The sequence below is a fragment of the Nelusetta ayraudi genome, unplaced genomic scaffold, assembly GCF_046127955.1.
Source record: "Nelusetta ayraudi isolate G7.1 ecotype Tasmania unplaced genomic scaffold, CSIRO-AGI_Nayr_v1 ptg000031l, whole genome shotgun sequence".
In the NCBI taxonomy this organism is placed as follows: Eukaryota; Metazoa; Chordata; class Actinopteri; order Tetraodontiformes; family Monacanthidae; genus Nelusetta; species Nelusetta ayraudi.
Genome location: NW_027466081.1, coordinates 3,039,640 through 3,161,535, shown reverse-complemented (window position 1 = coordinate 3,161,535; position 121,896 = coordinate 3,039,640). Strand labels below are relative to the sequence as shown.

Below are 121,896 nucleotides of genomic sequence, written 5' to 3'. Positions count from 1 at the left end.
ATTAACCATCTGAAAACATGGCAACAAAGGACTTGATTTGCTGTCTTCAGTAACAAAGCTGTTCTTCCTGTTATCAGCACATAATTTGAAATTCACCACAGATTTGGTTGTTTTCAAAAACACACCAAATACAAGGTGTGAGTTGTATTTGTGACTATATATCTATATATTTATATAGATATATATATATCTCAAAATAGAATAAGCACATTTCAATCACAAACAAAAACAGAATTTTAGTAGAAAGAGTTTGGCTTTTTTCATTTCCTGTTAATTAGTTTGAAGCTCAGTGAAAATGCCACTTTTTTCAGTTGGCTTCTGTTCAACTGGACCCAACCTATTTGTCGCCTTTGTAACTTTAACATGACAAATCCATTTTTTTCCCCTCCAGATCTCATTCTATTATTCTTATGCTGCCCACTTTGACTGCAGCCATGCTTTACCGGTTTAAAGGTCCCGAAAAAAAAAAAAAAAAAAAAAAAGTACAACAAAGCAGCAAATTCTGCAGGAAGTTAATATGCGCCTTTAGCTGCAGGACGTTAACAGAGGGCTAAATATGCAGTTTTCTGCAGATCTAATTGTTCAAAGATGCTCCACTGGAGTCTTAAATTACCAATGAGGATCTAAAAATAGAAAGTATAGTAAAATGTGCGACCTTTAAAGGAAGCACCTGCCTTTCCATCACACAGTGGAGTACATATATTTATGACAACCTGACCCTCAACTATCTTAAAACTATCAAATCCTAGAGTTTTCTTTCCCATTAACACAAATCAACAGCGACAGTTTTGAAAAGCAGTTGCAAGAAATACACATACATATAAAAAAAAAACATGAGGTTTTGATAAAGAGACGACTGATGCCGAAAAAGCAGCTTTGAAGTCGTGTGTTTCCTACGTCTTTTCGAAGTCTTTCGAACAAACGAAGCAACAACATCATTTCAGTGTTTCGGGTTCTGTCGGTCGCCTCAGAGCTCCACGGTTCTCAGGTGCCCGCGGGGCGACACCGCAGCCAACACGCTCTGCGGCAGACACTCGGACTTCTCCGCCGTGTTGCCGCAACACGACCAGTGAGGCCTCCCCGGGTGGCCTTTGTGACCGTGACCGCAACCTTTGAAGCCTCCTGCGGACACGATCGGGAGAGACGGAGGTTGGTGAGATGAGATGATTTTTAAACTGGAAGCCAACAAGTGTTTTGGCACATCCTCTAATAAGCCCTAAAACAAAGCAAAAAGACCAGCATGTGCGCAGTAATTTTTTTTTAACTTTACACTCTGATGCTCTCACTCACACAGCAAACACAAAGTCTGACACAGGGTGCCTGGCCAAAGTATGCTATAACCATTTCCCCAGCCACATCACTGCCTCATGTTTGGAGATTTGGAAGAAGAAACAGCGACATCAAGTGGTTACATTTCAGATGGCAGCGCTCACACTCCCTCTCCCGAGTTTGCCAGCGAACTACAATGGCCTGCACGCACCAACCTGTGTGTACCTCGTTTACCTTCTCCTTTGTTGGTTTATTTGAGGATGCGAGCGTTCACCCTAAATACGAGACGCGCTGTCAGGCAGCCGGATTGTCCACACCAGGCTTCCTTAGAAATATGGCGCCGCAGGATGGCAGCTAACTGGGCGCAAGACCCTTGATCTATTTATATTCTTATATTTAAATAAGAACTGTTCTAAGGTTACGAAAACCAATTGTTTTGTACTGCCAGTGTACACTTTTATCGAATTTTGAATGGGCAGCATATTTAGCTTTTACGAATATAAAAAAATAAATCAGGCCAAATTTTACACACTGGACCCTTCAGCAAATGGCACATTTGGAAGATGATCCACCATCTGGTCTCCCTACATGTCCACCTGGACTTGTACACGATTTTTTTTTTTTTTTTTTTTTTCATTTCCAGTTCTGTGTTCTGTGCAACCTGAATGAGAACTCTCCCACTGATTGGCTGTTCCAATCCGAGTCCGAGTACCTGGCATGGTTCCTGGGCAGCCGCAGCGAGCCTCTTTGGCTCCGCCGCTGGAGCAGAAGGAGCAGCAGTGGAACGTCCCGCTGTGAAGCCGCAGCTTCCTCTTCACGTCCAGGGTGAAGGGAGAACCCTGCGGGGCGACAGACAGGATTTAAAGGTCCCGTAACAAATCCACGCTCAGACATTTATACGCCATCCAAGACCCCAGAGCAGCAGCCTTTCATATGAGTAATTTTTTGAAAAAAAAAAAAAAAAAGAAATTGTAAAAATATCTAGAATCTCCAGAATAGCATATTTAGCCCTATGTTTACACCCTCCCGCTAAAAGTCTGGTTTTTAGCTTCCTGCAAAAACTGATGCTTAATTAGACTGACCAAAAAAAAATTAATTAGACAACCATATCACGGTGATTATGGGTGTAATGCTGGACTTTTAAGGGCACAAAAACAGGGCTGTCCCAGAGGGCGGAGCCAAAACCCGACTGGGGGCGTGGCCACCAGCCTGTGAGAGGACGACTTTAATGAGCACAGACTTAGTTCTGTTGCAGACATCGAACCTCTCATAACAACAACAATAACAATCATAATGATTACTGTTGTTCATGGTCATTATTATTATTAAAATGATATATTTTATACATCCAACTTGTGACCTCAGTTTTAAAATGACAAAACTAATATACTCATAGTCCCAACAACATAGCCTTGACGTGCAGCCGTGACGGTGGTTCTGCGTACCTTCACGTGTCGCGCTTTGACGCAAACCCACACCGAGTAGAGCCCCGGCTCGACTGGCGTGTAGGAGACCCGGTAGGAGCCGTCGCTGCTGTCCACCACCGTCGTCTTCACCGTGCTGAGGGGGAAACAGTCAAAAGATCGCACATCACCGATGCGGCTGCTCTATCGCTGTCATCTCTTATCGACATTCACACGTCTGCGTGTGAACAGGAATCAAAATGTGAAAGTGCAAACGCGCACCAAAAAAAGGAGTATTGGTGTGAAAGTTTGGGTGTAACTCTCAGCTCAAGGCAAAAATGTCAAAGAGTTTGCATTTGACTGTGACTTCCTACATGCAAAAAAGGAGAGGGAATAAATGAATGAGTAAATAAATGAAGGAATGAATAAAGGAATAAAAAAGGTTAGTGTTTCTCTTTATTGTCTAAAACCACTTTAGTCTGCTCAGACAATATTCCACGCAGATCAGCAGCGCCTCCCCTTCTGTGCAGCAGGTGACCTCTGGTGAACCCTGTGGCGACCTGCTACCAGCCGCTGGCCGGGAGGGAAGTGAAAGACCTCCTCAGTTCCTCCTTTTTTTTTTTTGGGGCCTTTTTTCACGAGCCAGACTCACCAGTCCTTCTTCTCCCTGTGAGCGACGCTGACCACGACGTGCTCCCCGCCTCTGGTCAGCTGGTCGCCCGCGGAGTCTCGGCACACCACGGTGAAGTGAGCCGGCTGCCCCTCGCTGCTCCTCTGCAGGCCTGCCGGCGCATAAAAGCTGCAGGTCAGATTTACAAAGGGGGACTCAGATGTTAAGCGAGGATTCGGGAACTGGACGAGAAGCAGCTGTGATTCTCAGCCACGGGATCACTTGTTTTGACTCGTGCAATTTCAGGATTGTCTGGAGTAGACCTTTTTCTTGACAGACACAAGCAAAAGAAAAAAAATTCTTGTTTATTTCTTAAAAAACCCCCCAAAAAAACAACAAATTTTCTGTTGTCCTGGATGTGTGACGAGGGTCATTATCTTGCTGAAACGCCCAGTTTTGACCGGGATGGTGACTTAAGGGTGATGTTTAATTTAATATATCACAAATGCATTAGGTATTTTTTCCAAATAAATATTTATATACATGATAGTTTTCAGAACTGTCAGATATTGTACACATATATGCAGCCAGTGAAGCAAAAATGACTTCTGCCACTTTTTACCCATTTAGCACCTTCTGCTCCATTCCTTTATTCATTTTGATATAGTAAATGATCTTATTTGATTATTAACACAAAAGCTCTGAAGTGTATATTATGAATGACAATACAGTTTTTTGCCTTGAATCTTGAATTATAATTTTTTTTTAACTAAAATCTTTACAATTTGCTACGACAGGTGTATAAGCTCTGTAGTTTGTTAACCTCAGCAGGAGCAACCAGAAAGAACGTGAAAGGCGTTACAATTGATATATATATATATATATATATATATATATATATATATATATATATATATATATATATATATATATATATATATACATATATATATGTATAGTGTATCAGATTTTTTTTTTTTCCAGAACAAAAAGTTAATCTGGGGGCAAAAATTGATAAAAACTGAGCCAAATGAGCTCATTTAATTCCTCCAACCGTCAGATTCTGTCAACATCCCTGAGACTTGTTCAGAGTCATAGCTAACAGGAGGGGGAATTAGGCCATCAGAGAAGCAGCAGCAGCTTGGGCACCACGGAACCAAATCCACTGCTCCAGACTTTGCCCTCACTCAGACACCATCAGTCTGTGAGCTGCGCTTTAACTGCGTTCGGGGGAGCTCTGGGATGCTCAAAGGTGACTGAAAGCCTGAGAATTCCTGCATTAACGAGCCGAATGTCACACGTTGAAGGAGCCGGTGCACTGCGTCTGTTTAATTACGTCTGTTTTTTTATCAGTTTTCACCTTCATTTTATGAGGAGAACCGAACAGAATTTCGTCGTGCAATGTAACAGTGTATTTGTAAGCCTGGTGTGTTTTTACGTCTTAAACTCAAAGTTAGCATTTGTTTAAACAAGGACTTTGACCACCACCATGGATTTTATTCTATTCCTTTCTCTTCCAACATGATGTGTGTGTGTGTGTGTGTGTGTGTGTGTAAATAAGCTATGTCCTTGCTTAACCGCCCTCTCTGCAGCCCTGCATGCTGACGTGAACATTCCTTCACTCCCTCAGGAATTCCTGCCTCTGGGCCAAAGCTCCCGGGAAGCTGGTCTTTAACTGCTGCAGGTGAACTGAGAGCAAAGCGACGGCCTGACCCCCCCCCCCCCCCGCCAACACACAGTCTCACCAGCTGGCCTGCAATCACCCCCTCCTCGCCCCAATCCTGGCTGACTGCAGTCAACAGCTGTTAAAAGTGTTTTTAGCGTCTTGTGGTTTCTTAAATATGGAGCGCGGGAAGTGAAATCAGTACATTTGTAAAAAAGGGAGAAAACATCTCTGACTGATGCAACAGTGTCATTTTTTTCATGGAGCTGGGTTGAATCACAGCAGTTAGCATTACGAGTGGGTTACCTTCCCCTTCGATGGTGCACTTGCTGAGGTCGACAGTCCTGGAGTTGATGACGCCGACCAGCGGGAATCCTTCCACCTCACCCGCCGACTCCCTGGGCAGGAAGCTGATGCCGCTGCCGTCGTCGGGAGTGACGGCTGCCGGGTCGGCGCCGCCGCTGCCCTCCGCCAGGCTGGTCAGCCTCCTCAGCGTCACGCCTTTGGCGCTGAGGATCTCCACGTCCGAGCCGCAGGTGAGCAGCCGCTCGGCGAAGCCGACGCTGCCTTGGATGTCCGACAGGGCCTGCTGCAGCTGCGCCCTCTGCAGGTGGAGCTGGTTCCTGTTCGACGTGGCGCTCGGTTAGTGTTAAAGTTCCTTTGAAATTGGACCCAGACGTGCTTGCCCGTCGCCGCACCTGCTCTGCACGTGGAGCTCCTCCAGGCGATGCAGCAGGGACAGGCAGTGGGCCTCCACCGCGTTGGCGTAGCCTCGCGCAAACGCCCGCACCTCAATGGCCGTGGCGTTAACGCGCGCCTGCAAAGCCTCCTGGGATTCTTCCACCTGTAAGGCAAAAAAAAGACCCAAACAGGCATAAACAACTCGACTGCCTGCAATAGATTTAGAACGATGAGAAGCCTTTCAAGCTTTGCACCTTCTCCAACGAGTCAGTCAGCTGCTCCAGACGAGGCCCCAGGTGCAGCGAGATCAGCTCCCGGATGCGGTCTCCGTGGCGGTCGATGACGTCCTGCGTGGGGCAGCAGCGGTGGTCGCGGTGCAGCGTGGCGGCGCACTCCAGGCAGACGGGGAGGTCGCAGGGCTGGCAGAAGAGCCGCAGCTCCTGGCCCGGGTGGAAGGAGCAGAGGACGGGGCGGCTGAGGCCACCGCGAGACTTCAGCTCCTCCAGAAGTTGGACAGAGTGGGACGCTGTGCGCTTCTGCCTCCTGGTGGTGGGGCAGAGAGCACAAAAAATAAATGCATACGATAAAATAAGAATAATAAAACATTTTGTATATATGCCGCTTTTCACAAAAACTCAAGACACTTTATGAGTGGGAAAGTAGTCGTAAGTAATAGAATTGTAAAATAAAACTAGTTAGAATAAAACAATTTACAGACAGCTAAGCACAATAAATTAAACAGATAAAACAGGAGCTGTCACACACTAAAAGCAATTCTAAAAAGGTGTATTTTGAGCATGGACTTAAATATTTGGAGGCCATAGCAGTGACTGAAGTGAATTGGGTTGAATTGGATGAACTAAGTTCTTGCACATGAACAGTTTTGTGTGTTCATAACATAGTCAATTTTTTGTATAAACATTTTTACAGTATAGTAGTAAATGTTTCTTTAGTGGGAAAAGCTTATTACTGTAACAGTAATATCAGACGAATTGGAGTTTAAAAAATAATAATAATAATGATTTGGTAAATTATATATTGCACTAAAAAAGGGGACTGAAACCCAAATAACAAACAAAGCTGCTTTCCTCGTAGATTATGTTTGGTTTTGTCTTGTTAGCGGGCAGTGGAGAGAAAATAAAAGACCCTCACCTGTGAGCCTGACAGCAGAACTCGCACAGGTTGACGCAGCAAAGCTCGCAGCGGCTCTCGGCGGCTCCTTCCCCGCACAGATCGCACCCCAGCGGGCCGTCCGACACCAGGCTCTCCCGGTACACCTCGTCCAGCGCCAGGTGGTCGGTGCTCAGACCCTCGGACCCCGACGGCGGCAGGTCCACCTCGGAGTCACAGTCGGGACACAGCACCGTGACGGAGGGCCGGTCCTCTCCGCTCGGAGCTCGGGCGGCTCGCCGGCCGATGTGCGAGGGAGACACGGAGAAGGGCTCGAGCTGCCCGATGCAGTCCGAGCAGAAGGTGTGCAGACACGGCAGGATTTTGGGCTCCCGGTACAACCGTTTACACACGTTACAAACCGCCCTCCGGTTCCCAGAGGCCCCGTTAGGGTTCGTGTCCGACTTTGTGGCACTTCTCTCGACTCTTTCTTCACTCTCCGACCCCGACATGTTGTTTATTTTGAGTAACTTCTGCTCCCAGAATCAAAAGCAGAGACTAACGTTCCTCCCCGAAGCCCACCGACATTAATCGACCGAACCGGAAGGAAACCTCCAAAAAACTTTCTACTACCAAGTAACGCTAACAGTTAACCAAACTATATATATATATCTATATCTATATATATATATATCTATATCTATATATATATCTATATATATATATATATATATATATATATATATATATATATATATATATATATATATATATATATATATATATATATATATATATATATATATATATATATTTTTTTTTTTTTTTTAACTAACAAAAGAAAATACAGAAATATTTTGAGTTATCTTTATAGGAAAAAACAAAACAAAACAAAACAGTCCCACCGGGAAGTTTTTCTGGGACACGCAGGCTGCATTCATGGCTCCCTCGGACATCCGACACCTCAATTTCTATGGAACCAATGAAAAGTCTCTGAGCTACCAGGGGTGGGACGAAAACCACCATGAATCAAAGCTCTCCCAGTCGCCACGAGCGACAGTACCAGAGTTAACATAAACTAAACTGAGCTTGCTGTCTCTCGATGTAAAAACAACAACAAAAACAACAACAAAAAAAAAACGAATTTCCAATTTGATTTTAATAAACATGGTGTTTTTTTTTTTTTTTTTTTTTTTTTGTTTTGTTTTAACCGTTTAATGAATATGAACACGGTTTAATTGGATACTGTGTGTTTTATAACAGAGTTTTATCTGTCTCAAAACTCCAAAGAAATGAGAAAATCTTACTTGTTTTCAACCTTTTAGGGAAGTTCAGAAAGTCAGCCATTGATGTCAGAAAGGGCAGTTGTACCTCTTCTCAGTTACTGACAAAGCTCTCCAGGTGGATGCAAGGTGGTCTTAGAGGGCAGAATGAACACCTCGTTCATTCTGCCCTCTAAGACCACCTTGCATTTGTCTCCTTCCGAACATTAGTAAGTTCCGACAAGTTAGTGGGTTTAGCATAAAGCTAAAAAGCCTCTTGCGTTAAAGGATCTAAACAGATGACTGAATATTCTGTGTCCTGTATCCCTAAACATTTTTTGGATGATTAATAAATATAATTGAGTCTGGAGTAAAAAAAATAATATATATATATAACAAAGATGAGAAGTTGGCTAGAGTCAATTAAAGCATTTTATTTTGTATTAAAGTCAAAGTCAGAAAAGAAATTGATGACATACAACGTGCAGTGCGTAAATAAATCCGATTAAGTATAGGAAGTGTCACCTAATGCAAAACCAAGGCCGTCACGCAGCAATAGCAAACATAAACCTGCAATAATGAGGTCCTTGCCTTACACACACACACACACACACACACACACACACACACACACACACACACACACACACACACACTTCAGCCTGTCTGTCTCATTTTTAGATCAGACAACAGATGCAGTAGATTAAAATCAGGATAAGCAGGGAGGTGGATGCCGGTGAGGGAGATGCAGTGCTGAAGGTGTAATATGTCCTCACAGACACGTCAAAATCTGCAAAAACACACAGTCGCTATTAATACCTCTAAAGATGAAGTAGAATCCCATTTGCTTCATTTAATAAATGTCCTAGTTTTATTTTGTTTAATTTATGTATTTACCTATTCAGGGCCATAACCAGAATAGAGAAAATGGAAACAGCTGGCCATAAAAGGTTCAGTTGATGCTTCACTAAAAGTTAAAATTCACTTATTTTCTACTCATTATTTTGTTGATGAAGTCCTGGCAACATTTTCTAATGCACATTACTGATAACCTAACACCAAAAATAAATAAATAAAATAAAAGCCATCGACTCAAGTGTTAAGATTCAGGTCAGGTTGGTTAGTTTACATGCTGGTAGAACTAAAGAGCTAAAATATGGCTCTTTACCTGGAGGCTAGCCTAGATATGCTGGGTTAAGACTTGGTGCTTATGTGGATCAGCAAATGTAACCAGACCCTCTATCAACGTAGTGTTGAAAATAGGTGAAGTTATATTGTAATGTCATCGAAACTGTCTGTTTCAAATAAAACCTTTTGATGGGATTGTGGTTATTTCGCAGACTTTTAAGCTCCTTCACGGGACACAGAAGTTATTGGAAGTTAAAATACTGTATATACAAGAATTTACCTCCCACTTTTGCCTGAGAGACAGCGGTCACCAGCTTATTTCCAATCTGGAAGGTGTAAACCTCGCTACGGTTGATAGGCTGCAACATGCTGGCCACACTGAAGATCCCCGCAGAGTTCTGGAACAGGCTGGTTCTGGCTTCGAGGACTTTGTGGACGTGGTTATACCATGTGACATTGGGTTCCGGGAACCACCTGCTCGCTTGCGCATCTAGCGTTCCCTCGGAGAATGTGAATGTCGGAGTCGTGTAGGCTGAAAATGATTTAGAAAATAAATAAATATGAAAGTGAACCCACGCTGCAACTTTACACCTTTCAAAATTTGGCCATTTCAACATTCAGCATAATTAACTTGCAATTCCAAGTCAATTAGAATCCTTTCTGGAAAGACAAGCGAGACCCACCTGCTGCTCTGAGCTGGATGTTAATCTTCCCTCCGCCATTGGAGGAGTCGATGCTGCAGGTGTATAACCCCTCGTCTGTCATCCTCACGTTCCTCAGCAGCAGAGATGCATTCCCTTCCGCCAGGAGGCTGGGGAAGAGCTCCGCTCTCCCCTGAAAGGCCTCATTCTGGTCGCTGAACTCCGGGTGTCCGTTTTTGTACTGGTAGACGAATCCCTGCTGGCCCTTCTTCTCCCAGGTGACCGACACCCTGGTGATCTGCTCCTGGTCGTTTTTCTGGAGGAGGATACAGCTGAGGAGCACGTCCTGGCTGATGTTGCCGACGGGGCTGATGTTGAAGCTCGTGACTTCTGGGGATTGGCCTAGATGATGAAATGTCCATGAGTTCAGTGTTTGATGGTATAGCTAACTATTACTATTATTAACTTCAGGAATGATCCTCCTTGAAGGTCTAAAAGAGGCAGGGGAGCTGACTAAGGGTCTGTCTGTCGGCCTACCACTAACAGTGTCTTCAAATGGTCCTCAAATTTCAGTTGAAATTCAATGCATTTGAAATTTAATTTCTTACTGTAAAACTATTGCACCTGAAGAATTTACATCTTATTTCTTGTCTTGTATTATTTCCAAGTGCAGCAGCAATTATATCTCCCCCCCACATACATATATTATTCATTATTTTAATAATAATAAGAATTTATTTAAATATAATGAGGCTATCTCAGGGTTCCTGGATGCTTTGTAGACTTGTGAAAGGGCTGCACTTTCCTCGTCCAGGCATGGGACGAAGAGCGGTTGGTAGGGCTGGTTATGACTGGGAGTTGCAGGCCAATGTGTATGAGCTAGGGCCAGTGATGACTGTGTGGAAAGTCTTCAAGAATGAGGGTCTGTCTGGGATAGGGGATGCCATTCAAAAAGCTGACCGAGCACAGGTCCGGAGAATAGTCCTTATTCCATCTGGCCGATTGGAACGCTCCTCTTTGTTTGGCATCGTGTATCAGAACAAGGTCATTTCTGGATGCCCCGTCTGAAAGTGCCTCTCCCTCACTGTCCACTGCTGGGTATCCCCAGTCAGGGTGGTGGCTGTTAAAGTCCCCCACATAGATGGCAGGGTGGGTGGGGTAGGGTAGGGTGGGTAGAACCTGCATGTCCCAGTTGGCGATTGTACACATTGGTGATATGGAAACCACCAATGGTTATAGCATCTGAGTACTGTGTTGTTGTCGTGTGATTTGCTTCGGCTATGTCGGACCGCACATAGGTGGCAAGACCATGTTTAGCATGGGGTATGTAGCACAAGTGGTCAAAGCCATTAATGGTGTAGCGCCCTGCTACCTCTGCGTCAATGGGGGTCACTTGAAGGCATAGAATGTTGGGAGGCGGTGGCTTCAATGAGGCTCCGATTGGCACGAGAAAGGCATCCTTCGACATTGAGTTGTAGTATGTGGAGGGCAGGCCCTACCACTAGGTGCTCTTGAGGCTGTATGCTTTCGGCTTTGGGACTGTGACTATAGGATTCTTCCAGTCGGCACTCTGGCTCTCTGAATGTAGTCTGCTGGTTGGACCATTTCGTTCCTCAGACGAACCCGGGTACTGACGGAGAATGCCGATCCATTGTCCTTCACCAATAATAATAATAATAATAATAATAATAATAATAATAATAATAATAATAATGATAATAATAATAATAATAATAATAATAATAATAATAATAATAATAATAATAATAATAATAATGATAATAATAATAATAATAATAATAATAATAATAATAATGATATGGGATTAAAAAAAATTCCTGGGTCTTTAGCCACAAATTCCTTGTCTAATTAATTATCTGAAGGACCACTCTCCTTGTTCCTTGCACACAAATTATGTTGTGTTAATGACACCCAAGTGAAAATTAAAATTCAAACAAAACAAAAGACTTCCTGAAAAGTAGACACGGACAAGCACTGTTTGAAATCCTTTTTTGAGCTTGTTGTCATTGCACATAAGCTGCTGTTTTGTCAAGGCAAACACAGCCAAACGAACCCCCGGGTTCCCCGCAGGTCCAAGACAGGCGGTGCCAAGTCACCACGGTGGCGGCAGGGGCTCTTACGTGTGAAGGTCAGCGCCAGGACAAGGATGATGATGGCGGAGAACAGGATGATCAGGATGGTCATGCTGTGCGCAGAAGACACACGCGCATAGATTAGGAGCAGCACAAACAGAGGGCTGCGCCGACAAAGAGTGGAAGTTCAACAAACAGGTGGCACACAAATTGCTTTCCCTTCTCCACCAAGGCAAAGTGCCTCCCAGACCCCGGAAGTACAAGCCTCCATTTTAAAGGTTTTCGTGAGTACAGTACTAAAACTTGACATCTGGTATATGATAACAGTTGGGGATGAAATAAAAACATCATTATGCGTCAAGAGTTCAAAAGCATCTCTTCATAAACAAATATGAGTGATCACTTGTGGTTAACGTTATGGATTAAAGGATTATTATTATGGATTATGTGCCAAAATATTTATTTGACACAATTTTTTGCCACACCCAAAGATAAAAAAAAAAATATATATATATATATATATATATATTCAGTTGAATGTACAAATCTGATTGTTAAAAAGAGTTCGGATGCTGAAATTCAATGCTGTGTCAATCCACTAAACTTTGAGTGCTACCGAGAACCAGGCGAGTTTGTATTCGGCCTCAGCTTCTTTGATTATGTGTGACATCAACAGACATCAAACAGACTGAGAAACCTATGTTGTTTTTTTTTTTTTTTTAATGGGGTGGTCCAACTCTACATTAGCCACAGGGGAAGATGCTCTGGTCAGGTCATGTGAGGAGAAATGAGAAAAGAGTTCCTGGTCTTTACATCTGTGCAGATATGACTTCAAAATTGTCATTATTAGATTTTAGAAGCAAAAGCAAAAAAAACAAAACAAGCCTGTCCTACCTATTGCTCCGAGTGTTTTTACAAACAGTTGTTTAGGAAGAACAACACAGAACCTGTTTGTTCGTGGCGCAATGCTTTTGCCTCAGAGGACTTCTTGAGTGTGTGTTCAGCAACAGTCACGGTGCAGGTGTACATAAGCCGTTCCTGCTTGAAGGAGTCAAATAATTACTTTTCAGAATTTTGAGAGGGTTGCAGCATTTTGCAAAACTCTCTTCCCACACTTTATGCGAAACAGTTCAAATGGTTAAAAGCCAAACTAGTTAAAAAAAAAAAAAAAAAAGAGAAACCCAAAGGTTCAAGATATAACAGATGCTAATAATCGAACTAATAACACACACCCAGAGACGTGCACTAAGGCACCTTCAGAACACACACTCAACATGCGGCTCAGCTCGCCGTAAGCCCACCTCCAGAAGACGATCTGACCCAGCGAAGCCATGGCTGCAGAAGAACGACTTCCTCTGGTGGCTCCTGCTGCTCAGGTGCAAAGGTCCGGTCACGCCATCAGCCTCCTCCAAGTCCAAATTGCTCTGCAAAAATAATCCCTCAGCGATGTGCTGACATACTGCCCAAAATACTGCCCATACTTGCCACCCCCCCTCCTCCTGTCCCGGCAGCCTTCTCAACGTGACACCAAGAGCAAATATTACCTTTAAGGCGTGTGCTTCATTTCGCTTGACAGGTTGTTGCAGGGGTGGCTTGATCTTGTCAAAATAAAGGTACTTTCTCGGCTAGAGGAGGTACCTCGACGAATGGGCCATCCGTTGCTGTGTCTTCTGGTTAACAAACAGGCAGACAAACCAAAAAACAACAGCGACGGCGAACTGAAACACGTACTTGAAGGGTTTAGCTGGATAAACGGCAGTGAGAGCACTTTTCACGAATTGAAATCAATAAAATACAATTGTGAGTTCAAGAGTGGCTGAAAGAGGGATGGAATAGCATCAAAGGCCATTCATTGCCTGGTCCTTCACAAACACACACGTCTTCTCATTTGACATCTGCATGTTTGCTGGAAAAATAATATGTGACTGAATCACAACAGTCGGCAGTCATCACCTCGGATAACCTGCCGCACCGCAACAAAGCTGCCGGGTTCCGTTGAAGAAGAGCGGCTGTTGACAGTCTTCAGTTATTTCAATAACACACACACACACACACACACACAGCATTCACTGTCTAGTGTCATACCTACCTTTCATTTTTCTAGTAAGGTTATTACTGACTAGTGAGGGGTAGTGAGAAGCATGATGATGATTGTACGGTTGTGTGTCTGTCTGACAAAAAGAATATAATCAAATGATCAAATGTATATGTATTTTTTAAATATAGAGTTGAAAAAGAACAAAGAGCCAGAATGACGGCTCACAAAAAGACTTTGAGGTGAATTAGTGGGCAAGTCAAGGATCATTCATCAGGGAACACCAAAACAACACAATGTAACCCCAAGTCAATCACACTTCTGTGAAATCAGCCTGTCCAGTTAGGAATGGATGCTGATTGTGAATCCGTTTCACCTGCTGTTGTGCAAATGGAACAGGCAACAGGTGGAAATGAGAGGCAATTACCAAGACAACCCTTATAAAGGAGTGGTACCCGCCCCCGGATGGTCCTCCACAAGGTGGTTTCCACCACTCGCTGAAGTCGCTCATGTAGTGCTGCCCATCCAAAAATGGCACAGCAATAAAAGCTGTGGCAGGAGGGTTTGCTGCGTCTCCCAGCACAGCGTCCAGAACATGGAGGAGATACCAGGGGACAAGCCAGTACACCGGGAGACGTGGACTGAGCCGTAGGAGGGTCAACAACCAGGCAGCAGGACCGCTAGCTTTCTTTGTGCAAGGAGGAACAGGAGGAGCACTGCCAGAGCTTCAGCAGGCCCACTAATGTGCATGTTCCTGCTCAAATAGCCAGGAACAGAGTCCATGGGGGGGATATGAGGGCTTACTTACAACCCAACGCCGTGCAGTGCGATTGGTATTTGCCAGCGAACGTCAAGATTGGCGAATTCGCCATTGGCGCCCTGTGCTCTTCACGGATGAGGGCAGGTACACTCAAAGCACATGTGACCGACGTGAGCAGCAGCATAGGTCTCCTTGTTGCTAGCCAGAGGTACCTTGACTGCCGTTAGGTACCTGGATGAGATCCTCAGAGCCATTGTGAGACCATATGCTGGTGCAGTGGGCCCTGTGTTCCTCCTAATGCGTGACAATACCAGGCCTCAGTTCCTGCATGATGAAGACGTTGACGCTCTGGACTGGACTGGCCTGCCCATTCCAGATCTGAATCCAATTGAGCACTTCTGGGACATCATCTCGTCTCGTTCCATACACCAACGCCACATTGCACCACAGACTGTCCAGGAGCTGACTGATGCTTCAATCCAGGTGTGGAAGGGGATCCCGCAAGAGACAATTGGCCGTCACATCAGGAGCATGCCAAGGCATTGTAGGGAGGGTCGTACAGGCACGAGGAGGCCACACACACTGCTGAGCCTCATTTAGACTTGCCACTGAAGTTGGATCAGCCTGTGTTCTGACTTTCCAGTTTCATTTTGAGCAGGATTCCAAATCAAGTATCAGTATCCTTACATGTAGGACTCCTTTCTTTTGAAATCTTGAAAGGTGTGCGTGCGACTGACTGGAATCCTTAAAGGGATGGTTTGACATTTTGGCAAACAGTGCAGTAGTTACTGTCTGGGTCTTGATTAATAAAAAATAAATCCTCATCACTAGCCACAACTTCCATGATCAGACTTTCAAAAAGTAAAACAACAACAACAACAACAACAAAACATTGTGTTTTAAACTTACTGTAAACTACAATTTTTGTTTTAGAGATGACGCAACACAAAGCAAGGACCAAACTACACAACCTCTGGCACACGTCATTAAGTGCGCCTCGTTCCCACAATTGAGAAATATTCTTTTTCTTTTTGACCAGCTGAAGGCCAGGTGTCAGGCTCTTCGTGCTATTTCCTGCACCGAAACAGAGGCTGATAGTGTTACAACCTCACCACACACACACTTTTTTTTTTTTCTTACCTTGTGTCATTTTTTCACGGAGCCACAAGCAGCAGTAGATGACACTTTGGACCTTGTTGTTTAGACACATTAGGGCTGTATTTTAATTTAGATGCATGGTCATTCATATTGCAAAGATAAAATTAGGGTACTTCCTAAAGGCCCCTTATAAAAAGTCAATTTTCTTTTTACTCCTGTTGATGTTCAAAATTCTAGAAAAAGTGCATGTGAGGCACTGTTCTGGCATATATAAAAAAAAAAAGTTGGGGGTCTCATAAGCATTCCTAGGTTATTGGTGTTGACCCCTCCCCCTGAGACCACCTTGGTTTCCCCCACAACAACTTCGAACTGGATTATGCAGGAAGTCATGCACTAAAAGTGCTAAAAGTGCTGCTTTCTGGATATTCATGCGATAAATCATGTGTATGAGACACAAACACCTGTGTAAAAACGTGAGATATAAAAATAAAATAAAATAAGGAACAAAGAAAGTTGCTTGTGTTCCAAAAGTGACACTTATGCAGAATTTATTTTTAAAATATTTCTGGCCCTTCAGGGAGGGGGACTACTCTCATCCCCTCTTCAATTTGTCTATTCCTCATACTGCAGAACTGCAGAGGACGTACACATGGAGGAAATCTACGCCAATGTTGAATGGACCAAACGTGATGACCCGGAGCCTCCAACAAATGAGAGCAGTAAGAGTGTCCCATCAGCTGGCCACTGTGCGTTCGTGTGTGTGTCAGGGGTGATTGCACTTTAAAAAAATAAAAAAAATAAATCTTTTTTCAGATCCCAGGAACTGTAAGAGGGGATCTCTTGACCGTGGCTGCGTCTTACTGGGCCTGCTGAGCGTCTTCTTGCTGGTTGTGCTCATTGGCCTCGCTGCAGCCTGTGAGTAAATAGACTGGGTGGGATTTTGTGTCTTATGGAGGTGGCAAAACCGAACAGGTGCCTTTAGAGCAGCGAATCTGTGCGCTACACACTGGAAATGGCAAGCAACAGCAAGTAAATCATAATGAAGATTTGGTTATTGATGTGAAATTAGCAATAAATGCAGAAGAAGATATGAAAAAATAAATCTCACAAAACTCAAATTCAAGGGAAAGTCTGATGAAAGTGTGAACTGGACTCGTCAGCCTCGATATCGTCTGTGAGTAAATTGTCAGAGTGTCATTCTGTTTTGAATTGAAGCAGCACAACTCAACCATGCAAATTTTGAACATTCAAAATCAAATGTGCTTTTTTTTTTTTTTTTTTTTTTAATTATTGAGCTCTTACACTAAATGATTCCCGCCACAACAGAAACACTGAAGAATTCATGATCATATCATCATTTTACGCAAACACCAAATATAAATGATAGAAAAAGAAATTTGCACAAAAAATAAGAAAATAAGAAGGAAATAAAGAATAAAAGAAATTGTCCTCTGCCAACCCCATTTCTGTAACTCACAAATGCTCTGATCGCTCTCTGTTTTTCTTATTGGTTATTCAAATTGGTTTCAACAATGTCTTTCATTTCATTTTTTCCCCCCTGTGGTTTGTTTCACAAACAGATAATTTAATGGCCACGGAAACCAAAGCAGCCTTTTTTGAAAGTGACATTTGTCTTCCTCTGATGTGTTTCAGACAACAACTTAATGAGACACTCCTGGGACATCCGGGCCAACCTCACAAGCAGTATACACGAGCTGTCTGCCGTCAGCAGAGAGCTTGCAGCATACAGACGGAGTGAGTGAGTGAGTGTGGTTTGAACAGGGCGACTTCACGATATCCTCTCTCGCTCACTCACACAGACACGCAACCTTCTACTGCCCATAAAACCGCCATTACCTACCGACCGTTTCAAGATACAGTACATAAGACAATATGTATGATGAAAAATATTGTATGGTGATGCATTTTCATTTTGACTCACTGATGACAAAAATGCAGTTTAGACATTTTGAGACTTTGTATTCACACCAAATATAGAGACTGAATTGGATGGATGGATGGATGGATTGATGGATTGATAGATAGATAGATAGATAGATAGATAGATAGATCCCATCACTCTTGACTTGTCCACTGCCTAGTTGCTGTCACATTATTTCACTCTGTTCGGCCTCCAGGGAGACACTGTCCTGACAGGTGGACTCGTTTCAGCGGTAGCTGCTACATTTTTTCCACTCAGCCCCTCTCCTGGGAACGGGCCAGAGAGTTCTGCATCAAAGAGGGAGCAGACCTAGTGACCATAGACAATGCCGAAGAACAGGTAGCTTTTCTAATGTGCATTACTCAAACTCTGCCTGACTGTTTGCAACTCAAAAGAATAAAAAAAAACAAAAAAAAACTGCATTATAACTATGAAGCATCATGTTTTTTTTTTTTTTTTAAATAGTACTTTTTCATAAATTGTAAATCGATTGTTTGCAATTATTTTTACAAAATAGAAGTTCGTCTCAGAGAAGATCACTGAAAAAACATGGATCGGTTTGAATGACAGAGAAGAAGAGGGCACGTGGAAATGGGCAATGGACAACTCTTCACTGATTCACCCGTAAATATGACCACTTTCTTTTTTTGCTGCGTGCAAGTGAAAGCTTAAAGCCGCTTCATTTGTAAGCAATAAAGCCAAGTAGTTAACGGTGCTAATATTCACTCCCTAATGACTTTCCAGGTTCTGGTCAGAAAGACAGCCTGATAACGGAGGCAACAGTAAATTGTGGGGCCAAGAGGACTGCGTGCACCTCGAAATGCCCGCAAAGAAATGGAATGATCTGTGGTGCGACAACTCCATGAATTTTATCTGTGAAAAAATAGCTTAATACCTTCTCAGTATGATGCTGTGCTTGTTTGGAGACAAGCTTCAGCTGTTATGAGAGAGTAGAAATGCAAAGAGTTGGAGGGAGGAACTGAAAACTGTAAGAGTTTATTTTTTGTGTTTCAGATGATGTATAATCGAATAAATCCATGTGGTTCATGTATAGCGTTACTAGTGTCTTCTTTGTGTTTTTCACAAGTGATGTAGTCAAGACTACCTTTAACCGAGACCAAGCCACTACCAAGGCCCGCAGTATAAACATACCAACCACCAGCGCGCCAAGTAAAAACCAGGAGGTTGGAACAATTTCTTAGACTTAGACTTGGACTTGGACTTTCTTTATTGTCATTATGAAGAAAAACACAGCAGTGGTTCAATTCACAACGAAATGTCGTTGCCCAGTTCCAGAAATACAATACTAAAAAAATCTATATACAAGCTGAGATAAAAAATATAAAAATATTGTTGGATAAACTGGCTTGATTGCTGCTGGGCAGCGTCTTAAGAAGAGAGTCCAGGTTAAGAAGAGGGTCTTAATTGGGGGCCAGAGAGTAACATAGGGAGAGAGCAGACTGTCATCAAAAGCACTTTTGGTAATCAGGTTAATTTCAGACCAACTCATTGGTCTATTCTGTCAGTTTAAATGTCTCTACCCCTCCGAGTCATACAAGTAAACACGTATCTCATGACAATGACAAACAGGTGGAATTGCTGACGTTCATGATGCTTCTCTACCAATCAATCCTAAACCAAAACTTAATTATGAATCATTTGAAACCCTCCTTCACCCGCACAATACTACAAATTTTCAGAGTTTCTATCAGGTCCGCAGTAGTACAGTACTAGAATTAGTTGTTAACATTGATCATCAAATCCTTTTTGACAGACGAAACACATTGATTGGCATTAAAGGAGCTGCTTGCGCTACAGTTTGAGGAGCTCAGTTACCTGGGTGGAGCTCGGCGTAGAGCAGCTGCTCCTCTGTATCGAGAGGAGCCAGCTGAGGAGGCTAGGGCATCTGTTTTGGATGCCTCCTGGACGCCTCCCTGAAGAGGTGATCTGGGCATGCACCACTGGGAGGAGACCCCGGGGAAGACCCAGGACACGCTGGGGGGGACTATGTCTCTCGGCTGGCCTGCGATTGCCTCGGGCATCTGCCTCCCGCCAGATGAGCTGGAGGAGGTGACTGGGACCAGGGAAGTCCGGACATCTCTGCTGAGACTGTTGCCTCCGCGACCCGACTCCGGATAAGCGGCAAAAGATGTATGGATGGATTGAGCTGCTTGTGTTGGTTCAAATTTGATCTCTCTGCTATACCAGAATTTTAAATGTTAACAAGCTTTCCTCCATCTGCACCAAAGTAAGTGGAGGGGTTACACAAGAGGGTAGGGGAGTACAGGTGAGAACAATCAAGGAAAGGACCGACAACTGGACGCAAGTGAAAGTCATGGGACAAAAAGGTCCAAAAGGCAGACAAGCAACAGGAAGTAAATTTACAGAGAACACAAAGGAACACAAGACTATCACGAAGAAACATTACACGCCAAGGCAACAGATTTTGATAATATTTTCGATCTCAAAAAGATGCATAAAAAAAAAACCTGCAATCCATTTCTTACCCAAAGGCTCAATGGCCGCAACTCCCAGTTGTCTGGATGCCCCAATACGTCAGTAAAGACTCCTTAGCTGATTCAGAACACCGCTGCTCTTTTTCTGACTGGAACAAGGAAAATGGACCATATTTCTCCTGCCTTAGCCTCCCTACATTGGCTGCTGGTGAAGTTCAAAATTTAAAGTGATCCTTCTCTGCTGCAAGGTCCTTAATTGCAAGGCACCAACTTACCTTACTGAACTTGGCACTGTATGGGGGCGTTCTCATAGCCTCGCCTCGCCTCGCCTCGCCACGGTACGGTTGTAGAGTGTCCTCACTGGCCGCTACACGGTTGTAGGGGGCGCCGTTTTGGTACCTCAAGCGCTCAGGGTCCAAGCGAGACGAGGCGAGTTTAGTGGTGACGTAACGAAGAGCAGGGCACTGGATTGGCTCAGTGTTTTCGTCGATTTTCCCTGTCGGAGCGGACACCGACGCTAACTCTTTCGACACGGAACTTCCGTGTTCGCGAGTGTGTTCAACCATATTCGCGAAAACGACGAGCGGCAAACGGCGAAGCGCTCGGAACAAACCGAGTTGCTCCTGCGTGAGGCGCGTTAAGTTAGGGAATCCGAGGAGTCTCGAGACGAGAGGAAATACGGATTCGTCGAGAGGACGTGGCTCTTCGCCGCGAGGAAGCCTCGAACACCGCGGCATAAAGTGGTCCTTGGCTCGCTAGGGCAGCTGTTTCAAATAAGGAGGCGTGTTTACTGTCTGTTTGTTTTTAAATAAATGCTATTTCCCGCTGTATCTGTCTCGTGTTTACTTTTGGTGGAAATATAAAGGTTGAACTACACCTTTACTCTCCCAGAAAACGAAACAAGAAATTATAAATGTTGCCCGCATAAATGATCAACTGTGATTTCAGTGAGGGAAACTGTTCTTTCTTTAACAGAAAAGCAACCACAGACCGAGCAGCAGCTATGAAACAACTTCTACGTTTTGTCCATCGCTGCGCTGTCGTGTATCGCACAGACATAACGCTGTCGAAAACATTGTCCCGCTTTACCGCGTCGACTCCGCCCACGGTCTCGTGAACCGGGGGCCAATGAGGACACAATCGAACCGTGGCGAGGCGAGGCGAGGCTATGAGAACACGCCCTATTTTGGGTTATTTAGTGCTTTATCAGCTGATCAGAAGACTGCACAACCAAAATGCAGGTCTCCTGGTAGTCCGGAGAATCGCTAAAAATATTCTGGGATAGTGCCCTGTTTTATGGAACCAGCTCGTAATTCAAATCCACAGGGCAGAAACCCTCTTTCTATTTAAGAGTGGACTGAAAACCTTCCTTTATGATGAGGCTTCACTAGGAATGGCCCAGAAAATCTCAAGAGTGTGTACCCAAAGCTAGGTATTAAGTTTGTAATGGAATCAGATTTTAGTATGTGGCAGTTTCGAGAGTATTATTCTGTAATAATAAGTAGCAGCAGGTTTTTGCAAGTGGTAGCAGATTTCATGAGGGAATTAACAAGTAGCACTGGATGGGGAAAAAAACATTTTTTTTTTTTAATAAAAGAACTCAACAAAAACTAACATGTGAAAGACACCAGAACGACAGGCGTAATGACATACATAAAAATGTATTATATTTCATTTTATGCAAGCAACTTGTGACAAACTGAAGACAGCTTAGATGAGCATAAACCTACAGTGACAAACAAACCAAAGCCTCCAAGTCTGAATTTTACTATATTATATTAAAAATTTATTCATTTTGAGCTTTCAAAGAAGTTCAGTACTAGAGTGGAAATATACTAAGCCATTTTTTCACACATACAATTTGTGGAGTAGTTACACCGCAGATCATTCCATTTCTTTGACCACAGTTGAAGGTGCACACAGTCCTCTTCACCCCACCCTTGATTTTGGCCTCCATTATCAGGCTGGTTTTCTGACCAGAACCTGGAAAGTCATTGGGAAGTGAATTTTTAACACCCTTACCTGCCTGGCTTTATTGCTAACAAATGAAGCAGCTTTAAACTTTCACTTGCAGGCAGCAGAAAAAAAGGCAGTGGTCATATTTACGGATGAATCAGTGGAGAGTTGTCCATTGCCCATTTCCACGTGCCCTCTTCTTCTCTGTCATTCAAACCAATCCAGGTGTCTCCAGTGATCTTCTCTGAGACAAACTCCTATTTTGTAAAAAAAAAAAAAAAAATGCAAGAAATCGATATACTAAAAAAAGCACTACTTGTCTTTTTTTTTTTAGAAAATGCTTCACAGGTATAATTAAAGTGTTTTTTCTTATTATTTTGAGTTAGAAATACTCAGAGAGAGTTTGAGTGATGCACGTAAGAAAAGCTACCTGTTCTTCAGCATTGTCTATGGTCACTAGGTTTGCTCCCTCTTTGATGCAGAACTCTCTGGCCTTTTCCCAGGAGAGGGCCTGAGTGGAAAGACTGTAGCAGCTACCGCTGAAACGGGTCCACCTGTCAGGACAGCGTCCTCCTGGAGGCCAAACAGAGTGAAATAATGTGACAGCAACTCGGCAGTGGACAAGTTGAGAGTGATGGGATCTATCTATCTATCTATCTATCTATCTATCTTGTGTCAATACAGAGTCTCAACAAGCCTAAACCATGTTGATCTTAGTTTAGAGACATAGGTTAATGTGCAACAATTAACATCAAGTGGTTACGTTTTAGATTGCAGCTTTCACTCTCCCTCCCCCCTGCTGAGCTTGCCAGTGAGCTATGCTGGCCGTCTTTGTGAGTGTCTTTCTGTGAAAAGCATTGCGTTAATAAATATTATTAGCTTGTTATGATGACACAGAAGGTGAGAGAGAGAGAGAGAGAGAGAGATAAAGAGAATGAGAAAGAGAAAGAGAGAAAGAGAGAGAGCCACCCTGTTCAAATCGCACTGAGAGAGAGAGAGAGGATGTGGTGCAGCTGGTGAAGTCACCCTGTTCAAACCACACTGACTCACCCAGTCTGGATGCAGCATGCAGCCTCTCCAGCTCTGTGCTCTGTTTGGTCACGTTGGCTTTCAGTGAGTCTATTTCCACTGTCATGGCAGACCGATCGTCCCTGCTGGCCTGGAGTTGATCGGTCAGGTTGGTCTGAACATCCCAGGAGTGTCTCACCAACTTGCTGTCTAAAAGACACCAGGAGTAGACAAATATCACTTTCAAAGAGGGTGTTTTGTGTCCACTTCTATCAAATATTTTTTGATCATGTGACAGTCAAGAAAAAAAAAAGAAATAAAAAAAATTAAGAAAAAGAAATTAATTAAATTTCAAAGATATTTTTCACACAATGATGCAGCATTTTGACAATAATAACAGGTATAATTTCAGTCATCGCACATGGTGTGCGCATCGTGTAAGTCGCTTTTTCTCCTTTTGTGGACGGCAGCAGGCACATTCTCACATTGAATAAACAAAGATTGATTTTTTTTTGTGAGATTTGTTTTTTTTGTTTTGTTTTTTTCTTCTGCATTTATTGGTACTGTTTTTTCAAAACAGATTTTATAACTATAACTGAATCCTGGTTATGATTAATTTGTGTATGGCACATCGATTAGGTGCTCTATAATCAAAGGCACATACTCTGTTCTACTGCCTGACGAAGACACAAAATCACACCCTGACAATTTACTCACAGACAATAGCGACGCCGACCAGTCCAGCCAGCAGGAGGGCGCTCAGCAGGCCAAGAGAGACGGACACGCAGACAAGAAATCTCCTGTTGGAGCTCCTGGGATCTAAACATTTTAATTTCATTTCATTTCAGTTTGAGAACCACAGCTCGAGCTGATGGGACACTCTTACCGCTCTGATTGGTTGGAGGTTGAGGGTCATGACGTTTGGTACTTTCAACATTGCCGTAGATGGGCTCCATGTGTACATCCTTGGCAGCTCCCAGCACATGTGAGGGTGTATGTAAACTAGAACTATTAGAATTGAAGACAACAGACCTCTCCTCTTGAGAAATAGGGGCCGAACTATACAGAAACTTGTGTGGTTAAGGTGCAACAATTGTGATGCGCTCTCACTAACAACTCAACAAGGCTGACACCTCACACGCTGCAGAGGCTGCCAGTGTGAACGAATGGCAGCTCAACCCTGACATGTTGTGAGGGAAGAACCCAGTTGGTCACACAGAGACATACTGACTTTTCAAAAGTGTTAACAGGTGCGGAGTCTGTGCATCGGAAAAACGGAAAACAAAGAACAAAACAAGGATAATGTGGAAGAAGAGGAGCTACCTGTCATGTCACAATGACAGTCTTTTCAGTTTTTCCCCCTTTGACATACACAAAGATGAAGTGAATCAAGTCACCTAAATAACACATGAACACATGACTGCGCTCACTCAGCCATTATCATTGTGCTTCTCAACTCAGTGGAGTTGTTTGTGTTTGTGTGTGTGTGATTGTGTACATGCTGTAAGGGGTTAATTTTGGCAGTAGTGCAACAATGTCGTATGAAGCAGACAAAGAAGAAGAAGAAGAAGAAATAAAGGACAGGCACTGGTGTCAGCGAAGAATTATCCATTTATTTTTTTTGCAGTGGCTGACTTGTGACTTCTACAGCTGCAAAACATGCTCTCTCTTACTCTCAATGCCACAGACGCACAAACTTCTCCAACCCAGAAAATCATCACCGACTGTGTCATCACTCATAATGCAATAATTAGAGTATACTGTATGTACTTTCCTATCTGCTATCTGCCTCTGAAGCGACCAGTCAGTCCCTTCAAATGACAGAGAAAAACAACAACAGCTAACGACACAAATGAAAATACGGTCAAGGACAAAGAAAAGACAAAAGTTGAAGACAGGAAGTTGAAAGTTCAATTAACATTCTTGCGTTTACTTCCTTAAATTTAGACCACATTCCACTTCAGTTCACATTGTTGCAATCTATCTGTGGCGTTATATGTGCGCTACGGGAATTACTTCATGTCCAGATTGCTTGGCTAATGCCACAGGAGTAATGCCATACATTAAGATTTATTAAATGACACATCATCTGCAAGCAACTTATGACAAACTGAAGACAGCTTCCCAACAAGTTCATTACTAGAGTGGAAATATACTAAGCCATTTTTTCACACATAAATTTCACGGAGCTGTCGCACCGCAGATCATTCCATTTCCTTGTGATCATTTCGAGGTGCACGCAGTCTTCTTCGCCCCACTCTTCACCCTGGCCTCCGTTATCAGGCTGGTTTTCTGTCCAGAACCTGGAAAGCAATTGGGAAGTGAATTTTAACAGCCATACCTGCCTGGCTTTATTACTAACACCCGGGGGTTTTCACTTGCAGGCAGCAATAAAAGACAGTGGTCATATTTACAGCTGAATCAGTGAAGAGTTGTCCAGTGCCCATTTCCACGTGCCCTCTTCTTCTCTGTCGTTCAAACCAATCCAGGTGTCTCCAGTGATCTTCTCTGAGGCAAACATCTATTTTGTAAAAATAATTGCAAGAAATCGATATATATTTTTTTTTTTTTAAGAAAATGCTTCACAGGTATAATTAAATTTATTTTCTATTATTATTTTTGAGTTAGAAATACTCAGAGAGAGTTTGAGTGATGCACGTAAGAAAAGCTACCTGTTCTTCAGCATTGTCTATGGTCACTAGGTTTGCTCCCTCTTTGATGCAGAACTCTCTGGCCTTTTCCCAGGAGAGGGCCTGAGTGGAAAGACTGTAGCAGCTACCGCTGAAACGGGTCCACCTGTCAGGACAGCGTCCTCCTGGAGGCCAAACAGAGTGAAATAATGTGACAGCAACTCGGCAGTGGAAAAGTTGAGAGTGATGGGATCTATCTATCTATCTATCTATCTATCTTGTGTCAATACAGAGTCTCAACAAGCCTAAACCATGTTGATCTTAGTTTAGAGACATAGGTTAATGTGCAACAATTAACATCAAGTGGTTACGTTTTAGATTGCAGCTTTCACTCTCCCTCCCCCCTGCTGAGCTTGCCAGTGAGCTATGCTGGCCGTCTTTGTGAGTGTCTTTCTGTGAAAAGCATTGCGTTAATAAATATTATTAGCTTGTTATGATGACACAGAAGGTGAGAGAGAGAGAGAGAGAGAGAGATAAAGAGAATGAGAAAGAGAGAGAGAGAGAGAAAGAGAGAGAGCCACCCTGTTCAAATCGCACTGAGAGAGAGAGAGAGGATGTGGTGCAGCTGGTGAAGTCACCCTGTTCAAACCACACTGACTCACCCAGTCTGGATGCAGCATGCAGCCTCTCCAGCTCTGTGCTCTGTTTGGTCACGTTGGCTTTCAGTGAGTCTATTTCCACTGTCATGGCAGACCGATCGTCCCTGCTGGCCTGGAGTTGATCGGTCAGGTTGGTCTGAACATCCCAGGAGTGTCTCACCAACTTGCTGTCTAAAAGACACCAGAAGTAGACAAATATCACTTTCAAAGAGGGATACTTTTTTCAAAGATTTCAAAAAGGGAGAGAGAAGAATTTTTTCTTACAATGTTGCAATGCACCGTTTTGACAATGATCACAGGTATAACGTCATTAACAGCCATTGATGCCTGGGCCTTCCGTGATATCATACTTTGTCCAACTTGCAATACCATTATTATTACTACTAATACAATGTACAGCACAGCTCGAAAATGGAATCAGAATCACACTTAAACATTACATAACCTTTATTAGGACCGCTCATGCAAAATTTAATTTCAGTAAGTGCCGTCTTTCAGGCACTTTTGTGTGCTTATCGACTCACAGGATGCGAACAGGTCAAGTTCAGGGAATGGAATCCCAGTCTTGATATCTGATTGCCAATCACAACTGGCTGTGGTCCGTTCCATTTGCTACTCACATGTGTAGCACGTCGGTTAGGTGCTCTATGATCAAAGGCACGTGTTCTGTTTCGCTGCCTTGGAAAGACACAAAATCCCACCTTGACAATTTACTCACAGACAATAGCGAGGCCAACGAGTCCAGCCAGCAGGAAGACGCTCAGCAGGCCCAGAAAGATGGAGTCAAGAATTCTGCTCCTAGATTTCCTGGGTTCTAAAATAATTGATTATTTAATTAATTATTAAGTAAATAAATCAAAACAAACAAACAAAAAAAAATGCACCACCGCGCCTAATGTACAGTGTCTAGGTGATGGGACACTCTTACTGTTCTCATTTGTTGGAGGCTCCAGGTCATGTTTGATCCTTTCAACATTGACGTAGATTTCCTCCATGTGTACGTCCTCTGCGGTTCTGCAGTATGAGGAAGAGACAAATTGAAGAGAGGATGAAGGTAGTCCCCCTCCCCCCAGAAACTTTTTAAAAATAAATTCTGCGTAAGTGTGCATAAGGAAATGAAAATATTACCCTCTCCTCCCCTAACTCATCTTCCTTTTTTTTAATTCTCTCATCTCTTCACTCAGTTCTTGTATCTCAAACTGGACTCTGGAGGGGCAGCGTCACACGATTTATCACAGGACTCAGCAGAAAACAACATCTTTAGGCCTCTGCTTATGACTTCCTGCATAAACTAGCTAAACCTGCTGACACGAAAACAAGGTGGCGTCAGAGCGGGTTCTACACCACTAGCATGTCAAAGGACAAATAAGAAAAAATAGCATTTTGTGTAGTTAGGGTGTGACAATTTCAGCCTGCATCCATTTCGACACAGGAAAGGGCCGACTGAGCCTGACGCCTCAGGCCTCACCTCAGCCTTGACACATTGTGCCATGCGAACCCAGCTGGTCAAACAGAACAAAAAAAGAATGTTGAGTTCTCAATAGTGCGAAGACGCGTGCCTGAGGCTGCTGTAAAGTTGTTAACTGTGAGTTTTAAATACATTGTGAAAGTCTTTTTGTTCAGTTTTTGAAAGTGTGATTATGGAAACTGAAAAAAACAAAACAAAAATCAGGCGTCCTCTATTTTTTTTTCCTGTGCTTTCTATGTGGTCCTGCGCTGGACTAGACAGGGTGTAACTCTGCCTTGGCCCCCATGACAGGTGGTTTGGCTCCAGCAGACCCCCGCGACCCTGAATGCAGAAGGAAGTGGGTGTAGAAGACGGATGGATGCACAGACTAATATATTATTTAGGCATTGACGATGTGAAGAGACTGAAGGATATAAATGAAAAATGGTTGAATAGGTTTTAATAGTTTTGAGCAGTGCATGTGCATGAGGCCAAGTACAAGACAGTGTAGTTTTGTTGTCTGTGAAGCTTCTCAGTCGTCCAGGTCATCACAATGTAAAAAAAGGTTGGAGAGTCCCATGTCTTTAGCACCTCTTCCTGGCGGTTAGGTACACTGGACTCTCCAACCTTTGTTTGAACTAAAGACGCCTTTTCAGATGGCGACCGTCTTCAAGATCACATGAGCAAGTAAAGTTGCCTCAACTGATCCCATCTACATTGTGGTTATGTTATTCTTGAAAGTAACATTGTTTGCGATTAACTTTTTTTTTTTTTTTTTTCTTACATTGAATGATACTCATTTGAGAGATCTACTCGTGGAATATGTAATTACTTAATCAGATAAAACGTATCGGATGTCAAAATAAAAATCAATCCCATCGACGTGGTCATTTACTAACGTCAGAAGAGTTATCGAAGCAGGGGACAAACAAAAAAGCTAAACGTAGCAGTAAAAGATGTCGTGTAAGCTGTGAAAAGATAAAACTCGTACCTCATACGATGTGGTCTACCGGTTTTCCGGGTTCAGGTCACGTTGGGTCAGTGCTTTTTTCGGCCACTTGTATCCGCGACCTTATTCTTTCCAAAAGAGTCAAATGCTGCTCCAGTCCGTCTGCTAATCTCCCTCTCTATTCAAACCCAACTCATGAACGAGACTCCGAGTTACAAAAAAAGACCAGAGCCTCGTGTGACTGTTGACACTTGGTTCTCAGCCTGCAGAGCTGAGCAGAGCACTTCGCCGATCACGTTCCTCCTTTTGGAGGAAGCTGGATGGAAGAAGTACAATGACCTTTATTGTTTTCTTGATTAAGACAAATCACAGCATTTACACCACAGGCCAAAACAAGACATTACTGATTTATGGCAGATGAAAGTTACACTTTACAATCATGATTCCTTGAAACATCCCCAGTCTTTGCATGGTTCAACTGACAAATTGCCCCCTTCTGTTCAGATTACAAGTAGAAACGTACTTGTGGCCAACATAAACATATTCTATCACTCAACCATAAAAATATAATAAAACCACTCAACAGGTAGTTCCTGATCCGACCTGTGTGATTGCCACTCTCGGGTCACAAGCTCTACCTTTCAGAATAAATCTGTCAGCCTTCAGAAAGACATTCAGACACATTTCTGCTTGTCATTATGGCAGGACAAGGGTAAAAAACAACAACAAAAACAAAAAAAAAAAACGTACTGGTAGATTTAATCTTACGTAAGCATTCATGTCATAAATCTCCCAAAAATAATAATGAAGAAAAAAAATGAATCCATTGCCAAAATCAGCGCTGATGGAATTCCAACTAACAGACGCCTTCAAGAGGCCATGGCAGTGCATCGTTGTCTTTGGCCACATTTCATTTATTCTGTGATGCAGCATTTTAAACAGCCTGGTAAATGTCTTTCTTTCTTTTTAAAGCTTATTCTGCATGCAGAACTGCAGCTACATTGAAGCAACTGCGGTGAACAGCAAAGTCGGGCTGCAACGATTCGTCGACGTTGTCGACAAAAATCGACAATGAAAATGGTCGACGACGAATTCCATTGTCGACAATTGACGCCAGACGCGTTTCTCCAGTGGAGTGAGCCATCTCACGTCATTACGATCTCGCACGTGTGCAATAGCGTCTCCACAGAGCGGGTACGGTAAATATGGCGGCGTCCCAGACAGCGGCCGCGCGTGCAAAGATTAACACTTGGGAGCGTTTGAGCTTTTCGAAAGCACGTCGGACAGTTGATCGAAACGGAGTAAGAGTCTGACTCGACTCGGTAAATGATTAGCTGCTAAGCTAACAAGCAGACCGACACATCACAAATAAAACGTATTGGCTTGAATCTACATTTTATAAGCGTATTTTGTATTTGACAGTGAAATTGTGCTTCCCGGTTTGAATCGATAAGGGACGGCGGCTTGTCCCGTATTTCTGACTTGTCTAGAATGTGACTTTATTTTTGATGCAGTCTCACGTTCGTTTCCGTAGAGTTCGTGCTCAAAACGGCAACCTACGTAGCTGCAGGCAATACCACTGCGCAACCCATTCATAACAACTGCGTACTGGCGTGTTCTTTTTAAGCTTTATTAATTGAACTCCTCTGTAAAAGCCTCCTGCACTTTATTGATTGATGTGTAAAAATATGTTCAATTGAACGATTTCAATACAATTTTTTTTGGTACATTATTTCTAATGTGTATTGGTAACAAAGCAGTTCAAACTATGTAAACCATATACTTTATTTTTTATTTTTTATAAAGGACACAGACGATTATTAATGCAACTTATTTATGGATTTATGTCTAAACTGATTGAGCACTGTAGATGTCAATTGGTTTGAGATAAGAAATTTTGTATGCACCAGCATATCAGCAGCAAAGTTGAATAAAATATGTATTTTTTATTTAAGTACCTATCTTTCTTGTGTTTATTATAATTTCCCACATAATTAAAGCAACCTTATGCTAAATTTAAGAAAAATGTAATAATTATCCGATTAGTCGACTAATCGTTTCAATAGTCGGTGACTAGTCAACTTTTAAAATAATCGTTAGTTGCAGCCCTCCAGCAAAGGAAGGAAAGGGACACATTTTTCTTCCAGCGACGCAAGGGAACAAACTCAGAATGCCCGTTGTCAGGTCGTCCCGTCGGAGCGAGGCCTCAGTGAACGCCCACGGCGCTGTAGTCCCCCTGCAGGTTGAGGCCGCTCAGGGGCGAGAAGGAGGAGACGCTTTCGTAACCCAGCAGCTGACGGGTGGACGATTCCCAGTTGAAGCCGAACTCCAGGCGGCTGTAGATGCACGGATACTGCTGGTCGGCCCAGCGGGCCCAGTCCACGGCTCTCTTCACGTCTTGCCAGTGTGGTGGCCTGGAGGAAGGAGAAGGGGGAGAAAGAAAAGAAGGAGGAGGAGGAGGTTTGAGAAGAAGAAGAAGAAGAGACCTGGACGCATTCAGTTCCTGCCATGTGACTGATTGGCTATTGGGGTTTGCAAGCGATGGGACATTGGTGCGTGGGAAAGTTAAAAGGGTCACAGGATCTTTATTGTCACACTGCTATACTACTGTAATACTATTTCACATTTGCACATTTAACATGAATCTGGACCCTGGTTCTTGTTTCAGCCACAATAAACCTCCTTAAATAGTAATACTACAACTACTACTGCTTCTACTACCACTACTAATAATAATCATAAAGATTAATAACGACTTAAATAAATACACTATATGGAAAGAAGAACTCCAAAATATACACAACACATGAATACATGTGCAAAGGAGCTTGAATGATTATGAAAAGAACGTCAGGCGAGGTGCTAAAGGCGTTGACAGACAAAGAAGCTAGTGCGAAACAGTACAGCAGTGTAGTCGAAGTGGCTATAGTGCTGCTGAGTGTGTATTTGTGCACGAGGGAGGAGTTAATGTGTTGGTGGTGGGTGGGAGCCCACAGAGTCGCCCCAGAGTTCAGCAACCCAACAGCTACTGGGAGCAAGTTGTTTCCAAGTCAACTTGCAGACATGCAGCAAAATAACAGCAGAAAAACGTACGACACAAACTTTTATCGGTACCGTGAAGTGAAAGAAAGTCTGCTGTCGTCACTTTTTGTTGGACAGGAGTCCACTCATAATTTAAGGGCCTGGTTCTGTAAAACATTTCGCACATGAGCTCCGATTCAAAGTAGGCCCCAAAAAAACGAGGCAAATTCACGAACTTCATTGTGAATGGTAGGAAGTTGTTTAAAAATATGGTGCTTCAAAACAATTTCAAATGCAAAAAAATTCTCCTTAATTAATAAAAGGATTTACGGAAAATGGATAAATCAAATCGGGGTTTTTTTCTTTCTAGAAATTTTTTCACAAGCGGGAAAAATAAGGTGACTGTGCGATCCAGCGGTTTTTTGCTCAGACCTGGCGTGAGCCGGCTCGTCCAGGGAGAAGAGGGTGCGCAGCAGCCTGCCTTCCTCCAGCTTCTTCACCCTCATGAGCTGCAGGACCAGAAGAGTCGCCACCAGACGTATGATGTCGGCGTGGGCTTTCACACCTGACCCATGCAACACACACACACACACACACACACACACACACACACACACACACACACACACACACACACACACACACACACACACACACACACACACACACTTTCGTTTTCACAACTTTTTTTTTTTTAAACACTGACGGTTCTGATGAGCTGCGAGCGAGCTGCGAAATGTCTCACCCAGGGAGTGAATGCCCTTGCTTTGAAGGAAGACCTCGACAAAGATGTGAAAGTTGACGTCGATCAGCTCCCCCAGCTCGGCCGTCGGCTCCCAAAAGCCGTCCTGCAACGACGAGACAAGACGAGGGGGCGACGTCGCCGGTTGACGCAGGGCAACAAGGCTTTTTAGGGAGCGAGAGAGAATAAAGACGTGACGCGGTCTTACTGAATGCTGCATCCTGAAGATCTGCGTCCATCCGGGACCGTCTGACCTGAAACGACACGACCACAGCGGGACGCCCCCGGTGAAATAGAGCGGCGTCAGAGCGCCACCTCGTGGTGTCACCGTTTATTAGTTCATCTTATGAGATTTAAAAAAAGGTTCATACTCATGTTGTATTGTTAAACTTGTGCACACACAAAAATACAAACACACATACATACGTCTATACATGTACATATACATAATATATGTACGTATGTATATGGGCATGTACATATATAGAAACATATATACACATATACATACATATACACATTCAGTGTACATACACACACACACACACACACACACACACACACACACACACACACACACACACACACACATATAGTATACACACACACACACACATATATATATATACACATATATATAGATGGATATATATATATATATATATATATATATATATATATATATATATATATATATATATATATATATATTTCCATTAATTATCGAAAGTCGAGAAATTAAAATTACAAGAGTCGCTTTGACCAGGCACACCGAGGAGGAGGAGAAAGATCAAACTCATCCTCTAGACCAGACCTGGGCAAAGTACGGCCCGTGGGTGTGTGTCCCTGTCCGGCGCGCGTGAGGCCAGTCATAAATTACGCGATCTACCCGTCAATCGCAGAGGTAGTTTAGCTCGATCGCATGGAGAGAGAGAGAGTCGCGAAGGTACATCTGCGGCATTTTACCGCGGCCACTTCCGGACACATTCCAAGACGTTGGCGTGGCAGTTTCTATAATGAGCTTGGCAGCCAATGAAGCCAGGAGGCTAAATCTGGGCTGCACGACCGCTGCGATTGGTCGACGCATCGGCTTGCAGGTTGAATGACGTGCATGCGTCAGTGTTTCCAGCCGTTCCGAAACAACCGTCAGCAGTTTTAGGAGCAATTGAGGTTTTATTCGGCCAAATTTGGTTTGGATCATTTGAGGCCAGAATAACGCATTGCTGTGACTGACATCTGAGACCTCTGCGCGGAGATTCAGCAGCCCACTGGCTCCGCCTCCTCAGTCCCCAGTCACTCCAGCTGATGCCCCAAGTTGGCAACGCTGACATTCCTCAAAGTCTGACAGGGGTTATGCACTTTTATTGTAATTATTTTTTTGGACGAAGCACCAATTCCAACCGCCAACAGACACATCGTTGTTATGGCACTTTAAAATGAACAAACAAAAAAAGCACTTACTCTGATTGATCCAGAAGTTCCGTCTCCATCACAAGCTTCTTCTTTCTTCTTTTGGCATCGCCAACAAACGCTTTCCACGGACTTGACATGACTAGTCCTTCTTTCTGCTCTTGTGAGGCTTTTTCTATTAAGCCGGACAAAGAAGCTCCCTGTCTACCAAAAGTGGAAGGAACATCTTCTGATGGGTGAGAGATTGGAAACGCTCTGACTGGAGGAGTTGCACCGATAATTCTGCGTCTAGATTGTTGCTGCCTGCCATAGGACACCGTGGGAGCGCGCCCCAGACTGTGTGGTTGTGGTGCAGCACCAAAGTCGGCATAAAGAGAAGTACGTGTGGCATCAAAGAGGGAAGGATGAGGAGGAGGTGGAGGTACAGCACCAAAGTCGGCATAAAGAGAAGTACGTGTGGCATCAAAGAGGGAAGGATGAGGAGGAGGTGGAGGTACAGCACCAAAGCTGGCAGGAGGAGGAGGAGGAGGAGGTGAAGCACCAAAAGTGGCAGGAGGAGGAGTTGCAGCATGAAAACCGGCAAAAATAGAAGAAGGTGCAGCACCAACAATGGAAGGAGGAGGAGGAGCTGAAGCACCAAAGCCACCAGAAAGAGGATGAGGAGGTGCAGCACCAAAGGTGGCAGGAGGAGGAGGAGGAGGTGAAGTACCAAAGCCAACAGAAAGAGGAAGAGGAGGTGAAGCACCAAAGGTGGCAGGAGGAGGAGGACCTGAAGCACCAAAGCCAACAGAAAGAGGAAGAGGAGGTGAAGCACCAAAGGTGGCAGGAGGAGGAGGAGGAGGAGCTGAAGCACCAAAGGCAAAAGAAAGAGGCTGAGGAGGTGCAGCACAAATGGCAGATAGAGAAGATTGGAGAACAGACAATGAAGACTCTCGGAACGAAAGCGAACCAGAAAGATCCAGAGGAGATGCAGCAGAAGACTGGGGAAGGTACACGGTCGAAGAAGCACCAAGATATGCAGGTCGACTCTTGGCAAGGCGAGGCAAGACCGGTCCACCACAAGGAGGTGCTGGTGCACCTGCAGGAGGAGGTGCTGGTGCACCTGCAGGAGGAGATGCTGGAGGAGCAGCACGAGGACCAGAACGCCTACAAGCCCCTGATTTCATTCGCTCAAGCCCGCAGTTGAGCGAACGACTGAGAGCTTCTTCATCGACAGAACGGGCTGACTTTCTCAATATGGGAGCAGAGCCGGGAGGAGATCCCAAAACTGAGGAAAGACTAAATGCTGCTCCGCCTCCTTGCGACTCCGAGGAGCTGTCAATCTGGAAAAAAGAAAGAAAGAACGAGAGCAAAACGGGAGTCAGACCACAAAATTTTAAACTGAACCTTTAGAGGGCCAAGCATGCGACATTTAATGCCATCTGTTGGCCAGACATGGAATAGAAAATGCACGAGGGGGGAAAGTTACAATAGCTCCGGTCGGTATGCTTCAGTCAGTGTCGGGGAGTAACGAGTCACATGAAACATCACTATGTAATTTCATTACAAAATAAAGACAATTGTAATTAGTTACATTTTTAATGACGTCTGACCACCTCTCTCTCTCTCTCTCTCTCTCTCTCTGTCTCTCTCTCTCTCTTTCTCTCGCTCTCTCTCTCTCTCTCTCTCAAATATAGAAAAGTAACCAAAATGCAATGTAATGTAATTAGTTACATTACTTTAATAACGTCATTGAAATAGTTAAGCTACGAGTACATTTTCAATAGGGTAACTTTTAATTGTAACCAATTACATTTGCAAAGTAATCTCCCCAACGCTGGTCGAGTTAGTCATATTACTCAGTGGGTCAAATCTTTCCCGATGAGCTTTCACTGTGGGAACATTTGAGGCTGACTGAGCTTTTCTCCGGACCGTGTGGAGGGACTCACAGTGGGCGAGTAGTCGTGAGACATCAATCCCATTCCCGATGATCTCCTGAACACCCGCACGCACTTAGAGTCGAGCGAAGGACCGAGAGCGTCTTCAACGACTGAACGGGCTGACATTCTTTGTGGCTTTCTTCGCGACTCCGAGTAGCCGGGACTCTGGAAAAAAGAAAACAAGAACGAGAGCAAAACGGGAGTCAGACCACAAAATTTCAAACTGAACCTTTAGAAGGCCAAGCATGCAACATTTAATGCCATCTGTTGGCCAGACATGGAATAGAAAATGCACGAGGGGGGAAAGTTACAGTAGCAGAATTACAGTTACGTTGAGAATTATTTGTGGATCTCTCTCTCTCTCTCTCTCTCTCCCTCTCCCTCTCACAGTGGGCGAGTAGCCGAGAGAAAACAATCCCATTCCCGATGATCTCTTGACCATCCACGGGCACTCCGAGTCGAGTGAAGGACCGAGAGCTTCTTCATCGACAGAACGGGCTGACTTTCTCAATATGGGAGCAGAGTCGGGAGGAGATCTCAAATCTGAGGAAGGACTAAATGCTGCTCCGCTTCCTCGCGACTCCGAGGAGCTGTCAATCTGGAAAAAAGAAAGAAAGAACGAGAGCAAAACGGGAGTCAGACCACAAAATTTTAAACTGAACCTTTAGAAGGCCAAGCATGCGACATTTAATGCCATCTGTTGGCCAGACATGGAATAGAAAATGCACGAGGGGGGAAAGTTACAGTAGCTCCGGTCGGTATGCTTCAGTCAGTGTCGGGGAGTAACGAGTCACATGAAACATCGCTACGTAATTTCATTACAAAATAAAGATAATTGTAATTAGTTACATTCCTGGAAAAAAAAAAGTAGTAGAAAAATGTAGTTAAATTACAGTTACGTGGAGAATTATTCCCTCTCTCTCTCTCTCTCTCTCTCTCTCTCGCTCTCTCTCTCTAAACGTTTATTCAAAATATAGAAAAGTAACCAAAATGCAATGTAATGTAATTAGTTACATTACTTTAATAACGTCATTGAAATAGTTAAGCTACGAGTACATTTTGAATAGGGTAACTTGTAATTGTAACCAATTAGATTTGCGAAGTAATCTCCCCAGCGCTGGTCGAGTTAGTCATTTTACTCAGTGGGTCAAATCTTTCCCGATGAGCTTTCACCGTGGGAACATTTGAGGCTGACTGAGCTTTTCTCCGGACCGTGCGGAGGGACTCACAGTGGACGAGGAGTCGGGAGACATCAATCCCATTCCCATGTCGGAGTCCGTCTGAAGCTCCTCATCGTGATCCGCGCTGTACTCTTCGCACTCCATTCCGTCCCAATCACGCAAATCAAGGTAATTCTCGTCACACTGCACGACAGAAATGGGGGATAAAGGAACTCATCGAAATTGGAACACATCTTCAAAACGCGAGCGCCCGCCGCTCTCCGCCGACTTCACGCGCTGCTCGCACTTGCCGATTCGTGCAGTCCCATGGCCGAGGGCTCTGGAGAGGTGGACGGCCAGCTGACGTACGGGAGGAAGTCCACGTCCTCCTCTGCGATCAACTGTGGGATGTCTGTGACGCCGCCTTCTTCTTCTGAATCCTACGCCGCCACCACCACCCCCGAAAAAAAACAACAACAACAAGAAAACAAAAGAAAGAGCCGAACAGATGAGTCGCGCATATTTGAAGCTGCCTGTCGACACCACACAGACAGTGGACTTGAAACAAATCCATCATTCTTTCTGCCTGTGAAACCCCAGAATGGTTACGTGGATTGGATTGAACGTCCCCACTGCCTCCTTTCAATAAAGTGGAGATTAGCTGGTGGGCCAAATGGACATTTTGGGTGAACTTCAGTGGTTACCCGATACTCCCAATATTTCCTCGAATGTTTGACAAAACCAAAAAAAAAAAAAAGCGCGCCACAAACCCTCTCCTCGATGGCCACGAAGCTGGTGAACTGAGACAGGATGGAGAACTCTTTGCTCAGCTCGATGATGAAGTGCTTCAGCTCGGCTTTCTTCCCCTGAGAGAAGCCCAGACAATGTGGAAAGTTAGGAATCAAAGCGTCGACCTTTGTCTTGTTTTGGACTGCACACGCGCACGCACACGCACACGCACACGCACACGCACACGCACCTCGTGTTCAACTTCGTCTGAGTCCAGGTTTCCGTCTTCAAAATCCTGAATGAGGGCTCTTGCCGTGAGCTTGTGAAGAAACTGCACGCAAACGCACACACAGATGACCATCACTGGCACGGAAATGATTCAGCTGGTCTTTGAGGGCAAAGACTAAAAGGAAGCACTAAAACTACTAATACTACTACATAGCTAACGATTGTTTTTGTAACTGATTAATGCCTCAATTATTTTCTTCGATTCTATTGGCAGAGACAATTATTTAAATGGGCGAAAAAGATAAGAATGCACGTGCAGGTGCGGCTCGACCGAGTGAACAAAAAGCTTTTACTTCTGTCGCTATGGAGAAAATGTTGCCTTCTTTGCACGGAGAACAGATGCTAAAGGCTGCAATAAACCACAATGGACCAAAAACTGTCGCGTAAAAAAAATAGCAAAGGAAATTATTTATATTTGGAAACTTTACATAGCTCCGTCAACCAGAGGGGATTGCATAATGAGTCCTTACCGTGCCCTTGGTCTTCTGCAGCTCAGTGGTTGACACTATGGTCTTGAGCTCCTGGCCACTCAGGTCTCCAAGGAGAGTCGCCTGTAGAACAATAAGTAAAATGAGTACATAAAAAAATAAAAACATAAAAAATATCCAGAGATTTCCTGGATGATGCCAAAAATAGTTTTCTTTTTAATTTATACATGATAGTTAAACCACTTTGAGGCCACTACTGCTTGCTGGAACCTTCGCCATACTGTAGCTGTTCCGATGTGACCAGAAGATGCAGTGAACAGCGAAACTAGGAAGTGGACAGAGTTGAACCAGTCCAGGACTTTTTTTGCAAAAAATATTGCAACAAGGGAAAAAAAAAAAAAAAAAAAAGTAACAAAGTACAGATACTTCATTACTGTACTTGAATACACTTTCAAGTATCTGCACTTTACTTGAGTATTTCATTTGTTCACAAATATCTGTACTTTCTACTCCTTAAACATCCTTGTTACTCGTGTGTTAGATGTGTTTAAAGTCTTTAAAAGAAAGACATTGTATTCAAAGTGCCGGTAATTCACTTATTATTAAATACAGTTGTAGCTTGAAGTGGAACCATTTGAACTCTGCTGTTGTGTAGTTCAAAAGACAAGTGGCTCAGATTTTAGGAGGAGATTATTTTGTCTAAGTTTTGGGGCCTCTGATCAGGGCAGATCAGAAAAAAATAAAAATGTAGAAAATAACACGAGTTATTGCTATTAAACATCCAATTATGGCTCAGTGGTCATAACTATTATACTACACGATTTTAAGAGCACTAAAGCTGTTAAAACAAATTTCATTTTGCAAAATTATGAACAAGTGTATTGTCTCATTGTCCAATTTTTTTTTTTTTTACCTTTTACCTCAGTACATTTCCGAACGAGTACTTTCTTACTTTTACTTCTAGTGAAGGAGTTGAATTAGTAATACACAAATACCCATACTTTTGCTTAAGTACAGAATGTGAATACTTCTGCCAACTGTGGGTGTGGGTGTGGCCTCGGGCTGCTTACCTGAGTGCAGTGCGGCACGAAGCCGTAAACCAGCGTGTGGCAGTCGTTGAACAGAGCGTGGAGCTGCTTGGGCGCCTGCACTGGAACCGGGGCGTCCGAGCTGAACTGCTGCCACTTGACCGACACCGAGCTGCAGCCGGGAGACGCCATGCGCTTCACCTGGCTCGCCACCTGTGGCCGGGACCGAGCCCATGGGTGAGTCTTCGCGTCGGCGCTTGTGCACGCCGCGTGCTCGCGTCACTCAGTTAGTATCAAGTGCATTGGATTGTTATAGAGTAGGGATGCAGCGGCAGAGTTTTTATATTTATATAAAACTACTCTGGCCAGCAAAGGCAATATTCAGAGCATAGATATAATCAAACCACAAACTTTATTAAAAAAAACAAACAAAAAACAAATTAAACACAAAGTTTACAACTATCCAATAAAATCTAAAATTTCAACCCACTAAGACCTCAAGACATTTTCACTTTATTGGGCTGGGGCGCGTCAAATAATGTATTGTGGAATTTTATTTATACATATTTTTATTTTTCTATGTATATTGAAATCTTTATTTTTAACAGGCTGAAAATAAATCTCATAGGGATAAACTATTACACTGGTTAATCAGCGATCTAATGTTGACAGGTTAGGTAGATTGATATTTTACATAGCCTACGTGCGCCCTGACGCGGATGTCATGAAAGTGCTGAGTGGCACCACAACAACAACAAACAGTGGGGAAAGATTAGCGAGTTTTAGGACTGTAGTTGGACTACGGTCTCGGCTCCTGAGTGCACCTACGTGCGCAAAAAAATGTCAAGAGTTTTGATAAAGTTTTGGGATTGGCCGAAGGTATAAGAAAATCTCATCTTCACTCATGGAAAGATCACGTTTGAAAGTGTGCGGCTCATTAAAGGTGCGTCGACTCGCCTTCTCCGCCCAGTTGTGCTTGGTTTTCACGTCGAAGAATTCAAAGGCTCCTCCTCCCGCCTCGGCAAGGGCTCTCAGCGTGTGGCGGTTGGCGGTTGAGCTGTGAGCGCAAAGAATGAGGGAAACAAAATCAACACGACGCGACTCGAGGGCACGGCACACAAAAAGGGGAGGAGTCACAGCGGAGCCGTGCCCACCTGAGGCCGCAGGTGAAGAGTCGGCTGTGCCGGACGTTGTCCCGGACCAGCCGCAGGGTCACGGCCGCGTTCTGGACGTGGCCGTCGGAGAGCAGCAGCAGGTTCCGCACGCCGCGCGACGGAGGTAGCAGGCTGAGGGCCTGCAGGGGGCGCCACAGCTCCGTGCTGCCCCCTCGTGGACGCAAACGCTGACAGGAGGGAGGAGGAGAAACAGAGAAGTGTCACGACTCAGACTAATTTTTTTAAATTTTTTGTGAAGCCATGATGACGATGGAAATATTCCTCGCTTCACTGATACCGTGAATGCAGCTTTAAATGAGCAATTACTTAGCAATGAAGCTTTTATTAGTTTGCTTCAACAGCAGTTGTCAACATCACCATGTATATATATATATATATATATATATATATATATATATATATATATATATATATATATATATATATATATATTTTCCTGCAACACTATATAGTGTATTCACCCTGATGGTCTCTGTGGCTTCCTTGTGAACGTCGCCGAGTGGCTGCGCTGTCCAGAACGCTTCGCTGTAATCTGACGGGAAAAAACACAGCAGGAAGTTGGACGAGTGCGTCGCACAATGTTCAGTCAGCTGTTGTTGTTGTTGTTGTTGTTGTTGTTGTTGGGCAGGTTTAGGTTGCAAGCAGTGGCAAGAGTTTGTTTCACGATCAAAATGTATCCAGCCTTCTGTCATGCACTTACAGACTTAGAGGGCAAGGAGCATGGTCGGTTATCATAGGTGTATTAAGACACACAACAATATTATAAGACATAACAAGTTGTTTTCTTGCTGCAGGTTACAGGAGGAGTCTAAAGTCACTCTGTCTCTTGTTTCCATACAGCCACTTGCCGAAGTTGTTTTAAGCTGCATATTGCATGTTGTATTTTGGCAAGGGTTAGCCCTGATGAATCCTCGTATCATTTTCAACATTTACTATTAAAAAACTACCAATATAACAAAAGAATGATCTCCTTATATGCCCTAATGACACTCCAGAATATATGATTCAAATTTCAAGGATTTGCATATACATGTACTACCCAGAAAATGAGAATATCCTGAAAAGGTTGCTGTATTTCTGCAATTCAACTTAAAAGGTGAATTTGACATATTATATAAACAAATAATACGCAAATCAATATATTTCAAGTTTTTATTTCTTTGGATTTTGCTGATCAGGTCTCGCAGCTTTAAAAAAAAAAAAAAAACTCAAATTTTATAATAATTTTCTGAGTTTGTGGGTTTGTGGTTTTAATAAGCTGAATATCTTAATCAGCAAAGTTACAACAAGGAACTGCTTGAGATGTCAATTTGCGTGTAATGGCTCGATAAAATTTGTTGGTTTCATCTTTGATGTTAAATTGCCAAAATAAAACAACTTTCACTTGATATTCTAATTTTTCAGGTAGTACCTGTAAATGAAGTGTTAACTTCAGTCCAGAACTACAACATCATTACATTAATTTCAGAATCCTAATTTTTCTTTTTCTCTTTATTCCAACAGAGCGGCTTCACAGAATAATGATCCAAACTCTCTCTCCAGCTCCAGTGAATGTAGCCCTATATTAACAGCCTCCTGCTTCAACCGATGCGCGATGGGCATTTCAAATATTTCAGACAGCGAGATCTGAGTTGCTTAACTTTTCAAGAATCAGCCCCATTTCTTGTAAAGCGTAGCAAGTAAGTAGCAGAGAAGCAAACGATGGACCGTCTGAAATCCACGATTGACTGGAAAACCTGGGAAAAACCTGGATTTAGAAAACTACCAAGGAACTAAAACTAAAAGACTAACCTGTGCCAAACAAAACGATGTTGACTCTGATGCTGGCGTCCAGCGTCTGGAGAACCTGCATGGCGATCCTCTGAGCCAACCTCAGAGGTTCTCCCTTCATGGACTCGGATGTGTCCAGCACGATGACGACTTCCTCGCACGCCGAACTGGGGCCGGCGTCGAACTCCGGATAGAAGACCAACATGCAGGCCTGGAAGGAGAGACGGGAGGCTTCGATGAGACAACGGAGACGGGGGGGTGGAGGGAGGCGGAGGCGGAGGCAGAGGAGGGGGGTGGGGAGGGTTGGGGGACCTGGCTCATCTTGTCGGGGTGCTTCTCCACCCACATCCTGGGCAGGTGGGCCTGGGAGAGAGACACGGACAGCTGGAAACCCTCCGGATCCATGACCTGCCCGGGGAGCACGCTCACCACAGCCTTGCAGTCGGTCCTCTGCGGAGAACGGAACAGGGAATGAAGCAATGACGTTTTTGCCGAAAAAAAATAATAGTATTATTGTTCTTGAAAATAATTATCATGACGCAGACAAGAGCGACTAAGGAACGGTGTGGCACAATTGATCTGAATGATCAACGTGTAAAAAAAAAAAAAAAAAGCAATTGAGGCAACACTGAAGCTGGGGACAGCCAGATTTATAATTGATTGCACATTGTATACACAACCAGTCACAAGTTTGGACACATCTTCCCATTTGATGGTTTGTCTTTTGCCTTTCATGACTGTGAACACTGTAGATTCACTTGAAGGGATTCAAATTAGGAATGAACGCAATTGTAATTATGTAGAGGACAAACACGTTTTATATTTTCAATTCTTTAAAACAGCCGCCCTTCATCCGAAACATGTTTAGAGTTATTTAACAGTGTTTTCTTTACTACATAAATCCATAAATCTAATAGGCTACATACATTTGGTGTCTTCTGTCTGTATCTAAAGAGTGGAAAGTAGTAAAAATATAGAGAAAAAAAACACGATGAGTGAGACGGTGTGTCCAACACTTTTGACTGGCAGTGTATATTTGCACCATGCACATAAAATCATCTAAATGTGGAAGTTCTGTCCTGGTTCATCGGCACCGAGGATGAAATCAAAAGCTTTCACAGGAGCATCAGAAAAATTCTCCATTATAATTTTCGGGGATTAGCCTGTGTTTGCCAGGCTTGCAAAGCCTGAGCGTCGTTAAATAAATACAATCATTCAGAGTCTTTAATAATATCGACGCACGCAAAATGGCCCATTTTGCGGCGTACGCTCACGTGCTAATGTGATCAAACATGAACGTCGTGTGGTTTAGCAAAGCGGCAAGAAGCCATCGAGTGATTGGATTTCAATAATCTCAATTGTAAAAAAGAACACACATAGAAAAACCCAATTACCTTTATTTTAACATTGTGAGTGAGGCAATTCAGGCTGCTGATTTCAAAGGGCATCTCGACTGAGACATCCAGAGTGAACTCTCTGAGTGGAGGACGGAAAACAGAACACGCACACGCACACACGAGAAAATATGCATTTCTGTCACAACAGGTTAACACTAGAACCAAGGTCGTGATGGACAAAGCAGTGGACCAGTATGACCTTGACAGAACGTGACCTCGCTCACCTCTGGTTTGCGTCGGCGTCGGTCACACACACCTTTTCCACTGAGACCTATTAAGGCAACAAAACCCACACAGCAGTCACGCAGGACCTTCAACACCTCACAGTGCACTTGGTGATAAACATGGAAACGCAAATTCGAAAGCTCCCACATGATGCAGTTTACCAGTTTATCGTCACAACAACTCGTCCCCATCCTGTCAGAGATGGAATTTTATTTTTATAGTATTTTTATTTTTATTTTTTTCACTTTTTTGCTTGCTTCACATTTCAGAAGCTGTGCTGAAACACACAGTTCTGTAGCTCATGTGTTGGCTCCGCCCTCAGGGAGACCGTCTTTTTTGTTGTGCACTTCCGAACGCGTGGCGGAATCCAGCAGAGCATCGGTTTGAACAGGAAGTGAAAACCTTTCAGCGCAGGGCGTGAAATGCCATTTTCTTCTGGAGATCAGAGTTTTTGCTAGCCTTTGCTCTAGTGAGGTTAAAAAAATAAAAATATAAAGAGATAGACCTGAACGGAGGAATAACATGGGACTTTCAAGGGACAAAATTCAAATGGAAAGCGGCTTTGGAGAGGGGGAAAGGCATCCCCGGCTGTCCTGACCTGCGTGGTCTGGTTGAGGGCCGCGCTCTCCTGCCACGGAGCCACGCTGCCCGGCAGGGTGAAGAGGATGCTCCCGTCCCGGACGATCAGCTCCGACACGAAGGTCACTTTGATGAGCACGGTTGCGCCGGGAGGCAGGTTGCCGACGCTGATGGTGAACACATCCTGCGGGGGCGAGTGAAGTCAGCAGGGATGAGATGTAGACGGGCCTAATCTAAGCTAGTTCGCTGGTGCTAGGCTAGCGCGAGTCAACAGTTTCTGCTAGCGGACCAGTGAAAACAATAACTGTCAATGTGAAGTCTATGTTAATAGAATAACGTTGGAAATAAAACTACCATGGTGTTGAATTACATTTTGAGGGCCTAGTTTCTCAGCAGCGGCTGAACGTTGCTTTGCTCTGGTTAGCAGTGCAACAAGCTACAACCAACTGCCAACTACAGGAAGTATACTGTAGCTGCATTGCTGCTGAGACGCTATTCGCTCAAATTGCAATGTGCTGCAAACTTAGTTTTATTTCTAATGTTACTTCTTCCATTGTTATTAAACTTTGCTTTGGTTGTACTGTGGCGACTGGAGGAAACTTGTTGAGACAGCATCCACTCATAAATACCCATTAGGTAAATTGGAAATGAGCCATTTTAGGTCAGCAGGTTAGAATCTTTTTTGATTCAAAAAAAAAGAAAAAAAAAAGAAGAAGACCATTTACGTACAGTTGCAATTTATACTTCCTGTTCTTGCTGAATCTCAGTGGTTTAATTTATTCATTAGAAATGGCAACATTTCTGAATACAAGCCAGTATAAACTGTCCGATTTCAGAGAGATGGCCAATGTTGAAGCCCCTCCTATCTGCCTTCTATCATTTGGCCAGCAGGAGCAGGCAAGGTTGGTTGCAAATAGACGAGAAGTGACGGCTGCTGTTTAAACAGCCAAACAGCAGCCGTGTGCATGAACATACGGGGGCATCCTGGTCCATGAGGTAGGCTCCATGGCCCTTCTGTATGGCCTTCTTGTACTCCTTGCGGGCCGTCTCCTTCTCCTTCACCTGAGATCCAAAGAAGGCGCAAACAAAAAGAGATTTCATGGGCCGTAAAAAAAAAAATTCACCCACTTTCCACAGGTTGTTTTATCTGGTGGTAATAGCTGAAAAATGGAAAACGACTAAGAAATGCATTTGAGTACCAGACTTTGATACACTTGTAGCACTGACCGAAATGCTCAGATCCTTTTCGAATTATTAATTAAGGTGGATCAAAGTAAATCAAACATTTGTGCCGAAGATGTAGCGGCAAAGGGAACAACATCAAACTTGATTTTGAATCACCAGTAAAATGGAAAATAAAGGTTCTGTGTATTTTTTATTTATTCTGGAAAATGAAAACTCAGCCCTAAGTGAAAAAAAAAAAATCTCAAATATCTGTTGCATTGCAAGGGAGACAATTTGGTGAGTGGAGGCGAGGCGACTTACCTGTCCCACCACATGTTTCCCATTGATAAAGGCTTCGAACCCGCAGACTGCCGCACACTCCCCCAATGGGAAGACGTACTTGGCCTCGATGGGCACAGCGCTCTGGTTGGTGTACTTCTGGAAAATGACGACCTTTTGGGAGGAGAAGCATGGCCGTGACGCGAGTGAAGAAAAACCCCTCACCAACAACTCCATCGCGAAAATGGTGAGTTTCTCTCCCCACCTGAGAGAGCAGGTCCATCAGTTTGCACTTCACGTGGACGGCCTGAAGGGGGAGCTGCTGACCGGCGCTGTCCAGAAGTCCCGCAGTGACGTCCTCCAGCGGGTTCGTAACCGTCTCCAAGCCGTTTACCTCGTCACAGATCACTGCACGCGCAAAAAGAAATCACCCATGAAGAGCCGCACTGGAAAACTGGAAAATTTCACTTTCCCCCTTTGGCAACTCGGGCAGAACGTTCCGAAAAATTCTCGGAATTTATCTCGCCTCTCCCAAAGGGGGAGGCAAAACGTGGAACGTGATCTGACAAACGCTCGGCCAATCGGACCCGGTCAGATTTGCAGCTACCAGCCAGGAAGCTAGCTGGTTATCATCCGAGTGGGGCTGTCAAACGATTAATTCTTTTTAATCATGATTAAAAGTTCAATGTGTCAAATTTGGCTTGATTCATTATTCTTATATTGGTAAAAGCTTAACTGCCCAACAATACATTCATAAAAGTGCAGACTCGCAGTACAATAACTGCTAGAGACGGGCCGCCACCGTTGCACAGCACGTGTCCTGCTAATACTACAAATCCCAGCATGCTCTGCTAGTATTTTGCCACGTCAATCAAGACAGTTTGGTCATTGGAATATATTATTAATTAATTGGTTTGTTGTTATTTTGTTTTTAAATGTATTATTAGCCTGTGTAAAAAGGTTACTGTGAAATTTAAATCAGAGGGGTGCAAATTAAAAAGGCAGACACTTTTTTTTGTGATTTTGCGTGTGTGCAATATGAAGTTATCTATTGTACAGTATTCAGCTTTGCTTGTTCCATATTCAGTGTTGAAACAAAACTTGTCCAATATAAAAAGGTTCACCGTCATTGTGTTTTTCAATAAATATGACTGCTGGCCCGCGGCTTTGTCTGAGTTTGACATTTTGGCCCCGCTGTGTATTTGAGTTCGACACCTCTGGTCTCAGGTTTCTCAGAACTGACGAAACCGCTAGCGTGCGGAAGAGCCCCGAGCCTTGAACGCTTTGCTGACTTACCTTCTGCCGGAGGAGACGGCGACTCCACTTCCTCGACGTCAACGCTGTCCCCGCTCTCCCACTTGCGGTCGCCCTCCATGTTGAACAGGACCACGTACTTCAGTTTCACCTGGTCGGGACTGTACACCACGTACTCATCGTCCTAAAGCGTGAAAAAAAAAACACCCACAGATGAAAAGCAGGAGGATGCTTTTCACGGTTATGAAAAGCATCCTTTTTCAATGGCAGACCCTCTTCCCGGCCGCTCACCTCGAAGTCAGATTCGGCGCTCGGAGCGCTGCGGACCCCGTGGACACTGTGGTACCCGTCCGGAGCCCGGGTCAGCGTCAGGTCTCTCTTGCGCACGTCGTGGCACTTCCCCAACGCCACGTCGCACACCACGAGCAGCCGCGTGCCGTCGTGGGTGTGGCGCATCGTGTACTTCAAGCAGCATCTGCGGGAGGAGGGGAGGGGCGGTGGAGCGGGAGACTTTGTTCGTGACGGGCACAACGCCGAATAAGCCCGCTTCGGGAATTCAAGGCAGCGGGAGTTTATTGTCAGGGTGATTTTAACGAGGGCTGTCGAAGTTAACGCTTTAACGCAAACTCCTTTAAACGGCACAAAATTTTTTTAATGCGCGATTTACGACCGATTCACGGCCGCGGAAGTGCCGCGAATAGCCGTGGAACGGCACCCTTGTTTACCAATGGCGTCATTCACGGCAAACTCGAAGCGGTGCGCACCTTCGCGGCCGTGCAGCGATCGTTTCGGCCTCTGGTCTAAGGTCTAAGCAAATAATTTGCGATTAATCCTGAGTTAACTCAGGACACTATGCGATTAAAAATTTGAATCGACTGACAGCCCTGATTTTAACATTACCCACGAACCTGAAGGCATCACTGAAGTAGATCCCACTGCCCAGGTTGCCGGCGTCCGTTCTCTCGACCCCGTATTTCTTTACTCCAACATGGGGCAGCAGCAGACCGCTGATAGAGGAGAAGCAGAGAGCTACATCAGATTACAAAACCCATTCGCACACAATTAGTGCATCGACACAGTCGACGGTAGTGGACTTTCAAGAATATTTAGTAATATTTTCAATCAATAACCCCTCTGTCCTGTCAGCGAACGACCTAGAAAAGAGCCCATCCATTACTTCTATTACTTATTATTACTTGTATATCACTCCGTCTTGTTATTTTAGGACGGTCTAGTCAAGCACTAGTTTTTCCAAGGGAGGTGTAAACAGAGGGCTATAGATATGCAGTTTATACTTGCACCATTTATGATACTTTCACCGCTGCTTCTGTTTTTCTGTACTGTATACATTTGTATATTTCAGGACAGGAATAATAAAGTTTTATCAAATCAAATGCAATCTAATCTAATCTAATCTAATCTTATGTGATTGAAAATAAAAATAATGACGAGTTGTGTCTCCCATAGCAGGTTATGGAACAAGTTACACTATCTTTATATATATATGCCATCTCACCGGGACAGAATTCCAACAAAATTGCTGGGGACGGAGGCATGAAGGAGGGGCCTCACGTTCCCGAGAGCGCCCGTGAACGTCTGGAGCTCGACGCCGCGGCAGACACGCATCACCTGATGAATCTTGACGTCGCTGCGGGGCGCGGACACGTATGCAAAAGTGAAGAACAGCACAAAACGCAACAAGGAATGCGTGAATTAAAAGAAGATCATCCAGGAGATTGAAAGTCTATCAGTCTTGAGTACTAAGTTAGGTGTAAAACAAGAGATTCGCGATATATGAAGAGAAAATAAAACAAAACAAAACAGGGAGGCAGTGCACTTACCTGTCCAGCAGAGCGGCGACATCCTGAAACTCTGCACTGTCTGAGGGAACTTCCTCAATGCTGCACCTGAGCGCGCGGTACTTCCCCAGGGAGAAGCAGGGTGTGCTGATCACAGCCACCTCGTTCAGGCTCAGAATATCTCTGAGCAACTTGACGGGAAGAAAAGAGGGCAAGTCAGTATTAGCCGAGGGCAGTGCCTCGCTTTCATGGGTTACCTCGTCCTCATGGAGTTGAAGTGTGTAATATTGGGAGATTTTTAAGAAGGAACAGCGACATCGAGTGGTTACAATTCAGATCACAGCGCCTTTCGCTCTGCCTTCCCTTCCTGAGCTTGCCAGTGAACTACGGCGGCCTGCGCAACCAAACTTGGAGACCTTGTCCAGCTGCTTCCTTAGAAATATGGCGGTGCAGAACTAGGAGCAAGACCCTTGATCTATGTATAGTCTTATACTGTATATATCTGAGAACCGTTCTAAGGGTTGGAAAGCCAAATTACTTTTATTGTTTTAAGCTTTTACCAATAAAAAAAAAATCATAAATCAAGCCAAATTTTACACACTGGACCCTTAAAGAAAAGATGTTAGAACTTCGGGCATAGCCATGTGTCTGAAAACTGAAAAACAAACACCAGAGTTTTGTATCTTTGTTCATACGACGACAAATTTAGGAAACGTCCCGCCTGGAATGCATTCGTGCACTCCCCCCGTGTGTACTCTGCGTTACCTGACACAAGTCCAACGTCGCAGAAACCCTCCTGAGGTTGGTGCGAATCTCCAACTTTGCAGACAGCAGGCTGGAAACCTCACCCAGGAGAGCCACTACTTCCGTCTCATCGCCGTCCTTCAGCTTCCTGTGAACCCGGAGCAACAGGCCCTCTGCCCTGTTCACCTGCGAGTGCACGTCAAGAGTTCCGACAAGTGAGGATAGCTTGTTGCCATGCCAGCAGGTTAACGGTTGAGGCTGCGGGGTTGTCTTTTTTGCGAGAGAGGCGACGGGCTTACATCGTTGAGGCTGAGCTTTTCGACCGGGGCCGAGATGAAGCCGGTGAGTCGGCTCAGGGCCGCGCACCACAGCGTGCTCACGAACTGGCCCACACTCTGGGACAACTGTCCAGTGCTCAGCCTCTCTTCCAGCAGGAGCTGCCGAGGAAACAGATCAACTTTTTTTTTCTTTTAGCACAAAGAAAAAAAAAAAAAAAAGATAAAAACTGGAAAAAAAAAAAAGAAATCAATGAGCTCATGAGATTCAAACCAGGAAGTTGCTAGAAAAGCTTTATGATAACAAAAAGCTGTGCCCTGATGCTGCTGCTGCTGTACTTGTGGTGCAATACTCTTCACAATTACTATTATATTCTGTTGCATCTTATCGTGGTTGATCCTATTCCAGTCTATTTCTGCACTGATTTATTTCATTATTCCATTAGAGCTGCACATGCTGACACCTGCGTAACTGTCTTCTTATTCTATTAGGTTCCACGGCTGATTGCCCTCACTTAGAAGGACCAATTTGCAAATTCATCATTGTCAGGTTTGAGGTGATAAAAAATTGGTACGTGACGCTCTAGCGGTGCCATTCCTACTGGGGCATAGCGTCACATCATAGACCCTTTAACAGTGTAGTGGCGGGAAAGAGCATTTCACCTGTAGATACTGTAATGGTCATAATATACCTTGAACAAGTTACTTTTGAAAAACTTAAAAAAAAAAAAAACTTAAAAAAAACTAAATAAAAAATTGAAATGCGACCCATTAGAAGTCAACTTCAAGTCAGAGGATAAATGTAAAAATGGGTCACATTGGACCCTCAACATTATTTAAGGGTTAAATAATGTCTTTCTTACACATTTTTCATTGTGAAATTTAGGTTCTCAGGAAAAATTCCAGCCAACCAAACCCAAACCAAGCTTCTTTGTTTTGGTTTGCGTGCTGTGGTCAGCCGTGCTTCTCTAGCGGTAGAAAAGTAACACAAAACTAAACAAATCAAACCGCAAATTGCCACTTTAAAGACAAGTAAAGAAACATTAGTCCTGCAACAGCAGTAGTGCAGTGCAGTGCAGTGCAGTGCAGCTATTCAACTCATCTGCCCCTGCCCCACCCCACCGAAGCTATTCATGAGGACTTATCAAGTCGTCGAACCTGCTGCAGGGGGGCGGAGCCCAGCCGGTGGCTCTGCAGAGGGACGTCGTCTCTCAGCTGCAAACCGGACGACGTCAGCTTCTCTTTCAGGGACTTGAAGCACTCCAGAGCTTCTTCCGAGGTGTCGAGAAACACCATGGTGTCCTTCACCGCTGCCTCCTGTCGGTGCAGAGATGGGGAGAGATCGATTTGGCTGCTTTCGTCTGAATCTGCAGGTCTACTTTGTGTAGAGTCAATTTCCCAGCACTCTTAGTGGTGCCAGTTCAACTTCTTGTGAAAAACTCAAGGACATTTGAGCTTCTCCGAAAAACAACATTGTCCGAAAAACAACATGAAACAATTATATTAAAAATGTATTTATTTAACCTTTTTTTTTTTTTTTAAAGTCCAAATAGAAATATTAATCACTTTCATCTATTTAAAAGGCTTTCCAGCTTCAGACTGTAGCTGCGTTACCATTACAATTTTTCGCAAAATAAAAGCGATATTTCAAAACATTTCCCGCGAGATTTACGAGAATTACGTTTACTTTTGTTTGTTTATGTTTGTTTCCTGTCAAGAGTGGTCGTTGTATTTTTCTCTTTGATTACTTACTCCTCCATCCAAACAGAACGCGCCATCTTCGCTGGTCAGTGAACTGGTCACGTGACCCTGTACGTCACGTCCGGCGATGCGTGAATGCAAAAAGTGTTTCCATGACACTTTCGCGATCGACCTCAATGTCGACACGTCCGAAAAACCCACCTCATGAGAGCGTTTAAAACCTCTTTGCCATATTTGAGAGGTTTTCCCCCCGATATTTAGGCGTTTCCATTGCCAGTTTTTGATTGCGATATTTAGGTTTCGCGCAATTCTAGGTGTAATGGGAACGCAGCTTGTGACAACCGATGGGATTCTTTTGAACTGGACCCAATGTGCAACATTAGAGGCAGGACTGAGTTTAGGTTTTAGTGGAGGAATGCACAATGCAGAGAAGGTCGGGGACGTAACAGTAACTGAAAAACAGCACAGGCTTGGGTGAATATGACAGGTCTAAAGCAGCAAGGTGGGGAAGCTCTCACACACCATGGTGCTTATGTCTTCCTTCCAGTATCTGACCACGCGGTACTTGCGTCCCTCTCCCACGCTGCAGCTCTGCAGCTCCACCACGCACCATGTTTTGCCGTTTTCCTTTGTACAAAACAAGAGAGCAAAAGAGACAAAATAAGAAGTTGAGAATGGGACAGGACCTGTACTAGCAGCATCACAAGCACAACGCGGCCGTACCTTCTCAAAGATGGCATACTTGGCCACTTGGAAATCCTCAGGGAACGACTGAAGGTCAGAGTCAGTTTCAGTGTGAGTTCTGCAGGAGAGATCAAATGATGTGAAAGAAATATCTGAAAGAAGTCATTAAATGGGATTAAGAAGAAATTATTGTGGTGCTTTTGTTTGCTTGGTACTTTTTTTGTTTTTTAAAACCGAACAAGAATGATGATTTGGAATTTAACATTTATTGTACTGAACAAGGGCATCGGGGTGGTGCAGTGGTGGTTTACACCGTCGCCTCGCAGCAAGAAGGTTGTGGGTTCTCCAAGTGTCAGTGTGGCTTCTCTCTGGGCTCTCCAGCTTGCTCACACAGTGAGTGTGAATGGTTGTGTGTCTTTCTATGCGGCCCTCTGATGAACTGCCCATTTGTCCAGGGTGTGACCCCACCTTCGCTCTATGACTGCTAGGTTAGGCTCCAGCTAACATCCCACAATTCTTGCAGGAGAAAAGCGGGTCTATTGGATGGATGTACTGAACACACTGCTGGTAGGTTGCAACAGAGAAATGTGACTTAATATTTGATCTTTTATTGCATAATATGGAAACATGTCATTTAATTTCATTGTCGTCATTGTTCTGCCCTCAGGCATTTGATTTTTGGCGCCCTCTTGATATTTTCTGTGGGTGTTGCACATCTTTTTGAAGGAGGAAGTGGGGGGGTAGGAGGGGATAAAGCACCTGTAGGCCTCAGGCCTTAGTTTGTTCCAGCCACACATGAGAATGTAGAAAGTTTGGCTGCCGCTGTCCTGTTGTTTGTGGCTTGCAGAGCATTGTCTGGACGTTCCCCCTTTTTCATGGCTGACCCAATTATCCAGATTAAGGAAGCTTTTGCAAACATTGTTTAAGACTACTTACTTTGAAATGTATCCTTTGGACAAAAAAAGTGTTGAACTCGGCCATGCTGGCTGTGTGATGTTTCGCATTTTGTGCTCATGCTGTGTGTACAGATTCATTAGATGGGAAACTATTTATTGGCATTTAATGGTTTAATCATCCAACTGATTCAGGAGAATTTGTGATTCAAACGTATAAATAACAATGCCTCTGCACATGAATTCTTATCTTTTATGGTTTATTGTAGAGGCTGCATTTTGTCATTGCAGTTTCACATCTTCCTGCATTAAAGGGCGCTTCAACACTACATCCTGGCTCTCATGTCTTTGTGGATGGAGTCTGGCTAGCTGTCAAACTGCGGTTGCTACACCTCAAGGACGACGGTTTAACCATTGTTTTATTGAATGGCGACAACGTGCACACGGCAAAACTTACGATGGCAGGTGGTATAAAAGAGGATTGTGGCTCGCACCTGTACTTCTCCATGTCTTTACCCTCCAGCGAGGCCTTTGCTTTTGGAGCCCCACTGCCTCCGGCCTCCACGGGTTTCGTTGGTTGTATGGACGTGTCGACATCCTGGGTCAGCGGCACGCTGCTGAGGGCTACAATGGAATAAAACAAGCAATTTAATGAAAAAGGCCAATTAATCAGAGCATTGACTACACAAAGCCAGTGAGCATAATCAAGCAACTGGACCTGACGCAACAACAGTGCTGAAAGTTTCATATAGTCAATAAGTCCAACTAAAGTGCAGAGAGGAGACATCGGGCTGCCAATGATTAAACAATGTCTTTCAAGATGAGGTAAGAAGACTCTTGACCCACTGACTTCAATGACAGGGTGGAGTCTCCTGAGAGGGCTTGGTTACCTCGGCTGTCACATGACACAGTGAAAAACCAACAGAATAACTGCTTTGGCCAACGCCTCAACGACAGAAGAATGAGTGCAGTTGTGAAGTTGATCCTGATTTATGTGGCAGCTCATTTTTTTTTTTTTGCCTGCTAGCGTACAGCTTTCTCTGTGAACCCTGCAACAGTAGCATACAGACCAGGTGTGAAACAGGTGGATGGTTGGTAAAAATAAACTTTACCAACAACTTGTGCCACTATTCTAGTGGTGAGCGCTCAACAGATTAAAAAAAAAAAAAGTCCATCACTTTTACCATAGGGGTAAAAGTGATTTAGAAGGAGGCTGTAAACAGCGGGCTAAACAAAAGTTTTTTCGGACAACTAATTGTTGGAGATTTCAGATTCTGGACATACTACCAGTGCCGGGAGAAAACCCACGTGGCTTTGTCTCTTGCACAATACTAAATATGTTTCGTAATGTTAATGTGCTTTGCGCTACAGTGCATCATTTATGCAAATCTGCAAACACACAATTAATAATGTGCAATTAAAAATTCCATTAAGCTGAAAAAGCAGAAGGAAGGAAGAAAAGCGAATGCATTTTCTACCTTCATTAGAAACGACAGGTAAAAATATAATGCTGGTACTTTTCGGGGTCTCCGGAGAGTCGGTGGTGGTGAGGTCGAGCCTGTACTCGTCCACGGGCAGCAGGGCCCCTTTTTCCACGCAGCTGAAGACATAATCAATCCCCACCACGGGCGTCTGGAGCTTCTGGATGCGGCGCAGCTGGCTCAGCTTGGACACGTTGCTCGTCACCACAAACGTGCACTGTGGGAAACGTAGGCATGGGGTGAGTCACGCAGGCTTTGTGATTCTTTTCGCTTTAAGAGAGACTTTTATTTTTATTTTTATTTTTTTTTAAAGCTTTTCAACGATCCCCCCTGAATTACTGCTTCAGTCTTCTCACTATCTGGCCCGCAGCGCTCCGAACAGAATCTGGACTGCGCACAACTCATCCGTTGGGTTCTAAATCTGGTGACTTTGCAAGGCGGCTAGAGATTTTACGGCGCAAGTCTTCGTCAACCTCCAATTGAAAGTGGTTCGTGTGACTCCGAAGACGAGTCCGCCACCGGCCAACAGCCCTCTTTTGAGTTGTGGCAAAACCAGGAAGAAATCTTCGCAGACAAACAAGATATACAGGAAGAGGTCGCAAAGTGTTGCGATCAAATAGGTACGCCAGGAGTGGCACCAAAGTAGAGGCCGTTTTATTAGAAGTGGAAGAAAATCTTTATATGTTTTTCTACAACAGGAAACAGCAAAAACGTTTGTTTTTTTTCCTCAGTGGACGGCATCCACCCATTCATTTCTATCCCTGCATCTGCTGTATTTCGGGTTATGGACGCGTGCACCTGCTATATTGCCGTGAAGGTGGAGTGCAACCATGGGTATAAGTGTGCCAGTTAGTGCTCGTCTAACTGTGGGAGGACGACGAGCACTAAGAGGTATGGCGCCCTGTCAAGATTTTTCTCTTTCCAAATCCTGCAAATCTGGGAAAGGGGGGGGGGGCGGAGTGGCGACATCATCATGTCACCTGTTCATTGACCAGCAGGCAGAGGCTGCCCCCATTATCCGTCACCGCTGTCTTCAGCCTCTTCTTCTCTTTGGAGGGGGTGTTCTTCAGATCCAGGAGCACCGTGCAGTTCTCGAAGACGTTCATTGCTGTTAAGGGGAGAGCAGGAGACAGCTCGGTGACGTTATCATTGAGGCCAAATGGAAATCCACGCACGGACACGCCTCCTGTACGAATTTCCGATAAACAAACGCGGAAGTGGGTTGCCTTTGCGTATCATTTGCTAGTTTAATAACAGTCGAAATTCAACAATCAAATCAAAAAAACGTTGAAAAACTGCGCGTTGAATGAAAATGTACAAATGCGAATATCTGTATGCACGTAAATTGTAAATTGTTAGTTTACGTCATGAAATGTTATGACAAGCAACGCAGTCAAGAAATAATTATGTTAATGTGTTTCAAATGCAGTTAACATTACACTGTTGTTTAAAGCGAGGTGAAACTTAACTTTAACCACCGACCGCAGATTAGTTTGTCAAATACGACATGGCATTTAGTTTTGAACACGCGAAAAACTAACAAATAAACAGTTAGTGTTTGTATTACTTGTGGCATCCGGGCGATTCTGTCAGCAGGTCAGTAGAAGGTGGGCTTCTTTTCCCAGCATTAATAACCAAACGTGAGAGTCCTCGACTCCTACTTTTCGGTGCAGCAAATTAAGCTAGCACCGAACTAGAAGCAACCAAAATTCCCTTTCCGCTGTCTGGGGAGTTTCATAATAAAGGTTGTGAAAATGTTTATGGACTCTACTTCAAAATCTCAACTATCATCATAAAATATTTGTATAAAAACCTTCGTGTTTCAAAAGGTGTAACTGCATCTAACAGAAACAAATAAATTACTTTTTGTTTATGTTTGTTTACAATCACAACATTTTGTTGCCGACTTGTGAAGCTCTGGATGCAAAAGGGGCATTATCTTAGAAGTGTGAAAGTGTAATAGTGACACATCCAGTTTTGACTTGGAGGTAACAGTATAATGTCTAAAATTCAAAATATAATACAGTAAATTCGTCCATGTCACTTTCTATTTTGTCCATGAAGAGATTCACTTTTCCACCTCAAGACAAAAATTACATACAATTTGAATTGTGAACTAAAATCTGTAAAGCATTTCCCCTCCCTCTAAAAATCTAAAACAAACAAAAAACAACGGCACTATGAATGTTGGTGATCGTTATAAGATGAAAACGAATCGTACAGAGGAAGTTCCCTTCTGATCGTGAGTGGAACTTGACAGCCAGTCAGCTGGTTTCCTGGTTCGGTAGGTGTTGGTCGTGGTTGTCATTGCCGAGAATCACGGCTCCATATTGCCCTCCTTTGGTGAATAAGCAGTACTACCAAAATACTGGATGAGGCTGGGGCGGAACTGACCGGTAAAAATAAAACCGTGGCAATTTCTCATGGAGGAAGACAAGCAGATTGAACGGAGAACATATGGTATGAGAACCCCCTGCTTTGTTCTACTGTATATTGGCTTAGAAAAAACAAGAATAAAGAAATGCAAAGATAGAGTTATAGATATTGATTCGAACAGCAAACAAAATATGCTTAAAGGAAGGATTAGTACAACAGTGATTTTCTGTTTTGATTTTTTTTTAATGTACAATATTAACTAATGTCCCTGCCTGAAATCGCACTTTTGTTTGAAATGAGCCTTCATACCCATTTTCTGACATAATTACTGCGCCAGTCTAGAACACATTTGACCCCCCCCCCGATAAAAACAAACAAATGAACAAACAAACAAAAACAGCAGTAATTATTGTTTATGCATCTCGATGTTCATGTTGTTTACATCTCAGTGCTGCAAGACACGACGCGGCAAGGAAATTTCCCACCCTTGTGCCTTCCTACTCGACAAAGTTTGATTGAACGTGGAACTGAAGATGATGCGGCGGGGATTTCTTGATGGCAATTTGGCCGATAATCACACGTTTCATGCGAGGAAAAAAAGGGGGGAAATAATGAGAGCTAAGAGATAAGCACGTCACAATCAGAGCTCCCTCGGAGGACGACAGTGCCAGCACAAGTGAGTGAAAGCACAGTCGCGGCTGCGAGGACATCGGACCGACTTCTATTCATTTTGTACAGCTGAACCATAACCATATTTTATAGTGCACAGCCTCCACCCCAAGCAGGACATTAGGGATGACATTCTGCTTTATCTCTCTCTGGCCCCCTTAAGAGCATCTGGTTCTGATAAGATTGTTTTTTTTTTCCCTTAGAAAAAGTCCCCAAGTAGGGGACAAACACACACACACACACATGCTCGCCTGCAGCATCCCAGCAGGGGCTCTTCACAGCTGCCATTACGCCTGCCAGGGCTTGCATCATCAGGTAGTAGAACCCCCACTTCCCAGCGCCAGCTTCTGGAGATGCAAGGAGACGAGAGGCACATCTGACGAAAAAGCAGGAACGTTCCGAGTCGCCGTCACATGCAGAATTACACTTCCATTCACATCAATCTCACCCCGTTGCACAAATCAAGAAATGCGTCCTCTCGCCGCGAAGATCGAGTGCGTCTTAGCGTGCAGCCCAGTGCACACACGGTGCTTCATAACAATGCCCATAAACTCACGCCATGGTGGGCTTTTGCCATAATAACAATAATAAAACTTTACAGCTTTTATCGAGCCAGTTAGATTGCCTTTTGAAGTGAGATATTTCACAAACAGATTTTTCATTATGGTTACTAAAAGTACCGTGTAGCCAGGTGATAAACGGGCCCGTAATGAGTAATGCATGATTCTCATTTCAGCTTTTGATTGAAGTGCAACACATAGAGAAAGCATTATGGCACAGGTTTTTTTTTTTTTTTTTAAAGAGTCATCCGTAGTTAACAACATCAAGGTCTGTGTCCTGCATGAAAGAAAGAAAAAAAAGTAAAATCACTGGTTTGTTTGTTCTGACATACATAATACAAAACATATTCATACATATTAACAACAGAATAGAAAACCTGCTTGAATTTGAAGAAATTGGTACTAACAAATCAAAGTCCCTGTTTTTTTAATTACACATTTTCTCATTATTTCAAGTACGAAAATTGTGATGAAGCAGAAGGATGCAACTTAGAAATACTAATTTCTCCACCTTCAGTCTCCCAGTGCACGTTCTGCTCTGAGTTTTAATCGGCTTTTGCAACAGTGCAACTGTGGCTACAGTTGTTGCAATAGGTTTTCAGTGGGCCTCACTGAAACCTAATTATTTACTTGCTCAGGTAGCATGACAAAAGTTCAACTTGATACTGATGTCATTTTTCTGCAACAGACCACTCACGATTCCAGACTGCATTAGAACACATCCAGTTTGACGTTCCGAGGCAAAGGCGAGCTAATTTCTCAGCGCAATTTTGCCGCGCAGCCTTGCAGCAGTAAAACCTCGTCGGCCTGGTTAAGAACTCGAGTTTTACGATTATTGATATGTGCCTCAGGAAGCATTATGTGCGCGTTTAAACCCAGTTGCGGCGCGTTACCGCTTCATTATTGCACGACGCGCGCTATCAACGCCTCTACAGAGACGTTTTCTGCAAGAAGCCTGTGGCTATTTCCCCCTCCCCCCCGCCCTCCATATAGATCCAATCTGTCCGTGCAGCAGCAGTCATGCCTCATAACAGCGGCTCTCACTCATCTCCTTTCATCTCCCCCTTGTCATCTTGTGGCGAGACGGGGGGGAGAAAAAATGAAAAGAAAGGGAAAAGACGGACAACTGGCTGGCTGCGGACAACAACGCCTTATCGGACAGCGCGGCGTTTGCGTTTTTTTAATATTGAGAGATGCATCGGGGAGTCGTCTGGCCGCGTATCAGCTTCGGCGGTGCCGCCTCGCCCACCTGGCAGCGGTGCGACGGTGAGTCAGCTGCATCCAAGCCCAGGGCTGAGCAGAGATATGAGTCAGCCCCCCTCCTCACCCATCACCCAACGGCATGCGTCTCCCAGTGAGTCAGAGCGGCAGCTGCCCACGGGGACCTCAAGCAACGCTGTCGCACCATCCATTGTCGCGCCGTGATAGTGACACCGCAGCGGTGGCGGTGTACACGGACAGCCTGCGAAATCGGTTAGGATTGATTCGGAGCTCGCTGATTGGAGGGGAACAGATGCCGAGTGAGCCTTAAAGCTCCTATAAAGGTTCTGTGTTTTTACTCTGAGCCTCTGACTCCAGTGGAGCAGCCTTACATGAACCCCGCCAAACTTGCAACTCCCAGCATATTTAATCCTCCTGTCAAATGTGGAGGTGGCCGAGTTCACACTGCCAGCCAAAATCTGATTTTTAGCCCATCCAAATTGAAACAGGATTGGCTCTTTTCTGGTCTGAACAGTCACAAATCACATGAATTCGGATTTTTTGCTAAACGGATTGAAACCACCTTCGCATTTGGACAGGTATGTCTCAGTGTGAACAGCTCCAAACTCAGCGATGGGTTTTGACTGTTCGTGACGTCACTCTACGCGACGCAAGACCCAATGCGCCAGACCAGAAGGGGCAGGGAATGTGTCGCAACAAGTGCCGCTGTCACAATTATATGACGTCACACACTACACATGCTGGATGGCGCTCCGACGTCGTTGCTACAGCAACCTGTCAGATGGGTCAATAATGTGGCCCAGCCTGAACAGAGCCAGATCCCATTTGGACACTTGCTAAAGACAGTCAGCCCTAAAAAAAAAAAAAAAAAATCAGATTTGAGAAGGAATCTGATTGGAATCAGATTTGCCTGCAGTCTGAACACAGCCTTACTGGCTGAAATGGACATGTCTGAAAGGTATTGGGACCACCAAGGCTGAGATACTCCCAAGACAGGTGGGGTATCGAGGCCAAGACGAAACCAAGGCCGAAAATAACGTTAGAAAACAACAGGAGGCAGCCACTTGCATGAATTGTACAAAAAGACCAAGCAAAACAAAGAAACCAGGCAGACGGATAAGAAGAGTGTAAAAGATAGGGAACATTTTTACGCAACAAGGAGTTATTAGAATAGATACATCTTTTAGGGGTAATAATAATGACTGCACTAGGACCATCTTGGCTGGTTTCTGAAATTCCCTCAAGACTGTTATGACCAAGACCAAAGTGTCGAGACTGAGACAAGACTGAGACCTTGTTAAAGAGCTCTCAACACTGGTCTCCAGACTTGAGTGCCAGAACACTACTGAAAGAGGGGGGGGACCAAAATATCTTAGCTGCGCCTCTGAGAAGATACGCGGGACCTTTACAGTCTTTGCAGCGTTGCCAGTCTTTTTATTGCAATTTGGAATGGAGCGCTTTGCTCTGCCGGAATCGATTGTCCTGGGTCATGGGGATTGTAAAGACCGCCGAGGCCGCATGATTTGTGAAGGCGAGCCATGTAAATAACATCGACTGTGGCTCAGCAGTGCAGTTTATGTTCATGTAAATGCGTCCGACGCGTGAGACGGAAGGCTGGTTACACGAAGATTTACTGTTCCCCTTTCATAAATGGATGCAGCCGGTCCCACCGGCCTAGTGCAACGCTCGTGGAACATTTTTTACGCGTTAAATACGTCTGATGCTGCACCTCGTTGACGCCGCGGCTAAACTGAGCCACAGGTTCTCTCATGCATAGAGTGTTTGGCCTCCAAAATTAAGGATAAAAAAAAAAAAATAATATTTGATGGGCTCTCAGTGTTTGAGCCGAGAGCCATTAAAGCAGCATCAGACAGGATCAAGGACTAATCCTAATCCTTATTAAGGCCCCTGAAAAACTAATCTTTAGTGTTTGTCTTACACATTAAAGAAGCTTGATGCCAAAATAAGCACCAATTAAGGCACAAGCTCTGGACAGGTTGGTCAGAATGAACTGCGGCAATACTTGTGGTTACTTTGTGAGAAGTGTCAGTACAAGAACAAAATGAAAACAAAACAAAAACAAACAAGTTCATTTAATGAAAAGAGTGTTTGGGAACCAAATGGGAGTTGACTGGTTTGGGCAAAAGTTCTCACCTGAAACTGCCACACGCTTTGTAAGAACGTGGCGTCCTCACTTGTGATGAGAGCGGGGATTTCTTTTCAAGCTGTTCAAATATAATATAATCGTCTTTGGTCGTCTAGACTTTGATGATTCATCTGTTTGCTTTAAAATAAATCAAAAGTGCCAAGCATCTATTATTTTTCCTCTATGTTTCTTTATAAAAAAAAAAACAAAAAACAAAAAAAACACAATGTCTTTCTCAAAGACACCTAACACAGCAAAGACTCCAGCAATTGGGGCCAATTGTGCCGTTTATCTCGGAGGCCATTTTGGTCAGAGTGCCTCTCCGCGCACTTCCGGGCTTTTAGTAACACACGTGGACGCCGAAACACGCTCTCAATTACGGGCTCTCCATCTTCCTTGCATGTGCCTGCAAAACGAGAGACGGGTCTGTAGTCCTGCAGTCTTCCAGTAGGAGGAGCTCTGGCTCCTGCCACGGCCAATGAAGGTGGTCTTAGCGGATGACGGCTGATGTCAGGATTTTTTTTTTTTTCTTCTTCTTTCCTGTGCCCGACTCACATTCCTGCTGTTGGGAGCCACACATGCTCATAATTTCCCTGAATACTAGTCATCACCTCACACAGCAGACAGTCGTCCTCCTGACTGATCCCATTCATGGGAAAGGAGGAAGTAAAGAACGTTCAACCTGCTTTTCATCCATTCATTTCCTCCCAGTCTCCTCTCTTCATGCCTCCCCTGCTTGCTGCCTCCCTCCCTCCCTCCCACCCACCCTGCTCCTCTAATTCCTCCCAGTGTACAGTCGCATCGGCGCATCGATTGGACGGATGCATTTCGCCCATGTCCTCTCTCCTCTTCCTCCTGGCTTGAGCTTGAGCGAGAGAGGAGGGGTGGCCGGTGGTGGGGATACCTTAGCGGCAGTCTGAGGTTAATGTCACTCGACTGAAAATCTATGACGCCCGCGGTGGCCTGCAGGTTGCCGCATGACAGCAGCTGCCCAAATATTAATGTAGGACCCATATATATAAGGAGGAGGGCGCAATATGAGGAAGCAGTGCGAGTATACATTAACACCAGAGTGGAAAAAGAGCTCCAACAAATCTATAATTCCCGAGGTTTCTTAGTATTGAGGAGAAAAAAAAAAAATCCATTCCCATTTATTGTTTCAGTAATTACGTATACACACAATTTCTGGCACAGCTTTCACTATTTTTAACATCTTTGGTAATCTGCTGCTAGCTTGCGTAGATGAAACCATTTATACACTGTTGGTCCTGGTTGCTGCTGCTGTTGACGTTGACCTCAATGATGTGCCTGCGTATATTCTTTGCACTAATCCAGGACTTTTCCCATCAGTCGTGGGATACCTCAGTGTCTAATACGAATGGGCTTCACATCATATTATCTCACCTTTTGTAGCTCTGTGCTCATTGCCACAGTTCTCTTAGCCTCACTGTGTCAACCCTTCTGGTTTTATATTCTATATACTTATGTGTCTTTTGTGTGTTCATGCTTTCTATTGTCTGCACAGCAAATTACACTTTAGGGACACAAATAATTTTGAAGCTGGTCTTTTTTTTTTTTTTTTTTTTTTTAAATTGACTGGTTTCTGTAATTCTGTGAAAATATATATCAAAAATATTGTTTTGCCATTAACTGGCGACTTGTCCAGGGTGTCACCCTGCCTTCGCCCTGTGACAGCTGGGATAGGCTCCAGCAGACCCCCGTGACTCTGAGCTCAGGAAGAAGCGGGTATTGAAAGTGAATGGATGGATGTTTTGCCCTTGTCAGAAATGGCATGGTCTTTCAGAGCTATTTTTCAGAGGTATTTCAAAGGCTGGCACAACAATCAATCAATCAATCAATCAATCAATAAAACTTTATTTTTCCGTTAGGAACTTCATTTACGGTTAAAAGTGTCAAGACATCACAAGCACGTTTGCAAATCCATTCATTCATTCATACATACATACGTACGTGCAGATCAGAGAACCACATGAAAAACAGCTATTAAGCATGCGGATAGAAGTGGGGAGGAAGCTGGAGGTGCGACTTTTTGTCCGTAGTGGGAGTGATCTGTACCCGCGCCCTGAGGGGAGCAGAGTGTAGTGGGTGTTCAGGGTGTGAGAGTGGTCAGAGGCGATCTGTTTACCTTTCTTTATCGCTCTAGTGTTGAAGATAGTGGGAAGTGATTGCTGCTCCTGACCAACAATTTTACTGCTGATTCTGATGATTCTGTTGAGTGTGTTGCGATCACTGAGAGTGAGTGAGCCGAACAACGCAGTGATATTGAATGTGAGAATAGATCCGATTGGCTCCGCCAAATGCTAATGTTGCGTTCACTCCCCCTCGGAAACGCTCTTTTCAAACACATTCACTGTCATTTTCTATGCTTGTTAGCGTGTGCAGTTATCTTCGATACATGGGGGTAATATCTTCATATTAAGTCTGTTATAAGGCCTGTCCGTCTGTAATATTGATTGCGTCGCATTTAGCATTTCTTATTAACATGGTTATGATTTAATACCCTGATAAACTCAATTAAATGTAATATGTGAGCTGTAATATATGCTAATCGCTCATGGCTGCGTCAGTCTCTCAAAGGATCATGAATGCATGAATGACACAGCAGTAATATCGCATTTTTTGAGCATGACTTTATTTTTGTATTGGGGTGGGGGGGGGGCAATATTAAGATATTGGCACTGTTGAGCAGCAGACACATTTCCTGACAACAGTGATGTATTTTTTTTTAAGCCTTACTCTTGAGATTCATCACCTTCCTTTACAGATACAGAGAGAGAGAGAGGTGAAGTGAACGCAAGATGACAATGGGTTCAACATCGAGAAACAATAGATGGCGCTAATGTGGTTAGCATGGATGTGGCGAGGACAGCAGTTTTGTTATGAAGTGGGCCTCATTTTTTTTTAGACCAAAAGAGAGTCAAGCAATGATAAGGTGACATGCGGCCAATGTCGGGCCACTCGAAAACCTAAAGCTGTAGCTTGTCTGTATAGCTTTATCTATAAACTAGCAGTGACAGATCTGATTGGTAGACTTGAATTTTACAGAGAGAGAGTTCGCCCAATCATTTTACAGTTTTTGCTTTTCTAACCAGATATGAGAGACAAACCATGTATCCCCTGTGGTTGGACATGTTCCCCTTCGTTTGATTAGACATTGTGCCAAGAACACACAGGCAGCTTCATTTTTATCAATTTGGTTTATTTTGCATTGGGGCCCAGATGATGTAAGTAACGCAATTGGCCGTATTGTTACCCGTGAGCACAAAGTGTTGTTGCTGCAGCATGTGAGGACTGTATCTGGGATTATAATAGAGCCGCAGCAGTTCGCTCTGCCACTTGTTCTTGGGGTGGGGGCGGTAGTGCTGGGGGCAGTTCCCCCACACCGCCTGCAGCAAACGTTTGCCCCAGGGCCCTCCTAACATATTTATCCTGCCATGATCAATACAAGGCCCATATTACAGTCAATGATACGGACACGTATAGAAAGACAAACGGCGGCCGGCTTTATTTCTGCCTTCTCCGGGCTCGCTTCTCTCCAGATTGCTTTGCACAGTACAATGATCATAACAGTCAGCATTAATGCTTTTTTTTTTTTTTTTTTTGCTTGCTTTGCTGAGAGAAAGAGATGGAAGAGCTGGAGCAACTAAAAGGAAAACCTTTTATGTTTGGAGGTCGAGGAAGGCGGGGGGGATGTTGTGCAGAACGGAGAGCGAGTGCTTGCAGGTTCACTTCGAAAACGTCCGTCCTTTCCCACCTTTTAACGTCGCTTGAAATAGAAACAGAATTTCCAGTCTTTGAAGAAATGTCACAGGAAGTCTTGGACTTTTTGTCCTTGCAAGCTTTTTTTTCGATCGGCTCTCGCCGACGCCGATTGTCGACGGGTGCACACGCGCTGTTCCGTGCCGCGTCGACGCATTAGTGCACCTCTTCCCCGAGACCCGCGATGGGCTGCACCCACCTTGGACCCTCCGCTCAAATGTGGGGCCATCGTGGCGGATAGACCGTGACCGACACATTACCGCCTTTGTGGCTGTTGAGTCTTTTAGGTCACCGACGGCCGCCATCTCAGTAAAAACGATTGCACGCCTGAGAGTGGTTGCACTGGTCGCCGGTCGTGTCAAAGTTGACATACTTTGCGATATGATGTTCTAACACAGGGGTTCCAAAACTTTTCCACTCCATGGCCCCCCAAACAGCATTAGCTTTTGGCCCGAGAGCCCCTTCGCAAACTAACAAACAATGTAACAAAACATATAAGGAAACATTAAACTTTGAGAATGTTTTTTTTTTCTTACTTGTATTCGCTATTCAATAATTGTTACATTTGTCCAGAATAAGAATACTACCAACTGCCATGCTGATAATTGTGGCCATACTTAGTCGGGCAATTCTAAGTTTTTTTTTTTTTTTTCCCACAGATGTGCTGTTTGTCTGTTGCTTCAGTCTCTTTGTCACAAGCCTGTCAATTTTGCACTACCTAGACTAGCATGAGGACATAAATCACCTTGATAAATGGCGCAAACCATAATGTTATACACAAGACACCATGAACAATGTTTTTGACTGGAAGGCAATCATGATATTATTATAGATTATGTATAATAATAATGATATATTTGATAATGACAATTAAAAGATCATTTGATTATATTATCTATTTATTTACATTTTTATTTCTTATCTTCTCCCCAATTTTCTGCGCCTTGGCCTTCCGGCAATGTACTGAGGGTGCAAACCATGTTTTCACTGTTAGCAAAACCTCCAGTTTGCCTTAACCAGTATCTTTTGACTTTTGACTTGAAGCACCAGTGTTGCAGTAACATTAACTTCTTCCAAACATTTTTTCATGAACTGAAGATGACAGAGAATTGAAAATTTGGTGTCAATAGTTCACTGAAGAATTTGCTCATGAATAAGCCAATAAGCCTGTGGAAGGCCTAAATAATTCAGTGACAATAATTGTTGGGTGCATCGTGCAATGGCTTTGTGATTTGCATTGCTGTCCTGCCAGCAGAGGAAAAAAGGAGAGTTGGTCGGGTTTTTTTTTTTTTTTTTTTTAGAGCTTAGTTGTGGGATGAAGGCTGTGGTAAGTGTTGGCCCTCCACAGGAAGCCTTGAGCTGTTGCTACCTGCTCCACTAACAATAAAAAAATGATTTAGCTGGCAGAAAGTGGAAAGGTTTCATCCTTCAACAGGATTGCCATTAGCTCTTTGCCAAATAAAAGTGAAAGAAGTAAACGTACAGGAAGCTATCAAGCACCGAGGCGTCATACAAACACTTGGCCTTGTTGGCCTCCATACTGCCTTTCTTCAGCTTCTTTTACTAATCACTCAATTAGATCAAATACACGAAATACATGAAATGCCACAAATGTCTCTCAGTTAAACCAAAGAATTATATTGTATCTATTACTCAACATTATTTAGTCCAGAAGGCACAGAGAGAAGGGACATTTCTAAAATTTCTAAGATCAGTAGAGGATTTCTGTGAAGGTATTCAGTAGTCCGGGTCATTTAGTGTAGAAAGGTTAAGCTCAGGCAACTACACTGGTTTTGCTATCTTCAAATCAAAAATAGCAAAGTCACAATTGACTAACAAATTTTCTTAGTTTTTGGCTAAACCAAAGTCAAAGAAGTTTCCATGCACAGTTCCTTGTCCATTCAAGTTTTCTTTTAAAAGAACAACTGTTGGACTGATAAGAACATTCATTTCCTTTTTGACATGAAGCCATTTGTAATGAGGAACGTCCCATTAATCAAGCAGCAACAGCTTCATCAAGTCCCGGCACGGAACCAAGAAACAAAGTGACTCAAACCAGCGCATGTAACCAGCAGCGAAAAAGCAACGTGTTATTTAAATGCCCCCTCCCCTCCACTCTACCCTTCCATGCTGAAATAAAAAAATCGAATTAAATATTTCAAATCATGAAAAAAAAATCTAGAAATTTCCAAGACACATTTGGGGGTCTCCAAATGTGCCAAATACACAAATCTGCCTTTTCGACCGTCAGAAGGATATAAAACAACTCCAGCCGTCGCTGACGCATCTCTGCGACACAACACCGTAATCACGGCGCCGCGTATTCAGGAGCTGAAAACAGAACATCGCTGAGAACCGTGCGTTTGACCCTTCGCCCGCTCTCCCGACGTTCAGTCCACGGCGGCACGAGAGAGCACTGCGGGAGAGTTGCAGCTCTGCTTGGAAGCAGAAAAACAACAACAACAACTACAACCAAGCGCGGTGCATTAACAGCCGACGAGCTTCGTTGTCAGAAAAGGCTGAAAAATGATTCGAGGCCCATTAGAGTTCCGCATCACAGAGCACTAATGGATGCCGTGTTGATAAGACTCAGGCGCAGGTGCAAAAACAAGTTGGCGGGGGCTCCGCTGGCAGTGTGTGTGTGTGTGTGTGCGTGTGTGTGTGTGTTTTCGGAGATTCCTCGGCAGACATAGATCCAGTGGACAGTGAAATTCTCACTCCTGCCAAACGGTAGTAAATTGGCGTTTTTTTGTTTTTGTTTTTTCCCCCCACATTTTTTATATTTTTGTCTTGGCTCTGACTCGCCTGCCAGTTTTCTGATAACGTATTCAATATAAAGCTGGCAGCAAATTAGCGGCTTGCCGACATAACAAACGGAAACTCGGCGACTCGATCGCTTAACCTGTGGCTGCGAGTGGAATTCACTCCAGTAATCTAAGCAACGGGCACCCAATTAATTTGCAGGCTGTCGATGGGCGCAGTTACCGCTTGTGGTGGTGGTGGTGTTGGCGGGGGAGGGGAGATGACGTCAACAAGTGCGTAGCGAGTCACGTGGCCGTGGGTGAGGGAATAAAACATCCAACATTCAACGTCTTCCAATTTTTCTCCCCCGTCACCTTTTAATCCACCACTCCCAACCGCCGTCCCAAACAGCGCCCCCCCAGGTGGCCAACATTAACCACCGCAGTCAACATTCTGATAAATGTTGAATTGACAGAATTAACCAAGGCTGCTTTAACCCCATGTTCAGTAAAAAACGTTTTAAACAAATATTCACTCAAAGGTGCTACGACACAAAAGAAGGCGACCGTCCAACGGGCGACTATTTCGCTGACAAACGCGGAAGGCGAAAAGTCTCGTATCTCCTTCGCCGCTAAACGCTGTTATTAAAATGCAGCGGGGGCCCTCGGATGTGCTTCTGAATATGATATGAGACAAGCAGGGAGGAAAAATGTTAAATACGAGGTGCCTAGAAACACAATGTTTTATCGAGAGCAGAAGCGAGGGCACACTAGACCGATGTGCGGGGATTATGAAAAGTCCTTCTCTTCCTCCTGATGAACTATGAATACGTTATGCACATGAAAAATTAAAATGACTGTAAGACTGTTTCTGCAACTGATGCAAAAAAAAAAATGGGGGGGTTGTGGGGGCGACAGAATTCAAAAGTGGTTTCGCAAAGGATGAAATGTTTTATTTAAAATAATAATAAAAAAAAACTACAGAAACCGATTCTTTATCCCCTCCCTTCTAGTAAAAGACTGCAGAGAGTCTGCATGTGTTTTGGACGTGCGGTGATCATCACAAAGTCCCCCAATGTTGTTGTTTTTCTTCTCTCTCGGCAGCAGAGCCAGAACGCGTCTGTCTGGAAAGGGTGGAGCTCGATATCACGGTCAGAGGCGCGCATCCAGGGGGATTAAAAAAAAAGGAGCACATTGACTTACTTGATTCATTTTTAATGGTTAATAAATTTGGTATGGCAACCTGGCACTGAAATAGCGCGGGGTGCGTCGTCAGACATAAATAAACAGGACGCGGTGATTAGCTAATCCTTCGGGGGTAATCTCTCTTGAACAACAGGAACACTAATATATTTAATGCTCATTTCATCAGAATTAATTTTGGAGCGAATGCGCCGGTCTTTAGCCCGGGCGTTGGAGAACCCCCGTCTCCTCGAGAGCGTAGCCCAAAAATATGACTCTTAGCTCGTGAGGCCCTTTGTTAAACCAGATGAGTTTGTGTCTGTCGTGGGCAAATCGCGAATGAGTTTAAATAACTTCTGTTTGGAATATAGGACAAAATGTATTCTTTAAATGTTGTTCTTTAAAATGTAGACGGGTCGACACCCACCATATTTGACAATCGCTGCTGTTGCCGCTTTAGCCCAAAACATTTTACATTTTTTGTTATATTCTTCTGTTATATCCATTTCATTTACAAGTGTAACATCCCATATTATGCAAATTTGACTTTACCAATGCTTTCTAACAATAACGTGCTTCTATCTTTTCCGTGAACTGATCGGAGCTAAGAAAAAACCCCACATCTTTTACTTCTTTTGCTTTTGGGAAAGTCCGTGCAAACACACAGAGAAAAAATAAATCTCAAAATCCGACCTTTGCGATGTCATGAAGGGCAGTGATAGCTCTCCTCGTTAATTAGTGGCAAGACCACGCTTCCAGCGGTAGGGGTTAAAGAGATTTTCCCCAGACAAGATGATTCCGCTGCCAGATGGAAGTGGAATCTGCTCAAGCATCCAAAGAAAGTCTTTACATATTTCCTTCGTTAATAAAGACTCTGTGTCGTCTCGGCTTCACATAATTCTGATGATTAATGGTCCTCTTTTACATAAAAGCCACATCAAAACAACAACAACAAAAAAACTTCACATCTTTATTAATGCTATGTCTGTGACAGTTCTGTATTCTTCCGCATTTTAATGTCGCTCTCCCTCCATTGGACGCTTGTTTGTTCCAGGTGTCAAATCTTTAAATCTCAGGTCCTGAACCTTGTGACCTGGTTCTGTGGACCAAGGGTAACGGGGTCAGGGTGAAAATGAGAATTGGGATTGGGCGTTAGACTCTTAGACGACAGCTTTTTTTCTCCCCTTCCAAAGACAGAGTGGCTCTCACAAAGCTTCAGTCTTAACTGAAAGCTGTAAACAGAGGGCTAAATATAATGTTTTCCGGAGCCAGGAAGAGTTTTCTTTGCCTTTGCTTCACCGGAAAACAGAACGGGTACCTTTAAATAAACATTTTCTGCCAATCAAGGTTGACATAGAAAAAGATAACGAGCACTTTCCTTTTTCATCCAACCAGGCAATGAAACAGCGGAGCTTTCACTCAATTTGTATTTGTTCCACTCAGATTCATTGACAGTTGACAAGTCTAAAGTGACAGAAGGATCAGTGCGATGGTATCGTCTCGGGGGAATACCCACTTTGTCGTACGGCAGGTAAGGGTAAAATCTAAATGCTGCGATTTTTCACGTCGCTGCCGCCTCCTGTGCGTCTCCGCCTCTCTTCAAGGCTAACAGCCCATGAAGCCAAAGTCTCCGACGCCGTCCTCAGGAGGACGGTGGTGGCGGTGGGTGGTGGCGGGGAGCAAACGCGCCTCATATTTTTTTTTGTGACTGAAGTCAGTCACTTTCACCGGTGGCGCCTCCCTGAAATCTAATTTCATGCTGCTCTCACTGTGCGCCGTCCTCCGGTCACGCCGCTGATCGAATATCTCAGCCGCCAGATTGATTTACATCGCCGCAGATTCTATTTGAGACGCCGCTCCGTTAATTCCTCGGATTTAATGACTGAACTTGAATGCTCGTTAAATGGACGCGGTTAATTCGGGGCCCGGTCTCCGTCACGTGGAACGCGATGTATAAACTGCGCCGGCCGAGAGGCAGTCGGAAGATTTCGGAGAAAGCAGTCTGACAGTTGACATTCCCTTGACATCTATGGGTGTTTTAGCATTTGCTCTTAGCATGTCTGTTGAAATATGCCCAGGCAAGTTGTTGGGATAAGAAACGCAGTAAAATCAGCTTCATCCATGTTTTTTTTTTTTTTTACCGTTGACACATTCGGAATGATCAAACATTGGGCGGAAAAACGATACGTTGAGGATTTCTCTCCTTTGTAGACAAACACGCATAAATAGTCAAATATTTAGCAGGAGCAGATACGAGAGGAAATGCTCAGCACAGCACACAAACATTTAGACTGAGCACTCAGCTCATTCTGCTTTGAATGCGAAATTAAAACTGGTATGCAAGGTCTGTGCCGCAAACAAGATGCACCCAAGGTGAAACATTGAAACATGACATTTTTTTTTTGCTTTTGTGGCCCATCAAATAACCAATTTAGTGGTCTCACATAAAGCAAGATTCACCCTCCGATGTATGCTGATGACGACCTGCGTCTCCAGGCTGTGAGCGACCTCCCAACAAACGAGACAAATCCATCCTTCACCTCTGAAAACCGGCAGCTGTGATGTCACAAAGGACAGCAATGGTTCTCCGAGACTACAACACCAAAAGCTGACAGAGAACTCAGAGAAGCAATAAACAGGAAGTGAAAATTAGAATAAAGGGCTACATATGCTTTTGGAAAAAATACAATAAACTTGTCTGAATCTAAAAATAGCTGTCTGGAGATATTGAGAGTTTTCGGAATAATTAGCCATGCATGACTGCGCCAGAATGTAGGATGACACCAGCAGGTATGAAAATAAGAAAAACGTGGGACCTTTAATCTAAAAACATTGAGAAAACCAACACTTTCATAGGCGACATAATTAACTGTTATGGATTCAACCACCAGGAGGTTTTAAAGACATGTTTTCCTCCTTGGCTTGATTATAGTCTTTATGTTTTTTATTCTATTATTGTGCTTAAATTAATTACAGCTCTTGTGTTAGCATTATGGCAGGTAGAAGACTCATGTCTTTTTTTGTGTAGAAGGAAGAATTGCTGTTCTTTTAATTGTTACAAAATGAATGGTATATCAGGTATTTTTAATTGTAGCGCTAGAGATAAGGTATATCAAAGGTGTCCGTATATCAGCTGTTCTTCCTGGGTGTGGCCGACCTGACAGATCCGACAGCTGCGACACATCGGCGGGTCCGCTTTCTGATTTCAATCGCCTCCTTCATTGCTTGTCAAATCGTGATTTGCTTCAAGCTCTGATGATTTTTGGTCCGTTTGCAGGTTTTGTTCATGCAGTACAATCATGAGAAAAACGTGGCAATATCTCAGCTCTGGCCTCTAAAAAGGTGGTCCCCATGTCGTGCTGTGAGATAGGTGAAAAATAAATGAATAAATAAATAAATACATAGCCGATCTACGGTCAAATTTGGATTTAGCAAGAAATCTGGGATTGAGAGAAATGACACTGGTGCCTTTTTATTGTTGCTCTCTTGACATCCATTCATGTATGTCCAAGACAGACCACAAACATATTCAAAAATCAGAAACAAAATGAGCAATCAAATAAACTTTTAACCACCCGGGATACATGTGGTACCCACGATAGAATTTTTTCTTGTGTAATCTAAGGTACCGGTCAAGTGTAGATAAAAAAGACTATTAAAATACTAAAAGACTATTATGTAACGTCATAACATCATCTTCCAACTGGTGGTGTCTTGGGTATTGCCCAGAGTTTGTCCAATTTCAAAGCTCTCAACTACATTACACAGACAGACACTGAAAGTGTCTAAAATTGGCCGCCATCTTGAAAAATGGCGGCCATATTGAAATTTTGCCTGGACACCCAAACCTTTCAAAAGAGTGGGGTAGAGTGGGCACTTTTCACGTTTGTATCACCAACTGAAGTATTTTTCCACTTGTCGGCTCTACTATACAGCTGATCCCTTGCTGTCAGACGTCTTGCTAACGACTCAACAGGCCAACTGTGGCTGAATTCACAGAGACAGATGGAGGACAGGGCAAAGAGCAAGTGGCCGTCATCTCTGTAAGTGCGCTCAGCTGTCAATCGTTAGCGGTCAAGATTTTAAAAAAAGAAAAAAGGAATTTCAGCAAGATCCACTTGTCAACTGCTAAAGTGAAAAACAACCCTTCCAGCTTCTGATTCAGCTTCCGATCTGCTTCGGCAAAAACAATCACGGCAAACTAGCCACTGATAAACTGGGCAGCAGTAGCAGTTTTCAGGTGCAGCAAGCAAATCCAATACTCCCCCCCCCCAGAAACATAACTACAACAAGGAGGGCTTAAAAGCATCTCCTCCTGCATTTCCAGTTTGATAATGGCGCTGCAAGTTCAGAGAGGTGGCCTTGCATTGACCCAGTATCTTATTTTCATCCCTTTTCCCTCCGTTAATGAGAGGCTCTTTCAGTGGCTCCATTTAGCTTGCGCTATTCCAGAAATGAAAGCATTTTGGGGGACGGATCGAAAGCCATTGATCGCTACTAGATATTTACATCATGCGCTCTTCAAATTAGGGCTGTAAAATCACATTAAGAGGAGCGGGAGGGTTTGTTTTTTTTTGGCACTACCCTCCCCATCTTGTGGCGCGGTGCAAACAGAAAGAGCTCGGTGGCTCGGCGCAAGAAAACCTCCCAGTGTTTCAACACGGCTCAAATCGATTCAGCCCTGGATCTCGCTGTAAAACACATCAGAACACTTTGATTTTTTTGTTTTTCTCTCACACGCTTCCTTAAGGCCGGGTCTCGCCTGACACTAACAGGTCCCTCCTGGAGGCATTCTAACTAAGGGCAGAGGCAGGAGATCCGCGTGCGATGCGGCAAAGTGAGGTGAGATTTGCGGTCCGCCTGGAACGGGCGGGATCTTCAAAACAGCCAATTTTTTTTTTTTTTTTTCCCAAGACGGATTTTCTGCAGCTGGCTGGGGAGTAAACCTCGATCATTGGGATGATTTTCCCAATAAACAGCAGGTAAATAAACAAGCTCTGCTCACTGCTGGCTGGTGCTTCTTTGGTTGGGTTAGTTCGACTTTCTGTGGCACAACTGCAAAGATCTGTAGAAAACTTAAAAAAAAAAAATACGGTTCCACAAACTTTCTGCTTGTCAGTTTAAAAAAAATATATCACTTTTTCCAGTGTTTCCTATTGGTGTGAGGAACAACACTTATGTCCCCGCCCTTACATGAGATGCGACCCTTCTTTGTGATTAACATTTAAGCACGAAGCATCGTTCTTTGCTCTTCTTCTTCTTCTTTTTTTTTTTTAAAAGGATTCTGATTGGTACGGGCATACTCTGATTGCTTGCAAAAGGATCCTGATTAGAGTTTCCCAAGACCTCTCCAACTGACCCGGTCTTGATTTGATCATTTCCCCCTATCGATTAATATTGTGTCATAAAAAGGAGAAGGGAAAATGATCGGTTCACCTAATCAAGGGGGAGGAGTGGGGATGGGAGGGCGGAATTAAACCTTGAACCTCCTACAGAAGAAAGTTATACGAATTGTGAAGCAATCAGATTATTTGGCGCCAACTAATGCATAATTTATCAATTTATATGCTTTGAATTTTTTTGATTTAGTGGATTACAAAACCATACAGAAAAATCATAAAGTACACAAAAAGCTGCTTCCTGACTGTATTCAGAGGCTGTTTGAAACAAGAGAGAGTCAATATGAACTGGATGGATTAGGGAATGTTTAAAAAACCAAGAGCAAGGACAAACATTAAGAGCAGATGTATATCTGTTAAAGGGGTGAACCTGTGGAATGGTTGTGACGTGCGTATTAAAAAGAATGTCTAAAAACAAGGCAGGAAACAAACATAAAACTCAGGAATGATTAGCCTGTTTATAGAAATGATTTAGAACAGCGGTCCCCAACCCCCGGGCCGCAGACCGGTACCGGTCCGTGGGTCATTTAGTATCAGGCCGCACAGAAAGACAAATTAACTTCCGTTGAATTAATTCTGTTTCCTTTATTATCTGAGTCTGAACAATTTTATTTTGAAAAATGGTCTCGGTCACATGATACGTTACCGCTAGATTAAACCCACGAGCCAGCAAGCTAGCTAGCAACATGAGTGAAAACAAACGTCTTTTGGAAAGAGGAAAAGGCCCAACAACATTTAACAGCCAATACAGGAGTCCTACCACTAACCTCATCTGGACAGAAGATTCCCATGCAACTAGCCCACTCTGCCTAACATGCGGTGAGCGGCTCTCTAATGAGGCAATGAAGCCTTCAAAACTGCTTCGCCACGCAGAGACCAAGCACCCTGCATTAAAAGACCAGCAACCTTTTGGAATATAGAGAAAGGAAAAGGCGCAGGTTGCCCATGTTATGTTGTTGTCGCCATGTTAAGAGGACACTGCTAATAAAGTTCCAAACATGTACACCGTGGATTTTAGAAAATACCACAAGGACCGTTGATTTAGAACGTCTTGTTTTTGATGTTTTGTCAATGTATGGACTATTAAAAAATAAATAAATAAATAAAAAAAAAAATAATCCGCTGACATGAAATGTAAAAATGGTAGGTAATATAAACTTACGCTTCAGCCTACACCTTTTCGGTCAGTTCAATTTTGTTGTTGTTGTATCCTTAGTTATCTGTTTTTTTTGTATACGTACAGTTATGACGGGATAAACTAAACGGAACTGAACTTAAAGGCGAAGGGAAACACTGAATGAATGAATGAGTGTCAGCTGCAACAACGCAACGCTGCAGCCTCACCCTCCGACAATCGAGGCCGCGCGGGGAAATAGCCACGCGGCCGGGTCAATTATCCTCCACCGCCGCGCTGCTGCTGTCGCTGCCGCGGCCGTCGTCGGCAGCGCTCGGCTTAACAGACAGAATGAATCAAGAGAACTGGGGGGTTTCCGCGAGCGAGAGTCCACCGGCGGGTAATGGCGGCCGGGAGGTTGAGGCGCTCACTCCCCTCTCCGGACCTCACCGCCGCGCCGCCACAGCCGCCCCTGTGTGTGTGCGTGTCTCACACCTAATGGCTCGGCCCCCGTGAACAATGAGTGCAATTCATCATAAGGCCGCACACCTATTTGGCCATTACGGGCGGCGCTGATGTGCTGTTAATATCCTGCACCAAGGTCAATATTGGCCGCCTCGGCGACCTAAATCAACGTCGGACAGTTTCGAAGTTGCGACGGGGGCGACGAGGAAGGTGCATTATGCAGCTATTAGACGAGTAATTAATCAACCGATCATTTTTTTTTCTTTTTCATATAGATCAGAAACTCTGCGACGAGATAAATCCAGCCGGGCGGAGGGAGAGCGGCGCTCGGAAGGCTGGAACAGTGTTCCAGCCTTCACAGGCTTTTAAAAAGGGAAAGAGCTGAAAAAAAGAAATGCCTCACCCCTCCGCCCTCCCCCAGCCCTCTTCACCTGCAGAGCACGCCTCTTTTAAACAGCCCTCCCACGTACTCCCACAATAAAGCCACCCCCGCCTTTTTCCGGCCCGCGGCGATGGATGTCTGTCTGCCGCGCAGCCGCTGACGGGAGCCGGGGCTCCTTCGGTCAGCCGCCGCACACGGCTGAGGTTGCCGCACAATGCCCAGCTTGCCAGCTCTCCGTCAAGTTTAGTTTCCCCGAAGCGCCGAAGAAAGGAAACATGGATTGAATTTCGTTTAATCAAAGTAAAAAAAAAGAAAAGAAAAGAAAAAAAAAAAGACCCAGAGTGGCTCATTGTATGCGCTGAAGGGCCCTGAGCACGGGCGGGGAGGGAGCTTATTTTCTTCGAGCGTCCTTCAAAAGAATCCGAGGCGCTGCAGCGGCTGGGAAAAAATAACAAGGCTTTATCAAGGAAGAAGAAAAACAGATTGACGCGTAGAGGCACTCACGACGAGGTCAGGGGCGATGTGGCGGCGACAAGAGCGCCGCGTATTGTTCACTGGCGAGGCGGGGGGGGGGGAGGATGTGACGCGCGCCACTGGGTGACAAGTGGGGGAAAGAAAGGGGGGGGGGGGGGGGGCGAGAGGAGCGGGAAGAAATGAGCAGAAGTGGAGGAGAAGCGGAAGGAGCGAGGAGGGGTCTAGATATTTAAATTCTATTGCTGAACCGGCAACAGAACCCGCAATATGGTCTACACATCCTGCATATTAAAACTCATGGGTGAAAAGAAAAAAAAAAAAAAAAAAAAAAATAGAAGCGAACCTCGGCTGTCATTTTTCTGTGACGACAAATTTTTTGTAGACTCTAAATCTGTCAATCCCTGTCGAACAAGACAGATTTCTTGCCATTGGAAAGAAGGTGCAGTGGGTGGGAGGTCTGAGCGGTAGTGACGGGCCCTGATTGTACTCGAGCACTTTCAAATTCGCCCAACTCCTGGCGATTTCCAGGACTTCGCCGGTTGTTCACTCGCTCTCGGCACATTAAAGCTTTTATAACGCGCAGACTCCTTCAAATGCAGCCTTTGCAAATCCTTTCGGCTGTTCCCTTCATGGGTCGCCACGGAAAATCGATTTGCATATTTAGCTTGGCTTAGCTTTTTTTTTTACACGTCGGATGCCCTTCCCGAGGCAACCCTTTCATTTATCCCAACTTGGCGACTGACAACAAGGACGCTCAAAGGGGCGCCCCCTTCAGGCTGCCTTTCAGTTGGACCTGACCTGGGACCGAACCCAGCTCAGGTCTTGAGGTGGACGCTCTGCCACTTTAGCGAACGCAGCCTCCATTTTCACGATTCCAGGGCTGCGCCACCTTGTGGTCCAGTGTGTGTAACAACGGCATCGCAGTCGCAGGCAGTGCTTTTGTTTGGAGTGGGTGGGTCAATGATGCAGCTGGAAATCTTCCACTGTCTAATAGCGCTAAGGCTCTGGCTCTGCTGATTGCACAAAACCCTCGGCAGACAGCGTAGGCTGGCTACTGCGAAGGCTGCAGCCCACACGACAGCAAAGCGTCTCGGTGGAAACAAACTTTGTCTTAAGCTCGTGTGGTCAGGTCCTCAAGCCATAGTGCTATGTTTCAACACTGCATCCTGTACAATGCTACAGTAAAAGCAAAATTTTGACTTGCACTTTCATTTTTGGTTCTTTCTGTTCATATTTAAACAGAAAAGTGCTCCTAACGCTCCCCTGACATATTTGTTTGGACTCGTGCACTGTTCAAGCATGCACTGTTTTGAAAGAAATAATAGTTTAAGAGATCAAAAAAAAGAAATTATTTCTTTGTGTTCATTTGGTTCCCAATTGAGACACTCTGGTAAGAATTGCTTTACATAAATATGGACATAAAGAGGAAAAATAACGGAATTCTTAAATGTGATTAATCACGGTTAACTATGGAAATTCTGAGTATAATCACGAATAAAAAATAATTATTTGACAGCCCTAAAAAAACAACAACAAAAAAACAACAACAACCGGAATAACAAAACATAAAGATTGGCATGGGAACAGGAGAGCATATGCCCGCTTTCAGCTCACCGTTCCGTAATATTGCCGACGTCTAAGGGTGACCTGCTTCTCAACCTGATTCTGATGAGTCAGTCAGAGGCAGGTGAGCACAAACACCGAGCACGTCGGCCGTTGTTTACCGACCCCGGACTGAGCGAAACAGCAAAAGAGCGGACGTAAGAGCAAACACGGGACACCATAAAATGTAAAGTTTGCTTTGTGCATCCATTGTTAGTTTGGCAGGGAAAAAAAAAAAACATTGTCTGTCAGTGCTCACCGAAAAAAAAAAAAACCCCAGGCGTGAAGACGCAGCCGCGCGGAAGCACCGCCTTTTGTTCTTTCCTCAAAGGAAGCCGTCGAGGCCGAAACGGCGCGACTAAACGCCATCAGTTTATCTTCCTCTGGTGTTGTCAAAGTGTTACAAACTGATCTGGGAGCAGCGGATCCCCAGGGTCTCAGCGCCCGCGCGCGCTATTATGTCGGCAACTTTGATTCGCTTTCACAGCAAATATTGCTGTTATCTCGCAGGTAAATCCCCCCACAGAGGGATTCCTCCTGTTGATTCCTTTTAATTCTTTCACAAAGGTTCGAGGCAAATTTAATAATGTATGACTAAAACCTTCCCAGTTCCCTGTGGGATTTTTTTTACCCTCGCAGGTTCTCTTCTTCTTCTTCTTCTTCTTCTTCTTCTTCTTCTTCTTCTTCTTCTTCTTTTTTTTCCTTTTTCTCTTTTACCACCAAAAAAAAAACAATGTGCGATCGAAAGGCGCGCGTAAAACTCCACTTTGATAGTGTTCTTCCAGGCTTATGAAAGCTACATGCTTGGAGCTGGTTCAGCTCCGAGAAACGACCGCCTTCGCGGCAAGAAGAGTCAAAAAAAAAAAAAAAAAAAACCACAGAAAGAAAGAAAGAGGAGAAAGAAAAACCTTCAAGGAAAGCTTTTTCTTCAGCTAAAAAGTAAAATCGAAAAAGGGTCTGACTCATGCGCTCCCACTGGGGGCCTATTCTTTGATTGATCCACGGGCTAAGAAAGCACCGCGTGAGAAAGCCTCAATATAAATCATTGCCCTAACAGCGACAGGTGACGGAGAAAGCAATGTGTTGTGTCGTTAGGATGATGTGTGCTGCTAATATTCACGGCGTCAGAATGACTCGAGACTGGACAGCGTTTCTGCGAGCAAAGCCGGGATCTTGCTTGAGGTTCTTTCCAGGCGACACCCCCCACCACAAATAAACAACAACAACAACAACAACAACAACAACAACAGAGGGGAGCGGACACACCCAATGATCTGTCGCCTTTATCTGCTCTGTCACAGCATCTGATGGACACGGCATGCACACCTAATAATACGGTGGCCCAAACACGCCCACCGGCTTTCAAAGATGCATCAGGTTGAAAGACAATTGAAATTTGCCACAAACACGGCAGGAAACACAAAAAATGGCAGCGGGAAAGAAGACAGTGGAGTTTGTGATCTTGATACTGCAGTATTATTCACAAAAAATGGTATCTTTTAGATTTTAATGGTACTACTACTGTTAGCAATACTGCTTATCGATCATCATATGCTTGATATGCATATGTAACGATTGATGCTTATTGTATTTTAGCAATACTTTTATTGACACTTTTTGAGGAATAAAAAATAGAATTTTACAGTTTCTTCATCGTAATTATGAAACAATAAATCACAGCATAATGAAATAGCGCATGAAACGGTAGTAGTCGCAGTAGTAGTGCATGAAGTAGTGCCTTAGCATGAACTTTCGTGAAGTCGAGCCTTTAGTTTTTGACCATTTTTCACTCTCCACCATCAATTTTGTGGCCTTCTGTCGCAATGAGAAATTCGAGATGGAGATTGGATCATCGCGTGTCATTGACTGTAAATAAGAATGGGCGGAGTCCATGTGATCTCAACCACTGGTTTACGACGACCTGTTTTGAAGCCTAGGGACTAGTTCCTCAGTTTTGAAACTGTTACATTGGTTACATATTTGGATTTGGCCATTTTTAGTCAAAAATAGACCAAATTGATAGACCAAATTGATATGAAATATTTACTGCCGACTTAGACCAACCTAAACAAATTGAACCAGTTTGTAAAGGTATGCATTTAGGGCTGCTTTGCGTATTGGCAGCCAGTCATATTTAGTCCTTTTGCAACCATTTTTGGCGGTCCCTACTGGCAAAACAATAGAACGCAAGCTTTTGGCACCTCTGCGTTTGCCTGAATTGAAAACTAAACTTCTTGTCTGTTGTTTTGTACAGTCAAGCGGTGTGTATGTGTGTGTGTGGTTGCGCGTGCTGCATTGTCTCACATGTCTGTGGCAAATGAACCAGGAGCCCCATTCCTCCGCAGACAGAGACAGCTCGCAGGCACAATGAGCGAGACAGATCTGAGAGTCCTCTTGAGTGGGAATGGCAAAAATGATCACGCATTGATGGATAATTGATAATGAGTTGGTGAGATAAATATGCATGACAGTGATTATCTTGTGGAAGAAAAAAAAAAAAAAAAAAAAAAAGCCCCGGCACTGATTGCAGCCCTGTTATGTTCTTGAAGAATCTCGCCCCGGGGGATTGGTACCCACTTCTAATGATGAATGTCACAGTAACGAATTAAATACACATGTGGAGTGTTTTGTTGTCTCGTATACGGCAGCATCGTGACTCCAGGCTCAGGAACGACTTCTCCTATTGCTGTCTTCCTCCTTTAAATCCATGATGCAGTTAAAGTTCCCACAGTCTAACACGTGTTTTGTTTCGATCTGTTTATTTCATCAGAGCCTCCAAAGGCTCTCTTGAGCTAAAGAAAGCCATATATACGGGATATAGCCATCTGTTTAAAACCTCCCGCTAAATGCTAGGTTGTTAGCTTCCGGCTAAAATTGATGTTTTGTGGGACCTTATTTATTCATTTCTTTTGTTGGGCCTTAAAATTATGACACGGCAAACAAATGGTTCAGAGGGTTGTAGTGTCATTGCCTTTTGTAACATCACAAAGGGGATATTTTTCCAGAACTGTTTTTGCACACGGCAGGCAAAACGTGAAGCATGCCGAAAAATAAAGGACAGACTTTTTTTTTTTGCTTTTCAGTAACTTTCTTGAATTTTTATATTTCATTTCAACTTCCAGTGTTTTTTTTTTTTTAATGTTGCTCTGTGTTATGTGGGCCACCAAACTTGGCGGTCCACCTGTGTTCCTCGGCTCGCCTCCATTTATTTGTCATTTATTTGTAGGAACCTGAGCCTGGGGGACTTGTGTTGCCGGACATAATTTGAGCCGTTTAATAATAGATTTGAAATCCTGCTTGGATTCACGATCTATACCGGACCTCATTCTTCTTTTTTTTTTTTTTTTTTTTTTGTTGTGCCTTTCATGGGTAAAAGGCAGAAAGTGTGTCAGCTCAGCGGGGCTACGGCTGTGGGGAATTGCAAATGGAATCTTAAGATGTTATGGTACACATGTGCCTGCAGATTTCAGATAAGACCATTAGTGAGACGTGCGGCCCTTCTTTCTTTTCAAATTAAACCGGGTTGGTTATGGAAATATGTGTGCGTGTGTGTCCTCATGCCTACCCCCCATTAGAAACACTTCCACTCATCAAAAGAGCTGCATAATAAATCGGGGGGGGGTAAGGAGAGTAACCATAGCGAGCCCGCTGAGGAAGAATTAAGGCTGAAACATGGACAGAATCATGACCAACATGCCTCCAGTGTAGATGAAAGAACAATATATATATATATATATATATATATATATATATATATATATATATATATACATATATATATATATATATATATATATATTACCGAGTCAGGAGCGGCAATTAAGTGGACGACTAGGGGAGGGGACCTCGACTGTCTGTATTTTAAGCCTTCCTGTCATGTCTCTCTAAATAGCGGTGCGGTGGCTCAGAGCCGAATGGATCATTTGATGTTTTCTAAAGACGCTAACTGGAACGGCGGTGCTGCGGCGCACAATAGACGGTATGACAAAGAACGAAGGGTGGCCCGGGAGCTGCCGTATGTGCCGAGTAACTAATGAGGGTCACATGATGAGATCAGGTCACCGGAGACGGTGGGAATACGCTGAGAGCAGTGGCCTGGGCGCGCACCTAATGGCGAGCTCCGCCTCGATGGGAGGGGACGAGGACAGAGAGGCACGTTTGAGGAATGTCCAGCAAAGCTCCGTTCACACCCAGGGCCGTTTTACTGCGGCAAGAAGATTAGTGCCAAGAAAAACCTTAACGTTCCCAAGGAAGTCGTTATGTGTTGTCGTATCATGGAGACTGTGAGACTATGGTTGGTTCATGTTGTTCAACTATATACAGTATACTTACCGGAACTGTTACCATGTCTTGTTTTCAACGGCTTTTTTTTTATTCACCCAAAGCAAGTCAAGTTACTTAAGAAAAGTCCTCTGCTGGAATACGTGTCCATCACCGTTAGCAGTCCCTCTGGAAACACAACATTACGGCCAGTTCTGGTGTCAAAAGGAAACTCTCTGGATTTGTGGTTATATTCGGTATCATTTAAATATTTTTAACGTTAGTGTTCCATTTGCCCAACATAGAGGTTCTAGCTTTTTTTTTTTTTTATGACGTTGGTAGGGCAGCTGTTTCAATGGGTAGTTTTACATAAAAACGTTGTATCTGACAATGACGCAAATCGGGAATTGGCCCTTTAAAGAATTTAAAAGAACACTGCATCCGAGAGAAGTCTAGCTGTTATTCCTGCTGGCACATCGACAAATACATTTTCCCTTAATAAAAAGGAAGAGAAGTTATTAAAACAAGCATAAATTTAATTAGGAAGTACAAATAAATCTTTTAAACTAGTGGGGGGTATCGTGTCGGCTTGCTTTCATAAAAAAAAAACGCTACCGTCCCCCGAGGGGTTCCGTGCTGAGAGACCACCAGGAGACAAGAATACATTAAAAAGTTTGCAGCAACTAAATGAATCTCTTCATTCTGCAAAATACATACATTTTTAAAATAAATGATCACATGTTGTCTTTTTATAAACATGCAGATGATATATCTGGAAAAAGAAAGTTGGAATTCATTTTAATCCATGTTGTTTGTCACCGTGGTTCATCTATTTTGTTTATTAAGTTAGAAAACTAACAAAATGTCAACCTTAATTATCTCCCTGATAATTAAGGTTGACCCTTGACACAATCTTTTTTTTTTCTTTTAAGCTGGCGATTCTGATCTATGACATCAAAAAGTCATAATGCATCCATTTACAATTGAATTGTGGCTGGTGAGTGTGTAAATATATAAGGCACAGACCGAAATGGAGCTTGTGAGGCAACAGGGTTTGGGACAGAGCGGCTAATATTAGCAAAGAAAAGAAATGGAGCTATTTATTTTCAGTTAGTTGGAAACGAATAGTCTGACTACTGAAGAAAATGCAGATACAAGGGAAGCATCCCAAGCTAAAAAAAAAACCAAGCGTGTCACACGTCTCCAAAAGCAAAGGAAAAAACGTCCTCTTCTTTTGCAAATTTGAGGCCATGCAAGCGTTTATAGTCTCCTTCACCCTCCACCAGTGAGAACTCTACTGGAGGTGAGAGGGCGGAGCCTGGGAGAAGATGGGGAAAGGCCGGCCACACCAATCAGGGAGAGGGAGGCAGTTTCAGGGTTTGGCTGTGATGGTTTCAATAAACATTTTAATGGGATCAGTGGTGTGTCCCATCATCCACTGCAGGTGGAATGAATGAATGAATGAATGAACGAATGAATGAGGTGGCCTCATTAGCTGATCAGTTGTTTGCTCACAATGCAACACTTTTCTACTATCTGACTGGAACCTCTGCTAGAACCGGACTAAAGACCAAAGACTCTAAGCTGACGTGACCAACAGCAACAGACTCGCTTCTGTTTCTCTCCGATATTCTGAGAGACGTTCATTGGATTCTGGAAGATCAAACACTTCAGCTTTGGATTCATATATCTGTATCTTATGGGGCAAAGATCTCGCTGCAGGTGCGGAGGGAGCCGTGAAATATTGAAGGCTGCTCTGGGGGAATCCAAATATTGCCCTTCTGTTTAATTTAAGGCTCTTTTTTCTTCTACTAACACATCTCAATTTATTTTTTTTTTTATCGCCATTGTAAGGAGACCTTGTCTGCATCCAGGGGAATTTACAAAAACAAAACAAAACATGAAAACATTCACTACAGGAACTGCACACCTACAACCAACCCTCAGCCTGCTGTGGCACGATTGCTACAGCTGTCACCGTTGTCACAGTACCACCAATGACTGCAAACAAGCTACGGCCAATGACTGCCAGGGATCATCAGGCGAGACTGGAGGTTTTTTTTTCTTCCCCCCCTTCCTCTTACGTCTGGATTTCATTAAAGTTTGTAGCCAAAAGTTGTGAAGGGTAGTTTTGGGAATTATTCAGAGAGATGAGATAAGGAAGGACGGCATACAGGTGTGGGGAAGGATTAGAGAGATGGATACCTTATCCGTCGTGTGATTAGTTTGCATAAGCTCGGTGGCTATTTTCATTCGTAATCTTCCAATTATTGTGTGTGATTGCGGTCTCTAAACTTTCCTTTGGGAATAATTACCTCCGAAAATCCTCAAGCATTAAAACACAGAATGGACTCATTGGCGGTTGTGCCGATCGGGGGGGTGGGTGGGGGGGGGGACAACAAGAAAACGTGCAAGCTTTGGCGGCTCTGACATCCCAAACAGCAGACATCATTTATCTGCTCCCTGTGAAAATCCCATCTGTGGTGCAGGCTTTTATTGAATAACCATCAGCCATATTCATCTTCAAGGCCTGTGTTGGAAAATATTAAAACACTTTGGTTAGTTTAAGGGGGTAAATCCTTGGCCAAGAATCGTTGATGTGAAATAAGTATTTCAGCAGAAGCGACGGTATTTATTGTAATTTATTCCAGTAACAATATTACCTTGGCTGCACACGCATCAGAAATGTCAGCAGGGGAAATAAATGCTTCATCCACTGCGGTGGCCACTCTGTCACCACACAGCAAGTCCTCATGTGATGTCGGTGGGATTTCATTTAGGAGCCGGAAACACATGCAAGAAAATAAAGAACGTAAAGTGTCAAACTGATTCAACGCACACCTTCCAATTGGTGTCTGGGGGAACGAGTGGTGAATTAATATTTCCATTTGCCTCTCCAAGAAAAATAATTACAAAACTCTCCGTAGGTGCCCCCCCCGCCCCCAACCCCCACGACTATTTTGACACGATCGATCCATGATTACAAGTTGATACTTTCACAGCTTGTCGGTAATTTGTGGTTGAACTTTGTAACGCAGTTGTCAAGCGTGGTAGAAGTATTTCAATTTAAAAAAAAAAACAACGCAAATTTTATGTAATTATAGATTGACAAATGTCTTACTTGACGAGAGAATAAAAAAAAAGTACAGCTGTTGTCAAGACACACGCATTGCTTCACGTTTTCCCCGGCGCAGTGACTATGTCACAGCAGCAGCAAAGGACAAAAGCACAAATTTATTTATTCATTTAGTCTTTAATGGGAAAGGCGAGATGGAAACGAATTGCGAGTCGTCCCTCATTTTTCCCTGGAGATTCCGTGTTCTCAGAAAAACAATAAAGGAATAAAAAAAATTGGGAACCAATCTAAAAGGCAGTGGCGCCATTACCCCGCAGCCATTAGAATGGGTAATGACTATTCCGTTCATAATGATGATGGAGAAAAAAACACAAAAAAAAAGACAGAACTTGTCAGTGTATTTTCTATTTACCTATCCATCTATCCATCTATCCATCTATCTATCTTCTACCAACAACACCCGAACAGAACATATAAACGATAAGTCTCCTCTTTTGTTTCATTTTCCCTTTTTTGCTCACTTCCCTTTTCATAAACTGTGTTAATGTTGTGGAAATCTGCCCTTGTGTGATGTCATCATACAGGAAAGAAAGGCCTTTGAAAGTTCACCAGGAGAAAGAAATGCAAACTAAGTGTGTTTCCATCAATTGGCTGAAGTGCATGAGCTTCCTTGGTTGTGCTGAAGATGGTGGCAGTGTAAGAAACGTACCATAATATCGCGTGAACAAAATGTAGATAAAGTTGAGATTATAAAGTGGAAGCAATTTGAGCGCCATTCGACTTGAAGTGAGTATTATGCTGCGGACCAATGATGCTTTTGTGTATTTCTGTTTTTAAAATGGATGAGACCAACAAATATTTTGCTCCCCTCATTGTTCGACACTTCTCAATCCTTGTTGCCACAGACCATAATGCCGTGCATTACGGAGAAAACCAGAGGGACGGCATCAGTGAACAGCCATTATGTGACAGTATCACAGTTTGTTGGGAAAATGTGCTTCCACCTCACCGTTTGCGCACAGTGTGGCTGTTTTACTGCATAAATCAAAACCACCTCAAGCGGGAAAACATTTCTCAATTTATTTGTTTATTTATTTATTTTTTGGCTGTTTCCATTATGTTTTGTCCCCCCCCCCCCCGGTGTAATACTCCAGAACGTGCACAAACACAGTTAGGTGGAAACTCAGACATTCAGTATGTTTACATGCACTCCAGCTAATCGGTGTAACTGTTTCATTTTGGAGGAGTTAATCAGGGCATTGGCTTCATGTATGTCTACCTCCCCATTGTTATATATACATGCTAACGTTAGCTAAAATTAGGCTGGGTATCCTACACCAACACTTTTTCTCACATTGTAGTGTGACACAAACAACAACAATGGCAACAAAGATCCACCTGGTCCTAAAATTCAGGAAAAGAAGTCTCCATTCATTGCATGCTTTTGAAGGAGCCTTTGAATTTTCATGGCCTTGCACCACCAAATGTGACAAAATCGGTGAACAAAAGCAGCCCTTGGAGGACCAAGTCTCTGAATTTAGACACAGCACAATGTCTCCAGGGGTCACTAATTGAAGCAGTTTAGCAAACCTGGGTCCCGTCCGGTCCAGTGTGGACGTGCTGTCCTTTGCTGTTGTTGTGTGGTCTCTGTGGGCTGCAGGCATCTTTTGGTCAATAAATGGGGTTTTGGGAAACAGCATGTCGTTGATTGTGATTGATATCACAAATCAATCATGAAATTCTTGCAATTACCTCAGCTAATGTTAACATGAGCCACCATGGCTAACATTACCTAGCTAGCTACCAGGACATCATTAACATGCAACTTTAGATTTTCATTTTCGATTTTTTTTTTGGTGGGTTTTGATGAGCAAAATGACCTTAGTCCCTCTGAATGGTATTAAATGTAGATAATACAATGTAAAATGTTTTTGTATTGCAGGCAAGGGGGAAAATGGCATTGAGCGCTGATGTGGGCATTGAGCTCTGTGTTTCCTTGGGGAGATGCATCATGTGTTTTGCATGAGACCTTTGCTTCGTAAATGTTGGTTTCTTGAGCATTGTTTTGATGGATACGTTTATTTTCGCAGCAAACCTTTCTCCAGGGATGTTTTTTTTTTTTTTTAATAGTTTCTGTGTATTCTGTAGTTTGGATGAAGTTTACTGTGTGGGGCCAAAGTGTGAGAGTTGACATTAACAGTATTTTCTTTGGTATTTGTGATGAAGGATTTTATTTATCTGTGTCTATATATATATATATATTTCTCGCTCTCTTTTTTGTAAAAGGGTGTAAAAAGTTGCAACTGGGCGGAAAAGATAAGATCTGAAGGAGAAGCCTTATCCGCTTTATCTGAACGCAGGGATTTTGCATAAAGGGGGTTGCTTAAGTGAGATGAACTGAGAAGTAGGACTGTCAGAAAAGCTCAAGTTGGAGAAAAGAGCACCTGGAAAGAGGGAAGATGATGTTGGAGTTTCAGGTCCAGTTGTAATTAAGGGGGGAAACTTGCTCCTAGGGGCAGTGGGAATGAGGGTGGTGCCTCCACCAGGTGGTTCCGACGTTGCGACGAATTTGCACCCCCAGTGCCAAATTTTCACCCGACCAGCTGCTGAATCCCGAATGTACATCCTACCCAGACCATTGTCAGATCACAATGTTCACCTTTAGATACAGCATTGTCACAATGTGACATCTGTATTGCTTCACGTCATTTTAGAGACCAGCCTAGAAAAACACAGAAAGCACCATTTGCCGATCTTGTTTCTTGTGGTCACAAAACACCGGAGCTCTTTTGAAATCCTTGTTCATCCGACCCACCGCTCCCCTCGCCGTACAACCTGTGGCTGAGCTCGTAGTATTTCTCATCATTACTCAATCTTTGTGCGATTAATTGGGTGTGATTGAAAGAGCGCACCAGTAAAAGCTTTAAGTGACACAACAATTAGATCGCAAATGGGCCATGACTACTCACCCTCCAAAATGACTACTCACCCCCACCCCCCCAAAAAAAAAAAAATGAAAGGCGTACAATAAAGTGCTAAATGTGGCCAGTCAGAGCTTTAACATGGCTGGACCTTCAGTTCTCCATCTCTTGCCCTCCTCCGTGACACTGACGAGACATCAAAGTGCGTCTTTCTTGTCGACCCAGTGTCTCAGCCGCCGTTTCATCCCTGCAGCTAATGGAAAAGGACAAACCAGTGGCTTTAATGTCAGAGAAAAGGGGGCTTAGGCGGAGATTTTCTTGAAGCTAACTGGCATAATGAAACCGCGCTCTTAAATCATTTTCAGCAGACGGTTCCTTCAGAAAAAAAAAGACAAAAGGGAGGGGTGAAGAAGAAGAAGAAGAAGAAAAAAAAAAACCCAAGGAAGTTCAGCTACATGCCCCGAAAATCCAGGCCATGTTCGTGTGGGGTTGCCGCTCGGCCGCTCACTTTGCTTTTCTCACTGAGGGCCAACGGAGGGGCTGGGCATTGACCACCTGGGGGCTGAAGGTGACCCTCACGCCTGGCGCAGTCAGCTGTGCCATTACAGTTATTGCCATGGGTCCGCTTCTGGCGCCAGCACAGAAGACTGTCGATTAGGAATGGAACAATGTCCAAATGCCCCCGACTGAAGGCAGCTGCGGCGGCAGCTTTTCCGCCGAGACCGTCTGATAGAATTTAGTGCGCTCATTTTATGATTCTTTCTATATACAGATATACGACACAGGGCAAACTTATTTAATTAGCCATTGATTGCTTGGGCGCAGAAAACATGACACAACCAAAAGTCTGGGGTCTTGGGAGTGAAGCTGTATTCGGGTTAGCTGATTTTAAGGGGGCCAAAAATCTAATTCCGTAGGAAATATTGCCTTAAATGGGTATTTAAGGCAACATTCGTAATGTTTTCTAATACTCTAATCTAGAATGTAAAATATAATGTTGTCTATTCCCTGCTTTAAATGTTATCCATTATAGAATGTGTTTGGGTAGTATTTGTATTTCCAGGACAAAACTTGAAAAAGTGATTTGATTTTTCATTTGTCTGTTGTATTCAAAAAGTCAATCTGATGTGTTACGGCTACTCAAGGCTCCCCACTGGTGCAAAAGGTGACATTGGCTGCAAGTGTGTAAACGTAACTCTTGGCAATCAGGAGTAAAGCAGAAACATCTTTTCCACTGAGAAAAGTCTTCCATATCTTCTTTCTTTTCAAAAAAGGTTTTATTTTGTTCTGAGCTGGAATGGTTTCAGTCGTGGCCAGTGGGAGGTTGCCCCAACTTAAGACTTGGTGATACTTAACTAAAGTAAATGAGAAAAAAAAAAACATACAAACAAACAAAAAATACATTTTTGTTTTAAAAATTCCGTTGGGAACAAGAAGCAGCTCTTGCCTGGAGCTTCTTGACAGAGTCAAACAGATCTGTTTGCGGTGCTCAATTCTTTTTTCACAGAAAGGAAATTTAATAAATTTCAAAATATTAATGCGATGTGAGGTCGTCTTTGCACAGAAACTGGTTGAAATGTCAGCACTTACTTTTGCAAATTCTTACTTTTATTTCAGTTGAAACTAGAATCGGTACTTCAACCACTGATGATCATTGCTGCTAATTTGATATCGTCCCCTACATTCTATCACGATTCTGACATGATAGTGATTCACTATGAAGCTATTGTTTTTGAAGTGACACTATTAACGGGTGGGTTTGGTCCGCTTTCACATGGCCTCTGTTTGGTCCGAACCAAATCTCTGGGACAGTATCACGTTTTTTTCAACAGCTGCTTCTTTGGAGACTGTGTGAACGACGAACCGAAGGAGCAATGAAAAAAAGAAAAACAGCATGAAGAACAAGGAAATCATTGAAATCAATTGGCCGGGGCCAAAGATGGAAAACCACTCAGGTCGGGTAGTTCACAAGTAAAACAAAGGATCACCAGCAGTCATGATATTTTCCTCTGAACGTTCTGGTTCTGATTTTTTTTAATTATTATTACGAAATAAGCCAAATAATGGTTTGTGTTACTGTATAATATTCACCCAAGTTATTAAAAAAGTAGACATCCTACAATATATGTGTCACACTGCGGTGAGGTTTCGTCTTGTCTTGGTGTTGTCTCGTCATTTCCTGTTTTATTTTGACATCGTTGCTAACCTTCCTCTCGTTTCAGATCACTCCCCCCCCCCCTCCTCATGTGCCACCTGTGCGTCTGACCCAATTACCCATTGTCTCCACCTGTGCCTCGTCACCTCATGTGTTTAAATAGTCTGTGTCTCCCTTCTCTTGTGCCAGAGTGTCTTGTGCCGTCACGTCTAGCGCCCTGACACGGCCCAAGAAAAACTCACAGCAAGCCGGTTCAGCCTCGAAGACGAGTGATTTATTTATTTTTGATAATTTTTTGTTCTTGGTCAAAGTTTAGTTAATTGTTTCTGAGATTCTGTTATTTAGCTCCTCTGAGAGAGTGATTTTTTTTTGTTTCTACTTTATTAGCCCTTTTGCATTCCTCCCAGTGAGCGCTTTTGGTTTCGATCGGTTTTAGTCTAGGTTTATCATTTAGTTATATGTAGCTTGCCCCGTTTTCCTCCTTTTTGGAGTGATTTTTAGTTGATCCCTTGTTTTTCCCATCCTTGGCCCTTTATCCCTTGATCAACTTATATCTTGCCCTTTTTGTTTCATAGATTAGGTACTCTAGGAGTTTCACAGCCTGGTTATTTTAATCACTTGGTCTAGAGGTGTCTTGCGTGTTGGTTACAATAAAATTATTTGCCTCTCACTACCCTCTGCGCCTGAGTCCTGCCTTGAGTCCCAGCCTGACAATATGAATGAGCACTTGCACATTGTGCAAATTTTCCAAGATTTCCTTTCTGTATTTCTTATAAACAATTTGCTTGTTTTATTTTACACCCAAATGCACTGCAGCTATGTCACTTCATCCCTTTGCCTTGCTTCCTTGTTTTGGTCCGCTGGACAGTCTGTCTGCAGTCGCACTGACTTCATCCACACTAGGTTTCACTTGTAAGGGGACCAAGACCCCCCTTTTTTCAGGCGGACCTAGTCTGCACCAGAGTTTGCCTGTCTGGTCCGCGCCAGAGTCCAGGTGCACTTTCACATTGGGCGAAAGGACCGAACTATTGACCCCTAGTCCTTTATTTCGGACCAAACAATGGCAATGTGGAAGTGTCCTCCCTAATAGTCCGAATTAGAGTAACTGACCTCTTCTGCATAATGTGACAGTTGAGGGTCCTGTCACTGTGCCTCAAATTGATCATGTGCCCTGGCTACTTGGCCAAGGGTATATCCCTTTGGCCGACTAGTTAGCTCTTATGACTATTACCCGGGAGTCTGGGGTTCGAAGCCCGCATGGGCCCTATCTGGCTCAGCAGTTCCGATTAAATAAAAATATTTCCTTAATTTCACCCAGGAATTCTAAACATCACTGGCTAGCCAGCTGGTGTAGAGCTTTCGACTACCAGCAAACGTTTAGGCAGTGTAACCACAAGGTATAAATAAATGATTCCAATATAGGTTACAGCGTAAGTCTTCGCGTAGACGGAGCAAGACCTCTCATGACTCAGCCCTTTGGACACAACATTTTCCGCTCGGTTGTGAGCATTTTCTTTTTCTTCTCCAGGCATCGCTGGTCATTATCAGCCCGTGTGGGATCGCGTCTGAGGGTCGGATTGATCCGGACTCGCGATTACTCGTTGGGGCTAATAATCCTCCGGACTGACTTTGATCTTCTCTGTCTGGCTCAACGTGAGCGATTCCACCGGTGCAGCGACGGCCGTGACTCATGCCAGGAGACTTCACAGAGGTCTGATCAACACACGAGCGGACCGGCCCACTCGCTTATCAGGCTGCTCACTCCTCCTAACAGCGCCTCCGCTTTATGTTGTCTGGGGCTCATCCACTCCTTGGCCTGACTAATGCGCCCATCACCCACACGGTGGGATCGGCTCCTCCGACAACAACGAGCGGCACCGAAGGGGGAGGCGGCAGAAAATAACCCGGCTGCAGCAGGAGCGCCGCCGCTCCAAATCTGTCAGTCGTCTGTCTGCCGCGCGTCTTTGTTGCTGCAACTTTGACTTCATTTCACATTTAAGGCGAGAGAAAAGATCTACTTTGATTCCTCTGAACATGGTAAGTGTTATTTTTTTTCTTTTTAAAAAAAAAACAAAAAACAAAACATTAAACAGCATCAGACGTGGACAAGTAAATCCGTTTGCCTCTTTTCTATAATTCTGTGGAGAACAAGAAACATAAGGGTCTCGTATGCTGGGTCGACGTGCATCAGACGAGGCTACTAAAGTTAGCCAACACATCTCGAAACACAAGGTCAATAGTGTCGTATTGAATCTGTGCTTTTAGTCAACCTCCTTTTCTCACAAAAAAAATAGAATAAAAAAAATAATACACACTTTTGAAAGAACATCAAACTGCCGGGATAAACCAGAATAAAATGTTATTTTAAGCGTGCATGAATTTATGCATGAGGCAAGTTTTCACTCTGAGTGGATTTTATTTGAACCTAGCAGCAAATCTTTGTGACTTTTTCCATCATTCTATGTATTCCATGAGCAAATATGGACAAAAACACCAGGATCGTAAATCATTGTTATACATTATAACCGATTGAAGATATTGACTTTGTTTTTCATTTTTGTGCCAGCGGAGTGGCGTCACATAATTCATAATAATAATGATAAAAAAAAAAAAAACTCTCTAGGGGTGCAGAAAACTGCATATTGCACGACATGTTTACATTGTCAGGCTACTAAACCAAGTTTCAGCTTATTGAAACTGACGTTTGATGGACCTTCAGCATGCTGCAGTCAAGACTGCTTTAACCAAGACCAAGACGATGTTGATGTTGAGAACTAGACTGAGTCAAGGGCTGTAAAAAGCACAAGCATGAACTGTAAAAGCAGACATACGGATAAACAACAAAATTGCTCACATTAGAGCGTGTGAGAGAGGTCACTCGCTCAGCTCATGAAGAGAAGAGATGGAAAAAATATATGTTGATGATGTCTTCAAAATAGATTGATCTTGCTGGTTACCACTATTTTGCATTATTGTTTAGCACCTTTGGAAAGAAGGTATTATTAGGTATTACCGTAATTTCCGGACTACAAACCGCTACTTTTTTCCCATGCTTTGAACCCTGCGGCTTATACAACGGTGCGCTAATCTATGTTTTTTTCCAGCTAACGGCCACTGGGGGACCTTCTCAACTATGGATTTTTGGGTGGGCTCGGGAAAGAGTGAGACAGGCAGTTCGCGCGAACAACAAAAGCAACAGTGGAACCAAATGCAGAACGAGAGCAAGACAGCTTGCGCAAAGGAAGTTTTCATGCACAAACCCTCATTGTGGAAAACAAACGAAGAATTGCATATGATGCAGCTTTTAAGTTAAAGGCAGTCGATCTGGCTGTCAAAGAAGGAAATAGAGAAATACTGATCAATTCTATATCACAAGAAAAGGGTGAACACAGAACAAGTCAATCAAATAATGTTTCTGAGCACAGAGCGCTCGAAGCGGGACCCCGCAAACAGGATCCGCGGTGCGAGTCCAGAGTCGCAGGCTCGCAGCCTGCGTGTGTTTTTTTTTGGCTGAACACGCTGCGAGGAAGTTAACCCAGTACTTTTACTCATTTCCTGGAAGTTTACTCTCACAACGCCGTTCGACAACGCCGGGAATTTCCCGCGTGCCTTTGACTTCTGCGCACCTCCAGTTCTGAGCCATAACCAAAGTTATTTCTCTGAGTAAATGTGCCCGAAAGAGGCCTCCAGGGCCACAATTCTGAGTGAATGAGGACAGACAAAAGTAAGGCTGCCACTCGCTCCCTGCCTCTGATTGTATTTTAAAAAGGGCACGGCGCCTGGAAATGAAGGGCAGCCTCTCCAGCGCGCCGCCCACGCAGGCCTCCCTGAAGCCCGCAGAGCTGCTGACTCCGGCTGGCCTTTTCCCTCAAGGCTGCTCCTATAAACTGTGAAGGTGATCCTTATGAAGCCGAGCCACATTAGTCCATCACGGATACGGTGACCTCATTCGACGACCTCATTGAAAACGTGGGGTGTCCTTGAGATCTTTTGATTGTCCCATACCCGGTGGCATGTAATTAGTCGGGTGAAAAAAAAGAAAATGCAAAAAAAAAAAAGAAAGAAACACATGCACGCGCACACACACGCACGTGATGAGAGGGCACCGACAGGCGTTAGTCAGCGGGGAAACACGTCCTCACCGGGGGGAGAATTGCTGGCCCCGCATGCAAAAGTGCAATCCTGCAAACACTGGGATGTGACAGGCTCAAGTTCGACCTTCTGGCCAGACACGCAACTGCTCATAACTCATTAGCTGTTAAAAGTCCCCCTCCACCTCCCTCGGTCTGTCACTAGCTCTAAGAATGATCCAGTATTATTTTCAATTTTTTCACTCCGATTCCAATAATCCTGCCAAATCAATCTCTCCGGATCTCAACATACTTGGCCCTCTGTTTACTGCGGTGGCCGACGAGGGCCGAACACACCGCAACTGCCTAATGCGCCGTAGTTGGCGAAAACAGTTACAGGTATGGAAACGATGCAAATTCCCAATAACAAAAACAAGTCTAAACCACGTACAGAAAGAGGATCGTGACGCAAACTGAAAAAATGCTTTGCAAGACATAAAAACGTGGACTTAATCCTCAAATGCGCCGCCTAAACAGAGAAACAAAACACAACGGATGCAAACCTGCAAACCAAGACAACACATGCGAACAAAAGATTGCTGCATAAACCAGTCACTTCAATGGAAGTGCTCCAAACCTGCAGGGGGCGCTCGTGGCGGAACAGCTCAATGGAGAGACACGCAGGCAGACCGAGGACGGCTGGCTGACAAACACGCTAATTTAGCACGCTAATGTGACTTTTATTTGAGTATATTTTACGCCACTTTCTACTAGAAACTTTCTAGTCAGACGTTCTCCATTGAGCTGTTCTGCTAAGAGCGCCCCCTGCAGGTTTGGAGCACTTCCGTTGTTGTGACTGGTTTATACAGCGTTTTTGTTTGTCTATGAATTTGGTTTCCATACCTTGCAGCTGTTTTCGCCAACTAAGGCACATTTGACAGTTGTATTGTGTTTGGCCCTTGTCGGCCACCATAGTTTACAGCCTCCCCCAAAAAAATGCCAGGTGTTCCCTTTCTGCTTAAACGGATGCCTTTTCGGATCTTTCAGATTGCATGCGGAGGGAGGCGGCCTCAGGGGGCGGAGTCAACACCTGGCTGTGGGTGTGGCCACTAATGCAGCAGAAAGCAGCAGGGTTCTATTTTTTTGGCACACGCTTTGTGAAAAGAACAAAGGAGGAAAGATAGGCTCTTTATTTCGTTGCGAATATAAAAGGAAAGTGTTTTATTCCCGTTGCAGTGATGCGCCAGGGGGACACACTATTGATTTCAAAATACAACGGGAAAATTTCCAGAACACGGGACCTTTAACTTTCTCTGGCATCAAAGCAACGATGAAGCAAAGGAGGCTCATTTTTCTTTCGCGAGACCTTTCCGGAAAATGCAGCGTCCGTAAGGTTTTAGGTTGAGAACTTGAACACGATGACCGCAAATGCCAGTTTCTTTCTTTTTCTTTTTTTTTTTTTTTGTTTTATCATTACCATTCTTGCCCTGTGCTCACATTAATCCGGAGTAAATAAAGAGCTGAACTAGCCGGAGTCAGATTCCCTCGTTGCCCTATGCGCTCTTAGCCAGCCAGTGGAGGCTGATTACTGATACGGATTCAGAGCTCTGCACGCTCGCGTCTGAAAGATCCATATCAAAGTGACGGCATCGCCGAGGCATCGAGCCCGCTCGCCGCCTCCTCCTCGGGTTCTAAAGTTTTTTTTTTTCAAAGGTTAACATTACAAAGAGTTGAGCGGTTGCCAGCGTGAGATAGACGACGGAGCGGCGGCGCTTTGTGTTTGCGCGTCTCGGGCTGGAAAAGTTCCCCTGAAATTATACTTTTTCACCTGTCGGAGAGAACTTCAAAGCGGCGGGAAGGGGGAGGGGGGGGGGGGGGGGGGTAAGTCGACTAAACCCTGAACCCTGACACTCCTTTTATAACAGGCTGGTTTATTTTTGCCCTCTGCTTGACTGCTGGCCTCAGCCTCGCTCCCACTCGCGTTCGTCAGCCCGAAACAAACGCGCCGGCGCCGTCGCGAAAACTTCGCCCTTAATTATCGCGACGCCCTCATTTATATCGAAAATCCCTCTTATTCCCGCCAATTTCAGCCGCAGTGAACGCTCCAATTACTCCGGATCCTGCCATGACCTCCCTCCGTCATTTCTCACCCCATCAGTGTCTGTCTTCCCTCGATGAATCACCCTCTATATTTAGCCGCCGTTTGCTTCCCCCCCCCCACCCCTCCGATGGCCAATTGCACCGGGGGAGGTGCAGTGAAAGCAATTCAGGTGTGTTTGGCTATAGCTTTGGGTCTCTTCGCAGCCTGAGAATGGAGTGACGGAATGCTGAAAACTTCCTACATTCCGAGGTTTGAAGCACCGTTAGAGCGCCATCTGACCATAATAGAAAGGAGGAAGAACCAGGAAGCCGCCGCTAGTTTCTAGACCAGGCATTGGCAAACCATGGCCCGGGGGCCATATGTGGCTCGTTAACTTTTTTTTTTTTTTTTTATCTGGCCCGCCGAACTTAAATAAATTATATTAATAGTGAGTAATTAGGTAAATAGCTGTATTTCAGCCATTTTTTCAGTGTTTAAAGAGTCTATTAAATAAAGAGCTTTTAATTATTTAATTTAATTGAACGCTTTTGTTGATTTTCAACTGATATTAAAGCACATGTTTTCTACATATCTCATGATATTTTTTTTTCTCCTGCGAGGTGGGTCACCAAAACACTCCCACCGGTGAAAGAGTTTGCCCACCCCTCTTCTAAACAGATGCAGCTGTGGCGGCGAGGTCAGATTGATCATCGACAGCAGAAGGACGTCACAAAAGGCTTTTCTCTACTCCAGCTCCGGCTTCCGTCAGATTTAAGATAAACTCCGCCGAGCGTTGTGAGTCGGGTGGTGATGCATGTCGAGCGTCGCCTCCTCTCAGCAATAAAGGAGGAGGAAGAGGTGGGAATCAATTTTGGAGGTTTTAGTGTGACAAACGAAAGGTCTGTCCAACCGTGATCTGAATTTTCAAGCTTTTAATTTTGCTTTTAAAAAAAAATGTGAAAACCAAAAATGCCAGGGCAGCCTTTTCATGAAGCGATAAAGCGATGCTAAGTAAAGCGCAGCTCGGTCACAGACACAGAGGAAGAGTTGACTTTTGCGCACCTGTCTCCGTGAACCATTTTGTGCATTAGCGCTGACTTGGCAAAAAAGAAAAGAAAAAAAGAAAATGAACTGTTAAAGCAACATCATCTCCAAGCTTGTGCTGTTCTACAAAATGTAATCGCAGGTACGATTGCAGTTGCGGCAGCATGGTTTTGAGCGGGATATCGCTCAAATAAACGCTCCTGCTAGCTGCTCCTGCTAGCTGCACCTGCAGTTTCGATGTGGCTCCAGTATTATTCGAAAGAACCCAGTTTTTCAGTTCTGCTCTGACTGATTCAATGAGAACGTCAGAATTGAATGAAACAGACGGGTGGGGTGAAAATTTCAACGAGCAATTAACATATTATAATTTAAATACAACAAAATTCAGCTAAGCCGAGAAAATGATTTGCTTAAAAAGACAAAAAAAATGAATAAAAAATTTAAGATGAAATGGTGTGCAGGTTGACCCCAAAAAGTAAATTCATTTGAGATATTTCTGACCCTGATCGTTACAAAAACGAGCAGAGAACAGATTTGGTGCGAATGAAAAGAAGTCAAACTGGCCCGACTCTCTGTATCAGTACGTGTGCTTGTGTGTGTGTGTGTGTGTGTGTGTGTGTGTGTGTATATACAGTGGGGCTGATGAGTGGGAGGACGGTGTGCCAAGAAATGCTTAATGAACTGCGTGACTCAGAGCTCGAGCGTTCTTCCCACACTGCATTAACATAATTTTAACTTTTATGTCGGGGGGCGGTGGCGGGGGGGGGGGGGGGGGGGGGAGAAAAAAGAGAAGCCCCAAAAAAATAAACGGATAAAAATAATAGAAAAATCTACATATCAGAAATGTGCGACTCCGGTGGGAATGGAGGCGCTCGCAGTGATCGCGGTGAGTCACAGGCGTTAGAGGAAACCGAAAACAGACTTCAGTGGCGCTTTCCCTGTTTCCTCTCAGGCGCCGCCGGATGCCCGTGTTTGTTCGGGGCTTTTGTCTGGGCGGCCCGTCCTCATGTTCCACATCTATTTATATATGTATATACAGTAGATAAAAACGCATCAAGGCTGCATCGCTGCTGAGTTACTTCTGGCGAGGGGGAAACTCTTTCAGTTTACTTTCCGGGAGCCGTCAACTCTGTTGCAAATGAGGAGGAGGTGGAGGAAGTGTGTGGGTGGGTGGGTGGGTACTGCTCCAGCTTATGTAAAATATATTCACCAAGTTTTTGCCTTCGCCTTCTCGCTATAAAGATTTCAGTGCATCGTCTCATTTGTGCATTTGTGCGGCTGAAAAAGAGAAGTCTTGAAGCCTTTAGAAAAAAAAAAAAAAAAAAAAAAAAAACAGCCTTAGTAAGTTCCACATTCAAACACCAGCCGTCGTCTCTTATTAATGTTTAGACCTGACAACAGAGTTAAAAAAAATATATATACATATATGTTAAAAAAAAAAAAAAAAAAAAAAAAGTTCAGCAGGAAGAGATTTCTAAAAGTTTTTCCAATCGTGACGTCCAATTCTGCCCTGCTTTTCATACTTCTCTCCTTGGAAATGAGAAAATAGGCTCTGCGCACTAAGAGCCCAATGCTTGGCTCGTCGAGAGCTCTTTCACGTTCTGTGCCTTTAAAAAAAAAAAATTAGATTTTTTTTTTTTAAAAAAAGGAAAAACAAGAGGACTAAAGCAAGGCCCTGATGCAAACCCTCCATTTGCATAGAGCGGATTCCTTTTCTCTGATTTGTTTCGTTGACAAGGTTGATGAAACGTAGCAGCAGTGTTGGCTGTCTGTAACCCCCTCACTGAGTGTTTGTGATCTTCAAGGGAATTAATTAAAACATGTTGACAGCAGGTCTGGCAAAAAGGAGGCTCTCATAAAGAGACCGCGTTTCACACTATTAAGGGCACCAAAGTTGATGTTTGGCACTTTTGATGAAAGGCACCGGTGGCATCTTCCCACAGAAGCAAAACCATTCTGAAGCTTCACAGATGGCAAAACCATGAAAGTTTGACGTGAAAGTACGACGATGTTTACAGTGTGCAATGGAAATTAATTGTGCAGTTTTGTGAAAATTCCATAGTGGTTTTACACTGACAAAGAGCAGTGAAGACTTTTTCTTGGTCTCATTTTAATGCCCCTCTGGCTTTGGCAACGTGATCAACAGACAAGGGAAGAAGAACCAGAACCAGAACCAGAAGAAGAAGAAGAAAAAGAAGAAAACATTGGTACGCGGTGGTGATGCTAAGCTAATGCCTTTGTTGCCGTGCACAGGATGTTGGTCCAGTTACCTACCACGTGGTTTTGCCCCCCCCCCCCCCAAATTTTTTTTATGGGGGCTACTTATCAGACAAAAATTCGAGAATAAGGATTATGGAAATGTTTCAACAGACATGCCTGGTTAGGGGAACACTGCACAGTACAGTGGGAAACAGAAGCAGGTTTTTCAATAGCTGATGTGGCAGATCAGCCACTACTACTACTACTGCTACTACTACTAATTAGAAATAGCAATCCTTAATACAGGATGTCTGGAAAAAAAAACAAACAACAACCAGTGTGGTCTTGTTTTTTCTGCATGGAAATGTGCTGTTGTCGTGGAGGGTTGCACATTTCTCCAATTAGCTTTTTTCCCTTTTAAATCAATCCCAAAGCTTCATTAGAGGGGTGGCATACACACATTTCTTTTTTTTTTTTTTTTAAACCAATGAGACCTCCAGGGGGGTATTCCAGAAAGCGGGTTCAGTGAAAACTCTGAGTATGTTAACCCTGAAATGAGGCAAACTCTGGGTTTTTTAGTTTTCTAAAGCGTAAAGTCAAACCTGACAAACTCTGGCTCGTTCTCACGACGAGCGGTATCACTGATTCCCAGAGTGTTGCTGCGGTAACGCCCTCTTTAAAAGCTAACCCGGTCGATGGCATGCTTTATTCTACAAATCCAGCGTTTCCTCCTGTCTGTCTGTCTGTCAGTCGCTCCTCCAATCAGTGCTGCAGGTGTCGTGCGCTGTTGCCGAGGGTCCTCCTCCCTTGTCTGAATAAATGGACGCTGGTGTGATTGTGGTAGACGTGCCGTGTCCAACCGTGGAGAAACCCGTAGCGCGGAAGCTGCGTCACTTCAGGTTCACTGTGAAATGGCTTATTCACAAATTACTAGTTCGTTGAACGATTGGTTCGATGATTCAAATCAATCGTTCGATGACAATTGTTTTTTTTTTTTGGACGATTGACGATTATTTGATAGCATCTCTAAATCTTTATGTCAATACCAAGTCTCTTCTGCAGAATACGCATCGCGAGTTTTGGTTATCTTCTTATATTTTATTTTAAGATGTTTCCAAAGTCAAAATTTTCTATCAATGTTGAATACATTTCCAATTGTTTTCACCAAATAATGTCAAATTAAATAATAATTCTTAAAGTTACTCATGACATGTCATGGCAATTTTCTCCCATGACATTTTTCTCTTTTGATACTGCAGGGGTGTTTTTTCAGCATGTTCAATCACACAGTATGAGCCTATGTAAACGTCTTGCTCAAGCGGGCTGAGCTACGTCGACGTCACCTTATTGACGGTTGCCATGGTGACTCGTGGTATCAGGGCTCCATTACTGCGGGCTTTAGTGTTGTTGCGGTGCATGTGCTTGACTCAAACGTGTAGACCCTCAGAGCTGATTGAGCTAATTCAAAGCAGTTGTTCTGGTGCCGGAGAGTCAGAGTTTACCCTGCCCAGGGTCCATGAACTCAGTGAACTGAGAGTTAGGGATTAGACTCTGGGTTTGTTGAACCTCCAACTTGAAATACCCCCCCCCCCCCCCCCCCCCCCTGGAATTCAGTGTTGCTTTTGTCCGGCTTCTTAAATGTTTGTCATCGTTAGTGGAGGCCAGGCCCACTTCCCCATGACCGCACCCCCTACGCACTCCGTTTGTTGTGCTCCCTCCGTCCTCGCTGGCGTAGGTGTACCGCTTGCTTATTTATTTTTTTATTTTCCAGGAGACGCCCGCCTGCTCGGCGGCGCTCAAAAGATGCAGTCTTCCTCGCGGTCTGTCTGAGGCCGCAGGCGGTGAAAAGAGACTTTTAACGAGATCCTCTCCGCTGTCACAGAGCTCATGGCCTTTTCTTGCCCAAACACAAACATCAGACTGGTTTTCCCTTCAGAAAAAAAAAAAAGATCATTTACAAAACACAAGTCGCAAGCCGGTCAAGGAAACCCAAAAGGTCACACAGCCGAGGCTGCGTTTCCGAGTTCTTATCCTCGATTGTCTTCTGTCTGCTCAAACCCTTAAGAGCGACTGTTTGCTAAAAAGGAGCGCGTTGCCATAGAAGCTCGGGAGGGACGGCGAGGCCGACGCCGAGAGGAGCCGCAGTCTCCCAGGCGGCCGACATACGAGTCGGCCTCCTCCGCTCTCATGTCCCTGTCAGCTCCGATTGTGTTCGAGCCCGTCACTGTTGTGGCTGAGGGTCCGGGAAGTCAGACACCTCTTGTTGTCTCGGGGACGAGCATGTAGGAGGAACGTGTCCGGGTGACAAGACTGCCAAAAGCGGTCAGACCGGATGACATTTTGTTGGTTTTTCTCCGAGGCGCGAAGCAAACTTCTTGCATCTCTGGCGGAGTTTTCAATTTTCGGTTCGGAGAGGCCAGCCGACTACAGAGGACGGATGCTTTCTGTTTTTGCTGTGCTGTCGTCATGGCAGCGCGACTTTGGAGTGGGATATCGCTCAAATGTTCCTGCTGCCTTCTGCTTTGGTGTCTTTGATAGACGCTGCCGAGAGGGGTTTTCTCGTACTGCTGTTGATTATCGATGAAATGAGAACGTTCGAAGGAGATGAGCGGGACGAACATTTTTTTGGTCACCTAATAAAACGAAAAAAAAATCTGCTACTGGAGAAAACAATCAATCCCCTTTTAAGACCAGTACATTTTCCATTGAAAGAAAGTGCCTTTTGCGCATTTGCGATGCTGTCAAAGCATCAGCTAGGTCACGTACTGCGGACCACATACAGTATATTGGCTATATATTTTTTAATGTTCTCACAACTTGGACTAGGACAAAGTTCACGATGCAGTTTCAGGTCAAAAGGCTCCATCCATATCAGAAAATGTTACCAGCACTTTGTTGAACGTCTGCCATTGAAATTGATTATCCTGGCACTAGCAAGGTGTACCTAATAAAGTGATTGCTGGTGAGCATGTAACAGCTTTGGATTACGCAGAGAGACTGAATTGGGTTCTGTTTATAATCAAAGTTAAAAGCTTACCAAGATCTGTTCCTCTCCTCAAAGTGTCTTGTTAACGACTATTTAAGTCAGGGGTGTCAAACTCATTTTAGTTCACGGGCCACATAGAGGAAAATCTATTCCCAAGCGGGCCGGACTGGTCAAATCATGGTATGGTAATAATAACGTAAAAATAACAACTTCATATTGTTTTCTTTGTTTTACTTACTTTGTTTGTACCCTCACAAAACGAAAAAAAGGCTCACAAAGCGGCGAAAAAATAAAAAAATAAAAAAAATACCGTACCATTCTCCAAGGATACTATTGGAGTTACAGGTTTTTCCACCGTATTCCTGTTTGGTTTAACAAAGTCTTTAGAGTCGAATCAATAATTACACTATTAGTCCAAAGAAAAGGGTTTTAAGGCAAACTTTACCTGCCAGCCACAAACTTTTCCACTTTGTTTTGGGTGGCTGCACCAGCGCTCTCACGCAGTGCGCTGCTTTCGCCCGTCTACTTTCAATTTGTAATTAATTTGCAATAAATAAATAACATCGTTAATGCCTCGCGGCAGCAGCGAGCCGCGCACCCTCAGCGAGTTACATAATCAGCGAGCAGAATAATAGCGTGGGGGGACGTTTCCAGCCGGTGTGAGGAATGGACCCGGGTGATTTGTTGGAGCCGAGCGCTGGTCATAAAGCAGCGTAAGAGCCTGTCGCCCGCAGCCCTCCGCGCTCTCGCCGCTTGTCTTATACCTCCCTGCAATATTTAGGCCCATTTGAAATTAAATTTCTTTTTTTTTATTCCACCCCTCCGCCACGGTTAAACTGGCAGGCAGCTGCTTGGTAAATCATCATGCTGTTAGTTCTCGGGTGGCTTCGGAGAATTCTCAAAATGCAGGGGAGCGACCCGGTTGGTCGCGGATGAAAAAGCAGCTCGGCACGTACGGCTGAAAGATGATAAAGTGGGAGGAACCAAAGACATACAGTATAAATACAAAATAATATAATTGTATTTATTTAGCTTGATTTGTGATTTTTATATTGGTAAAAACTTAATATGCTGCCCATGAATAGGTTAATAAAAGTGTATACTTGCAGTACAATAAAAGTAATTTGTTTTTTTCTACCAACAGAACAGTTCTTATTTATATATAAGAATAGAGATAGAGAAACGGTCTTGCTCCCAGTTTGCTGCCATCTTGCACCGCCATATTTCTACGGAAGCCTGGCGCGGACAACCTAGCATGTGTGACAGCGTGTTTTGTAATTAGGGTTACTGCTCGCGTCCTCAAATAGACCAGCAAAGGAGAAGGTAAACGAGGTATCCAGGTTTGTGCTCGCAGGTATTTCACTGGCAAGCTCGGGAGAGGGAGGGTACAACGTCCCATCGGCACTCTTTCACTTACAGACTTAGTGAGTATTAAGACATGTACAATCCCAAGCACATTCATACCTCTACAGAGGCGACTGTTGGACGATAGACCTGGATGTGTCAAGTAGCTCCGGCAAAATTTTTTGGAAGCATCGCACGAGGCTGTCAGGTCATTTGAGACGTTGCGGGAAGGTTTAAATGTGCGACCACGTCACTGGTGTCATTCACGCCGAGGGCGGGAAACACGCTCGCATCATTTGTTTGCGCTGAGCTGCACGAGAGGATAACTCATAGCCGCACTCTCTCAGTTTGAAGGGAGGCTTATTGTTTCGCCGATGATGCAGGTGTTTAATAAAAACACGCACACACGAAGGCAGCCGCGGACCAGAAACCCATCGCTCTCGTCGCCGCTGAAGTCAGTTAGCCTGTCAGTTAGAATGTACGGCACTTTGACACGGCTCGAGGTGACACTCTGAGGAATACCGCTTTTTATAATAGGACACCAGGAAGGCTCGTTACTTTTGCATCACATTTGATGTATGACACTTGCGCTGTGAACTATGAGTTCACAGCCCATTTGAGACGCATAGAAAGACTAAGAGAGAATTGTTGGCCCATATAATGAAAGTTTGCATGCAAGTATAGACAGAGGTGGATGCCACACAGGTTTATTGTCACATTTTTTTATTTGTAATAATAATAATAATAATAATAATAATAATAATGATAATAATAATAATAATAATAATAATAATAATAATAATAATAAAAAACAATTTCTGTTTCCGTCAAATCAAAAAATCGTATACATTTATCTTGTGTCCATGTGATGAAAAGACCACAGAAAGCATTTGTATGAGTCAAAACTGGAATGAGTCAAAACTTCCTTCTGTGGTTTTCAGAGCAGCTCAGAGCAGTCGCGGCTCACCCTCAACACCCATCTGCCGGTCACATTCAAGTTTCCAACTGGCGTAACAAATGTTTGCTAGTGATAAAATCCGTTGTGTCACTGCGTTGCTACTGCAGTGAACAGCGCGACTACAGTGTCAGTTGGCGGCAAACAAAAACATGTCCACAAAGATTTTTCTTTTTTTCCAATCTTTGCTCTCAAACTGCAAAAATTCTGCTCAGCTAAAGTTGCACGCTAATCTCCTTAGCAGCCGGCTTTTGCTCGCAATTTAGAGTAGCTTCTTCTTTGTGGTCTTTGTTGGTGGTTTTAGCATCTGCGTCTCACCTCACGCCGCTTTGTCCATAAATAATACAGATTAGTAATGCAAAAAAAAAGAATCTGAATTGTTTGAAAATTAAGACCAGCGAGCGAAAAACACGTGCTAGCCGGGCTTGGCGAGGTGAATCTAGATCTAGATTTCAACGCTTGCGAGGTTTACGGCGATGCAGTCAGGCAAACAAAATCAAAAATACATCTTTGTTATGGAGCAGGTGTTATAAAAACACACAGATGGAATCAGTGTTTGCATTTCTGTTTGCTCGGCGAGGCATGCCAACATCATGGGGAAATTCATTAAAGTGTTGAATACGACTTTCTCTTGCTGCTGCTGCTGCTGCTGCTGCTGCTGTTGTTGTTCTTCATGGGCGCAAGTGATCCAATCGGTGCAGGGTAGCGAGAGAGAGAGAGAGAGAGAGAAAAAAGCTTGGAATGAAAATAGACGGCTGGTTTGTGTGTGAATATCAAAAATGAAAATGCGCCCGCTTGTGTGGGAGTGTGAGATTGAGCGAGTGGCGACGGTAAAAAAAATAAATAAATAAAAAAAAAAATAAAATAAAATATGGGCGACTGAAGTGAAAATGCCAAGAGTAATGCACATTCCGGGTGCAAATGGTCAAACTAATACTCTGCGTTATGTCCAATAAGTTGCTGCAGGAGGCGCTGGATACGTGGCGTCTCTCCCGTGGCTGATTCCGTTAGATAAACAGCTCGTTGCGGCGGAACAATCGCCCATGAATGTGCGATTTGTCAGCGCGGATTACCGCGTCCCTATTTTTATTTTCGAGGAACAGGCGCTTTCTCGGGAAAAATAAAGGATAACGGTTTTTTCTCAGCACTTCAAAGGGAGCCGGACATGTTGCCTCGGGTCGGTTTTCTCCCCCAGGTCGCCTTTAATGTGCGACTATAATTGGTGTCCGATTCTCATTACTCAATTCAATTCCTGATCTTAACCTGCACTTTGTATATATATATGAATATTATTATGTATACGTTTATTTGTTTATTTCTTCATTGCACTGTGTTGTATGTCTGTCAGTTGATATATGTGGAAAAAAAAGAACTGAAATGCACTCATGTCATTGCCGAAGCAAATTCCAATGTGTTTTACACAATGGCAAATAAAAGGAATCTGAATCTGAATCTGGAGGGGGAAAGAGTGGAACCAACTGGTACATAGGGCCACATATATTCCTCCGTCAAATGCTTCATCAACAGTTAATCGGGCGGTTCTTTTATGTCTACTATGCACAATTTACTCTTATTAGAATTCCTGTTCAGCAGCCCAGTAGGTGAGAACCATGCATTCAGAGCCAAAAAGTTTGTGGAACACTCATAGCAGCATGTTGCCAAACTCAGGGCAGAAGCCTGTGGGCGAATCATTAGCGGATCAGAGGATCAAGGCCGTGAGACGATGTGAGCCCAATTAAATTATTTTTCAGCTATTGTCGACATCTTCAGCTCAGCACTAGACCTGCTGCTCCGCAGCTGCGAGCGCAGAAAAACAGTTCGTTTAATTTAAAGGAGGGCAACACGCGATTTTCCTCATTCTTCCGAGGTAGCGGGTTCTCGTCACATGCCCTCTCTGCCTGTTGACACGGAACCCTTTCGGTCCTTTTGTTCGGAAAACAGCTTCTGTCATGTTTTCAAGAGGCAGTGACATACCTGCATATGACACTGAAGTCTGCTAAGACACAAAGACACATCACGTTTCACTTTAATTGACTTTAGAATTATAAAATTAAGCAAAAAGGTCTTTCGTGTCGAAGCCTCTTTGTTTTATCTTGCAGTGAAAAATAAAATTGTGCAGTCAATTTAAAAATTGCCAACACAAAAGCACAAAGAAATTGGTCTTGATCTTTGTCTTTATGATTTTATTTTTTCAATTTTGTCATTCAATTTCATTCAAGTCATATCGATGTCATTGTCAGCTTTTAAAGTGGGATGTGTTGGTTTTCACCTCTTTTTTTATTTTATTTTTGAAGTGACTGGAGCTCTGTTATCCTGTCAGATGGTTTATTCCCTTGATACTACAGCCAGTTTGTTGCTAACATGCACCCAAAGGTTACTGTAACATCCGCCATCTTTACATCCTCCGCCCGAGTAGTTTACGAAGATAAGCTGGAGATGCTTGACGGTGAGGGTTGGTCCGTTACAGATCAAGGTTCCAATTTTCAAGGCAGACATGGCCCCCAAACAGCAGAAGCATAAAACGCAATTGACAGGTCACAATACAACAAACACATTGAAAGTCGAATAAATCCAGTGCCAGTGATAACATCACAACCACCGCGTCCACATTACTGAGAGCTTCCGGCCAACAAAAACAGTATTACAAGTTTCACCCTGACCTTGTTTTAAGTTCCGTCATGTGACCTCTTAGATGCCAACAACACGGCATTTATTATTCATGGGGTTTACAACTGTAATTTCACTCGCAACCTTTCCTCCTTCACTAAAACACAGTAGTTTGGCGCCAGCGCTGTCAAAACGCGTCCATTAAATCGGCGAAAGTCAACACACCGGGAGGCGTCGCCGACCCTTTCCGGGTCTTGCGGGAACCTTTTGCCCCAATTTTTTATTGGCTCGCTTTTTCTGCGACATTCTGGGTAGAAAACGATTAAAGCGGTGAAATGAACGAGTTCATGATGCATTGACAAAGGCAATCTTATGAAGGGTAGGAAAAATGGAGAGAGGGGGACGGAGAAAGAGAGAGAGAGAGAGAGATGGCACTCTGGCTGGAAAGCCACAGTTTATTTAAGCAGGAGGAAAGAGATTTCAATCCGTGGTTTAGATGTTTGTGCGGAAGGCTGGGCCCTGATATGAAAAATGAAAAGGTTCGATTTCTGGCACAGGGGAAGCGTTTTGCGGGAACAGAACCGGAAGAGGCCTTTTGTGCCTCTCCCCTTCCCCAGGTAACCGACCGAGGGTGGGGGGGTGCGAAACTCTATCCTGAGGAAGAAAACAAATCCCGCAGACTGGAGCCGGCCGACGGGAGCGAAGAAGGGAGGGGAGGAGATGGAAAGTGAGATAAAACCGCGGCAAACGGTTGGAAATTCACTCAATGAATAAAAGCTTTCCCAGCGAGTCCTGAAAGCGAGTCCCTTACTCCCATGTTAAAAGCCTCCCCCCCCCCCCCCGTGATCATAGCCTGCCCTGAATCTTCCACTTTGAATGCGAATTAGGCTGCGAGTGAATAACGCTGCATGCCAAATTGAGCTTTTTTCTAAAAAAAAAAAAAAAAACCTGTTGGAACCTGTTAGCTTCACGTATCCATCTGGTGAAAATGCCCACGAGGGAGCTTTTCATCCAATTCAACTGGACACGAGTTGATGGGGAGGTGCTTTTACAAGGTAAAAACGTGATTGATGCAATGATGCCAATTTAAAATGCTCTCAATAAATGCACAATTGCGTCATCATCAAATTAATCAATGAAATTCATTAAACATTAATTATTTGTAAATAATGTGACCGTCCATATCTATGTAAATATTTGTTTTTCCTATCTTACTCTATGAATATTTTATTTCTTATTCCTCATCTTATTCATTTATTTGTTCTTAATTCACATGATTTTTTTCTTCTGTTTGCACAATACGCTGCTGTAATTATGCAAATCTGCCCATTGCGGGATAAAGAAACAGCTACAGAGAAGAAACGTTCAAAATATAGATGGCTGATGTTATTTAGATTGGTAAACTGAAGAAAGGAAAAGAAAAAAGGAAGCCAACATTCTAAGTGGACAAATTCGATTCCCCCCCCTTCCGTTTTAGCGTTTCCGGGCTTCCAATTGGTGCCAGGTGGCGACACCAGATGTGTGTTTTGTTTAGTTTTTTTGTTTTAATGTGAAAACACCAGCCGGCCCCTTGGAACACAAATGCTGTTGTCGCACCCGCATTTGTCACTTCAGCAGCAGCTATCAGCTGCTTCATTTTCTCCTCCGTCTTCTTCTGCGGCTTTGGCCAAAGGAAAACGCGCATTCCCAATCCTTCTATTGGAGGTCAGAAAAGTGGATGTGCTTAGATTTGGAGTTCTCAGCACTCGGCCCATATAGCAATGCTAGCGCGGAAATTCTTGGAGAAAGCTTTTCGGGTTGGGGAAAATGCGCATTAGATCAATCATTTCACAAGGATACGAGGAAAAAAGAAGAAGTCCACTCATGTTGCGGCGCCTGATGGAGCGCTGTTGACAGGCTTCACGATGCCACGCGTGTTTGTCTCCGCGCTGTTGTTGTTGCGTGTCCTTCCTGAAACGCTGAAGGTTGCACACATTGTTAATCAAGGCTAAGTGATAAAAAGAAAAAAAAAAAGGTACAAAGCACGTGAAACCACAGGGTAATAAAAACACTTTAATAGACGGCGTTTCAAAAGGGGGCCGACTTCGGGGCGACCTTGGCGCAAATATAAAAAGATAATTTACGGCAGATTTCGTGCTCAGATGACTTGAAATGGACAGGGCGGGAAAAAAGAATAAAGGAAAAAAAAGAGAAATGGGATGGGCTGACTCTCTCACTTTGCCACCACCTCTCCTTCAGCCGTGTGGCCTCGGCTCTGCATTTTAATTTCCTAACTCTACATCCTCGGGCTGTACTTTTTTTTTCTCATGATGGTTGAGATGCACAGTATCGAGTGTCCCAGATTTCGCTTCAGCTCGGCGGTGCTAAGCTGATTGTATTTGTACACAGAGCTAAGCCTTTAAAGGTCCCATACTCTACCCATTTTCGAGTCTTTATTTTAAATCCAAGGCAGGATCAGCCTCCAACGATGCACTGTCCAGAAAGAAAAAAAGAAAGCGGCAAACTTTTCCATTTTAGATTGCAGCGCTCTTTCAGCTCACTTCCTCTCCCGAGCTTGCCAGTGAGCTACGGGGGCCAGCGCATACCAACCTGGGTACCTCACCCACCTTGGCAACACCAGGTTTCCTTAGAAAAGTGGCGTTGCAAGATGCCAGCTAACTGGGGGCACCAAATTACTTGTAATGTACTGCGAGTGTACACTTTTATCGATGTATTTATGATTAATTGCAGTTAACTATGAAAATCCAGAGCTTAATCGCGATTAAAAAAATTGTCATTGTCATTTGACGGCCTTAGTTATAACAGTCTCTCTCTGTGATATTGACTAGGCAGAAGAAGCTATTCTATACTATCAAGCTATTTCAATACAATCGGAAGAAAAGAGACGCTTTAAATGAATATCAAAGCCACAGCATAACAAGATCATGCTTTAGTACGTGCAACCATAGCAAAAAAAAAATGAATTTAGCGAGCAAAAAAAAAAAGCACAGAAAACTTGACACTGGGGAAAGAGCCTCAGCACTATCATTATTCCTGCCATCATATTGTGCAATCAGCATTCATTTCATTCCATTTCATTTCATCGTCCAATAATGCTGAAGCAAAACACCGCCCTCCATCGCCACAGGAAGTGCTTGGATACATGTACCTCAAGGCACCGTCGCAGCAGCAATTACCTGGACATTTTTTTTTTTTTTGGTTGCCTCTCAAATAGAACATTAACGCAGCAGATATTTACTAAATGCAGCCTGCAGTGAAAAGTGGTCCTTCTGCCACTTTGCATTTTATTTACGGCTTGACACGGCGGCGGGAACACCGGGTGCCGCGAGTCATGAAACTATAGTCGGCTCTCGGCGCAACAGCCCTCTAGAAAAAGTTGTTTTGGAGTTGTTTCTCGTGTTGCATTTCTTTTTTTTCTTTTTTTTTATCTTGTCTGCTGAAAAAAAATGTGAGAGCTTAGAGACGCGGGTGCCGGGGGAAGGATGACGCTAAGCCAACAGGACTTGTGTCTCGCGTGCGCGCGGTTGGGGAAACAAAGATAAGGGCCCTCGTAAGAGGCGGCGCGAGCGCAGGTGTCGATGAGATTTCAAGCTGCGGCGTTGGACCATGTTGCCCGTGTCAAGAACACTTAGCGCCGAGTTATTCCAAGCTCCTAAATTAAATTTGAAAAAAAAAAAAAAGAGCGAGAGTGTTTCTATGCAGCGGTACGCCGCCAAGACGGATCACTTTGGAATATTTTTCCATCCCAAAAACTGTTCCTGTTTATTTCGACGCTAAAGTGAGCGCGGCGCCGCATTGAGGGGGCATCTTTGAAACGGGATCCCATGAAGGAAAACGACGGGCCGCATAAAACGGAGCGCTTACGATAACCAGATGGCGCCACGCGAGCGCATAAAAAGAAAGGTGCGATAAATCTTGATAGGGATTGTAATTATAGTTCTTGTGAAACGTTTGACTCGAGCAATTTGACAGCTTTTGTCCCCTCCCGCCGCCACCACCCCTCCCAACCCGTCGACTTTCCCCCGTCGACGACACTTTGAATTATTTTGAGCTCCGCCGATGGAAACGGCGTTGAAGTGCCGGTCTCCCTTTAGCCTCCGATCACAGAGCGGGCTCATTCCCACGGTTAGTCGCATTAGCTTCAAAGAGTCCATCTGCGACCACGATTGCGAGGGACGTTTGCTCTTGCGCGTTAACGAGACGATTATTCCCCCGCCATTAGAATAACATTGTTGTAAATGGCCACAATTAAAAAGTAGTAAAAAGGTGTTCATAACACAGCGAGTGCCGAGGATAAATCCGGCCCAGAAGGTGCTTCTACTGTTCAGAGGAGCCAAGCTGCCGTTTACCTTCCCACCCCAGCCCTCCCATTGATGCTGACTGGGTGGAAAAAAAAACAAAACAAAATATGAATTTGCCGCACGCTGGCCCACATTTACTATACAGCGTAGGAAACAGTGGAAATGGAGAATTAAAAATTGTCTCATGCCGGAAAGCATGAAAAATGCATTTCGGGCCAAATTCCAGCATGGCAGCGAGCAGGTGGTGTGGTCTGTAGCCTCGGATGTACCGGATATACAGGATACATAATGCTGTAAAATTGCCATTGTGTAATTTCACGTGTAAGGAAAAAAAAAAAAAAAACTGTAAATGCACTTTGGCAAAACAAAGCTACAAGACCAAACAGACAGATGAATGAGTTTTGACCAAATGATTTCTGTGTCCTGACCACTGGCTGTTTCAAAGTCGAGGCCAAAGAGGAGGTGGCAAAAGCCTGCATTCTACCGTGTCGGCCAGCAGGGACCGCCAAAAATGGTTGCAAATAGACTGTTGATACAGAATGGAGTGCTAGATTCACACCGTTAAAAACTGATAAAAAACAGTTTTTTTGATCGAAATTGCTTGTCAAAAGAAAATATTAAATGGGCGTGGCCACAGTTAATTAACCAAGTGTAGTCAGCTAGCCAGCGGGCGGACTAGTTCTTGGGGCACGCGGTGCTTTCAATCATTGGCCACCTCTGGTACCGCCTACACATCCAAATGTGGAATCTTCTCGATCCATAATGCATCACAAAATCCCAAGATGGCGCTCTACTGCTGGACTCTAGGCCAATCTCTAGGCTTCAGATCGGGTATTCGCAAACCAGTGCGTGATGTCCCGATGACTCTGTCCATCTTTACGAGCAGTCAATGAAACGCACCCAGACTAGACATTGTTTCGTGTTGTTTCATCCTATCAGACAAGATTTTTTTATTCTGCTGCCTTGGCTGACCGACAGGAGACGTCATGAGCGTCCACGTGGCAGGTCGAGGAACGTCAACCACCCCTGGATGTAATGCTATGTCAATCATTTTAGAAAAGAGGAAGTAAAAACTGGTGGATATGTGTCAGCCAATGATGGCAGTTTTTCCTTTTCACAGAAGAACACGAGTTAAAATGCGATGACAATAAGGGTCGTGGAGTACAAGTTTTGCTAGCGTCTTCCTTTCGTCCAGTAGGAACCCTTGCTCTGGTACCAGCCGGCTCCCCCGGCTGTGAAGAAACCTCACTGGCTCAAGGTCTTCCTCTTGTTTGTTTGTTTTCCACAGGATCTTCTCCATTTGTAGAATGCATCCAATGGGTTTGTGAAATCTTTCGTCTGGGGCATCAGGTTAGTCTCTCTCTTTCTGTGTGTCTTAGCTGAAGTTTTCTTGTGCTTTGTCCTGCCGCACTGAGTTTCTGTCCTTTTCCACCAAAAAAAAAAAAAAACCCAAAAAAAACCCACAATGCGCTGAAAATCTGGCCGTGAAATTATCGATCCGCCTCAACTTGTTTTCTCCAGTGGAGGACCTCGCCTCCGCCAGTCGGCGAGACAGCTCTGACCCGACAATTCAACCTCGGCTCAGTTAACTCCCGAGTTTAGGTCGGCGAGTTTTCCATGCAGCTCGAAACGACTCGCGGAGCACAACAGCGAGGTGTCTGGAGTTAAGGGAAAAAAACCTTCAGTGACCCGTGTCAGCGGCTGCCAGCAGTGCGCCGCCTCCAGGGATTCAGGCTGCTTTTTCTTTTTTCCCTCTCTCTCTCTCTCTCTCCCTTCCCTCGCCAGCGAAGGAGGAAGAAAACAAAAAAACAAAAACCCTTTGATCAAAAGAAAATAAACAGGAGCCGCACTCCTTCCACCAAACCCAAGCCCGACTTTAGTGCTGCGCTGTGTTTTATTCTTTTGCGAAGCGGCTCGCAATGATTTAAAAGATACCGGTTTCATCGATAAATAAATGTATTTCATGTTTATATTCATGGCTGTTTTTCACTGAGGAACCCGGGCCTTGAAAAGTCAGCGTCGCAGCCTCGCGAGCGCGATAGGCCGGGCGCTGAAAAAAAAAACAAAAAAAAACAAGAAGCCGCCGCACTTCTGCTGTTACCGATACCTTGCGGGCCGGCGCTGCGGTTGTCGGGCAACGGGGTTGGTGGTGGTGGGAGATGATATCTGCGACCTCCAGCCGGAAGAAGCCGACGACCCCCCGAGTCGACCTCATCTGGGTTTTTTTTTTTTTTTTTTTTCTCCAACCCTGCGGACAAAAACAAGAAGGGCTTGAAGCCGCCGCGGAGTTGTTGTTGTATTGCCAGCCAAGATCTGCTTACGGGCCCCCGAAGCACCCAACACATCACCCTGCAAAGAGCGCCTGGGGGGGGAAATGCTGCTGCGTGTGGTGCAACTATAAGATGTAGGTAGTCAGGTAAAAAAATAAAAAAAATAGATAAAAAAAATATAGCATAGAAAAGTGGGGGGAAACTTGAACAGATAAAAAAATGCATGGAAAATGAAAATTTATTAAAAAAAAAAAAAGCAGCAACATTCGGCACAGCTTGGAGTTGTAATGTAGCTGCGATTGTATTAAACCCTTGACACCTTGAATAGTAAGTATGCCGTGTGCCGATTTCACTCCTAGATTATACCTGTGTGTGTGTGTGTGTGGAGTGCAAGGCACGGGTTTTCATTTCTCCGAGAAAATAACCAGTCAACATATGAAAAACGATACTCCCCGGGTAATATTTTCATAAGAAAGAGGCTCCCATTTTCCGCCTTGAATTCGAGAGGGTGCATTATTCATAACAAAACACCATTCGGAGCGACGGTGGCCCGGTACAATGCAGCCCCTGGTGCTTCAATCACGGGCAGATCAACGGAACGAACAAAGGGAGGAGCATAAAAAGAAAAAAAAACTTTTCCTTAACCGTCTCCATCTTACTCTAAAATGTAGATGCAGCATTTTTTTTTTATTTTTTTTTTTTTAACATAAACAGAGCAGAGGGAAAACATCTTTTTTTGGTGAGGCTTTTTCTGTAACACATAAGGAAATTGAGCTAGACGCACCTGCTGGCTGCTTTATTTTAAATAACTGATTAGCCAATCACACGGCAGCAAAGAAGTGCATTTAGGCATGTCAGACAAGTTGGCTTTTTCTTTGTGTGGGTGCGGCTTATTCAGGCTAAGAGGCGACAGCAGCAGTGTGATCCCGTTGACGCCTTTTTCAAACTGAGGGACCGTCTTCCCGTGTGGATTCATTTATTGCTGCCTCCTGATGGTGCGTAGCCTCCATATTTTCTTGGTGCTCCCTCCCTCGCGTCCCTCTCTGGTGAGGCTGGAACGGTTTTCAAAATCCATGCCTAGGGTTGGTCACGGTTTTGGGTACGATCCCTTAGAACTTGTTGTTTTTAAGGCTGTAGCTAAAGTCGAGCAATTTTTTAGCGTGACCTTTGCTCCATTACACTTTGGGACTGCTGCCATTTCAACGTCGCGAGATTCAACGTGCTTTTCATTAAGACAGACTTAACCGTTGGGGACAAAATGCTAAAGTTCCGAAATATAACCTACAATTTCTCAATGCGCCGGGCCTCCCCTCTGCTCCCCATGGTTGCTGCTGCTACGCCTGTCAAGCTTTCACGTTTGTGTCGTTCACGCCGGCGTATCCACACAGACTTCTCAGCCATTCTGGCGATGGATGGAGCACTAGTTCAGAAATGTGAAAGAGAATTATCATTATCTGATGCACTGTCACATGCATTTGAGCGGCGGAATGGTGCGAAAGGAGAGGACATTCAAATGGAGAATTGCGCGGAACAAATGCGCGACCCTAACCCCGATCTGCGGAAAGGTGCACGGACTGTACAGGACGGTACACACACAGCACACACACACACACACACACACACACACACACACTGAGACAGTAGAACCGAACCGCTCACAGTTCTACCCCTTCTCCCTAGAGGGAGTCCCTTGAACTGCTACAAAGGCAACCAAAAAAAAACAACAATGGAAACCCCCCCCCCACCCCAGAAGTCACCATACAGCGCATAATAAGACCGTCTTTATGATTCCCCTTCCCAGGTACCCATTGTGCGGCGGGGGATTGTAAATCTGCACCGTGCCCTTTTAACATTCGGAGTCTTTTCTCTAAATTATTATTCGACCTTTAGCGGGCGGCTCGCTTGGGTCAGTCGGGCGAGCGTCCACTTCTAGCTGAAGATGCAGAAGAGCAAGGTCAGCAGCGCAGCCAGAGGAGCGCAGAGGGCAGCGGCAGACGAGTCATTAAGGGGAAATTGATCAGATGGTGGTTCTACCCCGGCGCTGATGCCGATATCCCTCCTCGGCTGACGTCTTCCCTAACACCAGGGCGAGAAATCAGCCGCCCCATTACGCCACGCTGCACAGGCCCCGGCTAATGACTTTGTTTACATACAAGGAAGGATGATAATTATCGTGCAAATGTCAATACAGCAGGAAGGCTGCCATCTTTTAATTAATTTACAAAGGGGGTGGGGGTGGGGGGGTGGTGGGAGACGTCCTTTGGCTTATTTTCTTTCCCTGGGAGATGTGAAATAGTGAGCCTGGCAATGAGCTCCGAGTTTTCCCTAATAGGCAAAATGCGGATGAGACACAACATTCAAACCACCGACGAGGCAATGTGTCTGAAATTGATTTCCTCTTCACTCTGCAGTTCCGCCGTGAAACTGTAGATCTTCGCATTGGGTCGCGGAGGATAATTGCTTCCTGCATGAGAGGAGCACCCCCCCCTCTCCCATACCCCGCCGCCGCTCCGTTGGACGATTCATCCAGAAACACGACACCGCGAGGTAAACTGCTGCTTTTTAAGTGGCAACTCTGCGGCGGCTCCAGATCTCGCGGGCCGATCTTGGACGACCGTCGCCGCGAAAGAAATGGCAAGAAATTAAACCAGAGGAAAACACGACGGGCAAACAATCTGCACGAGGTTTCGTTCTCGCTGACGACTCAGAGGCTTCACCGGCGGCCCAGTGTGTGGCGGCTGTAAATGTCAAATACGTTTTTGTGTTTGGGATCTGAGATCATAAGGCTACACGTCAACACTCTTGAGGAGTATTTGGACAGATTGCTTGTTTGTGCAGCCCAACCAAAACAATGTTTTTGTGTGCGCTGCTAACATAAAGAGAGTCACATACTCCACCTGCAGCCTCATTGACACTGAAGTAATGCAGGGGTCAACGTTACACACACACACACACACACACACACACACACACACACACACACTCAGCCCTAGTTTGTTAGAGAACAAAATACCCTGTTACACCTGAGAACAATTGCATGGGAGGAGAATTGAAGGGAGTCTAACAAAACATTCAAACTCTTTGTTAACCACGGGATGTGTCTGCCTAGGGTGCAGAGAGGCCTGGTTAGCTAAAAATGTTTTTTTTTAGTTTTTTAGTTTGTTTTTTTTAGCAATATTGTTAACGTGAGCCTACAAACTCCCATGCATATATTTAATCGTTAATAGCCCTACTATAGCCACATAACAACATAAACATTTCAACCCAAGATATGCATTGAAACACATGAAATATTTTTTACCTGAGCGCCCTCTACACCAACGGCGGCAGCATGCGGTAGTAGGCTAGGTCATTAAATCGTCAATGACTCATTTTGTAACTATCATGTTAAGGAGGAGTTTCCCATAGAGCAATGTGGTGTGAAAAAGTAGCTATTGTTGCATTTAAATAAGGGGGGGGGGGGGGGGGAATGTTCACAATTTCTAAAAGGGACCTACACCTTTCCCCTGTCTCCACACTGCAGGCTGCAAAATAAGGGTCCACACACTGAAACTCCCTTGACAAACAGAATACAAACAAAGAGGCTGACTGACATAACAGAGAGTCTCCACATTTCAGCGGGGAGGGAAAGAAATGCTGGAGCCGCGGGTTCTGGGAGTGCGGTCGAAATTAACACAGCACCAGCTGTGTTGCTCCTGTTTCCAAAGTCTCGGCTGGAGAAAAGTTAGAGAAATGACTCACAGATTTGCATGTAACTGCCGAAGCCTGAAGTACACGCTGACTTTAGAGAGAGCGGGCCGGGCTAAATGTCGTTTTACTGCAGAGGAAATAAGCCGTGTTTCACTTCGTCATAGAGCAAATATCGATTGGCCCGGAGAAAAACAACACCAGCCGTGCACACGCAGATTACCTTTGATCGCGGTCATCGGGCCGCCACGGGGTGCGGTGTTTTGCTTAAAAACAAAAGGAAAATAAAGCCAAAAAAAAAAAAAAAAGGCTTTATTCGCGGTTGCCGAGGAAGTTCATTCTCTGTCACACAAGCGGAGCAGGGAAAAGGATTTGTTCTCCCCCCCCCCCCCCCGACTCGTCCCCAGGTAACGGAGGTGCGAGCGAAGCGCGCGAGTGAACCTGGCACTGCTGAAGAAAAGGAAGCTCATTGATGCAGCAGGCGACAAAGACGACAAAAAGAGAATAAAACAACACAGGGCAAAAAAGAAACAGGAAACAAACAGACAGACCCAAAAGCGAACTAAAGGGGGCGTCGAGGAGATGTTGCGTCTGTTCTTCCGACGATGTGTCGCCCTTTACAGCCTCAACATGAGAGGCAACAAAACAGACTTGGAGACACCTTCTTTTTTTGTTTTTTGGGCCTTTTTTCTTTCCCCAGACCACGCCGGTGAGTGGAAGGAATAAAGAAAAGATGGATTCTTAAGATTGTTCGGCTGTGAAGCTTACATTATCTACTTTGATGCTAAGAACGGGGCCGGAGGGTTGAAGTAGCGATGCTGATGGAGTTGTTTTTGTGACGGTGATGATATTTCTGAATTTCTGCATTTTTTATTTATTTATTTATTTATTTTTTTACAGTGGCCTCATTGATTGTCACAGAGCCACCCATTTAAAACTCCACTATCCTATTTCTTTTTCAGCCCGTTGGAGTATAACCGGGCTCTTCAGTGTCCACTGCGGACACAGAGGTGGAGTCACGGCCAGGGTTGAGTGGTCACACGGACTGGAAACTGCTGCGAGCGTGTTTAAAATACAGCGTAGACGCAGCGACATAGGCAGTCCCACCTCAGTGGAGGAGGAGGAGACAAAAACGACAATAAAAGACTAATTCTGGGAAGAGTTTAATAAGGTTGCTTTCACACTACGGGTACATTCATGTCAGGTACCTGAAGCTACTTGAAAAGGTTATGAAGAAGAACTTTGCACTGATCCACACATCCCCGTCCCCAAAGATACTTTAAATTGCAAGCAGGCAAACGTAAAGAACTACCACGACTATCTTTTTCTTCTGTATTGTTGGAATGCAGACCAACTAAGAGCAGACAGCCACCAGAAGCTGGACAGCAGAGGAGTGCGGGTCAGGATACCCAAGCCTGATGATAAGAGGCAAATTGTGGAAACAACCTCAACACCGTGGAGCCACTTGAAGTGGAAACCTCGTGTTTTGTTACCAACTGACTCTACTGGTGAGGAAACTGATGAGCGACAGAAGTCTTTCCTTGACAAATGCACAACCTACTTACCCACTTGTCTCGCCCCGGAGTGTCCCGTCCGTATTGCACTTTTTCGCAAACATTGTGTAACAAAAAAGGAGCCAAGTGCACTTCGCAGACGCGGACACATAAAGTACACTGTGAACTTTTCTTCCTCTTATTTTAACAAGAGGAGGTACAACATGCTAGTGCTGGGTACTCAGGAAAGTGGTCTTTGCTGCTTCAACGGTGGAGGTGCTTGTGTGTTCAGAGATGCGATTCTGCAGACCTTGGATATTGCCGGTGGATATTTGAGTTGTTGTTGCCTTTGTGTGGTCTCCAGCCGGTCTGCCCATTACGACCTCTGATCCCTGGCATCGACAAGCCATTTTCCTCCACACAACTCGCTGGATATTATTTACTTTTTTGGGGCCATTCTCTTTAAACCCGAGAGATAATTGTGCCCGTGTGGAAATCCCTGTGGATCAGCAGTTTGTGAGCGACTCAGACAAAGAAGAACCACGTTTAAAGCCATTTAAATCTCCTTTCTTCCCCGTTCTGATGCTCGCTTTTAACTTCACCAAGTTGTTGTCGCCATGTCCTTATGCCGAATGATTGATCCATAGAATTCCGTTATAGACACGTTTCCATCTGGTGTGTCAGGCAAGAAAGGTGAGAGGCAATGAGAGGAGGAGGAGGAGGAGGAGGAAGACCATGTTTCCGCAGAAAGTTGAGACTGGACATGAATCCCAGTTGTGGGAGCCGACGATGACAACTGTGTTGAAGATTTAAATGAACAGTGACGATGGCCTAATGCATTATTGATCGGCCCTCCCAACACGAGACTTCATGCTCGTTCTCATGAGCACAACTGAGGGGTCGTCGCGACTTCCTGTTTGCCTTCCTCCGCGGAGCGCTTGAAATTCTGCCGATTGGAAGTGTCGCACCGATATGAATAATTGTCAACTTCAGAGGGTTCCGTCGAGCGGCTTTATTTTCCTATTTATTTATTTACTAATTCAATCTAAATGCTAAATTATTCAAGTGACCCCGATACGACAGAGATTCCCATTTTCATTTTTGCCGGCTTGTTGACTGATCCATACATCAACAAACAGCTAAATCGGGAAGCCACTGATGTTTGGAAATCAAAGCGAGCAGCGCGCCCGTGTGAGAGACGACGACGGGGCCGCCGAGGCGAAGGGAGGGAGAGAAAAAAAAAACATAGAAAAGAAAGAGGAAAAACAATAAGTAGCTGTTCAAAGAGATGGACAAACACGAGCAATGATCAAAGTGTGCAGCCGAAACATGTGCGCTGGGACGGGGAGGGAAGGCTGCGGGGACTTGTTGGTTGCAGAGTGTCGGTAAGGG

The 121,896-nt window shown here is 44.2% G+C and overlaps 6 protein-coding genes and 1 long non-coding RNA gene across 12 annotated transcripts; 2 read left to right on the top strand and 5 right to left on the bottom strand.

Annotated features, from left to right (window-relative positions):
- Nucleotides 1–386: 386 nt before the first annotated feature.
- Nucleotides 387–7,369, bottom strand: trim45 (tripartite motif containing 45). The gene is made up of 8 exons (XM_076030871.1): nt 6,779–7,369; nt 5,881–6,169; nt 5,644–5,789; nt 5,252–5,568; nt 3,325–3,454; nt 2,715–2,829; nt 1,982–2,108; nt 387–1,122 (listed from the first exon to the last, which is right to left on the bottom strand). Exons 1-8 carry the CDS (start codon nt 7,246–7,248, stop codon nt 968–970), a joined length of 1,749 nt encoding a protein of 582 aa, XP_075886986.1. The 5' UTR covers nt 7,249–7,369; the 3' UTR covers nt 387–967.
- Nucleotides 7,370–8,416: 1,047 nt separating this feature from the next.
- vtcn1 (V-set domain containing T cell activation inhibitor 1) lies at nt 8,417–13,349 on the bottom strand. Of its 3 annotated transcripts, none has more exons than XM_076030870.1 (5): nt 13,162–13,349; nt 11,909–11,973; nt 9,810–10,169; nt 9,414–9,658; nt 8,417–8,788 (listed from the first exon to the last, which is right to left on the bottom strand). In XM_076030870.1, the coding sequence occupies exons 1-5, from the start codon at nt 13,191–13,193 to the stop codon at nt 8,771–8,773; spliced, it is 720 nt and encodes a 239-aa protein (XP_075886985.1). In that variant the 5' UTR covers nt 13,194–13,349; the 3' UTR covers nt 8,417–8,770. The 3 variants fall into 3 exon arrangements, with proteins under 3 accessions (XP_075886985.1, XP_075886983.1, XP_075886984.1); XM_076030868.1 differs by having other exon boundaries at nt 9,407–9,658; nt 13,162–13,346; XM_076030869.1 differs by lacking the exon at nt 13,162–13,349 and adding an exon at nt 12,755–12,889 and having other exon boundaries at nt 9,407–9,658.
- A 1,489-nt stretch (nt 13,350–14,838) lies between these two features.
- LOC142891289 (uncharacterized) lies at nt 14,839–15,496 on the top strand. The gene is made up of 2 exons (XR_012927253.1): nt 14,839–15,073; nt 15,311–15,496. It is a non-coding gene; the product is annotated as an uncharacterized LOC142891289 (long non-coding RNA).
- Nucleotides 15,497–16,358: 862 nt separating this feature from the next.
- LOC142891384 (asialoglycoprotein receptor 2-like) lies at nt 16,359–18,750 on the top strand. 2 transcript variants are annotated; one of them, XM_076030867.1, is made up of 6 exons: nt 16,359–16,472; nt 16,567–16,668; nt 17,407–17,512; nt 17,896–18,034; nt 18,213–18,319; nt 18,440–18,750. In XM_076030867.1, exons 1-6 carry the CDS (start codon nt 16,403–16,405, stop codon nt 18,585–18,587), a joined length of 672 nt encoding a protein of 223 aa, XP_075886982.1. In that variant the 5' UTR covers nt 16,359–16,402; the 3' UTR covers nt 18,588–18,750. The 2 variants fall into 2 exon arrangements, with proteins under 2 accessions (XP_075886982.1, XP_075886981.1); XM_076030866.1 differs by having other exon boundaries at nt 16,359–16,499.
- A 3,063-nt stretch (nt 18,751–21,813) lies between these two features.
- LOC142891392 (CD209 antigen-like) lies at nt 21,814–24,595 on the bottom strand. Of its 2 annotated transcripts, XM_076030881.1 has the most exons (6): nt 24,002–24,595; nt 23,833–23,934; nt 23,158–23,325; nt 22,538–22,680; nt 22,258–22,364; nt 21,814–22,134 (listed from the first exon to the last, which is right to left on the bottom strand). In XM_076030881.1, the coding sequence occupies exons 1-6, from the start codon at nt 24,069–24,071 to the stop codon at nt 21,987–21,989; spliced, it is 738 nt and encodes a 245-aa protein (XP_075886996.1). In that variant the 5' UTR covers nt 24,072–24,595; the 3' UTR covers nt 21,814–21,986. The 2 variants fall into 2 exon arrangements, with proteins under 2 accessions (XP_075886996.1, XP_075886997.1); XM_076030882.1 differs by lacking the exon at nt 23,833–23,934.
- Nucleotides 24,596–25,024: 429 nt separating this feature from the next.
- LOC142891391 (CD209 antigen-like) lies at nt 25,025–28,986 on the bottom strand. 2 transcript variants are annotated; one of them, XM_076030879.1, is made up of 7 exons: nt 28,843–28,986; nt 27,333–27,418; nt 27,123–27,218; nt 26,408–26,575; nt 25,788–25,930; nt 25,530–25,636; nt 25,025–25,418 (listed from the first exon to the last, which is right to left on the bottom strand). In XM_076030879.1, the coding sequence occupies exons 1-7, from the start codon at nt 28,845–28,847 to the stop codon at nt 25,271–25,273; spliced, it is 753 nt and encodes a 250-aa protein (XP_075886994.1). In that variant the 5' UTR covers nt 28,848–28,986; the 3' UTR covers nt 25,025–25,270. The 2 variants fall into 2 exon arrangements, with proteins under 2 accessions (XP_075886994.1, XP_075886995.1); XM_076030880.1 differs by lacking the exon at nt 28,843–28,986 and adding an exon at nt 27,533–27,717.
- Nucleotides 28,987–29,133: 147 nt separating this feature from the next.
- On the bottom strand, nt 29,134–56,635 carry parp4 (poly (ADP-ribose) polymerase family, member 4). Its single transcript, XM_076030884.1, has 38 exons — nt 56,513–56,635; nt 55,926–56,053; nt 54,982–55,162; nt 53,959–54,088; nt 52,611–52,689; nt 52,410–52,514; nt 51,345–51,503; nt 50,211–50,348; nt 49,933–50,097; nt 49,210–49,358; nt 48,885–49,016; nt 48,277–48,375; nt 47,660–47,843; nt 47,411–47,552; nt 46,380–46,522; nt 46,157–46,288; nt 45,647–45,733; nt 44,691–44,855; nt 44,092–44,138; nt 43,865–43,946; nt 42,783–42,920; nt 42,492–42,681; nt 41,162–41,232; nt 40,680–40,867; nt 40,483–40,582; nt 39,568–39,738; nt 38,540–38,620; nt 38,032–38,112; nt 37,823–37,918; nt 37,364–37,492; nt 37,122–37,256; nt 36,218–36,490; nt 35,902–36,057; nt 34,025–35,295; nt 32,772–32,817; nt 32,567–32,669; nt 32,254–32,386; nt 29,134–31,214 (listed from the first exon to the last, which is right to left on the bottom strand). The coding sequence occupies exons 2-38, from the start codon at nt 56,049–56,051 to the stop codon at nt 31,007–31,009; spliced, it is 6,015 nt and encodes a 2,004-aa protein (XP_075886999.1). The 5' UTR covers nt 56,052–56,053; nt 56,513–56,635; the 3' UTR covers nt 29,134–31,006.
- Between the last annotated feature and the right edge of the window lie 65,261 nt (nt 56,636–121,896).

What these genes read in the sequence shown, in the direction of transcription:
- trim45 (XM_076030871.1), bottom strand. Translation starts at nt 7,248, where the DNA reads ATGTCGGGGTCGGAGAGTGAAGAAAGAGTCGAGAGAAGTGCCACAAAG. An exon ending in TGACTGACTCGTTGGAGAAG is followed by an intron (nt 5,790 to 5,880) that starts GTGCAAAGCTTG and finishes TTTGCCTTACAG; the next exon opens with GTGGAAGAATCCCAGGAGGC. An exon ending in GTGCACCATCGAAGGGGAAG is followed by an intron (nt 3,455 to 5,251) that starts GTAACCCACTCG and finishes ATGCGCCGGCAG; the next exon opens with GCCTGCAGAGGAGCAGCGAG.
- vtcn1 (XM_076030868.1), bottom strand. Translation starts at nt 13,193, where the DNA reads ATGGCTTCGCTGGGTCAGATCGTCTTCTGGAG. An exon ending in CCTGGCGCTGACCTTCACAC is followed by an intron (nt 10,170 to 11,908) that starts GTAAGAGCCCCT and finishes TTCATCATCTAG; the next exon opens with GCCAATCCCCAGAAGTCACG. An exon ending in CATCCAGCTCAGAGCAGCAG is followed by an intron (nt 9,659 to 9,809) that starts GTGGGTCTCGCT and finishes AATCATTTTCAG; the next exon opens with CCTACACGACTCCGACATTC.
- LOC142891384 (XM_076030866.1), top strand. Translation starts at nt 16,403, where the DNA reads ATGGAGGAAATCTACGCCAATGTTGAATGGACCAAACGTGATGACCCG. An exon ending in CATTGGCCTCGCTGCAGCCT is followed by an intron (nt 16,669 to 17,406) that starts GTGAGTAAATAG and finishes GATGTGTTTCAG; the next exon opens with ACAACAACTTAATGAGACAC. An exon ending in TAGACAATGCCGAAGAACAG is followed by an intron (nt 18,035 to 18,212) that starts GTAGCTTTTCTA and finishes TTTACAAAATAG; the next exon opens with AAGTTCGTCTCAGAGAAGAT.
- LOC142891392 (XM_076030881.1), bottom strand. Translation starts at nt 24,071, where the DNA reads ATGGAGCCCATCTACGGCAATGTTGAAAGTACCAAACGTCATGACCCT. An exon ending in ACCTCCAACCAATCAGAGCG is followed by an intron (nt 23,935 to 24,001) that starts GTAAGAGTGTCC and finishes TAAAATGTTTAG; the next exon opens with ATCCCAGGAGCTCCAACAGG. An exon ending in TAGACAATGCTGAAGAACAG is followed by an intron (nt 22,365 to 22,537) that starts GTAGCTTTTCTT and finishes TTTACAAAATAG; the next exon opens with GAGTTTGTCTCAGAGAAGAT.
- LOC142891391 (XM_076030879.1), bottom strand. An exon ending in GCCTCCAACAAATGAGAACA is followed by an intron (nt 27,219 to 27,332) that starts GTAAGAGTGTCC and finishes CAATTATTTTAG; the next exon opens with AACCCAGGAAATCTAGGAGC. An exon ending in TAGACAATGCTGAAGAACAG is followed by an intron (nt 25,637 to 25,787) that starts GTAGCTTTTCTT and finishes TTTACAAAATAG; the next exon opens with ATGTTTGCCTCAGAGAAGAT.
- parp4 (XM_076030884.1), bottom strand. Translation starts at nt 56,051, where the DNA reads ATGAACGTCTTCGAGAACTGCACGGTGCTCCTGGATCTGAAGAACACC. An exon ending in AAAAGCTCAGCCTCAACGAT is followed by an intron (nt 50,098 to 50,210) that starts GTAAGCCCGTCG and finishes GTGCACTCGCAG; the next exon opens with GTGAACAGGGCAGAGGGCCT. An exon ending in TGCAGAAGACCAAGGGCACG is followed by an intron (nt 38,113 to 38,539) that starts GTAAGGACTCAT and finishes GTTTGCGTGCAG; the next exon opens with TTTCTTCACAAGCTCACGGC.